This window comes from Euleptes europaea, chromosome 6 (genome assembly GCF_029931775.1).
Source record: "Euleptes europaea isolate rEulEur1 chromosome 6, rEulEur1.hap1, whole genome shotgun sequence".
Classification (NCBI taxonomy): Eukaryota; Metazoa; Chordata; class Lepidosauria; order Squamata; family Sphaerodactylidae; genus Euleptes; species Euleptes europaea.
This window is the reverse complement of record NC_079317.1, coordinates 14,384,769-14,528,947: the sequence shown is the minus strand read 5'-3', so window position 1 is coordinate 14,528,947 and position 144,179 is coordinate 14,384,769. Positions and strand designations below refer to the sequence as shown.

Here is a 144,179-nt window from a genome sequence, read left to right as displayed (position 1 = left end):
AGCAGATACAGGGGATTAATAGTTGTATTATAATTTTATAGTTTTCAATATATGCCACCATAGAAAAGACAATCAAATATGGGTAACCATCTCAAGGATATAAAATGGGGTATTTATTTTTAATGGAAAGAGAATTTCAGGAATTATTGAGGCATGAAGAGTTGATGAATCCAATCACCGAGCAAAATAAAGCCCAACCTGAATGCCCAAGAGAGGCAAACAAAGGGACGGTGATTGTTTATTTGGGACTGAGACACCCAAAGGATAATTATTTATCATTTTTATCATTTCTATTAGGGCTCTACCATTCCAATATCAACACATCTGTCTTTATGATGGGGTGTGTGTATCGGTGCACATACGTTTGGAGGGAAGGTTTCTATCCACTGCAAAGTCAAAGATAGTATGTCCCACACAGAGAAGCATATTTCACACCCCTAAACTCAACCGTTGAGTTCTGACCAGCCAGCGACAAGAGTGCACATAGGCCCCTTCTCCTGCCACAAAGTCCTTTACCTTTTTTCCATTGGAAGTGACGGCCGTCATTCAATTATATTAAAAGTGGGCTCACTCAGTAAAGTTGCCATTCTCCAGGTGGGACCTGGAGATGTCCTGGAATTAGAACTGAGTTCCAATTTACGGAGCTCAATTTCCTCGGAGAAAATGGCTGCTGTGGAGGGTGGACTGTATGACATTTAGGAGTCAAGCAGCAGAGATTTAAAAAATGGAAGTCTTCCCTCTTTCCCTTCTGCATACCTCCACTTAGTTATTTCATTTTTATTCCACCCTTTCTCCAAGGAGCTCAGAAGGACATATATGGATTCCCTTTTCTTCATTTTACACTCACAGCAACCTTTGACGAAGGGAGCTTTGACTAATGAAAGCTAATACCTTGAAACCTTGTTGATTTTTCAGGTGCTAATAGACTCAAATCTTGATCTTCTGCTGGAGACCAACATGGCTATCCCCCAGAAACTACCTGTGAAGTAGGTTAGGTTGAGAGAACAACTGTACTAACCCAGTAAATCTCATTGTATGGGGATTTGAACCTGGGTCTCCCCAGCTGTAGTCTAACACTCTGACCAGTACACCGCACTGGCTCTTCTTGGCATTGCCCTCTCCTGGGTCTGCCCTGACCTGGATCTCATCAGATCTCAGAAGCTAATCTGGTTTAGCCCTGGTTAGTATTTGAATGGGAGACCACCAAGGAAGTCCAGGGTCACTAAGCAGAGGCAGGCAATGGCAAACCGCCTCTGAAATCTCTTGCCTTGAAAACCCTACAGGGTCGCCATAAGTTGGCTATAACTTGACAGCCCTTTCCACCACCATCCCGGGTCTGTTTCGTGGATACGGTACAGCATGGCAGAATATCGGGAGCCATCTTCTAGACCAGTGGTTCCCAACCTTTTTTTGACCAGGGACCACTAGGACTTTTTTGTTCGGTGCAGGGACCCCAAGGTTCAAAATAAAAATTCCGAGAATTTGAAAATAAACTTTAATCATAACTGTTAGTGAAACATTAAACTTAGAATAATATTTGAATATATATTTTTATAATAGAGAACTTTTAATTGAAAATATTAATTTATTATGGGTTTATAACTTTGTTTCGCAGACCTTAATTTAGTTCTCGCGGACCCCTGGGGGTCCACGGACCCCCGGTTGGGAACCAGTGTTCTAGACACAAAGATTGTCACAAGCTTCCACAGAGTTGTGGAACATCTGTGCGGTAAAGCAAAGAAAGATCTGCTGCTCTGACACCTTTCTTGAAAGCCTTGTTACATTTGGTAGTGGAAAGTGTCTTCAAGTCACAGCTGAGTTATGGCGACCCCATAGGGTTTTCAAAGCAAGAGACATTCAAGGGAGGTTTGCCATAGCCTGCCTCCACATGGGCTGAGAGAGTTCAGAGAAAAGGTCCAAGGTCACCCAGCAGGCTTCATGTGGTAGAGTAGGGAATCGAACCCGGTTATCCAGCATGATGTAGTGGTTAAGAGCAGTGGACTCTGATCTGGAGAATCGGGTTTGATTCCCCACTCCTCCACATGAGCGGCAGATGCTAATCTGGTGAACTGGATTTGTTTCCAGCTGGGTGACCTTGGGCTAGTCTCACTCTCTCAGCCCACCTACCTCACAGGGAGTCTGTTATGGGGAGGGGAAGAGAAGGCGATTGTAAGCCAGTTTGATTCTTTCTTAAATGGCAGAGAAAGTCAGCATATAAAAACCAACTCTTCTTCTTCAGATTAGAGTCTGCCACTCTTAACCACTACACCACGATGGCTCTCTTCTTACATTTACGAACTGGGAAAACAGGTGGGAAAGAAGCACGTCTTTGAGAGCGTCAGTTTCCCAGTGGCCTCAATTGCAGAAGGATCAACTGTAATGCAGCATTCAATCTGTAAAGCAGCCCCATTCAGACAGGAAAGCCGGAGCAGATCAAGACAGCTGCCAGTAATACCGAGAGCTCAGCTTCCAGAAAAAAATTAGAAGCATTGAGTTGTGCTACTACTAATTACTTTGGAGAGAATCGTTCGACGAATCCCTTTTTAATGAGGTGGTTCGTGGAAGAGGGAAGATGAGTCCCCACACCCAACCTTATGAAGATTCCCTGCCAAAGAGACCTCTTTGAAGGTGGACGTACCCCTGTAATATCGCTCCTGTATTTCCCCCCTAAAAGCAAATCTGCCAGTGACTCGCAAAGCCGCAAATGAGAAACGGCAACAATTAAAACCTTTGAAGGGAAAGCGCGCCAGCAGTGTCAAAAGCCTCCGCTGGGACCTTGCCTTCATCAGGCTGAAGGGTAGGGAAGGTTCTCCATCCTCAGGAATTAGCATAAGCAACAGAAAAAGCTTTGAAGCACCCTCCTCCCTTCCTCGGAGAAGGGAAGCCTTTGAAGTTATTAGGCATGTCATCATCATTTTGCATAGGTACATTTCAGACGAGAAGTGAAATCAGATATGTTCAGGCCTCCGGTGTGTTCCTTTAATATTTTGTCAACAAATAACACATGAAAAAGTGGAAGCGGGGGGAGAGAAATCCAGAACAGGGTGGTTTGGATAGCTACACAATGTTGGCTTTGGTATGTACAGTTCTTTCATGCTCAGGGAGCACGGCAGAAAAGGGAGTGGGAAAAGACTGATCTATGAAGGGGTACGGACCCAACGTTTGCGCTGGTGCGAACGTTTGTAGGAATGCTAGTGAGCCAGCGTGGTGCAGCGGTTAAGAGCGGTGGTTTGGAGCGGTCGACTCTGATCTGGAGAACCGGGTTTGATTCCCCACAGCTCCACATGAATATCGTCATCACCATTCCTTTATTGGACTAAAAACATAATACAGAAGGATGCAAAAGGAATGGCGATATTAAAAAGTGCCCTTTACAGAATAGTTAAAAGATAGTTACACCGAATAGCGCTGTTTGTTGATACTGCCATCTAATTAACTGTTTGGTGGGCTTTTAAAACAAACTTTAAAAACTGTGCCACCATCTCCAATATATGGGGCTAACTATTGTTCGATAAATAGGAAACGTTAAAAGAATCTGAGACATTCTGTCTATTAACCAACAGGGGGCTTAAAAGTTTGTTACAAGATTCTGTGTAGAAACTACAATAAAATAAGACATGAGCAACCGTTTCAATACAATTGTTGCCACAAGGGGAAAGCCTGTCAGACAGAGGGATTTCCCAAAATCTCCACGTGAGTAGTGGACACTAATCTGGTGAAGCAAGTTGGTTTCCCCACTCCTTCACCTGAAGCCAGCTGGATGACCTTGGACTAGTCACACTCTCTCAGCCCCACCTACCTCACAGGGTGTCTGTTGTTGGGAGGGGAAAGGAAGGTGATTGTAAGCCGGTTTGATTCTGCCTTAAGTGGTAGAGAAAGTTGGCATATGAAAAACAACTCTTTATCATCATCGTCATCACAATCCGTTTACCAGTCATGGACAGGAAGTTGATTTTTCGTCAAACAGTTCAGTTTGCAAACAGTTCGAGCCTCTCAGGTGACTTTTCGTGTATTCAAACAGTACAGTACAATGCAACCAGCGACGTGTCATACATGCACACTCCTACACAGCCCAGTGGGAGCCCCACGTTCCACCTTTCCGGTTGTCATCCCTGCACATCACTCAGTAGTCGATTGTACAAATAGTCAGTAAATCAGACAGCCTGGACTAGCCAGCTCTTGTCAGATCTTGGAAGCTAAGCAGAGTTAGCCCTGGTTAATATTTGGATGGGCGACCACCAAGGAAGTCCAAGGTTGCTGTGCAGAGACAGTCGATGGCAAACCACCTCTGTTTATCTTTTGCCTTGAAAACCCTACAGGATCAATATATACAGGCTGTGATGTGACGGCACTTCCAACACCAAAAATCAGTCAGCCAGCCAGTGATTATAAATTAATACTGTGTTCCCCCCCCCCCACAAAGAAGTCTTGCAGTTTGTTGTTTAACAATCCTAAACAGAGTTAAGAAGAAGAGTTGGTTTTTATATGCTGACTTTCTCTACCACTTAAGGCAGAATCAAACTGGCTTACAATCTCCTTCCCTTCCCCTCCCCACAACAGACACCCTGTGAGGTAGGTGGGGCTGGGAGAGCTCTAAGAGAGCTGTGACTAGCCCAATGACACCCAGCAGGCTTCATGTGTAGGAGTCCGGGAACCAATCCGCTTCACCAGATTAGCGTCGGCTGCTCATGTGGAGGAGTGGGGAATCGAACCTGGTTCTCCAGATCAGAGCCCACCACTCCAAACCACTACTCTTAACCACTTCACCACGCTGGCTCTTGGTGAACTAAGCAGAGTAGAACACAAGGTGCAGAGTGTGAACAGTCCTTCCTTCCCCCTTTTTATCTACCTTCCCCCTTTTTCCCCACAACATTTTTTCTAAAGGCTTAACTACATATTACATTTCCACTATGTCCTCCCTGGGTCCTTAGGAGCAAACATGAACTGCAAGTCCCATGCTGTGAAACAGCATCCTTAAGAGAAAGTCTCTTGATTGATCCTTCTCCAGTTTCTGCCTGAAATCCGAGAATCTTTTCCTCTCTTTAGGATTTTTGGGGCTGTATCTAATAAATCCTGTTTTGATCGAAGATAAATTTTTAAGAGAGAAGGGGCGAGAAGGGGGGGGGGTCTACAGAATGTCATGTAGATGACCGGAGGCAAGCAATGTCTTCCCAAACATTACATGTTCCTGCTAGAGCACCACCCTGTGGAGTGGGACATAAAACAAATGTAAGGGATTAAGTTATGAAAGGGTGCACTGATTTCCCTACAAAGAGAAATCAAAGTGAACTGAAAGAGAAATCCCCTTTTTTTTTAAGAAAAGAAAAGAGAATAAGAAGAATCAATGGCTATATCTAATAGATAGCGAGTGAGCCAGTGTGGTGTAGCTATTAGCATGTCAGATTAGGATCTAGGAAACCCAGGTTTGAATCCCCACTCAGCCATGGCGGCTTGCTGGGTGACCTTGGGCCAGTCACAGGCTCTCAGCCTACCCAACCTAACCTACATCACAGGATTGTCGCTAGTATAAAATGGAAGAGAGGGAAATGATGTGAACTGCCTTGGGTGCCCATTGAGGAGAAAGATGGTGTAAACCCTGAGGTACAACATCAAAAGAACCGGAGTGGCAGCCACCATTATAAAATCTCTCCTTGTAGGAATAAAATTAATATGGCACCATTTATAAAATTATAGATGAGGTTATTAGTGTCAGCATTGTTTTAACATGTTTTAAAATTGTATTAAATTATGTGCGGGGTATTAAATCCATGAGAGCCAGCATGGTGCATTGGTTAAGTGTGGCAGACTCTAATCTGAAGAATCAGGTTTGTTTCCCCAGTCCTGCACATGAAGCCTGTGGGGTGACCTTGGGCTAGTCACAGTTTTCTCAGCCTCACCTTCCTCAAAAAGTGTCTGTTGTGAGGAGGGGAAGGAAAGGTGATTGTAAGCCGGTTTGAAACTCCTTAAAGCTAGAGAAAATCAAGGTATAAAAATAAGATTGCCAGGTCTCTTTTTGGCATCAGCGGGAGGTTTTTGGGGTGGAGCTTGAGGAAGGCGGGGTTTGGGAGGGGAGGGACTTCAGTGACGTAGAGTCCAATTGCCAAAGCAGCCATTTTCTCCAGGTGAACTGATCTCTCTTGGCAGGAGATCAGTTGTAAGAGCAGAAGATATCCAGCTAGTACCTGGAAATTGGCAACCCTATATAAAACCAACTCTTCTTCTTCTGATGTTAGCTTCCATGAGCGCAGCTCTGCCAGGGGAGGGTGGGGTATAAATAAAATTTCTATTCTATATGTGAAGTAAATAAATTAAAAATAAATATCTAGAAAAGTAACTGTTGGAAAAAGAAATTCCTCTCCCCATAACAATGCTGCAGTGATCTTAATCCCACTAAAGTGCAGGCTGATTTGGATCAGAACCATGGTGGACAAATTTTGATTATAAGTTGTCTGGGGCACAACTGTGCATTCTTGTACTCCTCAAAGTACCACCTGTCTTCTTACATTCAGGCCCGTTCCCAGAAAAACAAGGCCGCTTTAAATGACTGTTATTTAAGAAGTACATTTTAGAGATGCCTCTAAAATGATTGTTTTGCAAGGGAGGGCGGGAGTCATTTTTCTTTATTACGGATCTTTGGTAAACGGCAACTGACGCTCCAGCAGCGGTGGAACGAAAAGCTTATGTTGGGGTATAATGTGTCCTGATGTAGCCTTTCATTCACATACATTGGGGCTGCCTGTCATTTGTTTCACTCGCAACGAGATAACTTTCATTACAAGGCTCCTATTCCCACTGAGTGATGTAATGAAAGCCACGGTTATTAATGATTTCCCTCAGTGAATGAGAGAAACGTCCAAGGAAGGAAGGAAGTACACATTGTCACTTGGGGCCCAACACTGCCACACAGTTGGGCTTGTTGGATCGTCATGCCTTAAGAACATAAGAAAAGTCCTGCTGGATCAGATCAAGACCCCTCAGTTCCAGCAGTCTGTTCACACAGTGGCCAAGCAGGTGTCTCTAGGAAGCCCACAAACAAGATGACGGCAGCAGCATTATCCTGCCTGTGTCCCTGTGTCCCACCGCACCAGATATGACAGGCCTGCTCCTCTGATATTATAGCGACGAAGGAAGGAAGGAAGGAAGGAAGGAAGGAAGGAAGGAAGGAAGGAAGGAAGGAAGGAAGGAAGGAAGGAAGGAAGGAAGGAAGGAAGGAAGGAAGGAAGGAAGGAAGATAAGAACATAAGAAAAGCCATGCTGGATCAGACCAAGGCCCATCAAGTCCAGCAGTCTGTTCACACAGGGGCCCAACCAGCTGCCTCTAGGAAGTCCACAAAAAAGACAACTGCAGCAGCATTATCCTGCCTGTGTTCCAAAGCACCTAATATATAGGGTTGCCAACCTCCAGGTACTGCTAAATATAAGAAAGACAGCATGAAGGTTCGATATACATACAGTCTATTAAGTGATCAACTAGCCACAAAATAACGACACAGTGATATAACACCTACCAAATATATACTGACTTCTGCAAAAGACATGCCAGTTATACAATCACATATAAGACATATAGAAACCAACAGATGATAGTCCATTCAAAATCCAGTCGTACGTATGAACCAACGTTCTTCAATGGTGTCCAGAGACTTCCATGTACCGCCCAAATGATCTATCTTCTAGAATAGCAGGACAGGAAACGCACCTTCCGGATTTAGGTTCCACCTTTTCACCAGGCAATAGCTGTTCATTTTTGTATATCAGGCTGACGAAGCTGTCTACTACTTGGAAACTAAAGCTGGAGCTAAGAAAGACAATGAATGAAGACAGAGGTGGGGATAAATAGGGGAAGAATATGTATTCCTTCTAGTTATGTGTGCTCTGGCTTTACATGTGATTAAATTAATATATTCATTCGTGTTACAGGCTGTCAGTGTGTTCACTTCATTGATTTACCACTGCTGCTGGAACAAATACTGAATATGCTCCTAAAGTTATGGGATTCATACTGGACCAGCAGTACTTTGAAACCATTTCGGTAGAAAGGAGACAAATGGTGTCTGAGGACTGGTATCTCTGGCTCAGTTCATATATCAGCCCCAAAATGAGGCATTATATATACAGAAGCTCCCTGACACCTGTAGTGGCCACCAGCTCATCAGCACAACCACCACAGGCACAAATATCAGGGAAGCCCCTTCCTACCAGTTGTCTTATCTCAAGTTATGGTCATGGGATCGGATTGCCAGGTACCCCCTGTCAACCACTGGGGGGTGGGGGGGGGACTTACCAGCAGTAAATGTAGGCCTAGTTCTCTATCATCAGCAATGCAGCGACATCACTTCCAGCATGCACCAGAAGTGACATCATCACGTCGCCAACAACCACGGGGACGTTCTGGTATTTGGGCAAAACTCTATGATAAAAACAGCTTCTACCAGAGCATCAACTCTGTGGTAGAAGCCATTTTTACCATAGAGTTTTGCCCAAATAACAGAGCATTCCCGCGGCCGTCAGTGACGGGATGACATCACTTCCAGTGCACACCAGAAGTGATGTCACCACGTTGCTGACAACAGAGAACTAGGCCTAATTTGCTGCCGGTAAGTTCCCCTGCTAGTTGGCTGAATGGCATTGGAGGGAGGAGCTGCACAGTAGGGGATCCCTGGGTCCCGGAGGCGGTCTGGTAACCCTATTATGGGAAGAGCTAGTAAAGCTGCTGCTGTTGCTACTCAGTCTCATTACAAAACAGCAAAGTTGCTCCCTGATCTGGAAGAAAAAAGCAAGACATTTTCAGAAGGTGAGGGGACATCAGCCCTTTCCTTACCAGGAGCACACGTAAGCAATTTGTTCTGATTCCACTGGAATTTTTACAGAGCTGAACCAATGGGTTGAAATTAAATCAAAAGAGTTTCCATCTAGACATTAGGAAGAATCTTCTAACAGTTAGAGCAGTTCAGTGGAACAGGCTTCCTCGGGAAGTGGTAAGCTCTCCTTCTCTGGAGGTTTTTAAGAAGAGGCTAGATGGCCGTCTGTCAGCAATGCTGATTCTTTGACCTTAGGCAGTTGATGAGAGGGAGGGCATCTTCCCATCTTCTGGGCATGGACTAGGGGTCACGGGGTGATGGGGGAAGGTAGTTGTGAATTTCCTGCATTGTGCAGGGGGCTAGACTAGATGACCCTGGTGGTCCCTTCCAACTCTATGATTCAATGAGAAAGTAGACCAGGACATCTGACCAAGCCATTATGAGAACACAGACTACAAGGACAGTGGTGTCATGGCAACATAGGGTCTTATGTATTATGTTTTTCATGGGTATGACCTCAGGTCAGGTCATATGTGTGTTCTGAGAGCTCTGTATTTCCCAAGCATGTGTGGGCATGATGTAGACTGGGGCCACAGCACCTTGGGAAAGAGAGATTTAGACCTCTCCCTTGTTTGTGACATGAAATAGCCTTACTATGTGCTCCACTAAGGAAGCTGACATGGAGCCATATCAGCGTAGATGTAGCCCCCAAGGGGGCAAAGAGTTGGCTTCCTGGGGTCATCTTATGTTGGGAAAACAGCATAGAAAGGAAGATTTAAGCCTCTTTCTCCCATGTGCTGTGGCCCTAATCCGAATCAAGCCTGTATGCAGCTGGGAACTCAACCGAAGGATATACCAGGGAAAAACACTACATATAGTTAGCCTCCCTATGTCTTGTGATTCCCCCCACGTCACAGCCGCTTTGGGACCGGCTACTTATCTCCCATGAGAGCCATTTTGTGGTGGTGCCCACTACCCTTTCTCAACTTCCAAAAGTGCCCCCAGCCTCAATAGTGCCAGGGACCCCTTGTTCAAATCGTAATGCTAAAGCCTCATCCACCTCCCATGCCCAGCGAGGCCTCCTTCTTCCCTCCTCTTCAGATGGGATCTGTCTACATTATGTAGTGCAGACTTTGGAACGCATTACTCCTCCCACAGTTGGCCTGCCGATTTCAAAACGACTGAACGAATTACAAAAATTCCTATTAAAGAGACAAATTATTCCAAGTGATCAGCATTGATGCGCTGTTTAATTATGCACGCTTCTTTGCTAAACATCGTTAAATATTAACCAGATATGTTTTCTTTTTACACTCATGACCCTAAACAACTTGCATGTTTACTAATTAGCTCGGCAGTGGTAATACTGTCCTGCAAATGAGGTATCTCGCTCTCGAGACAAAATATATGTCTGATAAGTTGCTGTTCCCCTTTTATCTTTTTTGGAGGCTCATCACTCCTAATTAAGCATCTTCTTTGGGCATGCAAAATACCTTTCTCTCAAGTAGGGCTGCCAGGTCCCCCCTATCCTCCGGTGGGAGGCTTTTGGGGCAGAGCTGAGGGGATCAAGTACGAGCTGATGCGCCAACACGAGTGCGTGTCACTTCTGGTTTACAACCGGAAGTGCCACCTCACGAAGGGCATTATACCATTCAAACTCCCAGTTTGAGTGGTAAAGGGCCACTTACAATGCGGCACTTCCAGGTGTAAATGCATCACAAGCAGCCCTTTACCACTCAAACTGGGAGTTTGAGTAGTATAAGGCCCCTCGTGAGGTGGCACTTCCGGTTGTAAACCGGAAGTGACATGCCGCGGTGTGTACGCGCTCGTGCACATTTGCCTGCCGACCCTCAGCTGGTCGGCGGGCAGAGGGGTGAATTGCCGGGGGGTTGCCCGTCACCACCGGGCAACTGGCAACCCTACTCTCAAGACCTCTGTAACATTGGCTAGGTATAAGAACATAACATAAGAACACAAGAAAGGTCATGCTGGATCAGACCAAGGCCCACCAAGTCCAGCAGTCTGTTCACACAGTGGCCAACCAGGTGCCTCTAGGAAGCCCACAAACAAGACAACTGGGGCAGCACCATCCTGCCTGAGTTCCACAGCAGTCAAGATAATAGGCAAGCTCCTCTGTTCCTGGAGAGCATAGGTATGGATCATGACTAGTAGTCTTCTTGAGATTCAACATGGGGATTCTGCATGCAGATTATGCACTAGGGCTGTCGATTCGGTTCATCCTGAACCGAAAAACAGCCAAATTTTCCCTGATTCGGCGGTTTCTAGTTCGTATGGAACCAAATTCAAAAAAGGCGGGAAAACAACGGGCCGAATTTGGCGAGCTCGGGGCAATCGCCGAATAAATTCAGCAATTTCGGGGGCTCCGAATCAGCAGCATAACCATAAAGGCATTAAAAACACATTCGCACCTTTCAGTGGCTCTGGGGGGGCATGTTTGGAGGTAGAGGTCCCTCCAAAAATGTCTCTTGTTGCATCCTTATCATAGCATTTCTTGGACAATTGTACCTGCCTTGGACTTTTGAAAGAGTTTTGTGTATATTTTGTACATAGCTTTGTTATTCCTATTTGTAGCACTGAATACACTTTGTTATACCGGTATCTGTCAGTTCTGTCAGTTGTTTATTACCAGCCTTTCCTGCACTAACTTCCAGGTGGCGGCAGGAGATCTCCTGCTATTACGACTGATCTCCAGCCGATAGAGATCAGTTCACCCGGAGAAAATGGCAGCTTTGGCAATTAGATTCTATGGCATTTAAGTCCCTCCCCTCCCAAACCCTACCCTTTTCAGGCTCCGCCCCAAAAACCTCCCACTGGTGGTGAAGAGGGACCTGGCAACCCTATCTATCTAGTGTTTTTTCTCTCTCCACCCCCCACATGTCTTTTCAATGGGAGACTTGGGGGCGGAGACATAGAGGCACCCTTGGAGCAACAGCATGACATCACATCCTGAGCAAACCTGGAAGTGACATCACTGCATTGATACAATTATGCTTCGAATTATGCTTCGAATCCTACGAGCATTGCATCATCACAATGATGTCGCTTCCGGGTTCACCCCAGAAGTGGCATCACGCCATTTGCTTTTCTGCAAAAAAAACCCCTTCCATTTGTGCAAGGGCCGACTGGAAACCATTGATCTTGTGCTAACAAACATTTCAGCAGCAGAAGAAGGAGCACACTGTGCAGGAGAGACTATCTAGCTCCCACGGAACTTGTTCATAGGATCTAAGCCATGACGATAACTATTATTAGAGTGGAGCTAGACTGTCATATGTTTCTCTATTTGGAACGAGCCAATATTATGATTTGCATTTTCTGTGATTTGCATTTGTACACAGCTGTTGCAAAAAAAAAGTTAATTCTAGAGATAGAGGCTGTGAACTGCACTGCCGACAGGTATGGCAGATGAGAACACCATACTCAGTTGGTGCTGCCACCTGCACGCCAAGTCTTGGATATCCTCCTCCCTTGCAGGGGGAGAGGACATGCACCAGTGGTAGAACCTCTGCTTTGTATGCAGAAGGTCCCTAGTTCAATCCCTGGCATCTCTGGATCAAGCCATAGGTGATGGGAAAGAAGAAGTGTTGTTTTTTAACTTCGCTTTTCTCTACCACTTAAGGAAGAATCGAACCGGCTTACAATCACCTTCCCTTCCATTCCCCACAACAGGCAACTTGTGAGGTAGGTGAGGCAGAGAGAGTTCAGAGAGAACTGTGACTGGCCCAAGGTCACCCAGTAGGCAGCACGTAGAGGAGTGGGGAATCAAACCCAGTTTGAGAGCCAGCATGGTGTAATGGTTAAGAGCGGTGGACTCTCATCTGGAGAACTGGGTTTGATTCCCAGCTCTATACTGTAATCTGGTGAACCGGGTGGTTTTCCCCACTCCTCCATATGAAGCCTGCTTTGTGACCTTGGGCTAATCACAGTTCTCTCTGAACTCTCTTAGCCCCACCTACCTCACAAGGTGTATGTTGTAGGGAGGGGAAGGGAAGGCGATTGTAAGCTGCTTTGATACTCCTTAAAAGGTAGAGAAAAGCTGGATATAAAATCCAACTCTATTATTATTATTATTATAAATTTTAGATTATTGTTTTTGTAAGCGGCCTCAGAAGCACAGAACTGAGAGTTTGCTAGATATAAATATTCCAGACAAAGATGCCCCATTACAGCATAGTTCTAACTTACACTTTTTCAAAGAGTAAGATACAGAAATATTTTTTTTTAAAAAAAACTAACAAATGCATTCCTTAAGCTGCTTTATATGAAAGCAGACCTTTGGTCTGTCGTGGTATGTATTTGGGCATGCCTGTAAACCACTACCATCAACCCTAATTACCTAGCTATGAAACACTGAGAAATGAGAGGGAAAAGGGGGCTCGAAAATTGGTACAGAGCCAATCGCATTTGGCTGTGTGATGATGTCATTGAGGACAAGGAAGCACAAACTGAAGGCAAGTGAGGGCAAATTAAATCAGTGAGTGGGCTTGCCAGCTCTGGGTTGGCAAATCCCTGGAGATTTTGGGGGTGAAGCCTGAGGAGGGCAGGGTTTGGGGAGGGAAAAGCCTTCAGTGGGATATAATGCCATACAGTCCATCTTCCAAAGCGGCCATTTTCTCCAGATGAACTGATCTCTGTCACCCGGAGATCAATTATAATCCCAGGTGATCTCCAGCTACCTATCAATGAGAAAAGAATTGTAGAGTTGGCAAACCAGGGAAATTGTATTGCTGAATAGAAGTGAGTAGTTCCGGCTCAGCCTTTGTACAAAATACTTTTTTAAACAATGTCCCATGAAAATGATTAAGGTCGTTTATGCATGGGTACTTTCACTCATGTTTCCCCTACCCCTCGGTCTGTCTCGGTTGTTCCTTCCTTGGAGTTATGCATGAGTTTTCCCTCCATTAGAGATGGCCTCGCTGCCAGCCCTCACAAATCCTGGACCTACCCATTTCTCTGTTAACCCAATTCTTCCCTCTCCCCTGAGCTCAGCCCGGGTGAAGTCTCCAGGCATAAGGCAAAGTGTGGGAAACGCAAGCTTAGTTTTGCTCACAGCCAATTACAAAGCAGCATGTCCAGAGGTGGGGATTCAAATACTTCCTGCTTCCTCAGAGCTCTTTCTGAGCAGAAGAAAGGCTTTTTAAAACTGAGGCTTGGATTTCTCCCCCCCCCTTCTTTTCAGATTGCTCCATTTTTGGTTTTATGTTCTTAAAATGCGTTTTTATGTGGCAATTGGGTTGGGGGGGATTTTCTCTCACTACAGCCAATTATGAAGCAGCATTCCAAGGGGTGGGGATTCAAATACTTCCTGATTTGAGCTTGGAGACTGCTGGTGCATAGACTCCCTTAGTGTTTCTGGTTTTTAAGCATGCTTTAAGCATTTGGTTTTTAATTGTTTTATTTCATGGTAGTAACGGTTGAGGACCTCCCATGTTATGAGATGTGATTGTTTAACCATATTTCTGTCTTTGACACCTGACGTCTTCTGATGTCATCATATTGTTCCTTCTCTTTTGCATTTAAGAAGAGTACATGATTGTTAAGAAAGAGGATATATCAAAAGGAATGGTTTAAGCTATCGGCAGCCATTTCTGGAATGTACTGCCTGAACATTTTTGTGTCCGACAGCTTCATGAAACGACAGCAGAAGCCCTGATACAGAAAACTACAAATATTATTCTCCTATTAGCCTGACATCCTGCATTCGGGCATAAAATCCCTAAATTACGGGGCAATCTGGGGCTCTTCAAGTGATCCATAAAAGCAGGCACTTAGTGAAGTCGAAAGACAGGTAGAGGGAGCCCAGAGCATATGCCGTTCAAGAACTCCACCGAGGCATGCGAATAAACACAAGCCAGGCTGGGACGCCGGGTGCGATTTGTGCAAAGTAACGCACAGCAGTGACCTGAAGCAATAAAAATATCTTCAGATTTAAACCCAAGGGGACTCTTGACTGCATATCAATAGCAATAAGAGCAGCAAAAATAGAAATGTATTATTTATAGGCCTATTTGTTAAAAAAAAAAAAAAAGAGCCTAAAATGCCTGGCTGGTGGACCTACTTCTCCGAATTGAATTGCTTTTCATTCCGGCACATTGTGCAGTTTTATGTGGCATAAGAATATCCCATTACAGGCAGGATCTGCATTTGCACGGAGGCCACCCCCGGGCAAGATTTTTTTAACCCCACTTACTCTGTTTTGTATCTGCCGAATTCCACTACTTTCAGCCTCATTTGAAGCATCAGAATATCAGAATGGGCTGGCTGGATCAGTTCGTTGAGTCCACCCGCTGCTTTCAACGGCACCTGCCTTTGAGGAGGAGGAGGAGGAGGAGGAGAAGAAGACACTGAACCTGATAGATTAATGATTTTGCTCAGTATAAGCCAGTTTCATGTGTGCAGGTGGCCACATACAAAGTGAAATGGAAATTGACAGTTTGGCTTATCCCTAAAATTAATTGGTCAGTGCCCACATATGGAACCAGCTATGGATTCCCAGGCACAGTTAGAATTAGCCCTGTTAATATTTTATGGGTAAGTTAGTTGACAATTTCATGCACAGCTGTACAGATATAAGAAAATGACATTCTCTCTGTGTGCATATATATAAAGTGCCATCAAGTCGCAGCCAACCTATGGCAACCCAGTAGGGTTTTCAAGGCAAGAGACTGACAGAGATGGTTTGCCATTGCCTTCCTCTGCATAGCGATCCAAGTATTCCTTGGTGGTCTCCCATCAAAGTCCTAACCAGGGCCGATCCTGCTTAGCTTCTGAGATCTGATAAGATCAGGCTAGCCCGGGCCATCCAGGTCAGGGCAACATTCTATGTACATAAATAAAATTATTTAATATCCTAATATTCTTTCATATTCTTTGCAATATGTGTGGATGCATGAAAGAGCCTGTGTGCACACACTTGTGCTCATATAGAGCTCTTGGTAGACAATTTACTGAACATGTGGAGGGGGGAGAGTAGATGTGGTCTTGCTGCCTTCTGCACTGATACACAATACACAGTTTTGTACAGCCAGACTACCCTATTCTGCTATCCTGAAGTCCCCTGGTGTTGCGTGCCCAGGAAAAGAATCAGCCAAGGGTTCGTCACAAAATACACAGCTAGGCGAGATGATTCTGACCAGTATCAAAGAGATCGTAATCTTCCAGCACCCCAGCTGTTTCTGATTCCCAGATACCTCTCGGAGGCAGAGAACACTCCAGCGTTAACCCTCAACCCCCTGGGAAAGTTTTGCATACCCCTCATTACATTTCACAAATGTCCCTTCTTGCCAGAGAGAGTTAGGGAGAATCCAGCTGTTCAACTAGTTGACAATAGTGCCATCTTGTGTTAGCAAGGCTCTCCCTTTTTATTAAAAAAAAAGAAAAAAAGAAAATGCACTCGAAATTCACAGGAGGCCACAATGTAAGGAATTCTAGACAGAAAGAAACCTGCCATGTGCCAAAGATGCAGAATCTCTTATGCCTCCCCGCATCACAATCTGGAATACACTTTCTTTCTTGTAGCAATAGATTCATTATTTTTTTTTAGATTCGATCTTGCGTGGGATTTACAGGTGCTCTCCGGACTGTTAGAATTATCCAGACTATTAGAATTCCGTACAACCCCAAGGTAAGAACTCAGACAGTGAGTTTCTTGCAAGGCTTAGTTGAGGCCAAAATGCCCTGATGGAATGGCAAATCAATATGACTTTGTAAATTTTTAATGTTTGTTCAGTGTGAAATGCTGCAAATAAAATACGCTAACCACGAGAAGGCTATTCTTTTGTAGTTCATTTGAAAAAAATGTCAGATCAGCACTATGCCTAACTACCAGTTATGGATATGGCCTTAAAAATGTCGAGGCTCATAAATCAAGAGCAAAATTTGAATAACCTCTAGTGGCAGGTAATTTTTCAGCACTCCTAAGCTCTTACTCTAGTTCTAGCAAGGATTATAAAAGCACGAGTCGGGTGGGGTGGGTGGGTGGCAAACGGTGAATACCAAATCCAGAATTAAAAAAAAATCAAGAGTGGTGTAATTTGGGGGTGTTTCGTGAGGGGAAATGCAGAACGGTTGCGTTCCTGAAGATGGTTGCATTGGAAAGCGGAGACCTGAATCCTGGATTTGAAACCACTTCAAAGTCTTTCTTGGCTTTCCATGTCATCCTTTTCATCCCCTTAGAATGAAGCATTAGCCCAACTAACACACCATCAAGCCAATCTATGGTACTGTAATTCCATGGCAGAGCACCTGCTTGGCATACAGAAGGTCCCACCTTAATCTCCACCAACCTCAGCTGAATATGTGCTGTAGAAGATCCTCAGGGGAGGAGCCATGGCTCAGAGGCTGAGCATCTGCTTGGCATGCAGAAGGTTCCAAATTCAATCCCCAGCATCTCCATTTAAAGAATCTGGCAGTAGGTGATGTGAAAGATCTCTATCTGATACCCTGAAGAGCCACTGCCAGTCAGATCAGACAATCCTGACTGTGGTGGACCAGTGGTCTGATTCAGTATATGGCAAAGGTCCCAGGTTCAATCCCAGGTGTGTGGTGGGAAGTGCCATCAAGTCACAGCTGATTTATGGCAACCCTGTAGGGCTTAAGTAAAAATCACAGCAGCTATGACCACTACAATGCTAAAGGAAGGGACACAATTGTACACTGAAGCATTGATACAACGATTATAGTAAGACAAGCTCATTCAATACAAGAAAAATGAAAATCAAAACTGTCCCATCATTAAGTCCAATCAGCCCATTATCAATACAGCGTTGCGTCTGTAACAAGCGGCTGCAAAAAAACATAAAACTATAACAAAAGACCACAAAGGAAGTAACTGTGTTATTGCACAGGACATAGAAGCAAGCTGAGAAATTGTCAAGAACTTTGCATCTGTATCAAGAGGCTGGAGAAGCAAGTGACTGCAACTGTAGAAGGAGCCGCCAAAAAACTAGATGTTATTGTACACAGCATAGGGGCGAGCTAAGGACTTATCAAGACCTAACAAGGATCCGGTAATCTTCTTGTTTCGAAAGTCTTCATCTGATAATCACGTATTCCTTAATATTATCTGCATTAATGTTATCTGCATACCAAGAGAGCAAGCGTGGTGTAGTGGTTAAGAGCGGTGGTTTGGAGCGGTGGAATCTGATCTGGAGAATCGGGTTTGATTCCCCACTACTCCACATGAGCGGCGGGGGCTAAGCTGGTGAACTGGATTTGTTTCCCCACTCCTAGCTGGGTGACCTTGGGCTAGTCACAGTTCTGTTAAGAGCTCTCTCAGACTCACCTATCTCACAGGGTGTCTGTTGTGAGGAGGCGAAGGGAAGGTAATTGTAAGCCAGTTTGAGTCTCCCTTAAGTGGTAGAGAAAGTTGGCATGTAAAAACCAACTCTTCTTCTTCTTCTTCTTCTTCTTCTTCTTCTTCTTCTTCTTCTTCTTCTCCACTGTGTCACTTGAGAATGCCAGTCAGGACTTAACATTCAAATGCCCCTGTGTTGAAGAAGAAGAAGAAGAGTTGGCTTTTATGTGCCGACTATCTCTACCTTTTAAGGAGAATCAAACCGGATTACAATCTCCTTCTCTTTCTCTTTCCACAACAGACACCTTGTGAGGTAGGTCGGGCTGAGAGAGTTCGGAGAGAACTGTGGCTAGCCCGAGGTCACCCAGCTGGCCTCATGTGCAGGAGTGGGGAAACCAACCCAGTTCACCAGATTAGAGTCCGCCACTCTTAATTACTACACCACGCTGCCTTATACTGAGTCAGACCATTCGTACATCATAGAATCACAGAATCATAGTGTTGGAAGGGACCACCAGGGCCATCAAATCCAACCCCCTGCACAATGCAGGAAATTCACAACTACCTTCCCCCCCACACACACACCCCTAATGACAAGAAGATGGCCAAGATGCCTTCCCTTTCATCATCTGCCTAAGGTCACAGATTCAGCATTGCTGGCAGATGGCCATCTAACCTCTTCTTAAAAACCTCCAGGGAAGGAGAGCTTACCACCTCCCGAGGAAGCCTGTTCCACTGAGGAACCTCTCTAACTGTTAGAAAATTCTTCCTAATGTCTAGACGGAAACTCTTTGGATTTAATTTCAACCCATTGGTTCTGGTCCGACCTTCTTGGGCAACAGAAAACAACTCGGCACCCTCCTCTATATTACAGCCCTTCAAGTACTTGAAGATGGTTATCATATCCCCTCTCAGTCTTCTCCTCTTCAGGCTAAACATACCCAGCTCCTTCAACCTTTCCTCATAGGACTTGTTCTCCAGACCCCTCACCATCTTTGTTGCCCTTCTCTGGACACGTTCCAGCTTGTCTACATCTTTCTTAAATTGTGGTGCCCAAAACTGAACACAGTACTCTAGCTGAGGTCTAACCAGAGTAAAGCGATACCATCACTTTGCGTGATCTGGACACTATACTTCTGTTGATGCAGCCCAAGGCTGCGTTTGCCTTTTTAGTTACCGCATCACACTGCTGACTCATGTTCAGTGTTTGGTCTACTAAGACCCCAAGATCCTTTTCACACACACTACTGCTCAAACAAGTCTCCCCCATCTATAATTATGCATTTGATTTTTCCTACCTAAATGCAGAACTTTACATTTGTCTTTGTTGAAGTGCATTTTATTAGTTCTAGCCCACTTCTCCAGCCTATCAAGATCATCCTGCATCTTGGTTCTGTCTTCTACCATATTTGCTACCCATCCCAATTTAGTATCATCTGCAAATTTAATAAGCATCCCCTCTATTCCTTCATCCAGATCATTTATAAAGATGCTGAACAACACAGGGCCCAGCACAGATCCCTGAGGAACTCCACTAGTCACTTCTCTCCAAGTGGATGAGGAACCATTAACTAGCACTCTTTGGGTATGATCTGTCAACCAGTTGCAGATCCACCTTACAACAATAGGATCTAACCCACATTTTCCCAGTTTGTCAACTAGAATACTATGTGGAACCTTATCAAAAGCATTACTGAAATCTAGATAAACTATGTCTACAGCATTCCCCTGATCCAGCAAGGTAGTAACTTTCTCAAAAAAGGAGATAAGATTAGTCTGACATGACTTATTCTTGAGAAACCCGTGCTGGCTCTCAGTGATCAGATCCATCCTTTCTAAATGCTCAAGGACACTTGAACACTTTTCCTAGTATAGAAGTCAAGCTGATGGGTCGGTAGTTACCTGGATCCTCCTTTTTCCCCTTCTTGAAGATGGGGACAACATTTGCCCACCTCCAATCTTCTGGCACCTCACCTGTTTGCCAAGACTTTTCAAAAATAATGGACAGAGGTTCCGAAATTACATCTGCAAGTTCTTTGAGTACCCTTGGGTGCAATTCATCTGGCCCAGAGGATTTTGTTTCATTTAAAGAAACCAGTTGTTTGTGCACTACCCCAATGCCAATTCTAGGCTGCAAATCCCTTCCTTCATCCTTCATCACATGTTCTGTTTATGCCATGTTGAGCACCACTTCCCTCACGAGAAAAGACTGAGGAAAAGTAGGAATTGAGGAGTTCTGCCCTCTCCTGTTACAATTTCACTTTCCGGTCCATGCAATGGGCTTATCTTGTCCTTGTTCTTACTCTTATTCTGTACATAGGAAAATAACCTTTTTTTATTGCATTTAGCATCTCTTGCTAGCCTAAGTTCATACTGAGCTTTAGATTTCCTAACACTCTCCCTACAAGCACTAGTTATTTGTTTATATTCCTCTTTGGTTATAAGGCCCTCCTTCCACTTCCTAAATGAGTCTTTTTTATTTCTCAACTCTTTAAAAAGCTGTTTATGGAGCCACCCTGGCCTCTTTAGGCTCCTCCCATTTTTCCTTCTCATAGGAATGATTTGGGATTGCGCCTTCAGTATTTTATTTTTAAGAAACGCCCACCCTTCTTGAACTCCCTTCTCCTTAAGTATTTCTGACCATGGGATTCTACCTAGCATAAGTTTAAGTTTGTTAAAAGTTGCTCTTTTAAAGTCCAATCTATATGTCTGACTACGTACAGGTTTTCCTTTCCCCAAGATTGTAAATTCCAAGAGTACCTGGTCACTACTACCTAGGGTGCCTACTACTTTAACCTCATCGACCAGTTCTTCCCTGTTGGTGAGAATCAAGTCTAAGATAGCACCCCCCCTTGTTGCCCTATCCACCTTCTGGAATAGGAAGTTGTCAGCAAGACAAGTCAGGAATTTATTGGATCTTGCATTTTTAGCTGTGTTGGGCTTCCAACAGATATCCGGGTAATTAAAATCTCCCATGACCACCATGTCCCGTCTCTTTGAGAACTTTGTGATCTGGTCTAGGTGCTTCCCATCCACGTCCTCTGACTGGTTTGGTTGTTGATAGCAGACCACCATGAGAATATCACGTTTATTTCTTATTCCTTTTATGTTTACCCATAGAGTCTCGACTGCACTACCATGCTCAGATTCATGTACTTCTTCACAAGTGTACACATCTTTGACATACAGTGCTACTCCTCCCCCCTTCCTTATCAGTCTATCCCTTTTAAACAAGTTATACCCCTCAATCTTAATATTCCAGTCATGAGTGACATCCCACCAAGTTTCAGAAATGCCTATTAGGTCAAGGCCAGTCTTGTTGACTATGACTGGGAGCGACTCACCAAAATCTCAGGTAGAGGTCTTTCACATCACCTACTGCCTGGTCCTTTTAACTGGTGAAGCTGGCAATTGAAAATAGGACCTTCTTCATGCCAAGCATATGCTCTACCACAGACCTAGCCTCCCTCTCCAGGAATCCAGTAGCCCTTTATGTATAACGTATAGGTATAAATGGCACAAAGAATGTTCTGTTTGCGAATTGAAATGCCACGGACTTTGTGTTGAATGTGTCTGAAAGGCAAAGATAGTGGCGTTTGGCAACCACAATCATCCATGAACATCCAATCTACTCACCTGTCCACTGTCCACCTTGATGGCTGTGTGCAATTGCTACAGTGGCGGAGTTTCCTTCTGTTGCCTTATAGGAGCTTTTGTGTCTGTGGGATAGGAAAGGTGATTCTACCCAGGGTTATGTCAGGTAATGAGATGATGATGATGTGTGTGTGTGTGTGGGAAGCAACACCTCCTCTAAGGTATGTGCAAAATACTGACTTTTGGGTGCAGGTACTAACTGCTCTTGAGTGGGTCATCAACGCTGGAGCTGGAGAAATGGCCAGCTGCCATTCTATCATTTCTGGATCCAGCACAGGAGAGAGTCCCCTTCCTACAGCACATTTGTCTTGAATTTTAAAGTCATGTGTTTGGGATATTTAAAATTCCTGTGAGCTACTTTGGGGGGCAAGTTTAGTTGGCAACCCGGGTAGAAATGAATAAAATAAGTGTGATTTAAGAAGGAACCAGCGTGGTGTAGTGGTTACGAGCGGTGGTTTGGAGCAGTGGACTGTGATCTTGTTGTCTTCTCTGCCTGCCACATGGACACCAGAAGTAGCCTCATTCTGAGTGAGACAGTTGGTCTATCAAGGATAATGTCCGATGTGACTGGCAGAGGCTCTCCTGGGTTGAGGTCTTTCATGTCACCCACTACATGATCCTTTTAACTGGAGATGCCGGGGACTGAACCGAAGACATTCTGCATACAAAGCAGATGCTCTACCACCGAGCCACAGCCACCTCTTCATAAATAACACATGGACCCTTTTCTGGTTTCAGGATAGAGAAGGCTCTGGGATAGAGAAGGCCCTGGTGGCTACGGTCGGGGAAATCCATTTGAATGTAGACAAGGGCCATGCCTCTTTGTTGCTTCCACTAGATTTATCTGCAGCCTTTGACCATCCCATCTTATTGAGATGTTTGGAGATAGAAGTAGGTATCGGGGGATGTGCTTTGGATTGGTTTAAATCTTTCCTCATGGGTCAGACTCAAAAGGTTGCCATTGGAGACCAGTTATCTTCAGTGTGAGGCTTACTTTGTGGGTTCCACAAGGCTGGGTCTTAGCACCCATGCTATTCAATCTCTATGTAAAGCCCTTAGGAAAAATAGTTCATGGTTTCAGTAGGCTGTCATGAATATGCCATAGAGTCCAGTTGCCAAAGCGGCCATTTTCTCCAGGTGAACTGATCTTTATCAGCTGGAGATCAGTTGTAGCAGGAGATCTCCAGCTATTACCTGGAGGTTGTGACAAAAATTGACAGTGTACAATCAATAGTACAACATAAATCTGACACAGACGGGCTATACAAGGTTTACAGTTGGTAACAATCTATATTATGCAAAATATAAACACAATAAGTTCATTCTACAGTGTATAATACTCAAATTCATAATGCATCGTACTTGAAGTACAGCAGGAGATCTCCAGCTGCCACCTGGAGGTTGGAAACCCTACCTCGGGCCAGTCAGAGTTCTCTCCAAACTCTCCCAGCCCACACGAAGGCAGGCCATGGCAAACTACCTCTGAATGTTGCTTGCCTTGAAATCCCTTGAAATCATTTTAGCATAAGGAAATGATCCTTTAAGAGACGAACTCATGAGTTCAGAACATTTGGGAACCTGTGAGAACACTGTCAGAAGAAGAAGAAGAAGAAGAAGAGTTGTTTTTTATATGCCGACTTTCTCTACCACTTAAGGGAGACTCAAACCGGCTTACAATTACCTTCCCTCCCCCTCCCCACAACAGACACCCTGTGAGATAGGTGAGTCTGAGAGAGCTCTTAACAGAACTGTAACTTGCCCAAGGTCACCCAGCTGGCTTCATGTGTAGGAGTGGGGAAACAAATCCAGTTCACCAGACTAGCCTCCGCCACTCATGTGGAGGAGAGGGGAATCAAACCCGGTTCTCCAGATCAGACTCCACTGCTCCAAAGACATTGACCACCTTCAAGTGTGAGAAGGAGACCTCATCAAAAGGAATGGGAATGCTAGGCAAACACACTCCGGGTCACAAGACATTAAACACCACCTCTATTGCACATTAAAGGCTGTTTTGTTTTCTCAATTCATCGACTGCAGATTTTCCCCACGGAGTCTTCAAAGGTGATATATCACCATGGAGATCTATTGACGACCTCTCAACCTATAATGTGTCACTGGGTGATTTAGTTAATGAGGCTGTCCCCTAGGGGAAGAACGTGAAGAGCTTTCCTGGACTGGTGCTCCACAGCCAGCAGAGGATGGGAGTTCTGCAAGAACTAGAGGCCTCTTCACGTAAGGCATTTCCTCTGCAAAGAGGCAGGCTGCCATAGGAGAAGAAGAGTTGGTTGTTTATATGCCACGACCTTTTAAAGGGAATCACACTGGCTTACAATCTCCTTTCCTTCCTCTCCCCACAACAGACACCTTGTGAGGTAGGTGAGGCTGAGAGGGTTCGGAGAGAACTGCGGCTAGCCCAAGGTCACCCAGCTGGACATGAACCTGTCCACTCCCCTCTTACAGTCTTCCAAGTTGGCAGCCGTCACCACATCCTGGGGCAGGAGTTCCAGAATTTAACTCTGCGTTGTGTGAAGAAAGACTTCCTTTTGTCTGTTTTGAATCTCTCAGCCTCCAGCTTCAGCAGATGACCCTGCCTTCTAGTATCACGAGAGAGGGAGAAAGACTTCTCCCTGTCCACTCTCTCCATACCATGCATAATTTTATAGACCTCTATCATGTCTCCCCTCAGCCACCTTCTTTCCAGGCTAAACAGCCCTAAGCATTTTAACCGCTCCTCATAGGGCAGTTGCTCTAGTCCCCTGATCCCTTTGGTTGCTCTTTTCTGCACCTTCTCAAGTTCTGTGATATCCTTTTTTAGGTGTGGTGACCAGTATACCAAGATTTGTACAAGGGCAGTACAGCACCCATGGATTTCTCAGGTGAGGGTTGCACTTCTGACAAACATGCGTCTCTTGTCTGTGCTGGCCTAGACTGCTGCAAGCTGTTGCCACCACCTGTGACTCCACCGCACACGAGCGCATGGCCCAATAGGACCCACAGTTAATAAAGCATGACCTCTTAACGCGTACAGGGCTGCAGAGGTGAGCGACGCAGAGGTGATTTATACTCATCATTCCATGGAGAAGTCACGGAGAAAGATCCTTTAATACCAACCTTGCTAAATTAAATTCCGTACCTTCTCTGTTATGAAATACGTACAGAATTCGAAGTACTCTAGGGCCTGATCTTTCATAGTGATTAAAGGTATATTCGGGAACCTGCTTCATGTAAAGGGGGGAAAGCGGGGTTGTACAAACACTGACCTTTGAAAACATATCTCTGTGGGGGGGGGGTGAGGACTATAAACCCTTCGAGGGCAGATGATGAGAAATTTGACATGCTGGCGAGGAAACATGTAAATGAAGCCCCAGCAAATGACTGCGAGAGCCAGCAGCCCCTAAAACATTAGGGACTAATTTCTAACAAACCATTAGCTGCGTGGGGAATTGTCAAACATTATTAAATGTAATTTGCCACATCTGTTTTATTAGGGGAGTCATTTGGCACATATGCTCTTGATGTTGTGCAGTATCGGGGCCTTTTGCCTGCGTTTGTTGTCATTATGGGGCTTTTTTTTTAAAAGGAAAAGCCACATGCGATCGATAGGTGGGATCCCGCCCCTTCATTTCTGTAGCAATAGGTCCAATTTACACAAGCTTGCAGAAGCATTACCACAAGATACGGAAGCAACCACTCGCTTTATGATTAAGTGTTTTCGTCGTTTTATGGGACTGATTTGCTCGGTTCAGACATCAGGGTGTGAGATGGTGAACCAGCCTGTTCCAATTCTGGCTACCAACTCTGGTTGGTCAGGTTATGTCAAAGCAGGATCTGAAGCCATTACTTGAACCATTGTAAGTTTTCACTATGGTTTCTAGGTAGGGTTGCCAACCTCCCGGTAACAGCTGGAGATCTGCTGCTATTACAACCGATCTCTAGCCAATAGAGATCAGTTCACCTGGAGAAAATGGCCACTTTGGCCATTGGAGTCTATGGCATTGAAGTCCCTCCCCTCCCCAAACCCTGCCCTCCTGAGGCTCTGCCCCCAAAATCTCCTGCCAGTGGCAAAGAGGGACCTGGCAACCCTATTTCTAGGGCTACCAGGGCTGCCTTGGCAAATGCCCAGAAATTTTGAGTGTGAGATATGGGAAGGATAAAGTTTGGAGACTATGTGACATCAGTTCTGGGTGACGCTCTGAGAATTTCCCCTAATCTGTATGATAAAGACCATAGAGGTAAGGGATAATTCCTAAAGTGTCACTACGGGGGTCAATTTTGAGCCGTTTTTTCTGAAGCTCTTCAGTCTTTTGAGGGTGGGGCATTTGAGTTGCGGATGGTTTTTTTTTTATCCACTCCAGGTGGGCCTAATGAATTTTCACAATGTATGGAAATGGAGCTCCTGGCTTAATCCTGTCTTGTTCCTAGGGTTTTTAAAAAAAATATTTTCCATGTGTTCTTATTGAGAGGAAAGGTGGCATGATATAGCCCGATCTCATCAGATCTCGGAAGCTAAGCATGGTCAGTACTTGGGAAGGGAGACCAGCAAGAAAGGCTCTGCAGAGGAAGACAGTTCTTCTCACTTGCCTTGAAAGCTCCTTGCTAGGGTCACCATAAGTTGTTTGCGACTTGACAGCACTTCACATATACACGTGTTCTTATTATATATTGAACGTATATAGTTCTTGATAAAATGTTTTGCGAATGTGTTTGAATTTTTTACAAGTGTTGTTCATTGAGAATTGTGTGTGTGTTTCTTATATGTAAATTGATTGATGGATATATTGACCACTGATGAAGGCATTTTTTGCTAAAATACATTTGGTCCAATTTTAGAATGAACTTATAATTCACAACTTTTTTGGGGTCAGGGAGTTTTATATACCACATATCTTTTAGGCTTTTGGATGAGATTTTATCCAGACTGTATATCCCCTAACCACAATTTCATGTTATGTCTGAATTGGGCCTACATAACAGGATAATTTTAATTTGACTGATTCATGTATTTCCTTGTATTTTAAGACCGCTTTCTAGCTATCATTGCCAAGGTGGTTCACAAAAGACAACATCACCAACACAATAAAATCACAACAAATGAGATGGCAGACAAACCCGTAACTAGGGGTATGCATTTGGCAAAGCCAAATAGAAAAAAACCCTGGAAAATACCTGATGAGATTGAGGAGGGGGGAGGTTGTCCTGGGGGGGGGGGAATGGTGGTGATTTACAGGAGCAAAAAAGCGGATCCTGAATAATGCTGGATTTTGGGGGGCATTATTCAGGCCGCTTTGGCCTTGCCGCCATTTTTTTTAAAAAGGACTGAGGGGGGATTCCCTCTCCTCCCTCCCTCTCCCTTACCTGCTGGCTGGGTCTTGGAGGCGGCAGACGGTGCAGAGCCAGGCCCAGTGTTCAGTTCTGTGCTGCCACCACCCAGTTCTAAGTGGGTCTTGGAGGTGGCGTGGAATTTTTCAGGTTCAGGTCGAATAGACTCAAAAAATTCCAATTTTTTTAGAAAAGCCGAAAAAACCCATACCGGTATAGGGGTTCACCTCCCACTCCCCAAATTTTCCAGGGCTAGTAAACCTGAGCCTGAAAATACCACCCCCCCAAAAAAAATAAAAAAATAATGGTGCACACCCTTATATGTAACTGACAGAACTGATCAGCAAAAGCAAGCCAGGTTGAAAATGGTTTCACTTGTATCCGAAAAGCCTCCGGGGAGAGGGTGGAATTCGACAACCTTGTGGAGACCATTAAAAAGGCTCCACTTTGCCGGTCTAGCATCCACGGCAGACTGGATTCTGAGTAGAGCCTCATTGGCAGGTTTTTCAGCACCATGGGGAGTTTACGTTGGGAAACAGCACATAACGGATTTCTGTGACTGGAACTCCAGATGTGTCAGTAAATTGGACCTATCATGCGCACGCGCGCGCTCTCTCACTCATCACCACAGACACCTGCCTTTTTCTTTCCCAGAGCTTTTTAAGCAACCATCTGGATTCTGTTTCTGACTGGGGATAATGTACACAGAGCCCTCCCAGAACTATGGCCCCTATCCCAATTCCGCTTTCCACCCCTCGTAGCTGCTTCTTATAGGCTAATTCCATGCTTGAATTGCAAGTATGGAATTCTGCAGTTTGCTTAGAATCATAGAACCAAAGAATAGAATCATAGAGTTGGAAGGGACCACAAGAGTCATCTAGTCCAACCCCCTGCACAATGCAGGAAATTCACAACTACCTCCCCCCCACACCCCCAGTGATCCCTACTCCATGCCCAGAAGATGGCCAAGATGCCCTCCCTCTCATCATCTGCCTAAGCTCATAGAATCAGCATTGCTGACAGATGGCCATCTAGCCTCTGCTTAAAAACCTCCAGGGAAGGAGCATTTACCACCTCCCAAGGAAGCCTGTTCCACTGAGAAACTGCTCTAACTGTTAGAAAATTCTTCCTATTATTCTTATTACACAACTGAGACAGTGGCTAAAGTGTTGGACTAGAATCTGGGAGACCCTGGTACAAATCCTCATTCTTCCATGGAATCTCACTAGGTCACCTTGGACCAGTCACTCTCTCTCGGTCTCACCTAACTCACAGCATTGTTATAAAGATAACATGGAGTAGGGCTGCCAGCTCCGGGTTGGGAAATACCTAGAGATTTTGGCGAAGGAGCCTGAGGAGGGTGGGATTTGAAAAGGGAAGAACGTCAGTGGGGTAAAATGCCATAGAGCCCAGCTTCCAAAGCAGCTGTTTTCTCCAGGTGAACTGATCTCTGTCTCCTGGAGGTCAGTTGTAATCCCAGGAGATCTCCAGCCACCACCTGGAGGATGCCAACCCTAGTTATTAGTCTTTAAGATGCCCCTGGACTTTTATTCCGTGGGAAATACAATGCTGCACCTGATGAACCGATCAAAACAGTTCATATGAATGGTCCTGATCTTATACCATATGTGATGAAAAAAAAAGAGTTAATCTTTGAGAGAAGCTCAGAGAAAGGGAGTGGGCAAAGCTAAGGGACTTTCTGTTCTGAGGAAAGGAATTGAATTCTGATATTGGTAACCTGCGTGATCAATAGTTGTGTATGACTCTGAGAACCTGAGGGTTCAGTTTTGCCTAAGTTGGTGTAAAGCAAACCCTGTGGAGTGACAAGCAGAGATTGGGAGGAAAAGAGCCCTTTCTCAGGTCGCCAAGAGGGAATAGGCTCTGGGGGAAAAAAATTTCAAATACAGGTTGTTGTTGAGGGATTACTGCCACAGAGGTGGGGTATATCTTTAGTGAGAACTGGAAGAGAGCTCTGTGGAGAAATCTCCATACTTCTGTGTTTCTCTGGGGAAGAGAGATTGTATGGTCCCCACCTTCCCTGATAGCTAGGCAACAGAGTCTGAATAGAAACATCCATAAAAAGTTCGGGGAACTGAACTGAATTTGTGAACTGAATTTAAGAACTGTAATTCTGTACCATTTAAGATCTATGCCTCCTCTGAAGCGAAACTTACAAAATTAGCTCTGGTTCCATGCTCTTCCTAACTACAGTTTCCTCTCCAAAAACCGTCCCTTGTACAGTGTTTAATAAATCTCTGTTTCTTGTTTGTTAACTCAAAATAAGCCTCTGGTGTCTCATTAAATAAGTAAAGGGCATTCCTGAGCCGCATTCCTGAGCAGCGCCGGCGGCCAGGACCAAAGCCTTCAGGAGGCTGGCGAAGGCCTGCGCCGGCGCAAGGGCCCTCAGTGCCAGCATCCGGGTGGCGTGCGCCAGCGTTTGTGGCCCCAGCACCGGCATGCAGGGCTGGATGCCTGTTGCTGGCCGCTACCATGGCAGCACAGGGCCCAGACACTGGCAGAGCCTTCCGCCGGTGTCCGGACGCCGGCAAAGGAGATGCCGTTGTCCTGGGAGGCATTCCCGGGGCGTCATGGCATCCCAAGAGGTGTTCCCAGGGTGTCACGGCACCAGCCGGGGAGCAGGGCCGCTGTTAGGGCATATGACAGTTGCACAGATTTTTTGCACTGGGCAGTGCCAAAACCTCCTTAGAAGGCAGTGCCGCTGTGTTGCCTCCTAAGCTCGGCACAGGCATTCCGCTCAGGAACGCACGGTATGAAGGAGAAAAATTAAAAACTGCAAACAAACATTTTGACAAGCAGTCTTTCTCCTTCAGCACGCACATGAGGGGTTGTGATACCATACAGCTGTGCATTGACACCAAACAGCTGTGCATTGAAACGGGGAGCAATCCTCTATTCTGCTGTGTGTTTTTTCTCCCATATAGTGGCCGGAATACCTGCCGTGAGAGCACAGAGGAATGCTTGGCCCACGTCGAGACGGCTTCCCCCCTCAATACCGTGCAGCCATTAATATTTAAATGGAAGCATGCTCTGAATCACATTGGGGCTTTTTAAGTCTAATATTGGAGCTGCGCCTGATAGCCCATAAGCGCCGGCATCAGCCACATCATCGCGCTTCGGCTCTAATCTTGATCAAAAGTAATAACGCCATCCATAACACTGTAAAGATTTATTAGTTCTGACAGATCTATACATTAAACAAATCGCGCGGCCGCCCTGAATGCTAAGTCGGTGGAGCTGCTTTCTAAAAGAGAAGGGATAATATATATGTGGGTGTATGTTTGTGCCTTGGCGCCAAAGTAGAAGAGAGAAAGTCGTTTAACGCCTTGTGAAAACAGCTTTTGAGAAGGACGCTACTGTTCAGTGTGGGGCAAGCATTCCTGGACAGCTCCAAGATATCTTGATCACATCGGATCTCAGAAGATAAGCAGGGTTGGCCCTGGTTAGTATTTGGATGGGCAACCTGCAAGGAACACCAGGGTCATGATGCAGAGGCAAGCAATGGCAAACCACCTTCAAGTGTCTCTTGCCACAACAACCCTGCGGGGTCAGCTTGACAGCATACAAAATAAAAATAGCCTTCCTCAGCTCAACTCCAAATCAGCCTTGTTTTTGTGTGTTATCTTAGTAAGCATCAAGATAAATAGTTTCAGAGGGCAGCTATGTTGGTATGCCGCTTAATAGTTAGATTTAAGTCCAGTAGCCCCTTTGAAACCAACAAGATTGTCAGGGTATAAGCTTTTGAGACTCAAAGCTCACTTAGTCAGACATGACAGACAGCAAACAAAAAGTTCATCTGTTGTTTCATTGTTAAAAGCTCATCTAAGTAGGGTGTATTGGTTAGATTGGCAGACTCAGCTCTTGGAGACCCAGATCTCTGTGATGTTCTAGGAATTTCCCCAATCTCTGTGGTCTTTATTGCCTCATTGTATCAGCATGGCTTCCCCTTCCCACACTCCACCTCCCTCAAAGAGCATGGGGTTACCAGGGGCCGGCAATCCTAGGATCCCACCTATCATGTGGTGGTTACTTTCCCCATCCATCCAGAGCAACAACTCTGGTGTAGTGGTTAAGAGCGTTGGTTTGGAGCTGTGGACTTTAATCTGGAGAACTGGGTTTGATTCCCCACTCCTCCACATGAGCGGCAGAGGCTAATCTGGTTAACAGGGCTGGTTTCCCCACTCCTACACACAAAGCCAGCTGGGTGACCTTGGGCTAGTCATAGCTCTCTCAGCCCCACTTACCTCATAAGGGTGTCTGTTGTGAGGAGGGGAAGGGAAGGTGATTGTTAGCCAGTCTGAGTCTCCCTTAAACGGTAGAGAAAGTTGGCATATAAAAACCAACCTCCTCCTCTTCCTCCTCCTCCTCCTTCTTCCATTACTGGGTGGTGGTTTTACTTAATTACTTTGTAAAAACATTGTAAACCTTGCCTTTCTTATAGCTTACAAATTCAAATAAAAGAAACACCAAATCCAATAAACCCCCCACGTAACCCCTTCCCCTGAAAAGAATGCCCGCAATCAACTCCCCAAAAAACAGAGTGGTTTTGCAGGCCCTCCTACATATCTTTTGGGAAGACCCCCCATCCCTCACCTCTCTGGGAGCCACCCTGTCCTGTAGGGTAGGAGGTATGATTGAAAAGGCTGGGTGGGCTACACAGAGTAGGGGAATATCTAATAGGGTCGGGGTCTTGTTGGCAAGTTGAATTTCCAAGTAGGTCTTTGGGTGCTGGGCAGTTGAAAGAAGACATACTTTTCCTGTGGGTAGTAGGATAATAAGCAATAAGCATGGATGGACATTAGCAAGTATTGATTTATTTACCGTAGTTGCTTCATTTATACCCAACATTTGAACACATGAAGCTGCCTTATACTGAATGGACCCTTGGTCCATCAAAGTCAGTATTGTCTCCTCAGACCAGGAGCAGCTTTCCAGGGTCTCAGGCTGAGGTCTTTCACATCATATACTTGCCTAGTCCCTTTTACTGGAGATGCCGGGGATTGAACCTGGGACTTTTTGCATGCCAAGCAGATGCTCGACAACTGAGCAACAGCCCCAAATTTCTCCCAACTGGGGACTCCAAGTGGCTTACAACATTTCTTTCTTTCTCCATTTAATCCTCACGACAGCCCAGTGAGATCGGTTAGGCTGAGACTGTGTGACCAGGGCTGCCAACCTCCAGGTAGCAACTGGAGATCTCCTGCTATTACAGTTGGTCTCCAGACAACCAAGATCAGTTCCCCTGGAGAAAATGGTTGCTTCCAAGGGTGGAGTCCAGGGCATTAATCCCTGCTGAGGTCCCTCCCCTCCTGTATACATTCCTGAATACATTCTTCAAGCATTGCTTCCACTTGGACCTGGGAAATAAGATAAGGATTATTTTGGAAGTATCAACAGTTTTCCTTTTGAATGCAATTACTACATTTTCTGCAGAGTGTATTTGGGGTCACAGCCATAGTACACCGATGAAGCATGGTGTAATAGGATCATGGGATCAGCCTGCCAGTCCATACAAGGTACAGTAGGGAGCAGCATTAGAGAATTGCCCAGTTTTCTAAAAAACAAAGTTGGGTCTGAGAGTTCAATTCTGCCTGGGGCACAGAAGCTTTGCCAGTGGGCATCTCTCTCTGCTCTCTCAGATACTCCTTTCTGCTGCCCAGATTCTAATTGGCAATACAAACCCATACATTTTGCCCAGTGGCTCCACTAAGGGTGAGAGGGTGTTCTCTATGGAAAGCATAGGGCATACCCCCACACAGGGGAGGGGCCATGGCTCAGTGGTAGAGCCTCTGCTTGGCATGCAGAAGGTCCCAGGTTCAATCCCTGGCATCTCCAGTTAAAGGGATTGGACAAGTAGGTGATGCGAAAGACCACCGCCTTGAGACCTTGGAGAGCCGCTGCCAGACTGAGTGGACAATACTGACTTTGATGGACCAAGGGTCTGATTCTATATATGGCAGCTTCATGTGTTGAGGGTGTGAATCTAATCCTTACCTGAGTCCACGGGGCACCACAATTATGAAATCCAGCTGCTGTTTTGACTTCCCGAAAGCAAAGCCTCACCGTTGCTCCCAGAAGGATCCTTCTGGCGTTTGTTATTCCCTTCTTGGGGTCTATCATAACCATCTCAGTGCTTGAAGACCTTAATTAATCTTGCTGTCATTTCCAGCCATCACCAATGAGGCACTTTGCAAATGAGCTTTATCCCTCCTGTTACTATAACACAGTCATCATTGGCCAGGTTGTCTGGGGAAAAAATACATATATCAATGTTTCATGCTCCACTAATAAATCCTCGACAGTATTTGCTGTTGCCTTTCACAGTCTGGAGGCCCGGTTCATAGAATATTTATGACCGGCTGCCCAGATGCTAATGATCGTTGCTAATTGGGTAGCATCCTATTCCCCACAGCAGGTAGAGCTGGCTCTCCGCCTCTCCGTGGGTTGTTACTCTCTTCCTGTTGTCCCTTTTTTTTAAAAAGGAGCTAGAAAAGGAAATTAGGATGAACATTTCCTGGAACACAGTGATTGATAGGTGAAATGGGATCAAGTGTTCTCAGAATGGAGGAACAGGAACACATGAACACATGAAGCTGCCTTAGACTGAATCAGACCCTTGGCCATCAAAGTCAGTACTGTCTGCCCAGACCAGCAGCGGCTCTCCAGGGTCTCAGGCAGAGAAGGTCATTCACATCACCTACTTACCTAGTCCCTTTAACTGGAGATGCCGGGGATTGAACCTGGGACCTTCTGCATGTCAAGCAAATGTTCTACCAGTGAGCCACAGCCCCTCCCCAGTGGGACAAAAAACTCCCAAATGGGAGGAAAAACTCCCATTGCCAAAAAATTGGGTCAAATAAACCTGAACCCGAAATTTACGGATTATTATTTTTTTGCCCTACCCATTGTCTTGATTCCAAATTGGCTGAGCAGCTAAGAGCTTTCCCAGCAAGAGTTTGCAAGAAGTTCATCTGAATGTTCCTTTTCAGTTTTGTTTTTGTGCTTATGTATTTATTCACATATCTCTGTGTTCCCAATGGAAAGCATAGGGCATATACCCACACCACAGCCACTATTTTCAAAATGGGAGTCAGAAGAACTGAGTAAAATCAAGGTGGCAATAGGTTTCCAGATCCTGATGGCATATGCCTGAGAGTTCTTAGGGGACTCAAATGTAAGATTGTTAATCCACTAACCCATACATTTAACTTATCACTACATTCAGCCGCTGTACCAGAAGACTGGAGAGTAGCAAATGTTACACCAATTTTATAAAAGGGGTCCTGACAGGAGCCAGGAAACTACAGGCCAGCTGGCCTAACATCTGTCCTAGGAAAATTAGTAGAAATTGTAATCAAAGATGATAGGGTTGTCAGGTCCCTCTTGGCCACCAGCAGGAGGTTTTTAGGGTGGAGCCTGAGGAGGGCAGGGTTTGGGGAGGGGAGGGACTTCAATGCCATAGAGTCCAATTGCCAAAGCGGCCATTTTCTCCAGATGAACTGATCTCTGTCACAGCTGCTGGCGAAACGTCAGGAAAGAAAATACCAAGACCACGGTCACACAGCCTGATGAACTGATCTCGATCGGCTGGAGATCAGTTGTAATAGCAGGAGATCTCCAGCTACTACCTGGCAGTTCATCCAGCTAAAAAGAAGGCTCTGTGCTGTAAAGTAAGTATGGGTAAACAAGAACAGCACACAAATATAAATGCAAATTTTATATAAAGTGTCAAAAAAGTGCTCATGAAGTGACAAAAGGCAAATAAATATGTACAATATATACAATAGGATATGCACAATGTAGACGAAAAAAGTTGTTCCAGCAAAGAAGTAATTACAATGTAACAGGTTTCAATCCAACAGGTAAGGTTTTTTAAAATACGTTGAAATTTCCTAATAAAAATATCTTTCTCAACAGAAATCAATAGTAAAGCTGGAAAACAACAGGCAATAGTCCATAGCTATAGAAGATGTTCCAGAACGTGTCGTCTAGATCGTTCAACCACGTTTTGCTATGGGCTTCATCAGCTACAAGTTCAAAAGGAAATAATAAGGATGTGAACCATAATAGGTGCCGTCTCGTAATGGACCAGAGTTACTTCTTTGTAGGTCTCCAAAAGACAAGATGACTACCTGGCAGTTGGCAACCCTAAGCTATTAGGCCCAAGAAGGAACAAAGCCTGCTGAGGGAAAATCAGCATCAAAGTGTTGCTGATCTAAATGTTCTTCAAAAGAACTTTAAGGGGAGAGTCCAACATAAAAGTGCTGAATTAGAGTTTATCAAGAACTTTGATACTGATTCAGTTTCTGCCTTGAATGAGGACCTTGGTCTCCTCATTCACAACTAGTGAACTCAAGAACATAAAAAGAGCCCTCTTGGATCCGAGTAAGCATGCATCTAGTCCAGCTTCATGTCTCATACAGTGAGACAGGAAGCCAACCAGTTACTATGGAGGGCCAACAACAGGGCATAGAGGCTGCTGCCTTCTCCATAAGAACATAAGAAAGGCCCTGCTGGATCAGACCAAGGTCCATCAAGTCCAGCAGTCTGTTCACACAGTGGCCAACCAGGTGCCTCTAGGAAGACCATAAACAAGACAATTGCAGCAGCATTGTCCTGCCTGTGTTCCAAAGCACCCAATATAATAGGCATGCTCCTCTGATCCTGGAGAGAAGAGGTACGCATCATCACTAGTAACCATTATGACTAGTAGCCATGGATAGCCCTCTCCTCCATGAACATGTCTACCACTCCCCTCTTAAAGCCTTCCAAGTTGGCAGCCATCATCACATCCTGGGGCAGGGAGTTCCACAATTTAACAATACCCAATGTAATTACTCCAGTGTTGCCTCCTGGTACTCGTATTCAAAGTTTTACTACTTCTGAATGTGGAGGTTCGCTTTAGTCACCATAGCTGGGTAGGGAGGTATCCAGCCCCGCCGGCTCTAACTTGGAGCCAAATATCCAAATAGAGGTATACTTGCAAAGCTCTCATTTTGGAGCCAAAGCAAACTTCTTAATTGAAGACATGATAAACTTGGAAAGAGAGTTAACAGCCTCTTTTTACCATCCGTTTATAGCGTCTCTAACAGTGAATCTCATTCACATCCTTAAATAAGGACTTTTAAAACAGTTATGGAGCCTTATTATTCTGTCTCTCCAAAGGGTTGTTTTTGGCCTTTAATGGCATATGGAGATTGGGGAGGGGGGCGGATTCTAATCAATGCAGATTTTTAAACCCAAGCTTTGCATTAAGAGCTGCCTCCCTCCACAGTAATTCATTGTTTCGGATGAAGAGTGTTTACGAGGCTTTCGACATTTAATTGGCTTTCCCTTTATTTTAATTTCCTTCCCCTTGATTTCGTGTGATAAAATATCAGACGGGGAGCCTTCCAATAGATAGTAGGTAGAAGAGAAGAAGAAGATTTTTATACCCTGCTTTTCTCTATCTTTAAGGAATCTCAAAGCAGTTTACAATCACCTTCCCTTCCTCTCCCCACAACAGACACTCTGTGAGGTAGGTGGGGCTGAAAGAGTTCGGAGAGAACTGTGACTGGCCCAAGGTCACCCAGCAGGCTTCGTGTATAGGAGTGGGGAAACCAACCCAGCACACCAGATTAGAGTCTGCCGCTTATGTGGAGGAGTGGGGAATCAAACCTGGTTCTCCAGATTAGAGTCCACTGCTCATGTGGAGGAGTGGGGACTCAAACCTGGTTCTCCAGATTAGAGTCTGTCGCTCATGTGGAGGAGTAGGGAATCAAACCTGGTTCTCCAGATTAGAGTCCACTGCTCATGTGGAGGAGTGGGGACTCAAACCTGGTTCTCCAGATTAGAGTCTGTCGCTCATGTGGAGGAGTAGGGAATCAAACCTGGTTCTCCAGATTAGAGTCCACTGCTCATGTGAAGGAGGGGGGAATCAAACCTGATTCTCCAGATTAGAGTCTGCCGCTCTCAATCACTACACCACGCTGGTTTCCTGTTTGGAAAACTAATACACCCAATGCACAAAAGGGACTCCCAATTTTCTTTAAGTCTTCTTGAATGCTAGTAGATGACGTGAAAGACCTCTGCCTGAGATCCCAGAGAGCCACTGCCCGCCTCAGCAGACAATACTGACTTTGATGGACTGAGGGTCTGATTCAGGATAAGGCAGCTTCATGTGTTGATGTGTGTTCAATGTGAAGGAAACCTGTTTCTATCAGCAGGAGACAAAAGTGTTTTACGAGCGCTAAAACCACCCTGGAGAAGAATTCAGGCTGAAAGTGACAAAGGGGCCCCCAGCATCCATCATTATTTTCCACCTCACCTGGCTAACTCGAAAATCACAGACCACACAGGGGAGAGGCTAGACAGCTGCAAACTGCCATTAGCAATCAGATGTGTCCACACACACACACACACATCCTACCAAAAGGAGAAAATAATCAGGCTGCAAAAATCAGATGGCGAGGAAATTTTGTTAATTTAGCAGCTGAAAAATCTGGGCTTAGAAAACTAAAACATCCTTCCTTGAAAATCTAAGGAGAGATTCTGCCATCTACTGCTGTGCAAATGTTAGCCTCTCCATAAAGCAATTATTACACTCATTTGATTTTTTAACATTTAATAATCCCCGTTTCTGTCTCTCACACAAAGCAATTTCCAGCTATACAGATGGCACCAAAAACAGGAAAACCAGAAAACTTAATGCTTTACATTCAAACACACAACAGCCTTTGTTGATCCTTATTTTTCCCCCTAAAGAAATCCAGAGACGGCACTTCTCTCTTCTGAAATCTGGCAAAGAAGAAGAAGAAGAAGAAGAAGAAGAAGAAGAAGAAGAAGAAGAAGAAGAAGAAGAAGAAGAAGAAGAAGAAGAAGAAGAAGAAGAAAAATAGGTGGTTTTTATATGCCAACTTTCTCTACCACTTAAGGAAGAATCAAACGGTTTACAATCACCTTCCCTTCCCCACAACAGACACCCTGTGAGGTAGGTGGGGCTGAGAGAGCTGTGACTAGCCCAAGGTCACCCAGTTGGCTTCGTGTGCAGGAGTGGGGAAACCAACCCAGTTCTCCAGATCAGACTCCACTGCTCCAAACCACCGCTCTTAACCACTACACCACGCTGGCTCTCAGCACCAGGGAAAATGATAAGAGTAGTTTGTCAGTGAAAAGAGGTGCATAAGCTATTACGTTTCAGAGGATAGCCGTGTTGGTCTGCAGTCGAAGAGCTAGATTCGAGTCCAGTAGCACCTTAGAGACCAACAAGATTTGGGGTGGGGGGTATGAGCCTTCGAGAGTCAACGCTCACTTCATCAGATACACCCAACATCTTGTTGGTCTCTAATGTGTTACAGGACTTGAATCTGACTAAGCTGTTACAGGATATCCTCTGCTAAAGCATTCCTTGTGATGTATCCTGCCTCAAAGTCTGGCCATGACACCAGTGTGCTGTAGTGGTTAAGAGCGGTGGACTCTAATCTGGAGAACCGGGTTGGTTTCCCCACTCCTCCACATGAAGCCTGCTGGGTGACCTTGGGCTAGTCACAGTTCTCTCTCAGCCCCACCTAGCTCACAAGGTGTCTGTTGCGGTGGAGAGGAAGGGAAGGGGATTGTAAGCTGGTTTGATTCTCCTTAAAAGGTGGAGAAAGTCGGCATATAAAAACCAACTCTTCTTCGGTGGTCTCCCATCCGAACACTGACCAAGGCCAACCCTGCTTAGCTTCCAAGAACTGACAAGAATAGCTTCGGCTATCCAGGTCGCTTCCTACTCATGGTGACCCTATGAATCAATGTCCTCCAAAATGTCCTGTCTTTGATAGTCTTGCTCAGGTCTTGCAAACTGAGGGCCATGGCTTCCTTGATAGAGTCAATCCATCTCTTGTTGGATCTTACTCTTTTCCTGCTGCCTTCAACTTTTCCTAGCATGACTGTCTTTTCTAGTGACTCTTGTCTTATAGTACTGCAGCCTCAGTTTAGTCATTTTAGCTTCTAGGGTCATTTCAGGCTTGATTTGATCTATAACCCACTGATTTGTGTGTGTGTGTTTTTTTTGGCAGTCCAGGGTATTTGTAATACTCTCCTTCAACACCACATTTCAAAGGAGTCTACTTTCTTCCTGTCAGCTTTGTTAAGGGACCCCAAATCCCACCTTGCAACAGAATCTTAGGGATGGGGAAAAAGTGAAGGGAGTGTCTGATCTAGGTTTGGCAGCCTCCAGGTGCAGCCTGGATATCTCCTAGAATCACAACTGATCTCCAGGTGACAGAGATCAGCTTCTCCTAAAGAAAATGGTAGCTTTGGAGGATGGACTCTATGGCATTATACCCCACCGAGGTCTCTCACCTCCCCAAACACTGCCCTCTCCAGGCTCTACCCCCCAAATCTACAGAAGTTTCCCAACCCATAAGAAAGAACATAAGAACGTAAGAAAAGGCCTGCTGGATCAGACCAAGGCCCATCAAGTCCAGCAGTCTTTTCACACAGTGGCCAACCAGGTGCCTTTAGACCAGGTGCCAACCCAGAGTTGGCAACGCTAGCCTGATCACATTTCTGCAATGATTTCAAGGCCCACAAAAGTCTACCTGCTTTCTTTTGGGGCTCCTGTCACCGATCAGGCAAGAACAACCTAAGCCGTCATCAAATTCATTACCACTCACATCTCGACTCCTTCCAGGTAGCTTTCACAAAAGAATGCCACGCAATTATGCCTTTTACAAGTCTAACATTTGAGGCGTCATTACTGTGAATGTGTGCACGGAAGGTGGAGAAAAAGAAAGGGATGGCCACCCGCCCCTGTCGCTCTTTCATTTGTACTCCCTTCCAGCCGGAGAGCTTTTCTGCTCTGTTACTTCCCGTAATTCGGTGCAAATCTGACTGCTACGCAGATCGAATAATGCAGAAGCACCTGCTAAGCGCCAGGTGATGGCTTTGGCTTACAGAGCTGTGACTCTCTTCAATGCACTCCTTTAAAAAAGAAATCCAATTGAAGGAATTCAGTGATAGACCCAGAAGGCATCATCAATGCCCTGGAATGCAATCGATGGGGGTTATTTAATGCCTGGCGAAACTCTGTGAATTTGGTGGCGTTTTGAAAATATCCGATCCCTTCAGGCCCAGTAAATCTCCCTTAAGATAATTCATACACTCTACACCGTACAGTGCCACGCAACTAGGAGATGAGTGCTGGATGAGAAAAAAATTCTCTCAATGACCACTTCTAGCTATCAACAGACTCAGGCCTGGGGAAGGGCCGTAGCTCAGTGGTAGAGCATCTGCTTGGCATGCAGAAGGTCTCAGGTTCAATCCCCAGCATCTCCAGTTAAAGGGACTAGGCAGGTAGGTGATGTGAAAGAGACCCTGGAGAGCCACTGCCGGTCTGAGTAGACAATACTGTAGACAATACTGACTTTGATGGACCCAGGGTTTGATTCAATATAAGGCAGCTTCATGTGTTCAGGCTCTGGGAAACCCACTGCCCCCTAGATGATACCTAACATCTCTGCTCTGCCCAACGGAGATCACTCACTTGATGAAAATAGAACAACTTAGCCATGCTTCTTTAAAAGTTCTTTAAAAGTCCATTCATAATGGAGATCAAATATAACCTATCAAAAAGTTAATGTATTATTACAACCTATCAGGGGGCGGTATTAGATATGCCAACATTGTATAACATTAATACACGTATTTATCTCTCTTTCTATATATATATCTTTTCTTTTCTTTTAATTTTATTCCCCTGCCCCTTTTTCCTTCTGTATCCCATTTTCTATTAAAAACCAATAAAAATATTTATTAAAAAAAAAAAAGTGGAAAATAGAAGACATCAGTAAACCAAACTGCATTAGCAGAAACGGCAGCCAGTCTCCAAGGGTGTTACATAGACTAAGCCAGGGACTGCAGTTCTGTAAAGGCAAGGAACTACCCTATGCCCCTGGGAGGTCCTCAAGGAGGCCAGTGGTTCAATAGTAAAGCACATGATTTATATACAGAAACCCACAGGCTGAACCCCTAGCATGCGCTCTTAAGGGATCTTCAGTAGCAGGTAGGGTTGCCAGTTCCGGGTTGGGAAATACCTGGATATTTGGGGGGTGGAGACTGAGGAGGGCAGGGTTTGGGGAGGGGAGGGACTTCAGTGGGGTATAATGCCATAGAGTCTACCTCCAAAGCGGCCATTTTCTCCAGGTGAACTGATCTCCATCGCCTGGAGATCAGTTGTAATAGCGGGAGATCTCCAGTCACCATGTGAAAGTTGGCAACCCTACCACCACCCCCTGCTAATTGCCAAGGGGTACCTGACAACCCTAATTACAATTGATCTCCAGACTACAGATATATCAGTTCCCTGGAGAAAACGGCTGGTTTGGAGGGTGGTATCTTCGGCATTATACCTAACTGAGGTCCCTCCCCAAACTCTGACCCCCCATGACCACTCCCAAATCTTCAGGAATATCCCAACTTGGATCTGACAACTCTACATTAATGGTGTACACAGTGGCCAACCAGAGACCTCTAGGAAGCCCACAAGCAAGACAACTGCAGCAGCATCCTGCCTGTGTCCCAGAGCACCTAATATATAGGGCTGCCAAACTCCAGGTACTAGCTAGAGATCTCCTCCTGCTATCACAATTGATCTCCAGCCGATAGAGATCAATTCACCTGGAGAAAATGGCCGCTTTGGCAATTGGACTTTATGGCATTGAAGTCCCTCCCTCCAAACCCCACCCTCCTTAGGCTCCTTCCTGTCAAATAGACAATGGCATCTTCCTACAAAAGAGAACCTGTATCAGAGTGGGCTGCTTCTGCTCTGCTTAGGGTTGTCAAATCCCTCTTTGCCACCGGTGGGAGGTTTTTGGGGTGGAGTCTAAGGAGGGTGGGGTTTAGAGAGGAGAGGGACTTCAATGGCATAGAGTCCAATGGCCAAAGTGGCCATTTCCTCCAGGGGAACTGATCTCTATCAGCTGGCGATCAGTTGTAATAGTGGGAGATCTCCAGCCACCACCCAGAGGTTGGCAACCCTAAGTTTCAGATCAATGTGTTTCAGATCTATGGCTACCCGAAGGCCAGCGGACCACAGGTAAGCGGTGTTTTGTTTCAGAAGGGCCTACTTGGGTATGGCGCAAGTAACTTCAAGGATGATGGGTTGCCCATAACTCTCCTGAATGTGTTGCCTGACCTTTTCTTGGCTGGCAATGGCACCATCCATATAGTAGTATATCATCATCATCTTCCTCACTCACATGATGCATTCCACTAATAGATCATTAGGAAAGAAGCTCCCTCAGAAGATATATTGGCTCAATACATCATCGAGGGAAGGGGGGGCACTGCCGATGGCAGAAGAAAGCAGCGTCCCCAGAAGAGGCAAAGCCAAGAGCAAATCAGTTTCATTATTGAATGATTAATAGTCCCCAGTTACTGTTCATTATTACTAACAACATCTTAGATTATTAAAAATCGCCCCTCCTTGCCGGTTCATATTACCTTCCTCTGTATAGGAGCAAATGCCCAGTCAATTTCGCCCTCCTTTCGAGTTAGTTTCACTTTCCAGGCCTCTTGGAAATTAGCACAATGCTTACTGTTCAGGTTTCCAATTATCCTGGATAATGTTTCCCTATTTTAAGTGGAACAAAACCATTCCTGCAATTGGGAGAGCAACTAAGAACCTCTATTAAGCTCACCTGATATTGGCTATTATAATAATAGCCATTTCAATCTGGCAAAAAAATAAGAGCGTTCTTATTGTATTGCCGTCTTACACTCCAACCCTTCAGTAACCAGAAAACTTCCCTGCTGATCAGCATTATTAGATGAAGCAAAAGGGAAATAAAACATTTAAAAGGATGAGACTATAAAAGGGCATTTTACTTGAGGGAACTCTGTTGTTTTTCTTCACATACCATACTCTTGTCTCCCAAGAATACCTTAGTACTTTATTCATAAAACAGAATAATCCTAATCATAGAATCATAGAGTTGGAAGGTACCACCAGGGTCATCTAGTCCAACCCCTCTGCACAATGCAGGAAATTCACAACTACCTCCCCCCACACCCCCTTGACCCCTACTCCATGCCCAGAAGATGGCCAAGATGCCCTCCCTCTCATCATCTGCTTAAGGTCATAGAATCAGCATTGCTGACAGATGGCCATCAAATCTCTTCTTAAAAAACTCCAGGGAAGGAGAGCTTACCACCTCCCGAGGAAGCCTGTTCCACTGAGGAACTGCTCTCACTGTTAGAAAATTCTTCGTAATGCCTACATGGAAACTCTTTTGATTTAATTTTAACCTGTTGGTTCTGGTTCGACCTTCTGGGGCAACAGAAAACAACTCGGCACCATCCTCTATATGACAGCCCTTCAAGTACATGAAGATGGTTATCATGTCCCCTCTCAGTCTTCTCCTCTTCAGGCTAAACATACCCAGCTCCTTCAACCTTTGCTCACAGGACTTGGTCTCCAGACCCCTCATCATCTTTGTTGCCCTCCTCTGGATACGTTCCAGCTTGTTTACATCTTTCTTAAATTGCAGTGCCCAAAACTGAACACAGTACTCTAGGTGAGGTCTAATATTTGAAATGGAATATCTGCCTAGTGCTCATACATTCCGACCCATCCTCGGTTGTTGCTGTAGGTAGGCAACACAATAATATTTTATTTAAGAAAACCTAACATCCCTTTAGCCCTGACCTAGATGGCCCAGGCTAAGCTGATCTCATCAGATCTCAGAAGCTAAGCAGGGTGGGTGCTAGCTAGTAATTGGATGGGAGACCACCAAGGAAGTCCAGGGCCGCTATGCAGGGGAAGGCAATGGCGAACCACCTCTGTTAGTCTCTTGCCTCGAAAACCCTACTGCCCTAAATCGGTTGTGACTTGACGGCACTTTACCGTTCCTGTATTTTTCCTCATTTGCATGGTAAAGAGGGACACCTGCAAGGTTGTTCGAAGGCTATGCCGGCGAAGAGATTCCCTTCTCTCTCTGGACCTTTCTCTGCAATTTGGTGCCTCTGTGGCTGTCAACAAAAGCCTATTGGAAAAGCAAACCACAAATAACCCCCCAGCCAAATGGAAGCGTAATTGGAAAAACCCTTCTGATGAGGTCACAAATTACTGGGCGATCAGATAGGCTTTCACAGATGCATCAGATAATCGACAAGATTAATACCTTAGCCTGTAGCTGATGAGTTGCTGTTTATGTAGTGAAGGAAAGCAGACCCAGGAGCAGACAGCCAACTGGAACAAGTTAAAATATAGCCCATTTTTTGCAACTATCCATGCACATATTTTGCCACTATTCCACATACAACACGGTATTCACAAAAATGAATTCTTTTTTGAGGGGTGGTTGGGTTTGTTTGGTGAAAGTTCTTCTGTAACCCATTAAGATGACAGCAACTGGCACCCAAGCTTAAATGGTTGCAAGAAGAGTGGCCTAAAAATCTAGAAGAGTGGGATAAAAATCCAGTACAATAAATAAAATGAAGAAGAAGAAGAGTTGGGTTTTATATGCCAACTTTCTCTACCTTTTAAAGAGAATCAAACCAGATTACAACCACCTTCCCTTCCTCTCCCCACAACCACCTTCCCTTCCTTTCCCCACAAGAGACACCTTGAGAGGTGGGTGGGGCTGAGAGAGTTCAAAGAGAACTGTGACTTGTCCAAGGTCATCCAGCAGGCTTCATGTGGCGGAGTGGGGAATCGAACCCAGTTCTCCAGATTAGAGTCCACCACTCTAAACCACTACACCGAGCTGGCTCTGAAGAGGATAGAGACTTACTTTTTTAAAAAAAAGAAAAAGAAAAAAAAGCTGGGAGACTATAGCAATCAGGCAGTAGGTTTGTTGGTTTGTTTTTTTTAATGAAAAAGCCATCCAGTGGCACTCCTGGAAAAATGGCAGCCAGCACTGCAGGAAAAGCTGACTACACCATCCTGCAATGTTAGGAAGGAATACAATGAAGTAGCCTGCTGAACAGCCATGAGTGGGTCAACGAACCGTCAAACTAATCATCAAAAACTCAGCTCCCTGTTCACAACCTGTGAACAGGACATGAGCTGAAATGGTGGGTGGACTCTGATCTGGAGAACCGGGTTTGATTCCCCATCCCCACTTCTCCACATGAGCAGCGGAGGCAAATCTGGTCAACTGGATCCCCCCCCCCCGCTTCTACACACGAAGCCAGCTGGGTGACCTTGGGCTAGTCACACTCTCTCAGCCCCACCCACCTCACAAGGTGTCTGTTGTGGGGAGGGGAGGGGAAGGTTTGATTCTTCCTTAAGTGGTAGAGAAAGCCGGCATATAAAAACCAACTCTTCTTCTTCATCATCGTTGTATTAGGGAAGAGGAAGCCTAATTCGGAAGCCCCCCCTGGATCACTTCTTGGATGAGGACATGGGGGGGGGAGGTTGATCCACAGGCACTTTGCTGATGTACGGACTAGAGACAAGAAGCATTTTTCTTAAGGTTATTTCCCTTCATCCTACAAAGAAGCTCGGACTATGGAAACCACATTCTGATGCCTTCTTGTAAATCAGTGGGGGGCGGGATGACAAAATCAATGGAATTCTTACAGAGGCAAATGCATTGCTATCTAGCATGAATAAAATGGATGGATCAGGCCCGCTGGGTCACACACATTTGTCTTGAATGTCCAACCTGTTGTTGAATGATTTACTACCTTGTTCTGGGGGAGATGAAACAATAATTTTGCTTTCGGTGAGCAGACAAATGGCATTGTGGAGCCGACAAGATTCTTCCATAGACATTTATAAAGCTGAGGTTGGAGCCGTTCAGCTGGATCCAGCCCTCCTGGTACGGCCCGCAAAGAGCATTACGCTCTGTGAATACCAACTTACTGGTGGTCCCTGGTCCAAAAAATGTCTGGCTGTCCCCTGCTATTACAACTGATCTCCAGGTGACAGAGATCAGTTCCCCTACAGAAAATGGCCGCTTTGGCCATTGGACTCTATGGCATTGAAGTCCCACCCCTCTCCAAACCCCACCCTTCTCGGGCTCTGCCCCAAAAATCTCCCGCTGGGTGCGAAGAGGGATCTGGCAACCCTACCTGGAGAAAATGGCAGCTTTGGAGGGTAGAGTCTGTGGCGTTATACCCTGCTGAGGTTCCCCCCCAAAACCCTGCCCAACACATGCTTCACCCCCAAATCTCTGGGATTTTCCTAACCCAGAATAGGCAACCTTATATGCCCCACCTTTCTGTTCCAAAACACCTAAGGTGATGCACACCACAATTTAAAATAAAATGCAAACTTCTCCCATCTAGAGGAATCCAGTATAAATATACAATAAACTAGCAAGGATATAAAAAGCAATTCAATAAGCAAATCACATTGTAAAACGGAAATCAACCCCCCCAGTAACTATAACATCGAAAAGACACCAGCAATAAGGTCTTATAGCAGTAATGAAATCAATGCAAGCCATAAAAATAAAACGATAATGGCACAGAGATAATAGCGATAAAGCCAGTAGAATTACTGCAGCCAGTAACAAACCAAAAACTGCCTGGGGAAAAAAGAAGGGTTTTTTTATGTTTCAGGCCAAGAACCTAGGAGCCAGGTGAGCTTCTGGAGACAATGAATTCCATAGTGTGGGAGCCATGGCCAAAAAGGCTCTGTCTAGAGTCAAGTTGTTTGCAGCCATGTTTGTCCAAAAGTAGAATCCAAAGAGTCAAAAACATCAGAGTCAAAAACCCTCTTCAAGTACTTGAAGAGCTGCATTGTAGAGGATGGTGCTGAGTTGTTTTCTGTTGCCCCAGAAGGTCGGACCAGAACCAAAGGGGTTGAAATTAAATCAAAAGAGTTTCCTTCTAGACATTTTCTAACAGTTAGAGGGGTTCCTCAGTGGAACAGACTTCCTCGGGAGGTGATGAGCTCCCCTTCCCTGAAGGTTTTTAAGCAGAGGCTAGATGGCCATCTGTCAGCAATGCTGATTCTATGACCTTAGGCAGATCATGAGAGGGAGGGCATCTTGGGCATCTTCTGGGCATGGAGTAGGGGTCACTGGGGGTGGGGTGGGGAGGTAGTTGTGAATTTCCTGCATTGTGCAGGGGGTTGGACTAGATGACCCTGGTGGTCACTTCCAACTCTATGATTCTATCATGCATGCAATACCTTTTATCAGGACCAACCCAGTGACCCATGACTGTGTGCACCCTTTCACATCCCCCAGAACCAAAACGTGAATATTGCTGAAACGATTAATTTCGGGGGGGGGTTTCAGTTCGGGTTTATCGATATGCACAACCTTACACTGGGCACTTCCACTCACACAAGGCTAGGTGTCTTTCAATGAGCTGGGGAGGGAGGAAGTCTACCATCCCAGAAAATCTACCATATGCTGGCCTGAGGAGGTCTTAGAACCTTGACCTCAAGGATCTTCTTAAAATCTGATCCCCCCCCTTAAAACTTTTTGTAACATCTGGCCTGCCCTGACCTGGATAGCTCAGGCTAGTCCAGTCTCATCAGATCTCATAAGCTAAGTAGGGTCACCCCAGGCTAGTACTTGGACGGGAGACCACCAAGAAACTATAGGCGTGCGGCACAAAGGCGGGCAATGGCAAACCACTTCTGTTTGTCTCTTACATTGAAAACTCTACGGGGGCGCCATGTGATGACTATGACATTGGCACTTTCCACCACCAACAACTGGCCTGATGAAGAGTTCTCAGGGGATAATTTTAAGCATACTTACTTTCCCCACTTTTCAGAATGTGGGACTCAGTTTCCCATGAATGCTTGCAAGGAGAGTCCCTGTACGCTACCCTGAAAATGTTGTAAATCCGGAAATAAAGCTGAAATATCACTTTACCCGTATGGGTATTCAGCTTATTCTGGGTTTACTGGGAAAAAACAGGTCCAATAAAACCGAACCTGAAATTTACGGGTTTTTTTTTTTTTTTTGCACAACCCTAGCCCAGTGTCAGAGGGTTGTGTAGGGAAGGGGCTGTGGCTGAGTGGAAGAGCCTCTGCCTTGAATGCAGCAGGTCTCTCCCCCCGTGGACTTTTAAGTAGCAGGTGACCTCCAGCTAGTACCTGGAGGTTGGCAACCCTATTGGGGACCTCTGAACTAGAACATATTCCAAATTGCTGAATCAACCTGACGCAGAAAGCCTGGCTTAAAGAGGTGGGGCCAGTTAACGCAGTTGTTCTCAACTCTTTCCTATGCTGGCTATGTCACACCAGGAAAACCAGCCTAGTCCTGACCTAATGGAGGCATCTTGTTCTGCTCCTAATGGGAGCTGGCACAAAACCGAACTCCGCCATCACTTTCTGGCAACTGGATTGGGCCCAGAAAGAAACCAGAAATTGGCCTAATGCTACCTACATTTGTTCTTTGTACGTAGCATGTTGAAAGTTGCATTATGTTTGGAACCATAAGATTAGGGAAGGCATTTTAGATTCTTATTTCCTTCCTTATTCTCAGTGTGTGTTCATATTTCTCTCTGATGGAAATAATATAAAAATCTATAACAGAACAATCATTGTCATCTTCAATGGATTTTCTTTTATTAACACTTCCATAAAAATTCAATTAGAAAGCAATGGGCTACAAGAGTCTTCTTTCAAATATGTGGCAAGCACGATTATACTATTTATTTTTTTACAAAGAATATTTCAACATGAAAACACTGTTGCAAATCTCAGAGGTGTCGTGTGCAACGTCTCCTCTTTTCCGATGTGCTTTTGTAAAATCCACATTTCTTTTTATTGCTAGAGACCCTTGGACAAGTTCCTATCTCTCAGCCCCAATTTAAAAAATGTAAATTTGAGTAGAACTCCCCTGAGGTACTCTGTAACAACTTGAGGCTTACCCTTGAGGTACAAGCTTACTTAGAAATATCTCCTTATATTACACAAAGTTGAGATATGCTTTTTTCAATAAGAAAGGATGATGCTTGTACAGTCCATCTCTTCTGTACAACATATCTAGACTGCAGGGTTGCAATCCCTTGGCTGGCAATCTCAGGGAACACTGGAGGTGGTGGAGACTTCTGGGATGTCACTTCCTGTTTTGGAACCGGAAGTGATGTCACGATGCCCTAAGAATTTCAAAATCTCTACTGTAAAAACCATAGAGATTTGTGAAAACCCTAGAGTGTCATCATGACACTTCTTATTCTGAAACAGGAAGTGATTTCCATACATTAATCAATCTTGTCCCCCTCATTTCCCCTCCACTGCTCCCTCGAGTGAGGGTGGGAGACAGAGGTCATTTATGCATGGGTACTTGGACTCACGTTCGCCCCCAGTCTGTCTCGATTGTTCCTTGGAGTTTTGCATGAGTTTTCCATCCATTAGAGATGACCTCGCTGCCAGCCCTCGCAATGTCCGGGTCTTCCCATTCCTCTGTTAACCCAATTCTTCCCTGTCCCCTGAGCTCAACCTGGCTGAAATCCCTGTGCAGAAGGCAAAGCTTGGGACACAGAAGCTTGGCTTCTCTCCCAGCCAATCACAAAGTAGCGTGTAAAGAGGCAGGGAGCCAAATGCTTCCTGCTGTCCAGCCGATATATATCAGTTCCCCTGAACAAAAAAATGGCTGCTTGGGCAATTAGACTCTATGGCACCGAAGTCCCTCCCCTCCCCAAACCCCGCCCTCCTCAGGCTCCACCCCAAAAAAACTCTAGGTATTTCTCATTTTCAGGGATTGCTATTCTGGTGAAAGAGTTAAGAAATGGTATTGTGGAAGTGATTAATAACAGACATTTGGGTGTGGATCCTTCTACTCGGTGGGATTGACATGCCGCGGAGAGAATGGAAAGCAATATACAGGAAGCGGGGGTGAGAAAACTCTGGAAAGCTTCTTCTCTTCCTTTAAATTCCTCTCAGCTTCGAATGAACCCGCATGTAACTATCAAGTGATTACAATGCTATTTGTTCACCCCTGGATATGCAATTAGCCTTGCATGCCTAATGAAAAGAATTTAGTTCAGCATGCTTTACAGGGAATGGTTTTAATTTTAATTACCAATTCCCACTCTATCGATGTAGATATCAGTCAGCGAGTTCCAGTGGCGGGAGCTGGGGGACAGCCTTTTGTATGGAGAACCTGTCAGCCGAAGAATCAAAGTTAAATTCCTGGGCTTCAAGTCGCGAGTAAAGTTGCGATCGGATGCTTTGAGAGTTATTGCAGTGGGACCTTGGGATATTTCGGAGGCCCCGTCCTTTATGCCTCACAATAATATCTCAGCGTTTCCGAGAACGTATTTATTTATTTCGGACAAGTTTTATCCCGCTGTTCCTCTAAGAAGCTCTGGCTGTTAGACACGGTTCCTCCATATTATCCTCACAACGATCCTGTGAGGAAGGTTAGCCTGAGAGTGTCTGGCCTCAGTCTGCTCAGGAAGCTTCCATGGCAGAGCGGGGATTTGAACCTGGGTTTCCCAGGTCCTCGTCCAACACTGCACCTGTCTGGGCCCGCTGATTTCCAGACATTGTATTCCACCCTCCCACAACCAACTGATCTTTGCAATAAGTCCACACTGATGCTACTGGCAGAGCACCACTCCAGAAGGGGAGAGGCTGTGGCTCAGTGGTAGAGCATCTGCTCGGCATGTAGAAGGTCCAAGGTTCAATCCCCAGCATCTCCAGTTAAAGGGACTAGGCAAGTAGCCTAGGTGATGTGAAAGACCTCTGCCTGAGACCCTGGAGAGCCGCTGCCAGTCTGAGTAGACAATACTGACTTAGATGGACCTTGATGGTCTGATTCCGTATAAGGCAGCTTCACGTGTTTATGTGTTCAAGTCTCACAGGACTAGGGTTGCCAACCTCCAGGTACTAGCTGGAGATCTCCCGCTATTATGACTGATCTCCAGCCAATAGAGATCAGTTCACCTGGAGAAAATGGCCGCTTTGGCTTCATGTGGAGAAGTAGGGAATTAAACCTATTTCTCGAGATTAGAGCCTGCCCCTCATGGGGAGGTTGAAGTTACAAAAGGGTGCAAAGAGAAGTAACAGGAAATGACAAAGAAAAAGGAAAGAGAATTTCTTCTTTTGAAAGAGAAAAAGTGAATAAGAGAAACCAAACCAGCATGGTGTCGTGGTTAAGAGCGGTGGTTTGGAGCGGTGGACTCTGATCTGGAGAACCAAGTTTGATTCCCCACTCCTCCAAATGAACGGCGGAGGCTAATCTGGTGAACCGAATTTGTTTCCTCACTCCTCCACAAGAAGCCACCTGGGTGACCTTGGGCGAGTCACACTCTCTAAGCCCCATCTACCTCACAGGGTGACTGTTGTGGGGACGGGAAGGAAGCCAGTTTGATTCTCCCTTAAGTGGTAGAGAAAGTCAGCATATAAAAACCAACTCTTCTTCTTCTTCAAACTAGACAACTGGGGGGGGGGGGGAAGGAATTTCAGAAAAAGAAATGCCACTCCCCATACTAGAACAGAGTGAGGAAAGATTCATCATATTACAACAATTCTGACTGTAAAATTTCTCCTTGTCCCAGTAGCGTGAGGACATGATTGTGTCTTTACAGTCTCTCTTCCTCTTCTGGCTGTGCCTCAGGAAATTACTATCACTCTCCAGTCCTGCATTGCCTTAAGGCTCCCACATTGGTAGCAAGTTACAGCTTTATTAATATGAATGGAAAGCGTGCTAGCAGCCTTATACCTGTGTTTAACTACTGGGCACCCAGCGTCCGTATGTATTTCCTTTTATGTGACCTTGATGAATGTGGCTGGTTTAATAAGGCGAAGATGAATGAAGCAATAATTTTAGACAAGGCGGCAGGCGGGCAGGCCCCCGTTTGATTTACAGGGATATGTTAATAAATACCAGAGGCATCTTTTGTTCTTTGAGTTTCTCCAGGTGTCCCTGGCTGTCGACGTTCTCAGGTGCCTGGTCTGTATTCTTGCAATTGCAGCTTTTGCCCGGGGAAGAGTTGCGACATCATTTGGAAATATTTACAAAATCACAAAATCACACAAGGTTGGAAGAGACCACAAGGGCCATCCAGTCCAACCCCCTGCCATGCAGGATCCCACAAACAAAGCTCTCCCGACAGATGGCCATCCAACCTCTGCTTAAAGACCTCCAAAGACGGGGACTCCACCACCACCACCACCCCCGAGGAAGGTCATTCCACCATCGAACCGCCCTCACCGTCAGAAAGTTCTTCCTAATGTTTAGGTGGAATCGCTTTTCTCTTAGTTTAAATCCATTACTCCATGTCCTAGTCTCTGAAGCAACAGAGAACAAGCTAGTTCCCTCATTAACATGGCATCCCTTCAGATATTTAAACATGGCTATCATGTCACCCCTCAACCTTCTCTTCTCCTGACTAAACAAACCCACTGTCCTTCAGTGTCCTTCAGTGTTACTCCTGTCCTTCAGTGTTACTCCTGTCCTTCAGTAACACTGTCCTTCAGTGTTACTCCTCTGAAGATGCCTGCCACAGCCGCTGGCGAAATATCAGGAAAGAAAATACCAAGACCACGGTCACACAGCCTGGATAACCTACAAGAACCAATAAACAAACCCAACTCCCTAAGTCTCTCTTCATAGGGCATGGATTCCATACCTTTGACCATTCTGGTCGATCTCCTCTGGACACACTCCAACTTGTCAACATCCTTCTTAAATTTTGGATCCCAAAACTGGACACAGTATTTAGATACTGTGCAGCCTCTTGTGGCACAGGTAGGCACATGCCAACATTCATATAGCAATAATCCTTACTAGCATCGACATCAGATCAAAATAATACCGAGGAAGACCATTTTCTGATCTCTGGGACTGTTGCTAGAGGTTTTATTAATTTTTCAGCGGAAATCAGCATGATATTTTTTGTTCCATCTTGTTTAATACATTTTTACCCATCTTTCCCACCTGAGTGTTCCAGGAAACTTCAATGCAAATCTTGAAATGACAGGTGAAGTAAAAACAAACCAACAAGCCAGCAGTACAGGGGGAGGGAGGAAGAAGTAGAGATTATTCCGTATGTGTAGTTCGTTGTGTAGTGGTTAGACCATCAGATCTGGGAGACTCGAGTTCAAATCCCCACTCTGCCATGGAAGGTCACTGGGTGACTTTGGGCAAACCCCATCCTCTCAGTCTGTCCTACCTGATATCATGCTGCCCTTGTAAAAATCTATGGTGAGACCACACTTGGAATACTGTGTACAGTTCTGGTCACCCCACCTAAAAGAAGGATATTGCAGAGCTTGAGAAGGTGCAGAAAAGAGCAACTGAAATGATCAGGGGACTAGAGCAACTGTCCTATGAGGAGCGGTTAAGACGCTTAGGGCTGTTTAGCTTGGAAAGAAGGCGGTTAAGGGGAGACATGATTGAGGCCTATAAAATTATGCATGGTTTGGAGAGAGTGGACAGGGAGAAGATGTTCTCCCTCTCTCATAATACTAGAACATGGGGTCATCTGCTGAAGCTGGAGGGTGAGAGATTCAAAACAGACAAAAGGAAGTATTTCTTCACACAACGCATAGTTAAATTGCGGAACTCCCTCCCTGCCCCAAGATGTGGTGATGGCTGCCAACTTGGAAGGCTTTAAGAGGGGAGTGGACATGTTCATGGAGGAGAGGGCTATCCATGGCTACTAGTCAAAATGAATACTAATCACGATGCATACCTTTTATCTCCAGGATGAGAGGAGCATGCCTGTTATATTGGGCACCGTAAAATGCAGGCAGGATGGTGCTGCTGCGGTTGTCTTGTTTGGGGGCTTCCTAGAGGCACCTGGTTGCCCACTGTGTGAACAGACTGCTGGACTTGATGGGCCTTGGTCTGATCCAGCTGGGCTTTTCTTATGTTCTTATGTACCTCACGGGGTTGTTGTGAGGATGAAATGGAGGAGAGGCGAATGATGAAAGCTGCTCTGGGTTCCATATGTTTGCTCTGTCCCATGTTTCACTCTTCCCAAAATTCCAGTTTAAAATAAATCCCAGATTGTGATGGGTGAGCGCTCTCCTGTTCAAATAGCAGTTGGATCAGGGTTGCCAGCTCTGGCTTGGGAAATACCTGGCGGTTTGGGGGCTGGAGCCCAGGGAGGGAAGGGTTTGGGGAGGGATCTCAGCAGGGTATAATGCCATAGAGACTACCCTCCAAAGTAGCCCTTGTCTCCAGGGGAAATGATCTTGGTCATCTGGAGATCAATTGCAATAGCGGGAGAGCTCCAGGTGCCACCTGGCGGTTGGCAACTCTAAGTTGGATGGATCGCAGATTGTGAGCAGCACTGCAAAAAAAAAGTGCAGTAAGAACGGCAGCTGTTACAATATTGGTGAAATACAATTTTCTCCAGGGGAACTGGTCTCTATCGGCTGGAGATCAGTTGTAATAGCAGGAGATCTCCAGCTAGTACCTGGAGGTTGGCAACCCTACCCGCAGACCACATCAGCAGTTTTCCTTCTGGTCTGCCAGCTTGGTATTTATTAGCCTTACCTCCACTGTCCTGTCCAGTTGGCCTCTCGGCTTTGTACGAGGTCAAAGACTGCTGAGGCTCCCAAAAGCTTGCTGGAGAGTCGACAGTGGCAGCGGTAGCAGCAATGGCGCAGGGCCACACTTTGTTCCACGACAGAGCTGAGTCACCAAGAGCCTTTGCTGTCACTCAGTAGCCTTCAGGGCCGAGAGGCAAGAAGCCAAGAGAGTGGCAGAGGCCTGTCCCCTTCTTGGAGCTGATCGCTGGCTGGGCTTATGCATTGGCACATCTCCCTCCCTGCCTTTCGCCCTTTCAGGAGAGTCACTAGAAAAGACAATAATGCTAGGAAAAGTTGAAGGCAGCAGGAAAAGGGGAAGACCCAACATTAGATGGATTGACCCAGTCAAGGAAGCCACGGCCCTCAGTTTGCAAGACCTGAGCAAGGCTGTTAAGGATAAGATGTTTTGGAGGACATTGATTCATAGAATTGCCATGAGTTGGAACATACTCAACACACACAGAGATGGTTTCAGCTCTGCTTAGGCTTGCAGTTATATTTTGTTACAGCTTATTGGGGGGAGGTTAATTTTCTCTGTGTGCACATGCGTAGACATGATTGTCAGTGCAAAGGAATCAGTGGGAGGGGTGAGCGTTGTGCCTCATTCCCCAGAGGGGCACAGCTCTGGTTCATGATGTTGACCCATTAAATGGGGCTTTGCTGGAAGGAACGGGGCCATAGAAACTACCCCTCCATTGCCGCTCCTAGTAGGGAAGAGCAGCTTTTTATTGCTGTGCCCATGAATCATTGTCACAGCAACATATTTTCCTTGCAGTTGGAGGAAGAGGAGAGTCACTGAATGCTGAGATCATTGCACAAAGAGGTCTGTCCCCTTTGAACTCCTCAGAGGTGTGGAGACATCAATTGCAGGAGCCGTATGTGCAAGACCAGATGAAGCTCATGTTTTCTGCTCCAACGTGCCAGATGATTAATTTGATAGCTGGCCCTTTTGAGGGATGCCTTTCCCCAGGACTCCCATGCAGACCAGTTCCTGTTCTGAATGGCATTCCTGCATTTGAAAGGCCACACACCTCGCAGTGGCAGCTAGAACACTGGTCGTTTATGCATGGGTACTTCCACTCATGTTCACCCTCGGTCTGCCTCGGTTGTTCCTTTTAGTTATGCATGAGTTTTTCATGCATTAGAGATGACCTTGCTGCCAGCCCTCACAAATCCTGGGACTTCCTGTCCCTCTATTAACCCAATTCTCCCATCTCCCCTGAGCTCAGCCCAGGTGAAATCTCCGTGCATATGGCAAAGCGTGGGACAGAGAAGTTTGCTTTCTCTCATAGCCAATTACAAAGCAGCGTGTAAAGAGGCAGGGATTCAAATGCTTCCTGCTCCCTCGGAGCTCTTTCTGAGCAGAAGAAAAGCTTTTTAAAACTGAGGCTTCGATTCCCACCCCCACCCCCGCTCTTCCTTTCAGATTGTCCCGTTTTTTGTTTTTTGGTTCTTAAAATGCTTTTTTATGCAGCAATTGGGTTGGGGGGGGGGGTTCTCTCACAGTAAGCACTACAAAGTAAGGCCATTACAAAGCAGCATGTTAAGGGGCAGGGCCTTGATTTGAGCTTGGAGGCTGCTGGTGCAGATATTCCCAACAAGAAAGTGTGGGTCCGGCAAGCAACGAACCAGGTAAAACTCCCATGCAAAAACGACCCATGATATTGGGCCAGTCACTCTCTCAGCTCAATTTACCCCACAGGGCTATTGTGAGGGCAAGATGGAGGAGAGGAAGAACTAGGTATACCACAATAATAAAATAATCATTTATTACTGTTCACACCAATCTATACACACATAATGTAACTCCTAAACTGTCTAACTACCTAAATAATCTTATAACTATGAATTACAAAACAGAAACAGAACACAGAATTTCCACAAGTAGGCTTTATAAGAATCCAACACGTATACAGGCAAACGCCAGTCCCAGCCAACATAAAAATCCAGTTCAACAGGTAGAGTTGGCCATTCAGAGATCAGTTCAACAGGTAGAGGTGGTGGCTGGAGATTGCCTGGGATTACAATTGTTGTCCAGGCAACAGAGATCAGTTCACCTGGAGAAAATGGCCACTTCGGAAGGTAGGCTCTATGGCATTATACCCCCCTGAAGTCCCTCCCTTCCCCAAACCTCACCCTCCTCAGTCTCCACCCCCAAAATCTCCAGGTATTTCCCAACCCAGAGTTGGCGACGCTGGTCACAGGACTGGTGTGAGACTGTCAGTGGGGAAATCATATGTGGTACCTTCTGTTCCTTGCAAGAAGGAGGGAATGAAAGGCCAAGAAAAATAATTTTCTTTCGATGCCAATCTGGTTTCTCTTTCAAAACTGTTGCTGGCTGGATGTAAAGGGTTTTTTAAACTTTCTCTTCTGTGTCGTCTGTCTCTGGATACCAGCTGCCAAATCCTTTCCTGTGCCCACTACATGTTAAACTGTCACAGACTGTCTGCAACAACATGTCGTATTTTCTGGTGATTACAGATCACGTTGCCCATCAAATACTGACGGCATCGTAGCCGTTACATCAAATACCACGTTGTTCGGCAGGGCACCTGTCAAATGTTGTCAAGTACGGAGTGTTGTGTGTTGGGAACAGTGAGGGGCCACCAGAGACACCGCAGAACCCAGACACCTCAAAACCTGGAACCAGACATGCTTCAACGTCAGGGAAATTCCAGTTGCCAGCCAGAGGGCTGAACTATCCTGTCCTCCAAGAAAATATCACACCTGGTCATAGAATCATAGAATCATAGAGTTGGAAGGGACCACCAGGGTCATCTAGTCCAACCCCCTGCACAATGCAGGAAATTCCAAACTACCTCCCCCCCCCAACACACACACACAGTAACCAGAAGATGGCCAAGATGCCCTCCCTCTCATCATCTGCCTAAGGTCACAGAATCAGCATTGCTGACAGATGGCCCTCTAACCTATTCTTAAAAACCTCCAAGGAAGGAGAGCTCACCACCTCCTGAGGAAGCCTGTTCCACTGAGGAACCGCTCTAACTGTTAGAAGATTCTTCCTAATGTCTAAACGGAAACTCTTTTGATTTAATTTCAACCTGTTGGTTCTGGTCTGACCTTCTGGGGCAACAGAAAACAACTCGGCACCCTCCTTTATATGACAGCCCCTCAAGTACTTGAACATGGTTATCGTGTCAATAGAATCACTCTATTGTGAAATATGAAATATGAAAGGAGTTTCAAATACGGTTGCCAAACTCCAGGTGGTGGCTGGAGATCTCCTGCTGTTACAACTGACCTCCAGGTGACAGAGGGTAGAAGAAATAATAGGGGAACGAAACACAACCTAGAAAACAGAAGCTGGGTACCCAAGATTGGGTGGGATAAACAAAATATATAAATATACAAAATTGTTTTACCAGATTGATAATTGCACGCATTTTATATGGGAGACATATACAGCCCAGTATAACAGCTTGAGACAATCTTACCAGATTTTTGTCTAATTGGTAATACATTATACAACCTATACATACCTGGTCTGATATATATTGCCTGTATATGTGGGAAGGGCAGCCATGAAGGAGCTAGAAAAGATTCTGAAGAGTAAGGATGTGTCACTGCCCACCAAGATCAAGTTAATTCATGCCATCATATTCCCTATTACTATGTATGGGTGTGAAAGCTGGACATTGAAGAAAGCTGATAGGAAGAAAGTAGACTCCTTTGGAATGTGGTGTTGGAGAAGAGTGTTACAGATACCATTGGACTGCCAAAAAAACAAATCAGTGGGTTATAGATCAAATCAAGCCTGAACTGACCCTAGAAGCTAAAATGACTAAACTGAGGCTATCGCATTTTGGTCACATATTATGAGAAGACAAGAGTCACTGGAAAAGACCATCATGCTAGGAAAAGTTGAGGGCAGCAGGAAAATAGGAAGACCCAACAAGAGATGGATTGACTCAATCAAGGAAGCCACAGCCTTCAATTTGCAAGGGTAGAGATACTTGATGATTCCCCCCCACCCTCCTGCACAAACAACCCCTGCAACGCTGCTCCTAGGGTAAGGGGACCTTGAAGAACATGAACGCATGAAGCTGCCTTATACTGAATTAGACCACTGCTCCATCCAGGTCAGTATTGTCCACTCGGGCTGGCAGCAGTTTTCCAGTGCCTCAGATCTAGGTCTTTCACATTAGCTCCTACTAGATCCTAGAAGAAGAAGAGTTGGTTTTTATATGCTGACTTTCTCTACCTCTTAAGGGAGACTCAAACAGGCTTACAATCACCTTCCCTTCCTCCCTCCCCCCCCCACTGTAGGCACCTTGTGAGGTAGGTGGGGCTGAGAGAACTGTGACTAGCCCAAGGTCACCCAGCAGGCTTCATGTGTAGGATTGGGGAAACCAACCCGGTTCACCAGATTAGAGTCCGCTGCTCATGTGGAGGAGTGGGGAAACAAATCTGGTTCTCCAGTTTAGAGTCTTCTGCTCTTAGCCACTACACCACGCTGGTGTAGATTCTGGGTTTTGACCCTGGGACCTTCTCCGTGCCAAGCAGATGCTGCACCATTGAGCCACAGCCCCTCTGCACTTAGGGAGAAATCAAAGGTCTCCTAAAGGTAAAGGTCCCCTTTGCAAGCACCGGGTCATTCCTGACCCATGGGGTGACGTCACATCTCGACGTTTCCAAGGCAGACTTTGTTTGCAGGGTGGTTTGCCAGTCCCTTCCCCAGTCATATTCCTACAGGAAGGAAAATAAGCAAAAGGCATCCACTACCTTGCACCTGCAGAAGTTTAGGTAGGATCTAAACCCACATGCAGGATGTGGAATGGTATAGTAGAGCCCGATCTGGTTAGATCTCAGAAGCTAAGCTGGGTCAGTACTTAGAAGGGAGACCTCCAAGGAAGACTCTGCAGGGGAAGGCAATGGCAAACCACCTCTGCTTAATAACTTGCCTTGAAAACCCCACTAGGGGTCACTATAAGTCAGCTATGACTTGACGGCGCTTTACACACATCCCCTTGAGCTCCTTGGATGAAAATGCACCAGATAGATAGAAATGGTCTGGATCCTGTTGCCCCCTCCTGTTCCCCTTCCTTGAGTAGATGATGAAGAGGAAACTGGTGAGTATCTGCCTAGAGCTACATATTTGCGGCCATAGCTGATACATGTGCCTACCATAGGACCAGAGCCCTTATCCTCAGAGCAAGAGGACAAAAGCTCTACGCAATGAGTTATGACTTATTCCTCACACCCCATCAGATAAATAATGGCCACTTTACCCTTTATCATCTTCAGCAACCAGAGTGTTATGGCTCATCATGACTGTAGCCTGGATGTGCCATTTCTGTCCTTTTCCATAATAATAATAATCATCATCATGAAACAGCAACATCCCCAAGAAATTCTTGCAAGCATATTAGGCTTATTACAACAGCAATACTATTTTAGTAGCAATTAACTTGTAATGGGAAGGGATATTAAATTTGAAGCCGCATGGCTATAAACCCTGAGGCATAATAGAAACCACATCATTTTTTAAAGGCCATTTTCATAAGCGATGCTGAAATCGGGTTTTTTGAATTTCCCACATTTGCGACCTGAACGAAAAGGCATTCGTTGGCCAGAGCGATCGTTCTGCCGTAAATGTGCTGGAGTTGTTTTCTGTGCCACATTCATAATTGTTTGGATTTATATACCACTTTTCTAGGATTCAGAACACACCACATTCCAGTGTGTTATCGTGATTAAAGTGAGGTGCATTTGTTCGAGTGTTGGGCTAGCATTGGAGAAGCCCAGGTTAGAATCGCCACTCTGCTATGGAAGCTTGCTGGATGACCCTGGGCCAGTCACACACTTTTATTTAATCATTTATATCCCACTTTTCTCCCCAATGGGAACACAAAGTGGCTTACAATATAACAGGGGGAAATATAGTAGTAATGGGCAAAGGGGCAGGGAAGGCTTCTCTTCTCTGTTCTTCCCTTCCCTTCTCCTATCTTTTCTTTTCCTCCAGATCTTTCAACTACCTCTAGGCTACAATGCTCAGGCTTTGAGCCAAAGGGCAAGAGCCCTTTGGTTCCGGCCCTTGGTTCCAAGAGCATGATCTCACTGCATCTGTTCTACTTGATTAGCAATAAATTGAGAACTTAGTTTGGGCTCTTGTCCATTAATTATCTTTGTGACCATTCAAAGGGCTATTGTTTGCCTTCCTTCTCCAAATTTCTACCTCCTTGCATTCCAAGTCCCTGCTTGTCCCGGCTGCTGTTTCCTATGGTCATGCTCAGCCTCACCTTCATAGTGTTGCTGTGAGGATAAAATGGAAGAGAAGAGAATGGTGTCAGCTGCTCTGGGGAGAAAGGCAGGGTATGAATGAAGTTCATAAATAAAATAATGAAACAAAGTATTATACTGTGACCTGGGAGACATTACCATAGAGCTCACTGTATGGTCATTTATGCATAGGTACTTTCACTCATATGCACCCCCCGGTCTGTCTTGGTTGTTCCTTGTAGTTATGTATGAGTTTTACATCCGTTAGAGATGACCTCGCTGCCAGCCCTCACAAATCCTGGGATTTCTCATTCCTCTGTTAACCTGATTCTTTCCTCTCCCCCGAGTCAGCCCAGGTGAAATTCCTGTTCATAAGGCAAAGCAAGGGACACGGAAACTTGGTTTCTCTCACAGACAGCACTGCAGCCAATTACAAAGCAGCATGTCAAGGGGTGAGGATTCAAATGCTTCCTGCTTCCTTGGAGTTCTTTCTGAGCACAAGAAAGGATTTTAGAAACAAGGCTTGGATTTCTTCCCCCCCCCCTTTCTTTCAGGTTGCTCCGTTGTTTGTTTTTGCTCTTAAAATGCTTTTTTATGCAGCAATTGGGTTGGGGGGGGGGTTCTCTCACAGTAAGCACTACAAAGTAAGGCCATTACAAAGCAGCATGTTAAGGGGCGGGGCCTTGATTTGAGCTTGGAGGCTGCTGGTGCAGATATTCCCAACAAGAAAGTGTGGGTCCGGCAAGCAACGAACCAGGTAAAACTCCCATGCAAAAACGACCTATGATATTGGGCCAGTCACTCTCTCAGCTCAACTTACCTCACAGGGCTATTGTGAGGGCAAGATGGAGGAGAGGAAGAACTAGGTGTACCACCTTGTGGAAAGGTAGGAAAAGATATGATAGACATTAGCTGAGTAATCCTTACAACAGCCCTGTGAGGATTCCTGGAATGCAGATTCCCATATTGCATATGACAACAACCCGGTGAGGATTCCCATGTTGCAGATGGGGCACTGAGGCTGAGAGAATATCTTGCCAATGGCTAACTTCTGACTTAACTGTAGCAGTGAGACTTGAACCAGGAACTTTTGAGTTCGCGGCCAAGCTATTTTCTGCGTCGACACATTCTAAATTACATTCTTAGCGTCACTTGTGAAAACTCTCCAAAGCTGGACCAGAATAGGTTTTTCAAAAACATAAAAATGTGCTTTTTATTGGTTTAGAAGATTTCTATGCCGCCTCTCCAGAAACCAGCTGGAGGTAGCTCACAAGTAAAAATAAGGTCACAAAATCATTCAAATCAATTATCAATCTTAAAAACAAGCCATTTAAAATAGGGCTGCCAGGTCCCTCCTCTCCTCCGGCGGGAGGCTATGGGGCTGAGGTGGAGATTGCGCGCGCGCACGTGCGCACATGCCGACATGCATGCGCGTCACTTTTGGTTTACAACCGGAAGTGCCACTTCGTGAAGGGCCTTATACCTCTTAGTTTGAGTGGTGAAGCGGCCCTTTACCACTCAAACTAAGAGTTTGAGTGATATAAGGCCCCTCGCAAGGCGGCACTTCTGGTTGTAAACTGAAAGTGACGTGCGCGCGGTGTGTACGCGGGTTTGCACGTTTGCCCGCCGACCCTCAGGTGGTCGACAGGCAGAGGGGCAAATTGCCGGGGGGTTGCCCACCACCACCGGGCACCTGGCAACCCTAATCAAAAAATATGCGGGCATTAAAAATCACGGTTGAGCTTTAAAATACTCATTAAATGTCCTCAGGCTCAAAGAAGAACATAAAACAGGAAGAGAAAAAAAGATAAAACCCCTCTTCATAAAAAGCCTGGGGGGGAAGGAAACAACTGCCTGGTGTCTATAATACAGTAAAGTAAATGCTAGGCAAGCCTAGGTTGTCAGGTCGAGCCTGACAAACAGCAGGAGGGTTGGAGGCAGGAACCTAGCATTTACTTTACTGTTTTATGTTCTTCTTTGAGCCTGAGGACTTTTAATTCGTATTTTAAAGCTCAACAGTGTTTTTTAATGCCCGTATATTTTTTAATTTGGGTTGCCAGGTGCCGCTGCTGCTTAGAGTGGTGGTGGGGGAAAATAAACCACCAGTGTCTTCTGAGCAGGTTGAACATGGAAGTGACAATGGGTAGCTCTAGGAATCACTGGAAACGCTATGGTTATCACTGATGTCACAGATGGCAGCAATCGATGACCCTACTGAGGTGCCACCACTGAAGAAGTCCCATCTCTGGTTGCCACCCCCCTCACGCAAGGGGAAAGAGAGCAGGTCTTGGGAGGCAGATCTTAACCAGCAGGCTGGGCAATGTAGGAGGAGTTGGTCCTTCAAGTACCCCAGCTCCGAGGTGTTTAGGTAAGATCCAGCACTTGGAATTGGGCCTGCAAACAGACAGGCATCCAATGCAATGTACCTAGCCAAAAGAAAAGCCAGCAGAAAACAGCAAATATTTATCGCCAAACTGATTTTGCCTTGTTTAATGCATCAGAAGGGATATTTCATTTTTAGAGTGCAATCATTTTATCATAAGCACAGGCTGCAAAATGGCCACTGTTGGTGTGTTTTGCAGTTAATTTGACTTCCTTTATGGCTTAGCAAAGGATCGATCAATACAGGCCTACAAAGCACAGGGAGATGTAAGAACATAGCCAAGGATGTTTTAAAAAATGGTCTCTAACGACCCCTTCCTCAAAAAGCACTATAAGGGATACCCATCTGTAACTCTTTATGCATGGGAAGATACAGGTGTCTTTCCTCCAGACGCTGGGATCATTTTATTGCTTTGTTTTTATATAACAATAGAATTTTTTATTAAAAATAGAAAATAGAAGCACACAAACCGTATCGGAAAAGACATGCCTATTTTACATGAAAAATTGGGGAGTTATTTATTTTATTAAAATGCATTTTTAATCCCCCTTGGAGTGAGAAAAAAAGAAAATGGTGCAAGAATAAAGAATCACAAGGGTTGGGGCGTTGATGCAGCAAAAGGAGAGCTTTGAAATCATTCCTAACCATTATAGGGAAAGGTAGTCTGTCTGCCTCTGAGACCCCTATCCAGCCTTCTTTACTCAGCTAGCCCAAGGACAGGGTTGCCAGCTCTGGGCTGGGAAATACTCGGAGTTTTCGGGGGTGGAGCCTGGGAAGGGTAGGGTTTGGGAAGATGAAGAATTGGTTTTTATACCCTGCTTTTCTCTACCTTTATGGAGTCTCAAAGCGGCTTACAATTGCCTTCCCTTCCTCTCCCTACAATAGACACCTTGTGAGGTAGGTAGGACTGAGAGAGTTCGAAGAGAACTGTGACTAACCCAAGGTCACCCAGCCGGCTTCATGTGTAGGAAACAAACCCAGTTCTCCAGATTAGAGTCCGCCGCTCTTAACCACTACAAAATGCTGGGTCTCAAAGAGAAGGACCTCATCAGGGGATAATGTCTTACGGTCCACCTTCCAAAGCAGCCATTTTCTCCAGGAGAAGTGATCTCTATTATCTGGAGACCAGTTGTAATTCTGGGAGATGTAAGGAGAAAAGGGAGGAGCTAATATAGAAAGGTAAGTTGTGAGTCCAGTCATAAATCAATAGAATTAGCACTTACATATACTGGATGGTGAGTGACAGCAGAGGTTTGAACAGATAAGCAAATAGTTTCAGTGAAAATTAATTGATATTGGTAGAAGGTTATGACTAAATAACTTAACTGAGGCAATGCACTTTGGTCACATTATGAGAAGACAAGAGTCACTCGAAAAGAGTGACTTTTGGCATTCATTTTCTAACTTTTGTAACTCTGGTCCAGTTGCATTATTTAAAGAAGAAGAAGAAGAAGAAGAAGAAGAAGAAGAAGAAGAAGAAGAAGAAGAAGAAGAAGAAGAAGAAGAAGAAGAAGAAGAAGTTACAATTGCCTTTCCTCCCCACCCCCCGACAGACACCCTGTGAGGTAGATGGGGCTGAGAGAGCTCTAACAAAGTTGTGACTTTCCCAAGGTCACCCAACTGGCTTCATGTGCAGGAGTGGGGAAACAAATCCAGTTCACCAGATTAGCCTCCGCTGCTCATGTGGAGGAGTGGGGAATCAAACCCGGTTCTCCAGATCAGAGTCCACCACTCCAAACCACCGCTCTTAACCACTACACCACACTGGCTCCCATATGATACATATGTATCATAGTTTCCTGTGTAAGGCATGTCAAGCAGGTTCCCCGGCAAGGAGGCATATACATTTCCAAATAAATAATTTTCTGGATGCTGTGGAAAATATTTACCAAAACTTATGAGTCTTTCCCCCCCCCCTTGCAACCTAGTTGAGAATTAAAGGGCACAACAACCGCAGGAATTCCTCTGCAAATGCTGTTGCTGGCAATGAAAGATGCGCAGGGACCCCATAGAAGGAAGCATCGGACCGTTATTCATTGCAATGGGTCTCATAGAGGGAAATCACATCAATTGGAAGCATTACAATCCATTACACTTTTAAGACCACTGGGAAATAACTGCACTGGGAAGGGGAGAAGGAAACATGCTTAGTAAATAAAATTTGACGGAGTCCTCAGTGTTGTAAATGGGTCCCCCCTGTGGAATTGGGCAGGGCGAGGATCATTTCCAGCGGCTCTCTCTCTCATCTCCATCATCTCGATTAAGGCAGAGGAGAGGTCACAGCCCTCACTTTTTATCAGCCGAGCAATTTGACTATCCCAAAATACTGGATTTTTTTTTAAAAACTCTGTAATTGCATCAATTACCCTGCTCATTATACCAGGTTTTATAGGAGATGGAGTGAAATAGTCACAAGAGAAGCTGAATATCAAACGCAGTCATCCTCTGTCGTTGCTGCATCTCAAAATATAGATAACATTTTGGCTGTTACAATTTGAAAAATGCCCAAGTTTAAAAGGAAAATTTGAATCTGCATTTTTAAATTCTTTGACAGGCAAGGCATATGGACACATGTTACATTGCCCACATCAGTAATGTCCTAGAGGTATATTAGATATTGGTTTAGGTAAGGCATCTGTGTGTATTAAATGGTCCCTTAAAGACCAAGTTTTGAGATATCCAAATCTAGGTGGTACAGTGCGTCCGGGTAATTCCTGTACCAAATGCCAATGCTTAAGAACAATATTTTGTATATCTCTAGTATAAGTTGAAAATTGCAAAGAAGATGTGATACCTTGATATGAGATCTGTTTTCTCTCATTTCTAATTAATTTTGAGCTATCTATATTGTCTACTCTAATTCTAGCCCTATTAATAATTCCATGTGGATATCCTCTAGTCACCAGAGTTTCAGATAGATTATCTGCTGCTTGCCTATAAAGCGCCTGTTTAGTTGCATTTCTGTGGGTTCTGAGAAGTTGGCCATACGGTAAATTTTCCTTAAGGCGCCTGGGGTGAAAAGAATTAAAATGGAGAAGCGCACCTTTTTCAGTTTTTTTTCTTATAGAGTTTTACAATTAAACTATGATCCTGATCTATAGTAACTGTTAGATCCAAAGAATTAACTTGCTCCTTGTGAACTTGACCTGTCCATTGGATATGTGGATTTCTGGCATTAAGCCGTTCAATCATCCATTATAATGTTCCAAACTGTCTAGTATCATGAAGGCATCATCCAAAAAGCGGATTGCCTGCCAATCCATCGGCCAGCTCAGGAGCAGGGATCACAATGTATTTGCACCAATGAAATCACATCACTTCTAGTTTACACCAAGATGCGCTGCATCACGACGGGCTGTTTTACCACTTTACCCCTAGCGTTTTGGGGGTTTGAGTGGTAAAGCTGACCGTTGCGATGCAGCACTTCCAGGTGTAAACTGGAAGTGATGTAATCGTGTTGGCCCGGCCGCACACATGCAGTACCTGTCCCAGCTCCGCCCCCAAAACCTCCCGCCGGAGGTGAGGGGGGACCTGGCAACCCTACTGTCACCTGAAGATCCTCTGTCATCCCAGGAGATCTCCAGCCACCACCTGGAGGTTGGCAAGCCTAGCTCTATAGGAGAAAAGAATGAATTTCTGCAGGAGAACAAATGCATTGTAAAAGTTTGGGGTGGGGCTACATGTTTTCCCTTGGCCATGGTGACTACAAAACTCAAGTCCTTACCCCCTCTGGGATGGACAGCTTTCTGCCAGTTTCCTTTGCCCCACAGAATTAAACTCAATAATAAGGAACAGCACGTGGCTCAAACTGCAAAGAATGAATTCTATAATTCAGTCAACGTATAGTACAGACAGGAATGACTACTAGAACCCTAGTGCTAAATATCAAGGCGAGCGATACATACACCCTAACATCAATTACAAATACAAAAATGACCATAACCACAATGCTCATTCGATAATAGTCACACCCCTCTCTCAGAGTCCATAACCTGATCCTGTGACGTGCAACGCAGCTTGGTTCTCGGTGACGTTTCAACAGAATCATCCGTGGTTACCTTGTCATGTCAGGAACTCCGTCTTGCAACACTTGTGAGCTTGTTCAGCTGATGCAAAAATCCAACCCTGTATATAAGTTGGTTTCAACTGTACGTTGACTGAATGGTAGAATTCATTCTTTGCCATTTGAGCCACGTGCTGTTCCTTATTATTGAGCGCCTTCATTACAGCATAGGGATTTATGTTTTTGGTCATTAGCCACAGAATTAAACAGAAGACACTGCGACTAGGGTTGCCAGGTCCCTCTTTGCCACCGACGGGAGGTTTTGGGGGCGAAGCCTAAGGAGGCGTGGTTTGGGGACTTCAATGCCATAGAGTCCAATTGCCAAAGCAGCCATTTCCTCCAGGTGATCTGATCTCTATCGGCCGGAGAACTGTTGTAATAGCAGGAGATCTCCAGGTATCACCTGGAGGTTGGCAACCCTACTGAGAACAGACCCGGTTCCCCTGCACAATTTCAAAATCCCCTGTATAAGAAAGAGGCCAAGCAAAAAGGGGCGTCGAGGCCTCCATCCCGACTGTTTTCTCGCCCTCCCTTTTCAAACCGCTTTTGACAAGGTCGCATCCCGGGGGCCGCCCCTTTGCCAACCGAAGTCAGGAATTAAACACTGTTGGCTACACAAAGGCGTTTTTTCCCCCCTGCATGGTCAATCGAGCCTCATCGCTCAGCCCGAGAGATGAGGCGGAGCGTGAGGGAATTTCCGCCTCTGCGATCGGTGCGTCCCGCATCTCTGTTTGGAAGCCGAACCAATGAGGCGTGGGTGGAAGTCAGCAGGCCACCCGCCCTTTCCACCTGACTGACACTTCTTAACAGAAAAGTTGCCTCTAATGGACAGCCGTGCCTCCTTTCACGGTCGCACGTCTCCTCCCCACCCATTAGTGCAGGGTGGCAGGCGAAGAAATTGCTTCGGTGGAAAGAGTGATAAAGGGAAGAGGGGAGAAAGGACTCTTTAACTCATTGAAATGCACTCCGGGCAGCGCCGGCGAGATGCAGCGACCCTGGGGGACCGCTCGTGGCTCCCAAGATCCCAGCTCAGATTTTCATGAACTCCCAAATGCGGACAGAAATATATGCAGCCGAGGGATTCCAGGCCCAAGCCATCGCTATAAAAAAATTAACGATCTTCCAGCGGTTTTTATTGTTCCGTAAACGCCAAACCTCTCCACGGGTTCAAAAATTCAGCCACGGAGACGGAGGAACTGGATAACGAAACAAACTCGCAATTTTTTCCCTTCTCGTTTTCACGCACAGGCAGCCAACACTAACCGACACACAACACTCCATTTAAAATATCACCCAGAGAAATGCTGATCGCCACTTCGGGGTCAGGGAGACATTTTCCTCCAGGACGGTTTGGCCAGGGATCCTGAACACATGAACACATGAAGCTGCCTTCTACTGAATCAGACCCTTGGTCCATCGAAGTCAGTATCATCTACTCAGACTGGCAGCAGCTCTCCAGGGTCTCAGGCAGGGGACTTTCACATCACCGACTTGCCTGGCTCCTTTAACTGGAGATGCCGGAGATTCAACCTGGGACCTTCTGCATGCCAAGCAGATGCTCTACCACTGACCCACAGTGCAAAAAATCCTGGAGGGATTTTTACCATCTTTGGGGCATGGAGCAGGGGTCACTGGGGGCGGGGGGGAGGGAGTTGTGAATTTCCTGCATTGTGCAGAGGGTTGGACTAGATGACCCTGGAGGTCCCTTCCACCTCTATGATTCTTAAACAAAGCAGCTGGGCACTAGGTGAAGTTCCCATCTAACTCGATTTGTTATTGGTTTGTTCTTTCTGAGATGTCCCAAGAAGTGCAGAGGTAAATCTGAGGGGTTTTTCCATGACTTCTTTCCTGTGTTGTGAAATCTGCAGACTTACGCAAGGGATGATCAAATATGTCTCTGGAGTGTGGAGAGCGGTTGCTTTAATATGTCACTGCAGAAAGCTTTTTCATTCTGCTTATTTTTGTTCCTGATTTGTGGTTTTCTTTTACACCATTTTCCTGACATTTGCCACCATTTTTACACCATTTGTTGCCTTTCATATGCCATTTACTCACCACAAAAACAAAAATAGTGTGATAATATGTTGGGGGCGGGGAGTCCTGCAAGGAAACAGAAAAATAATATCAAAGATTTAATCTGCCCCCAAGAGAATCAAAATTGAAATGCGGATCTTCAGGTCTACCTGTCGAGTTGCCAGCTCCAGGTTGGGAAATACCTGGAGATTTGGGGGGCGGAGCCTGAGGAGGGCGGGGTTTGGGGAGGGGAGGGACTTCAATGCCATAGAGTCCAATAGCTAAGGCGGCCATTTGCTCCAGGGGAACTGATCTCTATCAGCTGGAGATCAGTTGTAATAGCAGGAGATCTCCTGCTAGTTCCTGGAGGTTCTTTGTAAATACTATAAACTGGAGGTGTACTGATATATAGCTAGTAAATCCCTAAGGAGATAATCTCAGTACACAGCCACTAATCGTTTCAACATATGCAACTTTACTTATGTAGTATTACAATATGAACATTATATATGCGTAACACTCTTTTTTCAATAAAGTTCTGAGCTGCAAATAGCCTGAACGTGATTGAGAACATTTTCGATTGGTACTGCCTGATTTGTGGCGGATTTCAATACATCTGTAAAGACTTTGTGGACCTTGCTGCTAGTCGTAAGAGTTATTCCCTGGGGGTTTTATGCTCTGGAATATATGTAATATTAAGAAGAGAATTGTGAAGTTGTATAGAGTGTTAAAGCCTATTATTGCCATCACGTTAAAGCCTGTTATTGCATATGTTTAAACGATTAGTGGCTGTGTACTGAGATTATCTCCGTAGGGATTTACTAGTTCCTGGAGGTTGGCAACCCTACCCACCGTGCTGTTTGCGCTCTCAGCTCTTGGACCGCTTGGGTTCCGTATCACTCACCAAGCACTCCATATCACCAAGCCCCAATATGGGACCATTTACACTACACAGAGGAAACCTACGTGGAATGTCCCGGTCTTTCACATGTGGCAGCTTCTGCTTGAGTCTGATAGAATTCGATCTCCCAAATTTACCAGCCTCGCCACGGCCGCCCATTCTGAGCCTGGTATCGCCCCTCGCAGCGCACCGACCGCCTGCTGTTTCATGTTTATTAATCGGGACGAACGCGGGCAAGTTGCCGACTGGAGCCGCCGTGCCTCTGCCGGAAAAACAGCAGGTGCTGCTGTCCCAGGAACACACATAGCTTGTGGTTCACTGAGGCTTGCCGTTAACTTTCAACAGATGACGGAGAGAGTTTGTTTTCTAATTAAACATCTAAATTTTTAATTTAGCGGGTGTCCCTCAATCGGGGCCTGAAAGGCAATTAAGGGAGGCATGCAAGGAATCCTAAAATTGAACCACAATGGGTAGCAGTGTCACTTCCTTCCCCTGCCAATCAAATCTCAAATGCATGTTGACATGCGCATCCTGTGGAGAGGAGCCCTGGAAATTGCCGAGAGCCAAAATCTAGCCAAAGTGAAGTTCATTTCAGTCTGGTGGGCTCACGGCTCAGGGGTGGAGCCCCTCCTTCACATTCAGACAGTCGCAGGTTCTGCCCTGGGTATCTCTTGTGAATAGGCTTGCCAACATCCAGGTGGCAGCTGGAGATCTCCCGCTATTACAACTGAACTCCAGGCGACAGAGGTCAGCCCCCCTGGAGAAAATGGCCGCTTTGGCAATTGGACTCGATGGCATTGAAGTCCCTCCCCTCCCCAAACCCCACCCTCCTCAAGCACCACCCCCAAAATCTCCAGGTATTTCCCAACCCGGAGCTGGCAACCCTACCCTGCGAGAGGACATTTTTCTCCAGGCCAGCTGGCAACCCTAGACAGCTCACACAACGCACCAACAGCCAATCATGCCAATTGCACCTCACCGTCATTTTTTGGGGGGATCAAACCCTCCCTACACTCCACCCTACTCGACACTCAAACCAGACTTTAAACAAAAGAAGAGAAAGGCTTCTGATTAACTCCATCCTCCTGGCTGCAGACAGAAAAGCCCATGGTCGCTTCATCCGCCTTTAATCCCTGTTTCAGCCAGGATTCATCCAGGATCGAACCCATGCGTTTCGCCGAATGTGCGTTCGATCCTGGCCAAAACAGGGATTAAAGGAGGATAAAGCGACTGTGCGTTTTCGCCCAGAGTTGCCTGCTCTGGGTTGGGAAATACGTGGAGGTTTTGGGGTGGAGCCGGGGGAGGGTGGGGTTTGGGGAGGGGAGGGACCTCAGCAGGGTTATAATGCCATAGCAGTCACCCTCCAAAGCAGCCTTTTTCTCCAGAGGAACTGATCTTGGTCGTCTGGCGATCAATTGTAATAGTGGGAGATCTCCAGGGGCCCCCTGGAGGTTGGCAATCCTAGCTGCAGGTATGAAAATTTTGCTTCAAAGCAGCTCATGCCAAACAGCACCCCTTGAAAGGAAACCTCCTCTAGCATACCCTGCTCCCATTTAAGGCTAGAAACGGTCGGCTCATTTTAGCGTGATACCTTATGCATTTCTCTGTAAGCATGAGTGACGGGATTAAAAGATTCCCAAAGTGGTGTTTTCAAGAGAAATACGGATTAAACCTTTTGAAGGCCCATAGGCAAAGATATTCTTCAAGCGTAAGGACAGGGCAAGATAATCCGTCGCGATGCGGCGCAGCAGTTTTCACTACACATAAAAAGAAAACGTGTCTGGGCCGAGAGAAGACAATGTTTATTGTACCAGCTGTTGCTTGGCGCAAGCGTTTCCTTCACTCCGTCTTCAGGCAAATGACAGGACTGTTAAACATCCTACTCCAGTATAAACACATGGGAACGCTCTGCGTGGGGCTCATTTGCAGACTGGGGCCCGTGGCGGGTGGCTGCATTCACCAGAGCTCAGGCAAGTGCATGCTTTTGTAGCCCTGCTGGCGAATTCTTCTCTGCTCTTTGTGTTTGCAGGGTCCACTTGCGGTGCTGAACGTAGGGTTGCCAGGTCCCTCTTCGCCACCGGCAGGAGGTTTTTGGGGTGGAGCCTGAGGAGGGCGGGGTTTGGGGAGGGACTTCAATGCCATAGAGCCCCATTGCCAAATCGGCCAGTTTCTCCAGGGGAACTGGTCTCTGTTGGCTGGAGATCAATTGAAATAGTGGGAGATCTCCAGCTACCGCCTGGAAGTTGGCCACCCCAGCTGAACAGAGAAAATAGTGTCTGCCAGAGGAGGTTTCCTTTCAAGGGGCGTTGTTTGGCGTGAGCTGCTGCAAAGCAACATTTAATCTCTGCAGCTACGATTGCCAACCTCCAGGTGGCCCCTGGAGATCTCCCACTATTACAATTGATGTCCAGACGACCAAGATCAGTTCCCCTGGAGAAAATGTCTGCTTTGGAGAGTGAGGTCCCTGCTGAGGTCCCTCCGCTCCCCAAACCCCACCCTCTCCAGGCTCTTATGTCCCAACCCAGAGCTGGCAACCCTATCTGCAGCCAGGAGGATAGAGTTAATCAGAAGCCTTTCTCTTCTTTTGTTTAAAGTCTGGTTTGAATGTAGTGTCGCCAAACTCCTGGAGATCTCCCAGAATTACAGCAGAGCTCCCGATGACAGATATCAGTTCCCCTGGAGAAAGTGACTGCACTGGAGGGTGGACTCGATGGCATTATACCCTGCTGAGGTTCCTCTCCTCCCCAAACCCCACCCTCCACCTTAGCTTGGCCTATTAAAAAGAGAAAATAAGCTGTCTACAAGCCCTTTTTTTCTAGTCCCATTTTGGGGTGCTTGTTTAAAAGTGGCAAGTTGTTAAAAGTGGGAGGTCAGAACTTAGGGGCCTTCTGGAGATGTGTTCCTCAAGATGGCAACTCGGAGGAGGAAGGGGCAGAGCGCTTAGAGTGTCAGGCTAGGATCTCGGAGACCCAAGTTCAATAACCCGCCCCATAGGGTTGCCAACCGCCAGGAAGTAGCAGGAGATCTCCTGCTAATTCAGCTGATCTCCAGCAGATAGAGATCAGATCGCCTGGAGAAAAATGGCCACTTCAGCAATTGAACTCTATGGCATTGAAGTCCCTCCCCTCCCCAAACCCCGCCCTCCTCAGGCTCTGCCCCAAAAATCTCCCACTGGTGGCGAAGAGGGACCTGGCAACCCTACCACCCCACCATGGAAGCTTGCTGGGTGACCTTGGGCAAGTCACTCTGACAGTCAGCATGGTGTAGTGGTTAAGAGCGGTGGCCTCTAATCTGGAGAACCGGGTTTGATTCCCCGCTCCTCCGCATGAAGCCTGCTGGGTGACCTTGGGCCAGTCACAGTTCTCTCTGAACTCTCTCAGCCCCACTTACCTCAAAAGGTGACTGTTGTGGGGAGGGGAAGGGAAGGTGATTGTAAGCCGCTTGGAGACTCCTTAAGGTAGAGAAAAGTGGGATATAAAACCCAACTTTTCTCTTCTGCTGCTTCTTCTTCTTCTTATCATAACCTATCACAAAAGGTTGTTGTGAAGATAAAATGGAGAGGGGGAAAACAATGTTGTAAATCCGTTTTGGTCCCCACTGGGAACAAAATAGAATAGATTGATTTATAAATGAATAAATTTTATTCTCCCAAAGCCCACCTACATTCAGATGGTTTGTTCCTTCCTTGAGGATGAGAGCCAATATTTGATCCTGCCCATATTTGAAAGGACAGCAGACAATTGGCCATGCCAAGCAACCTCATACTGCCCAGGCAATCAATCAAGCTACTTTAGAGTTAGGGTTGACAATTTCTAGGTGGGGCCTGGAGATCTGCTGGAATTACAACTCATCTCCAGACTGCAGAGATCAGTTCCCCTGAAAAAAAATTGCTGCTTTGAAGCATGGACTCTATGGAATTATACTAGGATTGCCAACCTCCAGGTACTAGCTGGTGATTTCCTGCTATTACAACTGATATCCAGGCGACAGAGATCAGTTCCCCTGGAGAAAATGGTTGCTTTGGCAATTGGACTCTTTGGCATTGATGTCCCTCCCCTCCTCAAACCCCACCCTCCTCAGGCTCCGCCCCAAAAATCTACAGGTATTTCCCAATCTGGAGCTGGCAACCCTAATTTATACACTGTTGAGGTCCCTCCCTTCCCGAAACCCCATCCTCCCTAGGCTCCACCCCCAAATCTCGAGGTATTTCCCAATTCAGAGTTGGCAACCCTATTTAGATGGCTATTTATATTCCACATGACTGCTGGCCCCAATCATTTCCTGCTAAAGCTGCCCCACCCTTAGGGTTGCCAGCTGAATCCAGGAACCCTCTGGGAGGTACTAAAGGTGGAGATGGGGACAGACACGCCAACATCAACCCAGCATGCAACATCACTTTTGACAAAAAAAGTGGAAGTGACATCATTACATCAGGGTGACACTCTAGGATTCACCCCAAACTCTATGGTTGGTGTGCCCCCTTATTTCCCTCCTCCAGCCTATGAAGCACTGACAAAGGATGGGGACAATCTATGGGAGATATCCCACTGTAGCAGGAGAACTGAACCCCCTACCCAACCACCCTCCCTTAAGCGGGATTATCTGGTTGCTTTGGGGTCAAGCAGGAAGGGGCACATAATCGGCCAAGAGAGAATACGTTTTTTGCCTGCATCATACCATTAGGGGAAGGTGAAATTGGTTTTAAATAGGTCTCATTAGAGTAGAGTGGTGAGGCCCTAATTATGATGGTATAATAATTAACTGGCTGTTAAGTTAATTAGATTGGCAAGCACTCTGGGGTATCTAAGGCTGAAGAGAAATCCCCAAACTAGACACTTTGACCTGACCGATCCAAGTAACTGGGGAGAGGACTCTCTCTGAACTGGCTGTCAACACTCAAACTCTCCTGTCGATGGGCATTGGGGAATGTTCTTGTTAGGAACCATTAGGGTTGCCAGCCTCCAGGTACTGGTAAACAACAGTGGACACTTATGGCAAGAAAGAGCAAGAGTCTATAATGCTATTAACAATGATATACTATATAAATGTAAGCATATAAACAATTACATGAACTAGAGCCAATTGTACAACAAGAAAATACAAGTGCACACTCCCATAATTATTAGGTAAGTGGCAAAAATAACTCTGTAGTTGGAAGAGTCCAAGAGTGCCAAGGTAAGTAAATAGGTTTCCGGTAAAGGTCCTATTTCGCAGAAGCTTTTTCAATGCTGGCAATCCCACGACGTGGAGTCATTGTTCCTTGGAACATGTGTTCTATAGAATGTAAGGGCAGCTGTTGCTAACAGCATGATGCCACTTCTGGCGAAAAAACCTAGACATGACATCACAACTAGGGTCGCCAACCTCCAGGAACTAGCTGGAGATCTCCTACTATTGCAACTGATCTCCAGCCGATAGAGATCAGTTCGCCTGGAGAAAATGGCAGCTTTGGCAATTGGACTCTATGGCATTGAAGTCCCTCCCTTCCCCAAACCCCGCCCTCCTCAGGCTCTGCCCCAAAAACCTCCCACCAAGGCGAAGAGGGACCTGGCAACCCTAGAACCATCTTTCCATAATTCTTTGGCTATACTTAGAGAGGACTGATGTCACTTCTGGGGAAGACCTCACAGTCCCTTCTATAGCAATATCTCCCCTCTCCTGCTGTTACACTAATTAGAGGGGTCTCTCTTTTAATTTGGGGAATTAGCAATGGAGACAAAAGAGCTTTGCAAGAGGTTGGCATACGGGACCTTGGATACCTATTTTTAAGAGGATGAGAATACCAGTGGAAATATTCTCAATAAAGATGGATTGTATGAATTTTAAGGATTTTATTAAAATAATGTCCCTGCCTATCAGCTCCAGAGTGCCACAAGATTAGGGTTGCTAGGTCCCTCTTCTCAACCTGCAGGAGATTTTGGGGGTGGAGCCAGAAGAGGGCGGTGTCTGGGGAGGGGAGGGACTTCAATGCCATAGAGTTCAACTGCCAAAGCAGCCATTTTTCTCCAGGTGATCTGATCTCTATCAGCTGGAGAACAGGATAAAGCTGCAGCCATGTACTGTATATATTTTTTCAAAGTTCCCACTCAAGGTATATCATTTCACATACGTGGTTGCTCCGATGCTGTTATCTGTTCCCAAAGGGATACAAAGTGCACTGCAGCTTTATCCTGAATGGAAAAATGGAGATAAGTTGTGAACATATACAATTGAATTAAACTGAAAAGGGGCTGAAGAAGAACTGAAACGATCATCCCCCTCTTCAGTCTTCTAGAAATACTATTGAAACCTTACCCTCACTGGACTTTTTGAATTTTGCTCTCCAGTTACCTTTGTGAAGATTACTCAAGAGAAAATTGTGGAGATTGTTACCTTATAGGATTGAGAACATAGGATTGTATATAGAATTGTATGTTGCAAGTCTTTCACTGCACATTTGCACTTTTGCACCTATGTGATAAATTGTCAAGTTCTGGATTACTTTGTGTCTGTGATTGACTTGAAATTAACTAGCCGACTCCATACTAACTACCTGGCAGTTGGCAACCCTACAAAAGATGGATTCCAGGGTCCTTCCATTTCGGCTAGGGTTGCCAACCTCCAGGTACTAGCTGGAGATCTGCTGCTGTTTCAACTGATCTCCAGCCGATTGAGATCAGTTCACCTGGAGAAAATGGCCGCTTTGGCAATAGGCCTCTATGGCACTGAAGTCCCTCCCCTCCCCAAACCCTGCCCTCCTCAGGCTTCACCCCAAAAACCTCCCACCGGTGGCAAAGAGGGACCTAGCAACTCTAATTTTGGCCCCTGTTTCACAGCAGTGCCCTACTTTTGTGTTAACTCTGGTCCTATATACCTCTTAAGGGCATACCAGATAGCTTAGGGTAGTCCATTGTGTATCGCTGCTGCCTCATGATTGTAGGTCTCATACATCAGATGAAGGGAGCTCTGATCGTCAGAGAGAAAATGGCAGCTTTGGCATTTGGACTCTATGACATTGAAGACCCTCCCCTCTCCAAACCTCACCCTCCTCAGGCTCCACCCCCAAAATCTCCAGGTAATTCCTAACCCGGAGCTGGCAACCCTAGCCATCGAATTACCTGCAGCTTTCAAGTTTGGGGACTGTGAGCTGAGGGGAAAAGAGGGACTTCCGAATCACAGGTTTTCTATGTCATGTTTAGTTTGACGGCCAGTGTCAAGGTTGAGCCAAGGGAGGAAAGGCTGGAAGTTTCCCAAAAAACCATCAACTCCCTCCAAAGAAACAGCTGCTTCTCGCTGTCCAGATGTGAAAACGGAAACTTTGGCCACCCTGCCTTTTGCTTCAGGGAGGGGCCAAGGCTCAGCGATAGAGCATCTGCTTTGCATGTGGAAGGTCCCAGATTCAATCCCTGGCATCTCTATTTAAAAGAATCGGCTTCTAGGTAATGTGAAAAACCTCTATATAAACCCCTAGAGAGATGTTGTCAGTCTAAGCTGACACCCCTGACCTTGATGGGCAAATGGTATAAGGCAGTCTCGGGTGTTAGTTTGTGTTCAGAGCCAGAGTGGTTAAAAGCGGTGGTTTGGAGCGGTGGAGTCTGATCTGGGGAACCGGGTTTGATTCCCCACTCCTCCACATGAGCGGCGGAGGCAGTCTGACCAATGCAGTGTACAGCGGGACTATGACATCTTGCGATTTGGATGTGACATGTCTGTTGATACACCCCAAGATCACATTAGCCATTTTTTGTTGCTGCATCACCCTGGCTGCTCATATTTAACTGACGGTCCACCCATACCCGAAGATCTTGTTCACACACCCTCCTCATACATGAAAAGCCAATTAGGGTTAAGTCACCAGCCAAACAGCTGTGGACAGGTAGGTGCCCCAAAATCGGACCCTTGTTTATAATCGGTGAACAGGATGTGAGTCAAATTGGCAGGTATTTGAGCATCCCGAGTACGATGTCCTGGCTCCCCTTGGAAGCCGTATTCTCTGGAGAACTTGAACACGCTGCGGTGCTTGGCAAAGTGAAGCATACTGACTATAGCTTTCGTGTTTTCAGAATTAACAAGACACCAAAAAAGAAAAAAAACCCACATGCAATTCCTGTATTATTTTATTACATCCCCCCCCCCCCCGTTTTAATTTGGTTCAGTAATAAAAACTAGTCAACTGTAGGAGAAAATCGAGATTCGCCAGGAAAATCTCATGGCTAAATGCTCCAGCAGTTTGCGAAGCCGGCTTCCCAGTTAAGTGTTTTGTTCTGCTATCAGATTCCATTATGAGCCGCATAGATCCTTGGCTCTCATTGATTCGAAGCTTTTGGTCTGCTGGTCTTATTGAAGCTTTGCTGCTCCCTCACCAGGCAATTCAAGTCCCTTCATTTCATTTCAATGGAAACTTTAGTGTTTCGGCCCCAGCTCTAGCGCAGCTGAACACTCATCTCTGGATCTTATTTCCAGGTCTCGAGAGGACTGGGTTTGATAGCCTAGTCTGATTACAACTTCTTTGACAGCTTTAAAGGAATTTACCCAGTGGGAAGGAGACGGCCGCTGCTCCTGGGAAGACTCGGGGAATCATGCCTCCCTGCTTAAACGCCCCCGCGTGAGACTTCAGAGCATACTTTTTTGACGGGAAGATCAGGTATGTCCCTCAGCCAATTTGAGGGTTCTTGTCTGGCACAAATTTCTGAATCTGTCCTCTCTATCTGCAAAAATATTTCTCCTTGTCGTGAAAAACCTTTTACTGCGGAAAAGTGGAGGTTTCGATGGCCTTTATCCCAAGACTCTGGAACCGTTTAGCAGATACAGTCCGTTTGATCTCTACCTAACTATTACATTTTTACTCCCCTTTTCATCCGAGACAGCATTCATAGGCCTCCATGAGGGTTGCCAGGGAGGATATGGGAGAGCCGCAACACCAACTGCGGCGTCACATCACTTCCTGTAAAAAACTAGAAGTGACATGGTTAGCTCTAGGAATTGCCGGAAGCTCTATGATAAAACCATAGAGTTTCTGGCATTTCCTAGAACTACCCTATGCCACTTCCTTTTTTTTTTTACTGGAAGTGGTATGGCACCACATGCAATATTGCAGATTTTTAAACATTTTTCTGCCACTGTTACTTGAGTGGAACCACTCAGAGTAGCTAACCTGAAACTAACCCCTACCCTACCCACCTTCCCTTTCCAGATACTTAGAAAGAAACACAAAGCATATGCTTTTGGTCAGCCTTTGGAAGTTAGTCATCCCACTGGTGCTAAATTTTGTTTTTTTGCTTCCGTCATTTGAATGATGACTGAATACATAATGCTTCCTTGTTTTGGCATCAGGGCAGGGCTTGGGAAAGCATGGAAACTTGCTGCTGAATTTGGGCTACTGCATCTCTCGCCATCAATAAAACTGAGATGGTTAGACACTGACCCAGAGATGTAAATGGCAAACTCCCTTAAATAATTCTGCTAGAAGTTTCAACACTTTTTTGGCTTTGCTTGAAGTTCTTCACAACGTTCTTGTGAAGAGGAACCATAGGCCTTTTATGCATGGCTGTTTCCCTCGCTGTCACCCCTCCATCGACTTCGGGTCTTTGTTTTGATTGTGCATGCCATTTCCAACCATCAGAGGTCACCTCGCTCTCCCCTTGTGTTTTCGCACATTTTGCCTGCCTTTTTGAATTCGTGATGAAACTGGGTCCTGAAAACGTGGTCAAAATGCGTGCAAAGAAACGGGGAGAGGGAGGCGACCTCTGACAGTTGGAAATGGCATGCGTAATCAAAACAAATGCCTGAAGTCATCAGAGGGGTGACAGCGAGGAAACAGCCATGCATAAAAGGCCATAGAATCATAGAGTTGGAAGGGACCACCAGGGTCATCTAGTCCAACCCACTGCACAATGCAGGAAATGCACAACTGCCCCCCCACACCCAGTAACCCCTACTCCATGCTCAGAAGATGGCAAAAAAAAAAAAAATCCTCTAGGATCCTGGGCAACCCCCAAATTCATTTCCCTTTTCACTTTAGCAACAATGTTGGGGTAACGTTTCTCAAAAATATTGAAGCGAATGCTCTCCATTGAGAAGACAAGGTAAGATAAAGGTAGTCCCCTGTGCAAGCACGGGGTCATTACTGACTCATGGGGTGACATTACATCTCAACATTTACTAGGCAGATTATGTTTATGGGGTGGTTTGCCAGTGCCTTCCTCAGTCATCTTCCCTTTACCCCCAGCAAACTGGGTACTCAACCAACCTTGGAAGGATGGAAGGCTGAGTCAACCTTAAGCCGACGACCTGAAACCGACTTCCGTCGGGATCTAACTTAGGTCGTGAGCAGAGCTTGGACTGCAGGACTGCAGCTTACCACTCTGTGCTACGGGGCTCCCTGAAAGAAAGAAAAAACAGAGGAAGGGCTGTGGCTCAGTTTGTAGAGCATCTGCCTGGTGTGCAGAAGGTCCCAGGTTCAATCCCTGGCATCTCCAGTTAAAGGGACTAGGCATGTAGGTGATGTGAAAGACCTCTGCCTGAGACTCTGGAGAGCTGCTGCCAGTCCGAGTACACAATACTGACTTCAATGGACCAAGGGTCTGATTCAGTATAAGGCAGCTTCATACCTTTCATATCTAACAATAATACTAGGAAAAATTGAAGGCAGCAGGGAAAGAGGAAGACCCAACATGGATTGACTCAGTCAAGGAAGGTGCAGCCCTTAGTGCAAGACCTGAGCAAGGCTGTTAATGATAGGATGTTTTGGAAGTCATTAATTCATAGGGTCATCGTAAGTCGGAACCCACTTAATGGCACATAACACACACAACGTTTTCCAATACACTGTGTTCAAATACACATGAAGCTGTCCTTTACTGAATCAGACCATTATCAGGGTACTCTGACTGAGAGTGGTTCTCCAGAGTCTCAGGTAAACGTTGTTGTTTTTACATCCCATGCTACCTGATCCTTTTGTTAACTGGAGATGTCAGGGACTGAACCTGGGACCTTCTGCATGCATCACAGATGGTCTACCACAGAGCCAAGGTCCCATCCCTATTTTCTAAGCAACTCATTTATTCATTGCCCTGTATCTATTACCTATCATGGCTGAAGAAATGTGAAATGGAATGGCTCATCGCAAACTCCATTCTGCATTCTCTGGAAGGATAGAGCATGAGTGAATAGATGAATGAACAAACAAAGAAAGAAATGAACAGCTTCGGAAAGATGGTCATGTGAAAGACAGCAAGCGGTAGGAAGAGAAGAACAAGGTCCACCCTCCTTGCCTCTGGAGCAGCCAGCTTGATGTAGTGGTTAAGAGCAGTGGTTTGGAGCGGTGGACACTAATCTGGAGAACTTTGTTTCCCCGCTCCTCCACATGAAGCCAGCTGCGTGGCTTTGGGTTAGTCACAGCTCTCTTAGAGCTCTCTCAGTCCCACCTACCTCACAGGGTGTCTGTTGTGGGGTGGGGAAGGGAAGGAGATTGTAAGCTGGTTTGATTCTTCCTTAAACGGTAGAGAAAGTCAGCATATAGAAACCAACTCTTCTTCTTCATCAGAAGATTTCCATGTATGACACATATGTATCTATGTGCAGTAGGGTGACCAACCTCCGGGGGGGGGGGCGTCTGGAGGTCTCGCAAAATTACAACCAATCTCCAGTCTATAAAGATCAGTTCCTCTGGAGAAATTTGATTTGATTTGATTTGATTTGATTTATACCCCGCCCTTTCCTGGTGAGGCCGAGCTCATGGTGGCTTACAACAATAAACTAACAGAACAATCAATAAACAGGTAAAATACAAGAAATACCATTATATTTAAAGTTATAAAATCCTACTCTCACCCCAAACTGGCGCCCTAAACTATGCTCCCAACCTCACGCATAATTTAAACTAATATTTAGAACGGGAAGTCATCACTGATAATGTTGAACCAGGAAGATGAGAAGGGGGAGACCAAAAGAAAGATGAGGGGAGGTCTAGCAGATTCACTAGGGTCCAGCAGAAAGGAAGGACAAAAGGGAACAGGGGAAAGAGAAAAGGACAAAAGGGGGAAACAAAGGGAGGAAAGAAATTGGAGCTTCAGAGGGAATATACTATGGTATACTATAGATACTAGGTGAAATTCCTCCTCGCCCCTCCCTCTATAGACCCTGCCCCAAATCTCCAGGAATTTCCTAGGCCAGAGTTGGGAAGCCTAGCATGCAGGGAAGGGCTGTCGCTCAGTGGCAGAACGCATGCTTTGCAATGTATATGGAAGTTCCATATTTGAATCTCATGACCCTTTCCTGAGACCTTGGAGATCTAACAGGACTCCAACTGGGGGATCTCTCAAGGTGAGACCTCTTCGTATCTTCAACTTTCAGATGTTTCCTTAGCAATATGAGGCCCTTTGTAGGAAGTACCAAAGAAACTCTGTGCTGGTGCCATGTTCAGTTGATCTTTGCCTGATTTGTGAATCTATCTGTGGAGAATGATTTGCGCGCAGCCAAAAACGGAGGGGGCGTGCCATCTTGCGAATCAGGTTGCTCCCGGACATGGTGTTGGTGATTGTTTTACACGACTGTGGATAATTGTGCCCGGCAAAGGGGGAACCCATTTTGCCTTCTCACAACAAACAGAGGCAATACCCTATTATTTACCAGATACATCCGGAACATTACAATCAGGACGTTAAATGGAGGATCAGTTAACTCAGGGGAATCTGAAGTAGTCGTGGAAGGGTCCTTCCTGATTTATTCATTATCACTCTGTTCTTTGAGCCCGATACGTGTGTTTCCAGTTACACTGGCACACTTTGCCGCCTGCTATTACACGATTTTGTTTTCAGATGGCACGAGATAAGGTTACCTCATTATTAATATATGCGCAACCGCGCATATGTGCATAAATGTTGTATCGGTGCAGGACGCACCCAGCCTTTGGAAGTGTTAATAGTTAAGATAAACTAAGTCTATTATCACTGGGAACGACTATTTCTATGACCCTATTTGCAATAAAACCAGATTCAATGATATGAGAAAATTGCTAGGTTTTGGAATAATTGAACTCGGCTGCCTGAACCCGTACAAAAGCATCATTTACAAAGTACTTTGCTTGTCTCAAGTATTTATTCCTGCAGAATGAAATGGGGGGGAAGAAGAGTTCAGAGTGTTTATGCTGCTTTTTCTATATGCATAAAAAAAAATTTTTATCGTGAGATGTTTATTGGCTATGCATCCTCCAGTGAGGAAGCGCAAGGGGAGGGGGTGGCCTGGGTTTATTCTCTTTCCTTTGCGCAAGGCTGGAGGACCCGTTGCGGATCTAGAAGGTTTCATCTCCACTGCAATACTCGCCTTTTATGCATGGCTGTTCCGCTCGCCATCACCCCTCTGACGACTTTGGGTCTTTGTTGTAATTATGCATGTCGTTTATGACCGTCAGGGGTCGCCTCGCTCTCCCCCTGCATTTCCCCACGTTTTAAGGGACCTGTTTTATCTCAAATTTGAAAGCGCGGGGAAAAGGCAGGGAAACACAGGGGGAGAGTGAGGTGACCTCTGATGGTCAAAAACAGCATGCATAATCAAAACAAAGAGTGGAAGTCATTGGAGGGGTGATGGTGAGAGAAACAGGCATGCATAAAAGGCCACTGAGCAGCAGGTTATGGGATTTTCTTGGTCATTGAGCTAGGGCTCAACTGAAAAGAGAGGTGCTTTTACTGATAACTTTTCAGCAGTGCAAAAAAAAGTCACTTTCCTTCATTTTGATGATATGGTTAGAGGTTGCTCTGAGGGTGGTCAAAGATAGCCGCTGATTGGGGAAGCATTGCCCTCACTCTCAGTTGGCTATGTTCACCCTCAGAGATGCCAGTGTGCGTGTGTGTGTGTGTGTGTGTGTGTTAAGTGCCGTCAATTGGCTTCCGACCTAAGGTGACCCTATAAATTAACGTCCCCAAAACCTCCCGCTGGTGGCGAAGAGGGACCTGGCAATCCCACGTAGCTCCCATTAATTTGCAACAGGCCTTCTGCAAACAAAAAAATGCCTCTCTTCCTGAATTTTGATTTGTCAATTGGTTTGCGTTTCAGGGATTCATTCTCTCTGACATTCTGTCGACTGTCCTGCGCGATCCTTGCAGGAGCCATGAGAGATCAACCCCCCGAGCTTCTCAGAAGTGCTGCAGATGTCATTTTTTGGTAGCATGAAGGCGTCCTTTCAGATTCTCCAATGTACAGGAAAGAAAGGGTAGGCTGGGCCTCGGCATACCACAGACAGCTGTTATTAGCACTGACTACCGTGTCCGCAGCCCACAGGGGATCTGCGGGTTGCCTTTGGTTTGGCAGCGAGTGACAGATCTGCTGTGATATCACAGCAAGCCTGGGCAGATGCAGGCTGAAATGGGCATAGCTATAGACACTGGGAAATCAGCTGGAAAATCAGACGTACCTTTCTCTCAATGCTGATTTTTCTTTGCTCAAGGTGAGGACTCTGACTCTTGAAGAGCTGATTGGTTTGTACTTTAAAACAAGCAGAATTTCAGGAACATTTGCATCTGTGAAGTTCATCATGTCATGGACAGGTGGCCAGTGAGGGAAGGGCACTCTGGCAGGTGGCAGAAAAGGTGTGCAGCTGGGGGTAGTGGGTGCTACCGGAAGTCATGGGCTAGGGTTGCCAGATGCCCTCCAGGAGAAGGGAATCCCCCACTGTAAGGCCCCTCCCCCTGGCACCATTCAGCCAGCCAGCAGGGGTACTTACGAGCAGCCTAGGCCTCTGTTGCTGGCAATATGTCGCCATCACTTTTGGCACTCACCAGAAGTGACATCATCACACCACCAGCAACATGGGGGCACTCTAGTGTTCAGGCAAAAACTCTATGGTAAAAACAGCTTCTACCATAGAGTTTTTGCCCAATTACCAGAGCATTAGGGTTGCCAGCCTCCAGGTACTAGCTGGAGATCTCCTACTATTACAACTGATCTCCAGCCGATAGAGATTGGTTCACCTGGAGAAAATGGCCGCTTTGGCAATTGGACTCTATGGCATTGAAGTCCGAGTCCTCCTCAGGCTCTGCCTCAAAAACCTCCTGCCAGTGGCAAAGAGGGACCTGGCAACCCTACAGAGTGTCCCTGTGCTCCTGTCAATGTGATGATGACCTGAACATGTCACTGGCAACAGAGACCTAGCCCCAGTTTGCTGCTGGTCAGTGACCCTCATCCCCAGAGGGGTCCCTGGCAACCCTACTCTGGGCCTTGGCAGATGCCCCACCTCAGGGGATACTGACACCAGCCCTGCCTCCAGGGCAGGATGTTCTACTACCTTCAGCAAACAAAAAAATTGTGGCGTGGGGAAAGTAGTAGTGGTGTGTAGAGGGAACTAGTGACGAAGAGTTTGGGCACCATACTTGCCAGCTCCAGGTAAGGAAATGCCTGGAGATTTGGGAGGGGGGAGCCTGAGGAGGGTGGGGTTTGGGGAGGGACTTCAATGCCATAGAGTCCAATTGCCAAAGCGGCCAGGTAAACTGATCTCTACCAGCTGGAGATCAGCTGTAATAGCAGGAGATCTCCAGCTAGTACTGGGAGGCTGGCAACCCTCCTTGCATCAAACCCTCACAAATGCCCATCGAACATTTTGGAGCATTTGACAAAGGTACTTGCAAAATGTCAAGCTTTCACATCGACCAGAGTAGTTCTTCCATCACCGTTACAAAGAGGCTGAGGCCTGTGGAGTCTAAATCAGAATGCAGAATTTTCAGAGATGCAAAGATCTCTAAACAAACTTCTGCCATCTTGGGATATGAGCAGACTACCCTCAAGTGTTTGTATCCATATCACCATTCCCAAGGCATTTATGAATCTGAGGTTTTGTTGAAATCCAACTCCTAAATTCTTCTATAATATAATCAAGAATAGTGTTAGCCTTCTCCATCTGATGCTTGACAGCAAGAAAACATTCCTGTCTGACAGGTGTTTACAGGATTCGGAGTTCTGGTTGAAGTCTTTGGAACAGCACAAAAGCAACTGGGTGTACAAACAGACTCCAGAAAACAAGAGAATAAGCTCTTCCTTGTGCAGGTTGAGGCAGCAGGGGCAACAATTAAAAAAAACATATTTCAATGCTAAGCCATCTTGAGTGAAAAATGTATTTTTAATGACGGCAGGGCCCCAGAGTTTTACCAGGGTCTTTACGGTCCCCTAGAACAGTAAATCATGTCTCTCCCCAACTCAAATTCCATCAATAATTTTATTGTAATCTCTGTAGGAAATTCTAATGTTCCAATCCCACTTTATTACGGTAATAATTGATCTAATTTGTAAAGCATATAAAATGTGCCCGTAACGTTATTGGCATGAGAGAGATATATGGTCTCTCCACAGCTATGTTATTTTCTGGTAACTTTTGGACACAATGGAAAAGGATGTGCACTTAAAGGGGTCTTTGTCTCTAAGGTGCCATTGGACTTTGGTTTTATTTTGAAGTACACAAGACACCGATATCATACACGGAAGGGTGAACAGCAAGTTGCATTTGGATTGGGGATAGGGTTGCCAACCTCCAGGTACTAGCTGGAGATCTCCTGCTATTACAACTGATCTCCAGCCGATGGAGATCAGTTCCCCTAGAGAAAATGGCCACTTTGGCAATTGGACTCTATGGCAATGAAGTCCCTCCCCTCCCCAAACCCCACCCTCCTCAGGCTTCACCCCAAAAACCTCCCTCCAGTGGTGGAGAGGGACCTGGCAAGCGTAATTGGGGACTTAGGTTCATCTCTCTGTTCAACTACCTGATCCTTTTATCTGGAGATGCCAGAAGATGAACAGATAGTCTATCGCTGATCCATGGCCCCTCCCCTCCTTAGTGTAACCTTTATCCTGCATAGTTTTTGCTCATGTGGGTCCCTTGATCCTCAGCTAGGGATGCCAGCCTCCACATGGGACCTGCGGATCCCTCAGAATCCCAGCTCATTTATTTATTCGGTTTGTCTCCCTCCCCTCCCTGACAACCCCGGGCTCAGGGCAACTCACAACGCCTGTTAAAACATAATAATTTACAATTAAAATTCTCAGCCTCGATTAAAATTCTAACAGCGTTCCTAATCATAAATAACAAAGGTAGGCCAAAGGGGGAGGAATAAAGGAAGGAGAACAATCTCAATAAAAAAGGGATAAGAGTTAAAACAGGTATATCTAACTGGAGAGATGTTCACCTGGAGAAAATGGCTGCTTTGGCAATTGGACTCTATGGTATTGAGGTCCTCCCCAAATCCCGCCCTCTTCAGGATCCGCCCCAAAAACCTCCCACCAGTGGCAAAGAGGGACCTGGCAACCGTAACTACATGTGCCTTAAAGTGTATGATGATCATCTCTTTCAGACACTCTACACCAAATGTCCTCCTTCCATCTTGAGAAAAAGGTCACCCATGAACCAAGCCCTCAGCGAGAAGCGAAAAGTAGAGAGGAGAGTTCGATTCCAGGAACCGGAAGAGATCATGGGACATGGTAGGTGCTATCTCTTTCTCTCTGCCATTGTTATATCTTTAGTAAGGTTGCCAGGTGGGTGATTTCAGTGGGCAATTGCCCGCCAATCCACCGGGCTGCTCCGGAGCAGGGATTGCATGTGATGCGATTTTGTCACTTCCGAGTGTGAGAATGATGAATTGTAAGATCCCAAATACCCCTGAGATTGCTTTACTTGGTTATTAGCCTAACTGTAAACTGTCTAAGTCGAAATTAGCGATGGTTTTAACACTTCTGTCAGCAGCCCAAACGGTTATTGCAGCTAAATGGAAGGATGTTAAACCACCTTTGATATAGAACTGGTTTGATAAAATATGGCATTTTTTTGTAATGGGAAAAATCCAAGATGGTTTGGACTCCTTAAATAAGGATAGCCCTTCCAGTTTTGTAGAAAATTGGTTTCCGATAGTCCAATATTTGACTGACCTTGATAAACTTCCTTCAAATTTAATATATCATAACTGGCTGTATTTTTGGATGGGAAATGTAAGGTTGAGTATAGTTGACTGGTTGTTGTAGTTAATAAGGGCAGTATGTATTGAGTTGTGTTGTATGATATGTTATATCAATAAAGTGTTAAAAAAAAGGCCTCATATCATAAGGGTGTAGTAAATACAATTTTTTTTTTACTAAACTCAATGAACTACCATCCTTTTTTAGTATCACTATGGTAAAAATGTCTTTTTTTAGTAACACTATAGTAAAAATGTCCCCAAGGTTTTGCACCGTTAAACTTAGATTTTGCATGGTTAAGATTTCTTTTGTTTACTCTGGGTGTTAGAGTAATCCTTCAGGCCCAAAATGAAAAACAACACCTGGGGTATTTTAGTAAAATATGGGAGAGGCAAATAATCTGGTCTTCGCCCGCCAAGTCTCTGTCATTTGTATTTTTTAGTGTAAACAGTATCTGACACGTTATTCTGCTGCGTCTCAACACAAACCGCCAATCTGGCTTAGCTACGGGCAGGGGAATGAAAGCTCTCTGGCACCATCAGTGGTTTTCCATTTCTCTTTGTATCAAACTTTGGATGGTTCTTGTCAACAAACCCCATCGCAAGACATTACGGGGTGATATATTCCCCTTTATAATAAGAGTAGCCATTTCTTCTTTTTTTTATAAAAGAATAGACTTAATTTTTTTCTCCTCAGCATTTTATAGTGGTCATTTGTGAAGTAATACAGGGGCATGGTAATAAAGCCTTTTTCCCAGGCAATGGGCTATATTTCTGTAGCACACACAATTTAATAAACATCACCATTCATCTTAGAGAGGAAATATACATTTGCACAAAAAACAAACAAACATTTTATTCAACACATTCCATAAGCTGCTGTCTTGCCAATGCCTGGGTACCATTAGATTTTTTTTTTAATAGTGGAAACAAGCATCAAGTTAACCACTGTAAATATAGACATTCTGAAATCTGTAAAAATAAGTTTTGACACTTGCAAGGAGGTCTGTTCTTAAACAAATTCTTCTATCTCAGACAACCTTCCAAATCAAGTTTTTTAATAGAGCATCTTTTGTAACTTTTCCAACAGCAGTTTCTGAGGGTACCCATGTTGGCCTGCAGCAGAAGAGCTAGATTCAAGTCCAGGAGCACGTTAGAGGCCAACAAGATTTTCGGGGTATAAACATTTGAGAGTCACAACTCCCAGGAGTTTTAATTCTCAAAAGCTTATGCCCCCAAAATCTTGTTGGTTTCTAAGGTTCTATGGGACTCGATGTATGGGTGTAAAAGCTGGACAATGAAAAAGCTGATAGGAAGAAAGTAGATTCCCTTGAAATGGGGTGTTGGAGGAGAGTGTTACGGATACGGAGTGGACAGATATGGAGTGGACTGCCAAAAACAAACAAACAAATCAGTGGGTTATAGATCAAATCAAGCCTGAACTGACCCTAGAAGCTAAAATGACTAAACTGAGGCTGTCGTACTTTGGTCACATTATGAGAAGACAAGAGTCACTGGAAAAGACAATCATGCTAGGAAAAGTGGAAGGCAGCAGGAAAAGAGGAAGACCCAACAAGAGATGGACTGACTTTATAAGGGAAGCCATGGGCCTCAATTTGCAAGATCTGAGCAAGGCTGTTAAGGATAAGACTTTTGGTAGGACATTGATTCATAGGGTCGCCATGAGTCGGAAGCGACTTGACGGTACTTAACACACACACAAATGGGATTTGAACCTAGCTATGCCCAACAACAGATACATACACATTTTTTTAAAAAAATAGCATGTAAAGTTATCAGTTAGGCAAAAGAATCCTGATCATTACAGCTGTAAAATTTAGGTTTTGTTTTTAGTGTCCATTGCCATCACATTTTAACATTTTTAAAAAATCTATGTCTGGCAGGCAGAAGGGACTGCAGGATTGGAGGAGGAAGGACAACACAGCAAAGATCTTAGTTCCTTCCTTAGTAGTCATTAGGATTCAACCTGAAGTCTTTATGTATACAATGTCCCATCAGAAAGATATCTCCACTTCTATAAAGCAACAAGTGTTGTCTCTAACCCTGACAAATGTTAGCCTTGTTTTTCGTTTTGTAATACGAATAATGTTACCTTTCAGTTCCTCTAGTTTTCCCAGTAAATTCCATTCGACAGGCCACGGGAACATTCCCATTTTAAACTTTTGATACCTCTTTGTATATATTTATTTCAGTGTGTATCCTGTCCTGTCCCAAGAGCTCAAGACAGATATCTGACTACTTAACATCCAAATGCTTTAATGGAGTGTACTGGAATTCTTTCTCCCACCATCCATTGTTCCAGATTGCATTACATCTGCCATATTTTTTTTTTTTGCTGTCAAGTCACAGCTGACTTATGGCAACCTCGTAGGGTTTTCAAGGCAAGAGACGTTCAGAGGTGTTTTGCCATTGCCTGCCTCCGCGTCACAACCCTGGTATTCCTTGGAGATGTCCCCTCCAAATATTTGTCAGGGTCAAGGCTGAGAGTGTGTGACTGGAGCCAGGTTTTCCCAGGTCCTAGCCTGACACCTTAAGCACTCTCTTATTAGCACCCTGCTACAGCATATTTCATAGATTAGAGGAGTATCCATGGCTACTAGTAAAAACAGATACTAGTCGTGATGCATACCTATGCTCTCCAGGATCAGAGGAGCATGCCTATTATATTAGGTGCTGTGGAACACAGGCAGGATGGTGCTGCTGCAGTCATCTTGTTTGTGGGCTTCCTAGAGGCATTTGGTTGGCCACTGTGTGAACAGACTGCTGAACTTGATGGATCTTGGTCTGATCCAGCATGGCCTTTCTTATGTTCTTAGGTCACAAATGGGAGGTGCTAATGGAATAGAAACATTAGAATCTTCCATTTATTACCTAATCTATGAAACATGCTGGAGCAGGGTCTCCTTTAGTTACAGCAGGCCACAAAAAACTGCTACCCAAAAGTATACATTGCACATAGGTTGTTATAAACAGGAGATGTGAGGAGGACTGTCTCTCCACCCAATTACACATGCACCGGCTACAATCTTCTGGTTGCCACTTTCTTGTTGCTCCTTTGACTGAGGTGGTATCTACTGCACCATTAGGGTTGCCAGCTCCAGGTTGGGAAATACCGGTAGATTTTGGGGGGTGGAGCCTGAGGAGGGCAGGGTTTGGGGAGGGGAGGGACTTCAAGGCGATAGAGTCCCATTGCCAAAGCGGCCATTTTTCTCCAGGTGAACCGATCTCAATTGGCTGGAGATCAGTTGTAATAGCAGGAGATCTCCAGCCACCACCTGGAGGTTGATATATATACACAAAGTGCAAATTTTATAAGCTACTGAGATGAAACAAGGACCATATACATGACTCATACAAAGCACAAATATATACAATATGTACAATCTGCATAAAGCAGAAATGATTCCAAAGGTCTCAACAGAGTACCAGGTAAGTATTAGTATTGATTCAATCAGACGTCAGCAAAGTACATCACATAGTGCAGCTAGACTAGCTGCACTATGTGATGTACTTTGCTGATGTCTGATTGAATCAATTTGTACTTACCCTGCATGGGAAGGAATTATGAATGTATAACAGCACTTTTTTGAAGGACTGAAGAAAGATTTCCACTGCTGTTGATCTGAAACGGCTGTATCCATTGATGATTGTGGCTTTATATGGACTTTATACACAAAGATTACAATACTAATACCTGGTACTCTGTTGAGACCTTTGGAATCATTTCTGCTTTATGCAGATTGTACATATTGTATATATTTGTGCTTTGTATGTGTCATGTATATGGTCCTTGTTTCATCTCAGTAGCTTATAAAATTTGCACTTTGTGTATATATATCATCCTGTACTGTTTTCCTAACCTCGTGGTATTAGTACAGAGGTGCCTTTTTTCTCCCCACCACCTGGAGGTTGGCAACCATATGCACCATCCTTAGAAGTTTGGGAAGTGCTGTAAGTGGGGATTTGAACCTGGGTTTCCCAGGTCCTAGTTTGGCATCTTAACCACCACACCATGCTGGCTCTTAAACTGCTATGTAGCCAGGGCCCAGTTTGGCATTGTGTTGTGTATATGATCTCTTCCCCATATTTGCTGAAATACTGGATAATGTTGGGTGCAAATATTTCCCCTTCAGCAGTCACCTTCCCCAAGTTGTGTTCAATTCTTATTTCACAGCCTGGCTTGGAGGAATCTTTTAATTGGTGTGGGGGGTGGGGACTGAACACCCCTTTTCACCTTCTATGGTATCCTGTAAATGCACCCCCAAATCCAGAGTAGCAATGCAACAGAAAGACTGAGGCCATTTATGCAAGGGTATTTAGCTCACGATCCCTGCTGGACTTCTTCCAGGCTATCACAACTCATCTCCAGCAGATAGAGATCAGTTCACCTGGAGAAAATGGCTGCTTTGGCCATTGGACTCTATGGCACTGAAGTCCTTCCCCTCCCCAAAACCCACCCTCTGGAGATCAGTTGTAATTCCTGGAGATCTCCAGACCCCGCCTAGAGGTTGGCAACAATGCCCAGGCCCCAGAATATCTTGGTTTAAGCCAGCTCCACTGGGATAAGCAGAGGTTTCTATATAGTACGAAACAACAGTCTGCTAAATGAGCATGAATGATTTTCTTAGCCAAAATCTAGCTCACAATGTTTGCGGGGGCAAGCTGTGTAAATTTACTTTTGCCTGTTAACTGCACAAATGAACATTTCCCAGCCTGCTGTTAGATCCCCTACCAAATGTGCTGCTGCTTTAAAAAAATATATTGCTATGAGAGATCTTTCTTTACAAGGTTAAGAGCGATGTATCCTTTTCATGCTTTTTTCTAGACATTCCCTGCTGTGACTACATCGTTGGTGAGTCAAAAATCTTTAACTGGGGGCCATTAGCGGAACCGATTGATGTCTGCTTGCTGCTATGATGATAAATCGTGTCGTGTCACTGTAAGAATAAAAATTAGCCCAAACTGCAGCACTTGGGTGGGGGGTTGATATCGTTCGACGTGATGCCCTTGAGAAGTGTGCTTGACATAAACATAAACCACATTGTCTCCCAAACTAAATATTAATTTAAAGATAATAAAGTAAGATCAAGGTGAGGCAAGCGATGGCTATTTTTCAGAGCTGCATAATCAGTATTCTGGAGGCGGGGGGTCCGCAGGATTGCATGATCCCACGTATTAAAAATGACCCACAGATAGATAACTAGCGCAGAGAAAGAAGGCTAAACTAAAGCTCTCCTCCCTGATATACGAATTCCAGAAGTGTCCCAACGTTACTCTGCTGCAGCCCAATATGTCAGGAGTCCAGCAACATCTTAAGGACAAACAGAATGTGTTCCAGCAGACACTTTTGCAGAGTTCCCTTCCTCAGATGCATTAGCTCGATGCTTTTATATTACCCCTTTTATTAGAAAAGAGCAAGAGTCCAGTAACACCTTAAAGACTAACAACATTTCTGGCAGGGTATGAGCTTTCTTGAGTCACAGCTAGGTATCTGAAGAAGTGAGCTGTGGCTCACGAAAGCTCATACCCTGCCAGAAATTTTGTTAGTCTTTAAGACGCTACTGGACTCTTGCTCTTTTCTACACCAGTCAGAGGTCGCCTCGCTCTCCCTGTGTGTTTTGCTCATGTTTTCCAGATACTGTTTTAGCCAGAATCTGGAAAATGCAGGCAAAACATGTGAGGAAAGCAAGGCGACCTCTGACGGTCAGGAAAGGCATGCATAATCAAAAGGAAGCCCCGAAGCAGTCGGCAGGGGTGACTGCGGGAAAACGTCCCTGCATACAAGGCCATTAAGGATCAAAACAGGAGCTGCTAAGAGATCTTCCCAGCATTTAAAAGAAAACCTTTAGTTCAACTGTACCTATTCAGATTACAATTGTGAGGACAAGGTCTTTTCATCCTCTGAACCCATCAAAAACAACAGTGTGTGTTAAGTGCCATCAAGTCGCTTCCGACTCATGGCGACCCTATGAATGAAAGTCCTCCAAAATGTCCTATCTTTGACAGCCTTGCTCAGATCTTGCTAATTGAAGGCTGTGGCTTCCTTCATTGAGTCCATCCACCTCTTGTTGGGTCTTCCTCTTTTCCTGCTGCCCTCAACTTTTCCTAGCAGGACTGTCTTTTCCAGGGACTCTTGTCATCTTATGACGTGACCAACAGCAGACAGGGGCAGAAACATTAATCCCTGCTTTCCCTTCTGTGCATGGCCTTGGTCCAAATTAGGAACCCAACCTCTGAAGTATACCTTTAAAAGTCACAAAGAGATTCATGATGCCCGTCTTGGAGAGGCTGGCACTTGAAAATCTGACGAGGGCCAAAAGACAAGTGACCGAGGTCACAGGTCCATCCCATGGCCACTGACGCCATTTTAAAAGCATTGGTAATTCTTCTGAAATTGCCACAAGGCTCCAATCCAGCAGCCTCCGGAGCTCTTCCCCCCCAATGCATTTTCAGGGGCAGAAGCAACCCCTCTTTGACTGCTTCTGCCCCTGAAAAAGCGTGGGGAAGAACAGGAGCTCCTGGGGCTTTTAAAGGCTTTTAAAATGGCCTCAGTGGTCTCTGTCCAGCATAATCTGTACGGCATAAGAGGAGGAGGAGAACAAGAAAAAGAAGAAGGAGGAGGAGGAGGAGAAGGAGAAGGAGAAGGAGAAAGCTTGGAGGGCTTTAAGAGGGGAGTGGACATATTCATGGAGGAAAGGGGTATTCATGGCTATTAGTTAGAATGGATACTAGTCATGCTGCATACCTATTCTCTCTAGTATCAGAGGAGCATGCCTATTATATTAGGTGCTGTGGAACACAGGAAGGATGGTGCTGCTGCAGTGGTCTTGTTTGTGGCTTCCTAGAGGCACCTGGTTGGCCACTGTGTGAACAGACTGCTGGACTTGATGAGCCTTGGTCTGATCCAGCAGGGCCTTTCTTATGCTCTTATGTTATGTTATGTTCTGAAGAAGAAGAAGAAGAGTTGGTTTTTATATGCTGACTTTCTCTACCACTTTACCTTCCCCTCCCCACAATAGACACCCTGTGAAGTAGGTGGGCCTGAGAGAGAGAGAGCTCTAAGAGCTGTGACTAGCTCAAAGTCACCCAGCTGGCTTCATGTGGAGGAGTAGGGAAACCTACCCAATTCACTAGATTAGCTTCTGCTGCTCATGTGGAGGAGTGGGGAATCAAGCCCGGTTCTCCAGGTCAGAGTCCACAGCTCCAAATCACCGCTCTTAACCACTACACCACACTGGCTCCCTGCTGGATGAGACTAATGGTCAATTTAGTTCAGCTTCCTGATCCATACAGCAGCCAAAGCGGATGCGCTGGAGGGTTGGGAAATTCCTGGAGACTTGGTGACGGTGCCTGGAGACGGTGGGGTTTGGGACAGGGAGGGACCTCAGAAGGTTATAATGCAATAGAGTTCACCCACCAAAGCAGCCATTTTCTCCAGGGGAACTGATCTCTGTAGCCTGGAGATCAGCTTTAATTCTGGGAGATCTCCAGGCCTTACCTGGAGGTTGGCAACTTTAGCTAACAAACAGGGAAACAGAGGCCAAGGCCTTGCCTCGATGTTGCTTCGTAGCATTTGAGTTTCAGAGTTTTACAGCCTCTGAAAAATGATGTTCCCTTTAGTCTGCAAAGGCTTAATTAATTTCTGCTCCAGTTGAACAGTTTTCTGTCAAACATCCTTGCTTCTGTGAACCATGTTTAATATTAAGTGATCTGCCAAGAATCTTCTGCGCATTGCAACGGAGTCCAGAAAGCATCCTAAGGTGTAGGCTTAGGTTAGCGTGCAGTTCATCAATTCATTCATGACCTGTTGGGGACAGAGTTGCCAGGTGGCAACTGCCCACCAATCCATCAGCTGGCTGACAGCAAGGATAGTGTGCATGGCTGCCAACAATGCAGTCCTATCACTTCCGAAGCAGTGGACTCTGATCTGGAGAGCCGGGTTTGATTCCCCACTCCTCCACATGAGCGGCAGACACTAATCTGGTGAACCGGGTTGGTTTCCCCACTTCTCCACATGAAATCAGCTGGGTGACCTTGGGCTAGTCACAGCTGTCTTAGAGCTCTCCCAGCCCCACCTACCTCACAGGAAGTCTGTTGTGGGAAGGGGAAGGAAAGGAGATTGTAAGCCGGTTTGATTCTTCCTTAAGTAACAGAGAAAGTAGACATATAAAAACCAACTCTTCAGCTTCCGAGATCTGATGAGCTCAAACTAGTCTGGTCCATTTAGGCTGCTATGGGTTCTCCTCTACACTACTAGAAAACCACCACTCTCTACACTAACACTGAATAGTCTTTTTCTTGCTCAGTTAAGAGACCAAAGCAATTTCACAGGGCTTGTTTCAGACACAAGCTACCTCGGTCCAAAAATATCAGCCTACAAGCGGAATAACATTCCAATCGGCGCTTGCAGGAAGGAGTTAGCTGGCAAACCGCCGGCTGACATTTATTCACAGAAGGCACGGCGAGAGTCATTTTAAATAGCAATCGATTTAACAAAGAAAATGGAAGCCTGTTCAGAGATAATTTGCAAGCGGAAAGAAGAGCTTCATTCAAAATGAATAAATCATTCGCGGCAAATAGCCCCCCCCCCCCCGACTCTATTAGAGAACATTGATTCGGTTTCTTGGGTGCTTTAAAATGATTTGCTCTTAGCACGCTGCTTTCCCCCTGCACACTTTTTGATACATTATTATGGGATGGTTGCCTGCTTTTATGACTTCTACTTGCCTCCGTGTGCCTCCGCATGACAGCTTAATTGTTTACTATGAATTCTGGGACCAGTAATAGCAGCTAATTTAAATAGGCCAGGGTGAATCGCGGACCTTTAGTCGTAATAATACAGGCCACGCTTTCTTTTTATCTTTCCCTTACTGCTTGTGTGCATATTCCAAACAAATGATTATCTCCTGCACAGTATTTTTCAAAAATGATTATCATCCAAGGCGTGAATCGGGCATTCGCTAGCACTTTCCGTACCCAAACAGCTTTATAAAAGAATATGATGACGACCAAATAATAACAAAACAACTTACATAAAAATGGTCATACTATGTCAGGCCAATGTTCCGTCTAGCTCAGCAACCTGTCGACAGAGGCTTGCCGGGCAACGCTTCACATAAATCCGTAAGCAGGGCAGGGCAGTAATCCATCCGTACAGATGTAACTGAATTTTGAAAGCTGTTGAATTGATGTCAAGTAATCCCGATTTAATTTAGAATCATGGAATCATAGACTTGGAAGGGACCACCAGGGTCATCTAGTCCAACCCCCTGTACAATGCAAGAAATCCACAACTTCCTCCCCCCCCCCACACACACACCTCCAGTGACCCATACTCCATGCCCAGAAGATGGGGGGGGGGAACCTCCAGGATCCCTAGCCAATCTGGCCTGGAGGAAAATTGCTTCCTGACCCCAAAGTGGCAATCAGCATTACCCTGGGCATGTAAGGAAGGGCCACGAGAGCCAAACACTGATGCAACCCTTCCTGCCCTCCCTCTCATAATCCTCTTTAGTTCACAGAATCAGCTTTGCTGACAGATGGCCACCTAGCCTCTGCTTAAAAACCTTCAGGGAAGGAGAGCTCACCACCTCCTGAGGAAGCCTGTTCCACTGAGGAACGGCTCTAACTGTCAAAAAGTTCTTCCCAGTGTTTAGCTAAAAACTCTTCTGATTTAATTTCAACCCGAAATTGATTTAGTTTCTCCCTTGGGAGAATTAGCACAGTTTTTTTTTTTTTAAATTGTACCCATTTCTCTTTCTTTATGCTGAATCCTTCCTGTTAAAATCGACACGTCTTTCCTTTTTTTTTTTTTTGAACCAGTCATGTAAAAATGATGTATGATGTATAAAATGTGTAGAAATGCCATAAAAATGGAAGCTAGGTATAAATGGTATATGTGTGTGTGAAGTACCATCAAGTCACAGCTGACTTATGGCAATCCCATAGGGTTTTCAAGGCAAGAGTTGTTCAAGGGTGGCTTGTCATTGCCTGCCTCTACATAATGACCCTGGTATCCCTTGATGGTCTCCCATCCAAATCCAAACCAGGGCCGACCCTACTTAACTTTCAAGATCTGATAAGATCGAGCTAGCCTGGGCAATCCAGGTCAGACGTAAATGGTATACAAATGCCATAAAAATGGCACTGAAGAAATCAAAGTTACAAAGGGTCATCTGGAACAGCAACCAAAGGCAAAGACAGACAACAGTGATAATGAGTGTTTGTAAAGTGCTGTCAAGTCACAGCCAACTTACGGTGACCCTGTAGGGTTTTCAAGGCAAGAAACGTTCAGAGGTGGTTGGCATTGCCTGCCTCTGCATTGTGACCCTGATATTCCTTGGTGGTCTCTCATCCAAATACAAACCAGGACCAACCCTGCTTAGCTTCCAAGATCAGATGATATACAAAATTAAAAGGAAATAGAAATGATCATACTGGCATGTTTCTGAAAGATTTGTCCTGTTGTTAACCACAGAATCTGGTGTGTATGTGTTAAGTGCTGTCAAGTCACTTCCAACTTATGGCAACCCTATTGTCATTTATGCATGGGTACTTGGACTCATGTTCACCCCCTGTCTGACTCGGTTGTTCCTTGGAGTTCTGCATGTTTTTTGTTTTGTTTTTTTCTTAAAATGTTTGTTTATGTAGCAACTGGGTTTTGGGGGGGATTTGCTCTCACAGTAAGCGTTGCGAAGTAAGCCAATTACAAAGCAGCATTTAAAGGGGCAAGACTTGATTTGAGTTTGGAGGCTGGTAGTGCAGAGATTCCAACAGGAAAGTGTGGGTCCAGCCAGCAACGAACGTCAGGTAAAACTCCCATGTGTAAATGACCTATGAATCAATGTCCTCCAAAATGTCCTATCCTTAACAGCCTTGCTCAGGTCTTGCAAATGACGGTCGTGGCTTCCTTGATGGAGTCAATCCATCTCATGTTGGTTCTTCCACTTTTCCTGTTGCCTTCAACTTTTCTTATCATTATTGTCTTTTCAAGTGACTCTTGTCTTCTCATACAGTGACCAAAGTGCAATAGCCTCAGTTTGGTCATTTTCGCTTCTAGGAATGCTGCCAACCCTAGGGATGGGGCCATAGCCTCTGGACTTGTTTTCTGCTGTTTTCGCTTGAACACCTTCCCATCTTTAAATTGCGTGTGTGTAAAGTACCAGCAAGTTGCAGCCGACTTATGGCAACCCAGTAAGGTTTTCAATCCAAGTGACTAACCGAGGTGGTTTGCCATTGCCTGCTTCTGCATCAAAACCCTGTTATTCTTTGGTGGTCTCCCATCTAACCAGGGCCGACCCTGTATAGCTTCTGAGAGCTGAAGAGATCAGGCTAGCCTGGGCCATCCAGGTCAGCTTTGAAATTTTACTTCTCCTTTTTTGCAAATCGACTCAGCAACTCTAATCTGGTGAACCAGGTTTGATTCCCCACTCCTCCACATGAGTGGCAGACTCTAATCTGGAGAATCGGGTTTGATTCCCCACTCCTCCACATGACCGGCCGACTCTAACCTGGTAAACCGGGTTTGAGTCCCCACTCCTCTACATGATGCCTGCTGAGTGACCTTGGGCCAGTCACAGTTCTTTCCGAACTCTCTCAGCCCCACCTACTTCACAAGGTGCCAGTTTGGGGGTGGGGGAGGGAAGGAGATTGTAAGTCAGTTTGATTCTCCTTAAAAGGTAAAGAAAAGCAAGGTATACAATCCAAGCCTTCTTCTTCTTCTTCTGTTATAGTGAATGCACAAATATCCTGCATATACATACATACACCTGTACAAACACCTGTGTATAAGACAGACCCAACACACATTTACTTTATAAATGAAACCAGAGATCAGTACTTGGATAAAATTGGGGTTGGAATCACACATTGAGCTGTACATGCATTGACCTTAACATGAGAATTACTTTATGTACATATAAAGTAGGGCTGTCGATTCGGTAAAAACCGAACTGAAAAATACCAAAAAAATGAACATTTGGTAAAATTTGGGTTTGGGTTTACCGAGTCTGCAAAATCCAGGAGGTTGTACCTCTATGAAGGCACAGGGCAAACTTTCCCACTGTCTAAAGCCCGCCTTCTCCATTGAGATACATTGCAAAGATCACACTAAAGAATGTGAACACAGACACTTCGCCAATGCTTTCCAATGGAGGAGGATGGGGGTGACCCCTTCCAGACCCCATAACTCCGGACCACCTGACCCAATTTTACCAAACTTGGGGGTTCTTTCAAGGAGAGTCCCTTCTAGCTACTCTGAAAATTTTGGACCTCTACCTACACAAGTGCCCCCCATGAGCCGTGGAAAGCCGCAAAAAGCCTCCATAGGGTTTAAATGGCCGAATTTTTCAGAAAACCTGAATTTAAAGTTGAATTGCTACTTTTACCGGTATAGGAAATTCAGCATTTGGGTTTTCCCGGCGGGGGGGGGGGGGGAGGCCAATAAACCCGAACCCGAATTTTACCGATTTTTTTTCAACAGCCCTAATATAAAGCCAACAAGGTATGCTGGATAAAGTGTTCGACTAGGATCATGGTAAACCCAGGTTCAAATCCCCACTTCTACCATGGAAGCTTCCTGGGTGACCCTGGACCAGTTGCGTTCTCTCAGCCTAGCCTACCTCACAGGGTTATTGTTGTGAGAGAATAGAAGAAGGGAGAATGATGTTCTAAGCTGCTCTGACTAAAAGTGGGGTATAAATAAATAAATGTAAACGGAGGAAGAAAAATTAAGTGCACGTGGACGGTACATGTGGTCTCTGTAACTTAGGATTGCCAACCTCCAGGTACTAGCTTGAGATCTCCTGCTGTTACAACTGATTGCCAGCTGATAGAGATCAGTTCACTTGGAGAAAATGGCCGCTTTGGCAATTGGACTCTATAGCAATGGTCCCTCCCCAAACCCTGCCCTCCTCAGGCTCCACTGCCAAAACCTCCCACCCATAGTGAAGAGGGACCTGGCATCCCTACTGTAACTTGTAAACTGGGTTAGAGCTATGTAAAAGTGAAGGGGAACTTGGCCTTTTTAAATAGATTTCATTTAATGCTTTGCTTCCCCGTGTGGGGATTAGAACCTGGGTTTCCCAGATCCTAGTCTGACACCTTAACCACTAAACCACACTGGCTCTTGCTATGTTTAGTTGCAGTTAATTAACCCCAAAGGTGAAACCTCTACCTACTAAGAGCATTCCATCGACACAAGCAAGTATAAAACCCTTTCCGAGCAGCCTACTACAATTCAAATGTGATGATTTTTTTTTCATTTGATGTTTACCTTGAAGTCAGCTTGTAAGTATGTTTCACTTACTGAGTTCCTAGTGGTTTGGTTTTTTTTTTTGAAAAAGGCTTGGTTCATGTTGCGGGCAAGAGGAATTGAGCTTCTTTATCAACTTTAAATGAGCATTAAATAAATTTGCCAGCGCTGCCTAGCATTCTGAAGTATTTAAGCTCTCGCATTTTGCCGGAATGCGTTTTTAAAAAAGCAAACCGAACAGCAGCAACGCTCTCCGAGTACATGCATTAATTATAGCAATCCTGTTCTCGTTGTATATAATCAGACCCTTTCAATGCTCCATTAGATTTCATCATGGATATTCAACCTCCTTTGTAGGGGAGGTTTTGTTGCTGCTATTTAGCCAGAGTGTGCCAAAGAACGGCATTCAAGGGCAAAAGGCCGGAACGGTGCATTCAGTGGCAGACCAATGAGCAGGTCTCTGTCGAACATCTGCAAAGCAGAACCGTAAAGGGACCATTTACAGCGGAAAAGTGACAGGTAGCAGAGCGTATCAAAGTCAGTATTGTCTACTCAGACCGGCAGCAGCTCTCCAGGGTCTCAGGAAGAGGACTTTCACATCACCTACTTGCCTAGTTCCTTTAACTCGTAGGGTTGCCAACCACCAGGTACTAGCTGGAGATCTCCTGCTGTTACGACTGATCTCCAGCCGATAGAGATCAGTTCACCTGGAGAAAATGGCCGCTTTGGCAATTGGACTCTATGGCATTGAAGTCCCTCCCCAAACCCCGCCCTCCTCAGGCTCCACCCCAAAAACCTCCCCCCGGTGGTGAAGAGGGACCTGGCAACCCTAGAGGGGGATAGGGTTGCCAGTTCCAGGTTGGGTGACTACTGGAGATTTGGGGGTGGAGCCTGGGGAGGACAGGGACCTCAGTGGGGTACAATGCCATAGATAGCGTTGCCAGGTGGGTGGCCCTCCTCAGGCTCCGCCCCAAAATCTCCAGGTATTTCCCAATGCAGAGCTGGCAACCCTATTCTAACCACACTGGTTCTCTTTCGAAAGTTAACCTTCATTGATGTGCTGCGGAAACAGACGGTCAAGTTTACATATCTGTTTAAAAACGTATGTCTGGAAGAGCTAATATGATCTCGTTTCTCTCCCCTCTCCTCTCTCTCTTTCGCTACCTCCCAGCTCGTGAGAGGCCGGGGAGCTCTCTGCCTTTGTTCCTCGGGGGTTTGCTTTGTCTGGGACTGCTTTTGGCTCTCTACTGCAGCAGCGTGAGGCACGATTTCAAAGTCCTGGAAGACTTTCAGTCCCAGCTTGTTATCATCGCTCTTCAGATAAGGCACGTCGCTTTGAAATGGTGGAGTTGGCTGGCGAGGCTGTAGGCTGCCGTAGACGCGGGTTCGGGATCGTGCTGGGCCTGAGACAATGGCCAGCTTCGCAAGAAGAGCGTCTGAATAGATCTGAAAAAAGCCTTTGAAGCCAAAGCAAGGGCGAAATGGGTTGTCTTCTGCTGGAACAATGGAACGGTCCATGGTGGGCGCTTCCCTTTTTCTGTCCTGGTTGGATTATTCCTCAGTTTCGTTAATGCAATTATCCCCCGCTGGTAACCGTGAGGATGTTGCTGGCGGAGTATGCTAAGTATGCAGAGAAGTAACAGGCTCAATGATTAAAGATAAAGTTGCTCTTTATTGAGTAAACTACATTTCAGATAGGAGAGCTGAGAGACAGAGCCTCTAGTGGTCTAACTAGCTAAGGAGAGAGAGAAAGGGTAGAATGACTTCCGAATAGAAGCCGGAAACTATTCCCTAAGAATATCAGTCTAAGGACAGACGAGAGGTGTGAAAAGGGTGGGAAAGTCTCTAGCCTTACAGCCCTAACTAAGAACATAACATAAGAACATAAGAAAGGCCTTGATGGAGTTGATGGAGTCAACAACTCCATCTAGAATTGCACCGAGTCTCTAAATCTTAACGCTGTGTAAAAGTGCCTTGTGTATTATAAATTGTGGATCAGACCAAGGTCTCTAACCTTGTGAACCGGGTTGGTTTCCCCATGCTTCTACATGAAGCCTGCTGGGTGACCTTGGGCTAGTCACAGCTCTCTTAGAGCTGTCTCAGCCCCACCGACTTCACAAGGTGTCTGTGGTGGGGAGGGGAAGGGAAGGTGATTGTAAGCCGGTTTGATTCTTCCTCAAGTGGTAGAGAAAGTCGGCGACTCGGCATATAAAAACCAACTCTTCTTCTTAAGCCCAGCAGTTTGTTCACACAGTGGCCAAGCAGGTGCCTCCAGGAAGCCCACAAGACAACTGCAGCAGCATTGTCCTGCCTGCATTCCAAAGCACCCAAGATAATAGGCATGCTCCTCTGATCCTGGAGAGAATAGGTATGCATCACGACTAGTATCTGTTTTTACTAGTAGCCATGGATAGCCCTCTCCTCCATGAACATGTCCACTCCCCTCTTAAAGCCTTCCAAGTTGGCAGCCATCACCACATCCTGGGACAGGGAGTTCCACAATTTGACTATCTGATGTGTGAAGAAATACTTCCTTTTATCTGTTTTGAATCTCTCACTCTATATGAGAGATTCAAAATGAGAGTGTTTATATATCGGGCGTATTGTGTTGTTACACCCTTAATTAAAGAAAAGCTACTGTCACTCCTACAGTCATCTCTTTGCTTAATAAAACTTGGTTATGTTATGGACAGACTGACGTCTACTAAACAGCGCTGGAAGGCTAAATCTTCTGTAAGCACTTTTGCTAAGATTTTAATGCCATTTATAGTTTACTAGAATTGCACCAAGACTCTAAATCTTAACGCTGTGTAAAAGTGCCTTGTGTGCTATAAATTGTGATAAAAATAAAATTTTAACAGAAGGCTCGTATTGGTCTCTAGATTTCCAGTCACATGGGACACTCAGTGTCCAGAGGTACTGCCAGCAGACTCCTCCATCCCCATTTGGGCCGCCACTACTCAGCTGGGCGGTCAAGCTGGGTGGTCAAGAGCCAGTGTGGTGTAGTGGTTAAGAGCGGTGGTTTGGAGTGGTGGACTCTGATCTGATGACCCGGGTTGGTTTCCCCACTCCTCCACATGAAGCCAGCTGGGTGACCTTGGGCTAGTAAGAGGAGGAAGAAGAGTTGTAAGAGGAGGAAGAAGAGTTGTTTTTTTATATGTCAGCTGTCTCTACCACTTAAGGGAGAATCAAACCGGATTACAATCACCTTCCCTTCCCCTCCCCACAACAGACACCCTGTGAGGTAGGTGGGGCTGAGAGAGCTCGAAGAGAGCTGTGACTCGCCCAAGGTCGCCCAGCTGGCTTCATGTAGAGGAGTGGGGGAAACAAATCCAGTTCACCAGATTAGCCTCTGCCACACATGTGGAGGAGTGGGGAATCAAACCCGGTTCTCCAGATCTGAGTCCAGCGCTCCAAACCACCGCTTTTAACCACTCCACCACACTGGCTCTCAAGCAGGTTTGAGTCTCCTTAAAAAGGTTTAAAAAAATCAGGGTATACAAACCAACTCCATATCATACAGTGTTGGCAGGGCTTCAAGCCTGGCAGGGGGCAGAGGAGAAGCCTCTTCTTCTCAGACCGATGCCAGGGAACCCTGCAGCGAGTTCCCATGAGCCTGGCCAGGCTCGTGGCAACAAGACATGCTCTACCACCGAGCCATGGCCCCTCCTCTGATCTTCAAACAAACGCCTCACAGCCTGCTTTTACCATAGCCTTCACTTATCCTAGGGGTTATGCTGGCTTAATGTTGTCCTCACTCAAGTAGCAACTCTGTGTTTATTAGATTGATGGTTCTTGGGGAAGAGGGCTGTGGCTCAGTGAAAGGGCCTCTGCTTGTCTTGGAGAAGGTCCCAGGTTCAATCCCCGGCAGCTCCATTTAAAAGGACCAGGCAGTGGGGGATGTGAAAGACCTCTACCTGAGACCCTGGAGAGCCGCTGCCAGTCTGAGTAGACAATACCTACCTTGATGGGCTGATTCAGTATAAGGCAGCTTCACATTACAGGTGACTGATGTTCCTATTGGAGGATGCTGTGTGTGTAAAGTGCCCTCAAGGCACAGCCAACCTATGGTGACCTCATAGGGTTATCGAGGAATAAGACTAACAGAGGTGGTTTGCCATTGCCTGCCTCCACATAGTAACCCTATGGCAAAGCTGCTGCTTCTTCCTCCTCCTCTTCTTTTTCTTCTTGTTTTTGCTTATTTATTCTATTTTTTTTATGGTTGTCTCGATTTATTTAACCATTATTTATGGTTGTCTCAATTCTTCAGTTTTTGATACTGAGCCACCATTTGGGTGGTCAAAAAGACGGGGTGTAATTTTAACGGAAGATCTGCAAGTATTCCAATTCATTTAAAGGAAACATCAACACCCACACAAAATGTTCTGAACGTTTATTTAGTATATATGACACTGGATCAGAAGCCCAAAGTACTCTCCAGAAGAAGAAGAAGATAACATTTGATATAAAACACATTCATTAAATATCAACGTTAATATGCTACTTTCGGCAGGGACTAGACCCAGTCCCAAGTCCCTCAATGGAAACCTGCTCATCAGTTCAAATAAGAACAATTGGCCTTCCCATTTCTGTTTTCCTTGGTGCATGCAAAGAATTACAGTGAATTCAATAGCAACTGTGATATTCTGCACAAAAGTAAATCGATCCTTGGGAATAGAGGAATATGATACATGTGTAAAGTCAACAGGCTGGGTCTGAGCCCCTGCAAGCACAAGGAATTTCGGGAAGTGGAGTGTCTCACCTTCTCTTGGAAGACCTCTGTGACCCCCTCCAGGAAAGCTTCTCCTGAGGATTGGAGCTCTCTCAAGAAGAATATGTCATGTGACAGATGGAGAAACACCAAGAATGGAGAATGGGACAAAATTGCCCCCCAAGAGTAGGGGGATTTGTCCAACTCTTTGTTCTTGCTGCCATTCTTTAGGTCACTAATTCCCAACCTCTGGGTTGGGACCTAAAATCTGGGTCACGAAGCCTCCAAAAGTGGGTCGCGGGCCAGCCCTCCCTAAAGGCCACCCCTGCCTTTTCCTGAAGCTTAGAATTGGTAATGTCGGGAAAGAGCTGTTAGGTCTTGGAAATCCAGAGACAATACAGACATTTTCTTTCCCAGCACACAAAATTTAAGAAGTCCGATTTCTTCGGACTTTACAACCTAGTTAAACAGTCAGCCTTGCAGGCACATTTATACAGAAGGCAAATCAAGGAGAGGACAAGATCAAAGACTTGCTATGCATAAATCATGTGACATGACTGTCAATGGCTGCCTCGCTAACTGAGATGCTCGTTTACGAGAGTCCTGCAGTACAGGACTACTGTACATAGTGGAACAAAATATCCCCACTGTAAGTGCACACTAATGGGGCCCGAACTTGCTGAGAATGAGAGGGAAAGAGACCTTGGGGTTCTAGTGGACAGCTCAATGAAAATTTCGACCTAGTGTGCCGCTGCAATGAAATAGGCAAACTTCATGCTGGGGATTATTAGGACAAGGACTAAAAACAAAACAGCCGATATTGTAATGCCCTTTTATCGATCTATGATGCAGCCTACAGTGTGCAGTTCTGGTCACCATATCTCAAAAAGAACATTTCAGAGGTGGGAAAAATACAGAAAAGGGCAATGAAGATGATTAAGGAAAAGCTGAAGAGTCTGGGGCTTCCAGTTTAGAAAAGAGATGACTGACGAGGGACTTGATAGACATTTATAAAAATTATATATGAGAACTTTTTCTCCCTCCCTCTCGAGGGCAAGTTGATGAGCAATAGATTGGGGCGCATGTGATGGATTGAGATGTGTCAACTCAGTTTAAAATGATCGATGCTCTGATGTTTTACGTATTCACTGTGTTTTCTTTTTAAGGAGAATAAGACAGAAATGAATAAGTACACACTGACCCCCACAATGACCCGAGACAGAGTATAAATTATTCCAGGATTTTCGTGCCTTTGCAAACCATGACTGATTACTCAGGATAAAGGCCCTGAATCAATAACCTTTCATAAACATTACAAAGAAGTAACGTTTAAACTGTGATCAGGTTTCCTTAAGCCTTGGTGAAGCATTAGCTGTGGAATCCTAAATCATAGTTAAGGATTAGACAAAAAAAATGGTTTAAATTCAATTTGAAAATCATGTTTAAGGGTCACTTCCCCAGCTTCTCTGCTTGGAAAGTGATAAGACCCCTCTAGAAGCAAGGTTTAGCACCGCAAGCTAAACCCCAGTTGCACCACTTGTTTTGAATATCAGCCAAGGTTACAGCAACATACCATGGTTAGGGCTAACCATGATTAAGCCATACCAGCCTCCTTTAAAACAAATCCAGGCTCTCTCCAGCATTCCAGTTCTTTGGCGACTTTTATCTGGACAAGTTTGGCAAAAATGGAAAAAGCACCCCAGTTCAAAGTTATCTACGTGATAATAATCTGATAATAATGGATAATAATCACCTGACGACAACAAAATCACAAATGAATACTAGTACTTCCACATTCTACGGCAGAGTATATCATTAAGATTCTAGTTGTGTATATGAAGAAGCAAGCATTATATATTAATTGCTTACAAGGCAGCTGTTCCTAGTGCCCAGGTCACTACATTTTACTAAGCAATAATAATACATTTCACATGCCAACCTCAAAGATGAAAAGAAACACAAGCCTGCTCTGCAATCCCTCCAGAAGACCTACAGAGTTCATCCAATAAATGCAACGGTTTACTTTTTTTAAAAAACAAACCTAATATGATGATAATCTAACACTGAAGTGTCTAGCCAGCTATACTGCTCTATGTCTGAACTGAATTCCCTAGGAGCAGATTAAAAAATAATAATAATAGAACTGAAACAAATTTAAAAGGCATAATTCAGATCTGCAAAATGTTCAATGTAGCCACTAATTCCAATCCTGGCAAAAAGATTTCTCTCTTAAACAATGAGTCAGGGGTATTTTCATGAGATGAAGGTCTGATGTACCTCCGTGTCAAGGTTCTCATTCTGGAGAAAGAACTCGCAATTTTAATCTCTTCATTTTCATTGGTTTGAAATTTGGAATTCATACTTGGCAATCTCCTGGTATGAATGACCATGACAATGGGCATGACATTTGGATTCAGTCCTCTGAACAATATTTCAACTGGGGGGCTCAGTTGTACTTGCGGGCCCCAAGGTATGGTTGGAAGACACTTGACCCAGTAACTTTGCTGATCCTAAATGGATCTGGGTCTGATCAGTGCCTGAATGAGACACCTCCTGGGAACCCTAGATATGTTGCCTTACGTGCCCTGTTGGAAGAAAGGCAGGATATAAAAGTAATAAATAATAATAAATACTTATGTACATGCTAAGTAAACAGTAAAATCCTTGGGGATGAAAACACCAGATGATATCAACACTTGGACAGGACCATAACTTATATACATTATTATTAGGTAGCTGGTGGTCCATTGAAAAATGTGCATGTTTTCTTCCAAATACAATGGGTTGGATCCAGATCAAATTTTCCAATGGCAGAATGGAACTCTCCTTGAGGAGGGTCTGAAGCAATAAGGAAGAGATCAGTGGAAATTACCAATTTAGTCTAGATCCAACCCAATGGCTGCAATCCTAAAGTCTCTTTCCTGGAAATAAGCCCCATTAAATAACATGGGGCTTACTTTCAAGTAGAGCTGCTTAGTATTGCTCCCCATGTCATGTGCAATACCACCATGCACCATGTGCTTAGCGTATGATTCCAAACGTCACTCTTAGGAGTTTGTGGGGGCATCTGCTGAAATCAGAACCCTATGTCTGCTAGCCAATGTACATAACCTAAGACATTAAATGTGCAGGATTCTTCCATGGCTACTAATACATGATGGTTGCATGAACTGGGCCCTAAATATAATTGTGTATAAAGTTTAGTCCACTAAGCAAGTGTACAGCTCCATGCTCCCACACAATCACTCAATAAAGAGGCATGTGTCATAGAAGCAAGAAGACTGGATAAAAAGAATTACAATAACTGGGGGGGGGGGTTGCCCCACTGGGTCCTTATAACTATGGATGAAATCTTCCTAACTGGGAATTCATAAGCTGGGTGGTCACCATGGGAGTGCCCACATCACACACGATACCATCTTTGTACTGGAGAGGAACCTGCTAGACGTTGGAAGGAACCGGGTGTATGTCTTCAAAGATCTTGAGAAGGAACATAAATGCTCAAGGCTAAATACAGCAGGATGCTGACGAGTAAGCTAGTTGTTGACAGCAGTTTTCATCCACAGAAAGAATCTATACCAAAGTACTAAGAGTACACTGTTCACACGTGCATGCTCATCACTCATCCACTGCCACGTCCAGGGATAACTTGCACATATAAATGAGGTCTTTACAAATTAATCCCTCAAAACAAAATTTGGATAGCATGTGATGTCAACGCAAATATAACACGTCATACTTTTCAGTGGAGCGAGTCTGTACATTTGGCCAAGAGCACATTTGTCAAGTGCTGAATATGCAAAAGTTGAGAGGTCATGACGTTGTACATGCATGCATGAACTAGCCCTATGGGTTACATTAATGGCAGTGTATCTACGGACAATGAATATCCCCTTAACAGGATGCTCGATCTCACATTCCTAAAATCCACATTTACAGACATTCCCGTCCCCATTTCCATACTTGAACTTCTACTAGAGCTACCAAATTAGAAAACCTTCAAGGCCCCGGTAGACTGGCTCATCCACCTGTTAGATCATGCCGCTTTTTTCATCCTGAAAAGAAGTTCGTGGTGAAGATCGTCCCAGCAAAAACTCCTTCTCGTGAATCAGGATATCCAGGAGGTCTTCCTGTCGGTAATTATGATAAACCTTCATGAAGGCCAAAATGGTAATTCCTAGCCAACTCAGCCAGGCAGCCCAGAGGCCAAACTAGAGAGGAAGAGACACAGAAGAGGAGATCAAATCATTCCTAACACTTCTTTGCAAAATCAGCTGAAGAACCAAAAGTACAACGGGCAATTCCATTCACATGGCAAGCTTTTGCCTCGATTACGATCCCCGCCTTGGCATGCTTCACCCTGGTCTTTCACGTATCGAACTATTGTTGGCTTGACTGCAAAGTATGCCAGCTTGGATTGCAGGTTCTGACAAGTCCATCTCTCCTGTCCTTCAGACATTTATGAGGTGTTCTCTGTGTGGCATTTTCACAAGCAAATATTATTGCTGTGAAAGTATCACTTTGGGAGATCCACAAAGTTCCCAAACAGCAAGCATGGTGTAGTGGTTAAAAGCGGCGGTTTGGAGTGGTGGACTCTAATCTGGAGAACCGGGTTTGATTCCCCACTCCTCCACATGAGCGGTGGACACTAATCTGGTGAACCAGGTTGGTTTCCCCACTCCTACACATAAGGCCAGCTGAGTGACCTTGGGCTACTCACAGCTCTCTCAGCCCCAACTACCTCACATGGTGTCTGTTGTGGGGAGGGGAAGGTACGGTGATTGTATGCTGGTTTGATTGTTCCTTAAGTGGTAGAGAAAGTCGGCATATAAAAACCAACTCTTCTTCTTCTCCTTGTTAATCTTGCTCACTCAATCTGCTTCTGCGTCAGTGATGTTTTAAAAATATAGTTGTCTTCCCCAAGACAATTGACAATGAGATTTGGGTAGTGGTGTGCAAAAAAAAATCAGAAGAATTCGGATCCAGGTATATTGGGACTGAAAATATTTGGGATTCCCAAAAGTTCCTAAATTCCAATCCTAGTATGGGGCTTTTTCAGGAATCGGAAATATTTTTTGGCTTTTTCGGGAACAGTATATATATATACTGGTAAGGTATTTTTCAGCTAATTTTTGTGGGGTGGCTTTCCCAAATGCACACGCCTAGATTTGGGTATGTGATGTGCCTAGTGGCAAAAAAAATCCAGTTCAAAGGGAGGGCAAGGCTCCCTGACTCTTCACTCCCTGATCTCACTGTGAGGCAATACACTGAGGAGGATGATATCATGATGCCACACAGGTAACCAGAAATGACTGACAAAGTCGATTCAGAGTGAGGGAAATGTATCCTGCATTGCATTACTCTCATGCTGAATTTGAAGATATTCTACTCTTGTACTCTTTTAAGCCCCATCCTCCAAATCACTGTTGCTGTTCACAGAAGATGGTATAAAAAGTGACTCTGCTGTCCTGCTTTGGCCTCGGCCTAATCTCAAGTTCCTCAATATGATTTTAAAATAAGAGCTGAAACCAACACAAAAGCATCTGTTGGTAGTAGTCCGGTTACGGCCAGTTTGCATGCAGAGATGGTCCCTTAATGGCTGCCACCATCTGACCATCGCCAATTAATCATCCAAGAGAAAACTTCCCTGATAGCCATATCAGCCATCTCACACACAGCTCTTTCTTACCATCCTCTGTAGTTTTCCATTTTCTCCAGCAACCTGAGCAGTCGATATTACTCGATTATTTCACTATTTTAATCATTCAACTCCTGGATTGTTTTATCCACACTGGAAAATCCAGTGGTGAATTCTTACTATAGCACAAAGATGGTAATATCCAAATGATAACTTGAATGCAGACTAAATGTTTCCATGGGCTCATGGATTTCTACTCATAAAGCAAGATTTTCCCCTTCCTCCTTGGAGGAGAGGGGATCCCCAGGAGCAAGATTTTGGGAGAAGAAGAGTTGACTTCTATATGCCGACTTTCTCCACCACTTAATGGAGACTCAAACTGGCTTACAATCACCTTCCCTTCCCCTCCCCACAACAGACACCCTGTGAGGAAGGTGGGGCTGAGAGAGCTCTTAATAGAACTGTAACTTTCTCAAGGTCACCCAGCTTGCTTCGTGTGTAGGAGTGGGGAAACCAACCCAGTTCACCAGATTAGCCTCCACTGCTCATGTGGAGGAGTGGGGAATCAAACCCAGTTCTCCAGCTCAGAGTCCACCGCTCCAAACCACCGCTCTTAACCACTACACCATGCTGGTTCTCAGGCACTTTGGGCTACCATGGGACAAAGGAAGGCAGGAAAATCATGCTCCATGAGTAGAAATATTAAGTCCGGATCCAACCTGATCTATGGATCCACCTGTCACTTCCATTTTGGATCCAAAAAGTAATGATATTCACCAGAGTCAATTCACACTACAACCCGTAACTACTCACTATCTGAAATGATGGACATGTGCAAATAGGCCTCAAGTGATGGTCAGGGTACTGGATGCTACTTTGTGCAGAGAGAATACTAAAGAACATCCAGATCCTTTCCTAGGAACCGAGAGACCGTGAGGGATATTGTTTGACTTACCTGCGTGATGGCAAACTGGTCGTAGAACGATGAGTTTTCCAAATTCAGCTCAAGATCTATATCCTGTAACTCTTCACAGCTTGGAAGAGAAGACACGTCGGATGAAAAGGGAAAGAAAAGAAAATCATTTCAGCCACTCCAAATGACCTTTCCAAGCCTCACCTGAATCAAACCTCTATAAAGCTTCATTTTCTAGCATCAAAAGCCCACCGCTGTGCATAAGAGCCGGGCGACGACATCTTCATTATAAAACCATCATCCCGCACTCTTTGAAAAGCAGGCAAACTTTTGCACTACAGCCATTCTTGCTTCATGTCATTGAACCAATCGAAGCTTGCTTCAGTTTTATCTCACACGGAAACAATGGAACTAGGGCCAAAATGTTAATGTGCTTTCATGTATTTTGCTAACTGTTGCCGTTCCAGCCAGTTTCCTTCAGAGTGAGAACAAGAAATGATGCTCTATGAACTTTTCAGCTACAGCCACATTCTGAAAGTAAACTGTGTTCTTTAGGTTAGATCCAATGGATTTGTTTCACGAATGGTCTCAAGATGCCTTCCCCCAATGCTGCGGCAGGAAGGCACTTTGTACCAAAGGAAGATGCTACCGTTAGGGGAATAAATCCGTAAGATCCAACCACTCGGAAAAACTTTTTTCCCACCAGGAGAAGGCATGTTATGCCAGAGGAAGGTTAGTGGAATAAAAGTAGAGGATCCAACCCTAAGTTTGTTGGGGCCTTTCCGTGCGATCACTAAAACTCACATGCTTTGCAGTCATGGCACAATGTCACGTCAGCACATACTAGGCTACTGGACTCAACGGGAGAGCCTTGCTGTTTGCTTACTTCTGTTTGCTGGAAGCTGAGTAATAAGAGCCCATTAGAAGGCTGTTGCATTCATGCCCTGCTGGTGGACTTTCTAGGGACATCTTGCTGACCACTGATGGAAACAAAAGGCTGAGCTAGATGGATCATCTGATCCAGAAGACCTCTTCTTCTGCTCTTAAGACTGACTAGATGCATGCTTGTTTACCGGACCACTAGGGCAAGGGAGCACTGAGTTTATGAAAAGTTGGTGTACATATTTGGCCAATAAAAATCCTGAAAGAGTTCCCAGACTCATCTTGGGAGTGGGAGTTGGGAGTTAGAATCATACAACCATAGAGTTGGAAGTGGCCACACAGGCCATCTAGTCCAACCCCCTGCTTTATGCAGGATCAGCCTACAGCATCCCTGACAAGTGTTTGTCCAGCCTCTGTTTATAGATGGCCAGTGAGATGGAGCTCACCACCTCCCTAGGTAGCTGATTCCACTGTCGAACAACTCTTACTGTACAAAAGTTTTTCCTAATATCCAGCCGGTACCTTTCCGCCTGCAATTCAAATCCACTATTGCAAGTCCTATCCTCTGTTGCCAACAGGAACAGCTCCCTGCCCTCCTCTAAGTGACAGCCCTTCAAATACTTAAGGGGAGCAATCATGTCCCCCCTCAACTACCTTGTTGTGATGCTCAGTACTAACCGCATCACAAACAATATCTAATATCCAGCCTGTGATGTTTGTGCAATCAAAGTCCACCCAACAATCACAACAATTATGAATCACATAGTCCCAGATACAATACACTGGCTTGAATACAATGATGTACAAGCAGAAACATAAATAGACTTAAGCACATTGGTTCTTGTAGGTTATCCGGGCTGTGTAACCGTGGTCTTGGAATTTTCTTTCCTGACGTTTCGCCAGCAACTGTGGCAGGCATCTTCAGAGTAGTAACACTGAAGGACAGTGTCTCTCAGTGTCAAGGGTGTAGAAAGAGTAATATATAGTCAGAAAGGGGTTGGGTTTGAGCTGAGTATTGTCCTGCAAAAGTATTGTCCTGTAAGTATCAAGATAATGTGCTAATGAGGATATGGTATGTTAATATGGAACCATTGTATCCTGAAGTGATCTGTTAATGTGTGTAATCCAAAACTAATCTGTATGGCTATTGTTGAATGTTGTCTTTGTCTGGAGGTTTTTCAGGGCAGGAAGCCAAGCCTTATTCATTCTTAAACTCTCCTCTTTTCTGTTAAAGTTGTGCTGATGTTTGTGAATTTCAATGGCTTCTCTGTGCAATCTGACAAAATAGTTGGTAGAACTGTCCAGTCTTTCAGTGTCTTGGAATAAGACCCTGTGTCCTGTTTGTGTCAGTCCATGTTCAGCCACTGCTGATTTCTCAGGTTGGCCAAGTCTGCAGTATCTTTCATGTTCTTTTATCCTTGTTTGTATGCTGCGTTTTGTGGTCCCGATGTAAACTTCTCCACAGCTGCAAGGTATACGATATACTCCTGCAGAGGTGAGGGGGTCTCTTTTGTCTTTTGCTGATCGTAGCATTTGTTGTATTTTCTTGGTGGGTTTAAACACTGTTTGTAGGTTATGTTTTTTCAAAAGTTTCTCCATCCTATCAGTGACTCCTTTAATAAATGGCAAGAATACCTTTCCTATGGGAGACTGTTTTTCTTGAGTTTTCTGATTTTTGTTTGGTTCAATGGCCCTTCTGATTTCATTCTTGGAGTAGCCGTTTGCTAGCAGTGCGTGATTTAGATGGTTAGTTTCTTCCTTGAGAAACTGTGGTTCACAGATCCGTCTTGCACGGTCCATTAATGTTTTGATTATTCCTCTTTTCTGTCGGGGGTGGTGGTTGGAGTTTTTGTGTAAGTAGCGATCTGTGTGAGTTGGTTTCCGGTAGACCTTGTGACCTAACTGAAGGTTTGATTTACGGATGACAAGGGTATCAAGAAATGGGAGTTTACCCTCAATTTCCTTTTCCATGGTAAACTGAATGTTTGGATGGATATTATTAAGATGATTTAGAAAGTCCATTAATTTTTCTTCACCATGGCTCCAAATGGTAAATGTATCATCTACGAACCTGAACCAGACTGTAGGTTTGTAAGGTGCTGATTCTAATGCTGTCTTTTCAAAATATTCCATGTAAAAGTTTGCTATTACTGGACTGAGTGGACTTCCCATAGCTACTCCATCAATCTGTTCATAAAATTCTTGATCCCATAGGAAATAACTTGTTGTCAAACAATGGTGAAATAAGGCTGTTATATCTTCTGGAAAAATCTGGTTAATCAATGAGATTGTGTCTTTAACTGGAACCTTGGTAAAGAGGGATACAACATCAAAACTGATTAATATATCCTTTGGATTGAGTCTTAACGGACTGATTTTGTTGATGAAGTGAGTTGAATCTTTGATGTAAGAAGTGGTTTTTCCAATGTGGTCCTGTAGGAGGGTGGTCAAATATTTAGCTAATTCATATGTTGGGGAACCAATGGCACTCACGATGGGTCGGAGTGGAACGGAATCCTTATGAATTTTAGGTAGTCCATATAATCGTGGTGGTTGTGCTTCAGTCTTGCATAGTTTTCTTCTTTTTGTATTCTTCTGGACCCTGCCACATACAAAAAACTAAAACGAGATCCAACTTGCAAAATTACCAGGAAAACTAGCATTCTGATCAAGAATTCCACTCTTCATCCCGACACACACAGAAAACTATGCAAGACTGAAGCACAACCACCACGATTATATGGACTACCTAAAATTCATAAGGATTCCGTTCCACTCCGACCCATCGTGAGTGCCATTGGTTCCCCAACATATGAATTAGCTAAATATTTGACCACCCTCCTACAGGACCACATTGGAAAAACCACTTCTTACATCAAAGATTCAACTCACTTCATCAACAAAATCAGTCCGTTAAGACTCAATCCAAAGGATATATTAATCAGTTTTGATGTTGTATCCCTCTTTACCAAGGTTCCAGTTAAAGACACAATCTCATTGATTAACCAGATTTTTCCAGAAGATATAACAGCCTTATTTCACCATTGTTTGACAACAAGTTATTTCCTATGGGATCAAGAATTTTATGAACAGATTGATGGAGTAGCTATGGGAAGTCCACTCAGTCCAGTAATAGCAAACTTTTACATGGAATATTTTGAAAAGACAGCATTAGAATCAGCACCTTACAAACCTACAGTCTGGTTCAGGTTCGTAGATGATACATTTACCATTTGGAGCCATGGTGAAGAAAAATTAATGGACTTTCTAAATCATCTTAATAATATCCATCCAAACATTCAGTTTACCATGGAAAAGGAAATTGAGGGTAAACTCCCATTTCTTGATACCCTTGTCATCCGTAAATCAAACCTTCAGTTAGGTCACAAGGTCTACCGGAAACCAACTCACACAGATCGCTACTTACACAAAAACTCCAACCACCACCCCCGACAGAAAAGAGGAATAATCAAAACATTAATGGACCGTGCAAGACGGATCTGTGAACCACAGTTTCTCAAGGAAGAAACTAACCATCTAAATCACGCACTGCTAGCAAACGGCTACTCCAAGAATGAAATCAGAAGGGCCATTGAACCAAACAAAAATCAGAAAACTCAAGAAAAACAGTCTCCCATAGGAAAGGTATTCTTGCCATTTATTAAAGGAGTCACTGATAGGATGGAGAAACTTTTGAAAAAACATAACCTACAAACAGTGTTTAAACCCACCAAGAAAATACAACAAATGCTACGATCAGCAAAAGACAAAAGAGACCCCCTCACCTCTGCAGGAGTATATCGTATACCTTGCAGCTGTGGAGAAGTTTACATCGGGACCACAAAACGCAGCATACAAACAAGGATAAAAGAACATGAAAGATACTGCAGACTTGGCCAACCTGAGAAATCAGCAGTGGCTGAACATGGACTGACACAAACAGGACACAGGGTCTTATTCCAAGACACTGAAAGACTGGACAGTTCTACCAACTATTTTGTCAGATTGCACAGAGAAGCCATTGAAATTCACAAACATCAGCACAACTTTAACAGAAAAGAGGAGAGTTTAAGAATGAATAAGGCTTGGCTTCCTGCCCTGAAAAACCTCCAGACAAAGACAACATTCAACAATAGCCATACAGATTAGTTTTGGATTACACACATTAACAGATCACTTCAGGATACAATGGTTCCATATTAACATACCATATCCTCATTAGCACATTATCTTGATACTTACAGGACAATACTTTTGCAGGACAATACTCAGCTCAAACCCAACCCCTTTCTGACTATATATTACTCTTTCTACACCCTTGACACTGAGAGACACTGTCCTTCAGTGTTACTACTCTGAAGATGCCTGCCACAGTTGCTGGCGAAACGTCAGGAAAGAAAATTCCAAGACCACGGTTACACAGCCCGGATAACCTACAAGAACCAATGAACTCTGACCGTGAAAGCCTTCGACAAGACTTAAGCACAGTTCTGCTTGCAACACCCAGTATTTTCCTCCCTATATATTACAGTGCACAGTATCTTGCACAAGTGGAAAGCCTCCAAAATAATATTCTAGGCTTTCATTCTGAATTTTAAATAGTGTCCAAGACTAGAACAAAAGGAAATTAAGCTTACATTATACAATGTGCAGGTGAGGAATCTCAGTTTACAGTATGAATCAATTTGGAACATCTCCGGGAAACAGTGTTCGGCTTGTGATATATGCAAGCATGATGAGCCATGGCTGGAAGGGGACATGGTTCAGCGGTAGAGCATCAGCTTGGCTTGGCATGCAGAAGATCCCCAGTTCGATCCCCAGCACCTCCAGTTAAAAGGATCAGGACTGAGGTGAAGTGAAAGACCTCAGCCTGAGACTCTGGAGACCTGCTGCCAGTCTGAGTAGGCGCATGAACACATGAAGCTGCATTCTACTGACTCAGACCCTCGGTCCATCAAAGTCAGTATTGTCTACTCAGACTGGCAGTGGCTCTCCAGGGTCTCAAGTAGAGGTCTTTCACCTCACCTACTTGCCTAGTAGGCAGTACTGATCTTGATGGACCAAAAGGTCTGATGCAGTATAAGGCAGCATCAGGTGTTCGTGTGAACTAAGTCTAATTCTGCCCATTTCAGAGAACCAATATGTGTGGGATGTAGTGGTGATAGCGTTTGACTAGGCCTGGGGAGTGAGTGAGTGAGTGAGTCTTCATGTGGAGGACTGGGGAATCAAACCCAGTTCTCCAGGACAGAGTCCACTGCTCCAAACCACCACTCTTAGCCACCACACCACGTTGGCTCCACACTACCTGCCTTTCTTCCCCATCGGGTACCCAAAGCCACTTATGTCATTCTCCTCTCCTCAGTTTTATCCTCACAACAACCCTGTGAGGTAGGTTAGGCTGAGAGCATGTGACTGGCCCCAGGTCACCCAGCAAGCTTCCATGGCAGAATGGGGATTCGAACCTCAGCCTCCCAGATCCTAGTCTGACGTGTTAACCACTCTACCACGCTGGCTCTTTGCGGTACTGCCCTGCTAGCTGTACCTGAAGGGCAGAAAGGCAGGCTGCGTGCCACTAAACGAAGACAAATCCATGCGCAGTGCGCAAAGCAGAAAAGGACCAAAAGATGTTGTATGCATTTCTTAAGCACCTCCTTCTGCATTATACCCCCACCCACTAGAACACCCCCACAGACATATCCGCTTGGGAACTGTCCCAACGGTGTGTTTTCACCCCAGCACGAAACCAAACCAAGAAGTCTCCATTTACCTTTTGGCATCATCAGAGCAGACTTCAGAAGAAGAGAGCATTTGGGTGTTTTTTTGTTTCAGACGCTCCAGAGCAAAGTGTTCGTCAGATAGGGTCTGCCTACCGTTTTTGGTTTTCCTTTTCTGTTTTATCAATCGCTTGGGTTTTTACTTGGTGCTGTGAAAAAACTCCAGGGGTTTTGAGGTTTCAGAACGCCTCTTCTCTCTCTGTCTCTCTTTCTCTCTCTCTCTCTCTTTCTGGCCCTCTTTGTCTCGCCTTTCCAGTGCTGTCAGCCATCTTGGATGCTTATCCGAATATTCGATTCACCAGAGGTTTTTTTTTTTTGCACACAAAAAAAAACCTGAGAGATTTTATAACCGAATATTCGAATAATCGTTGTAGCCCTAAACAGAACATTCACTATGGCATTTTACAACATATGACAATGTGAAACATAAAAATTGATGCTTTAGCAGTGCAGTTAACCTCCATAATGTGACATAACATGTCACTTTTCCCGCCTTCAGCCATTTCGTTAATACCCAACGGAAGGAAAAGAAACAATCTCTAAAATCTTTCCCAGGACTAACCCCAATGCATGGCGGAACATACTGGACAATCTTTCTACTATGCATGTAATTATATTTCTGGTTTAGAATACTCGATAATACTAGCAAGTTCAGTTCGTGTTCTGGAACTGCAGGTTCATATTGCTATGAGAAATTCCCCCCTCTTAAGATCTATATGAATCACAGTGCTTTTTTCTTTTTCTTTTTGCAACCTGGGGAACATTTGAGGACAATCTTGCAAACCAGTTGGTGGTGCATTAAAGGCTAAGAACCACTGCCTAGATATTGTAGAAGTAACACTTTATTTTCTAGACACCCATGGGCAGATGTACAAAGATGCAATGATCAAGGTGGAGCATCTTTTCTGTATGTGCCCAACTTTCTGTGTAGTACTTAAGCACCTTAATATTTTGAAGTACCCACTACCTAAGGTTGCCAGGTCCCTCTTCGCCACCGGCGAGAGGTTTTTGGGGCGGAGCCTGAGGCCATTTTGGTCTTAGGGTAATTTATGTCCAAACGTTCATTTGAGCAGAACTGGACCTTTGACCAATGCTGAATTTGGGCTCCTACAGGGGATTTGGGCTGAGCGCAGGAAAATCTCCTCTGGGCCTTGCTTAACCAGTCATACCTTTCCAGGTGATTTCAAGATTCTCCCTCTTCTAGCTTGCTTTCCTTGTATTGAATTACTACACTGATCCCCTCCCATTTGTCTGCCTTCACATGCCAACAGAGAGAATCACCAGCTCCAGTACTCACCTGTACGGCATGCTGCCTTTGTCGGTAATAGTATCGCACCACATTTTAAAGCCCACGGTCACAATCGTGCTGGCAATAAAGATGATGAAGACAACGAAGGCGCTGATCAGCAGATTCAGGAAAGCATAGAAGAAAGAGCTGTAACAAAAAAAATTGGGGGAGGGCAGAGAGAAGAAAGAAATGCAAAACTTGTAAGCAAGATGGGAAATCTCTCTGTACTGCACAACATGCAGGAAGAGAAGAAGGAGAAGAGGAGGAGGAGCAAGAGGAAGAAGAGAAGGAGGAGGAAGAAGAGGAGGAGGAAAAAGGAGAGGAAGAAGAGGAGGAGGAAGAGGAGGAGGAGGAGGAAGAAGAAGAAGAAGAGTTGGTTTTTATATACCAACTTTCTCTACCACTTAAGGAAGAATAAAACCGGCTTTCAATCACCTTCCCTTCCCCTCCCTACAACAGACACCCTGTGAGGTAGGTGGGGCTGAGAGAACTGTGACTAGCCCAAAGTCACCCAGCTGGTTTCATGTGTAGGAGTGGGGAAACCAACCCAATTCATCAGATTAGCCTCCGCTGCTCATATGGAGGAGTGGGGAATCGAACCCAGTCCTCCAGATCAAAGTCCACCGCTCCAAGCCACAGCTCTTAACCACTACACCATGCTGGCTCTCTTGTAGTGGGTCAGACTGTTGGTCTGTCAAGGGCAGTGTTGTCCACTCTGACCGGCAGCAGCTGTCCAGGTTCTCAAGATGAGGTATTTCAGGTTACCTACTAGCAGGCATTGCTAAGTGGAGATGCTGGGTATTGTGCCCGAGACTTCCTGCGTGCAAAGCAGATGATCTACCTCTGAGTTACAGACCCTCCACATTAAATATGAAGCTGCCTGGCTCAGACCCTTGGTCCATCAAGGTCTGTCTTGTCTACTCTGACTGGCAGCAGCTCTCCAGGGTCTCAGTTCACAGTCTATAACATTATCTACTATGGGACCCTTTTCACTGGAGAGGGCAAGAATTGAACCTGGGACCATCCTCATGCAAAACCAATGCTTTACCACTGAGCCACGGCCCTTGCAATAACAGTAGTGGCAAAACTTCAGGACTGCCCATCTTGTAGCCCACGGATCTTGCACAAGTCCTCAAGGACCTGAACAATCCCTTGCATTATATGCTTGTCTGAGATTGCAGAAATAGGTCCTTGGAAAGCACTGGGGAAACCGTCATAGAGAGCTGGTGGGATGGCTTCAGTTCTGAGAGCCAGCATGTTGTAGTGGTTAAGAGTGGTGGACTCTAATCTGGAGAACCGGGTTTGATTCCTCACTCCTCCACAGGAGTGGCGGACTCTAATCTGGTGAACCGGATTGGTTTCTCCACTGGGCAAGTCACAGTTCTCTCTGAACTCTCTCAGCCCCACCTACCTCACAAGGTGTCTGTTGTAGGGAGAGGAAGGGAAGGACATTGTAAGGCGATTTGATTCTCCTTAAAAGGTAGAGAAAATCGGCATATAAAAACCAACTCTTCTTCACTATCTGGGATGTTATTCAGGGCAATTCATAGAGCATGGCCTCCTCATTTGGTTCTACTGTACAAGAGCATGGATATTGCTCTGTGTTCAGGCTGTGGCTCAGTGGTAGAGTCTCTGCTTGGCATGCAGAAGGTCCCAGGTTCAATCCCCGGCATCTCCAGTTAAAGGGACTAGGCAGGTAGGTGATGAGAAAGACCTCAGCCTGAGACCCTGGAGAGCTGCTGCTGGTCTGTGTGGAAGATACTGACTTTGATGGACCAAGGGTCTGATTCAGTAAAAGGCAGCTTCATGTGTTCATGTGTTCAGAAACTCTATGTTAAAACCGTCATAACGGGAGACCTGGCAACCCTACATCTGGTATCTGACAATGGGAGCTTTGACTCTCAGAAGCTTATAAAAAGCGTATACAAAATCTTGTTGCAACTGGGCTCAAATCTAGCTGTCCTACTGCAGACCAATATGGGGAGGAGCCATGGCTCAGTGGTAGAGCTTCTGCTTGGCATGCAGAAGGTCCCAGGTTCAGTCCCTGGCAACTCCAGTTAAAGGGACTAGGCAAGTAGGTGATGTGAAAGACCTCTGCCTGAGACCCTGGAGAGCCGCTGCCGGTCTGAGTAGACAATACGGACTTTGATGGACCAAGGGTCTGATTCAGTATAAGGCAGCTTCATGTGTTCACGTGTACAAAGGAAGCAAAGTGTCTACAAAGTACTCAGAAATGTAGTAGAGGCCAGAAAAAAAGTATCATTTTGTATGCTAGATGCTACCCACAGGCATACATAGCTGACCACTTGGCTCCTTCCTGGGCTTAGAAGAAGCCTGACAAAACACAGCCTTAGACAGCTTTTTCTACCTCTCTCTGCCCTGTCCAGTTCCCAACCCAGTGGATAAATGCCCCTTCTGCCATCCTGACCTAGACAGGCCATAGCCCACACTTCACAGGGGACCTTTCAGATGCCCATCTATGGTAGGGAAGCCCCTGATGGGCCGACAGGGGAGAAAGGGATCAGCAGGGAAACCACTGCAATCCCAGATGGAACCTCACCAGTCTTTAGCAAAGATTCAAGTCCAGGAGCACTTTTGAAACAAACAAGATTTTGGGGTTATGAGCTCTCGAGGGTCAAAGCTCCCTTCGTCAGATATCAGCTCCAACTCGCGAATTCTCATACCCCCAAAATCTTGTCTGTCTCGAAGTTGCTACTGGACTCCAACCTACCTGCTCTACTGCAGACCAACACAGCTACCCTCTGAAAGTGTGTTAGCAATAAACCTAAAGGGTTACCCATATTCTGGAACAGGAGAAATCTAACAGACAGCTAGGGAACCAGGTGCACCAAGGCTGGCAAGGATCCTCAGGGGGGAGGGAGAGAAAGCCAAGCAGGTTGTTATGTTTTGGCTGGAAGAATCTCCCTGTAAATTTCCTTGGCCGATGAATTATATACTATTTCAGTTACACCTGCTGGCCTCCGTCTGGTTACTGCAGCGAGAAACGAGACGTCAGCATGGATACACATCCACCACCACCCTTCCTGACCTTTTACAGCCGTCACTGCTCACACCATCCTACAGTACAGTCTGAGATGTTCTTAATGTGGCTACCAATCACTTTCTCAAGCCATCTGGCGTTCTGCTCCGGAGAGCACTGTGGTGTACTGTATGTGTCTTCTTCCACTCTCTGTTGGAGGATCTGCTTTGGGCTAATCTGGGGGTTCATCTTAAGGAAACGGAAATCGGCCCTTGGTCTCACAATGCATGAACAGCTACTAGAATGGGTAACTAGTAACAATCATTCTCTCAAAGAAAACTCTGGCGTTAATTTATTCAAATCTGTAAAAATCCACCCAGGTTCTAAACCTAAGCTATCCAATAAATCTACAGAGTAAATTTTTTTATTCCTACCCTTCCTCCAAGGAGCTCAGAGCAGCATGGATGGGTCTCTCTTCCCTGTTTAATCTCACAATAACCCTGTACTGTAGGTTAGGCCCAAGGAGAGTGAGCAGAGAAGAAGAGTAGATATGCTTCAGTTCTAAAATCTCCTTGCAAAATCTCTCCATCAACTCACAACCAGACACCCCCTTAAACGAAGATGGTCTGCCAGCATGTCTATTCTGCCAGCAGCAGCTCTCCAGGGGCTCCAGTAGAGGCCTTTCGCATCACTTAGGGAGGTGATGAGCTCCTCCTCTCTGGCAGTCTTCAAGCAGCAGCTGGACGAACACGTGTTCGTCAGGGATGCTCTAGGCTGATCCTGCATTGAGCAGGGGGTTGGACTTGTCTGATCCCTTCCAACTCTATGATTCTGGGAGAACCTACTGCCTGGTCTTTATAACTGGAGATACCAGGGCTTGAGCCTGGGACTTTCAGAGATGCTCCACCACTGAGCCACAGCACCTTCCGTGGCACCTTCTTTAATGCCAAGTCAGCATCATGTGATGAATGGAGAGGGCCATTCGCAACACAGGGTGGCATATGGTGGCAAAGCATATCCTCTCTGGGCATTCTCAAATTACTGCATCAGTTAACTATTCCACTGATGTTCCTGTAATGGGGTGGGGGGGAATGTTTGCTATACCTCCCTGTGATGGACTCCAAATACTGAGAGAGGAAGAAGAATTGGTTTTTATACCCTGATTTTCTCTGTATTTAAGGAGTCTCAAACGGGCTTACAATCGCCTTCCCTTCCCCTCCCCACAACAGGCACCTTGTGAGGTAGGTCGGACTGAGAGAGTTCGGAGAGAACTGTGACTGGCCCCAGGTCACCCAGCAGGCTTCATGTGCAGGAGTGGGGAAACAAACCCGGTACACCAGGTTAGAGTTTGCCGCTCATGTGGAGGAGTGGGGAATCAAACCCAGTTCTGTGAATTAGAGTCCACAGCTCCTAACCCCTACACCACACTGGGTCACATAGAAGGCTGTCACACATGCGTGTATGCACACACACACACACACTTTTTTTTTTTAACATATAGTTCTAATTAAGCCAAGTAATGGAATCGCCAGGTGTAGAACAAGGCCCTTTCCCATTTAAAAATAGGCTTTGGGTATCAGTTAGGGTAGGGTAGAGCTTATTCAACACCATGGGAAGTTTGAGGGTGAACTGGCATGAGCCCTTGGGACAGGGCATGCTCTAAATCATCACCAGTGATGCCACTTTGACCTCTCTTTTTTTTTTAAGAAAAAAAGTAGGATAATCATCCTTTATGTATTGATCAGAGCAGGGGTGTCAAACTCAACTGTTACAAGGGCCAGATATAACATGAATGTTGCTTGGTTGGGCCAGGCCTCCCCAGCCCAGATTGAGAGTGGGGAGAAACAGCAGCCGGATAAGTAGAGTTGCCAACCTCCAGGAACTAGCTGGAGATCTCTTGCTATGTCAACTGATCTCCAGCCGATAGAGATCAATTCCCCTGGAAAAAATGACCACTTTGGCAATTGGACTCTATAGCATTGAAGTCCCTCCCCTCCCCAAGCCCTGCCCTCCACAGGCTCTGCCCCCAAAACCTCCCAATGGTGGTGAAGAGGGACCTGGCAACCCTAGGCCCGAGGGCCGGATCCGGCCCCTTGAGAGCTCTTATCTGTAGGGTTGCCAGGTCCCTCTTTGCCACCGGTGGGAGGTTTTTGTGGGTGTTTTGGGGAGGGCGGGGTTTGGGGAGGGGAGGGAGTTCAATGCCATAAGAGTCCAGCTGCCAAAGTGGCCCTTTTCTCCAGGTGAACTGATCTCTATCAGCTGGAGATCAGTTGTAATACACACATGAACACACACGAAGCTGCCATATACTGAATCAGACCCTTGGTTCATTGAAGACAATATTGTCTAGTCAGACCGGCAGTGGTTCTCCAGGGTCTCAGGCAGAGGTCTTTCACATCACCTACCTGCCTAGTCCTTTTAACTGGAGATGCCGGGGATTGAACCTGGGACCTCCTTCATGCCAAGCAATGCTCTGCCACTGAGCCACAGCCCCGCCCTAATAGCAGGAGATCTCCAGCTACCACCTGGAGGTTATTGGCAACACGAGGGCTCAAACACAATAAATCACAATAAAGGAACATGCAAATTGCATTGATTTTACTGGCATTAATTTCATGCCACGATACTAACTAACAAAAATTTCTATCAAATATAACACCATGATATGTACAATAGTGAAGCAAACACCAATAAACACAAAAAATAATAGTGATAGAAAAATGATACAGCAAAATATCATTGTTATTTTTTGAGCTTATTGGTGTTTGCTTCACTATTGTACATACCATGGTGTTATATTAGATAGAATTTTTGTTAGAATCATAGAATCATAGAGTTGGAAGGGACCACCAGGGTGCCCTCCCTCTCATCACCTGTTAGTTAGTATCGTGGCATGAAATTAATGCCAGCAAAATTATTGCAATTTGCCTGTCCTTTATTGTGATTTATTGTGTTTGAGCCCTCGTGCTGCCAATTATCTCAAGTTATCTTAATTCTGGCACAGGTTGCATATTTTCTTGTAACCACCTGGAGGTTGGCAACCCTACGCGGGCCTGATGTTTGACACCCCTGGATTGGAGCACAGGTAATGGCAGGCAGGCTTCCCCTGGCTAGCAGAGGTTCCCAGACCCCCTTCAGACAACGCACTGATCCAGAGGCTGGGAAATGCATCCTCCCGCCCCCCCCCCCTCCCCAGCCCTTAGCCTTGAGTTATGCGCACTGCAGCCGCAGGGAAAGAGGGTGGTTTCTGGGGGTGGGGGGAGCAGTGCCGGATTTACGTATAAGCTAAACAAGCTATAGCTTAGGGCCCCACTCTCATGGCGACCCTATGAATGAAAGTCCTCCAAAATGTCCTATCTTGCTCAGATCTTGCAAATTGAAGGCTGTGGCTTCCTTTATTGAGTCAATCCACTCTCTTGCCCCCCCCCCAAAAAAAATTTTTTTAAGGAAATAATAATTATTTTACTATTAATATACTTCTTCTTAATTGTATTTCAGTTCAACAATTACTTTGATAAAATACATATTTTGTTATGTGCAAGTGGCTTTAGATACCTATTAGGTCCATAAATTACCATATAGCATATATTCAACACAAAAAACAGCGGCAATTTGTTGTTGACAAAGGACAGCTGGATATATAAAGGGCCCCATTACCTTCAACAGCTTAGGGCCTCAAAATTATGTTAATGTGTTTTGCTATTCTCTGTTTTTATTTTTTAAATGATTTCTTCTTTTCTTTCTTTCTTTATTATTAATATCATATTATTATTGCTTATCGAAATATATTAAATAAGGGGAAAGTATAATATTAAAATAATGACATAAGGATTAGAAAATATCAATACAAAGGAGACACCAGATATTTGTAGGGAGGGAGGAAGTTGGTGGGGAAGTCAATTATAATTAATTATATTTAATACTGAAGACATGCACCTAATAATTTTTTTAATTTTTTATGGAGTTAAAGATTGGTCTATAGGATGTATTGTCAAATGAGATGTATAGCAATTACTGAAAAATTATATATATATAAATACAGCTTAGGGCCTCATCACACTACATCATATTATTATTATTGCTTACCAAAATATATTAAATAAGGGGAAAATATAATATTAAAATAATGACTTATAAGGATTAGAAAATATCAATACAAAGGAGACGCCAGATATTTGTAGGGAGGGAGGAAGTCGGTGGGGAAGTCAATTATAATTAATTATATTTCATACTGAAGACATGCACCTAATAATTTTTTAAATTTTTTATGGAGTTAAAGATTGGTCTATAGGATGTATTACTGAAGACATGCACTTAATAATTTTTTAATTTTTTATGGAGTTAAAGATTGGTACATAGGATGTATTGTCAAATGAGATGTACAGCAATTATTGAAAAATAATAGCTATAGCGATAGATAGATAGATAGATAGATAGATAGATAGATAGATAGATAGATAGATAGATAGATAGAGACAGAGAGACAGAGAGAGAGACAGAGAGACAGAGAGAGAGAGAGAGAGAGAGAGAGAGAGAGAGAGAGAGATGATAGATAGAGACAGACAGACAGACAGACAGACAGACAGACAGACAGATAGATAGAGACAGAGAGAGAGACAGAGAGAGAGACAGAGAGAGAGACAGAGAGAGAGACAGAGAGATGATAGATAGAGACAGACAGACAGACAGACAGACAGACAGACAGACAGATAGATAGAGACAGAGAGAGAGACAGAGAGAGAGACAGAGAGAGAGACAGAGAGAGAGACAGAGAGATGATAGATAGAGACAGACAGACAGACAGACAGACAGACAGATAGATAGATAGAGAGACAGAGAGAGAGACAGAGAGAGAGACAGAGAGAGATGATAGATAGAGACAGAGACAGAGAGATGATAGATAGAGACAGAGAGAGAGAGAGACAGAGAGAGAGAGACAGAGAGAGACAGAGAGAGAGAGAGAGAGAGAGAGAGAGAGAGAGACAGACAGACAGACAGACAGACAGACAGACAGACAGACAGACAGACAGACAGACAGACAGATAGATAGATAGATAGATAGATAGATAGATAGATAGATAGATAGATAGATAAACAGCTTAGGGCCTCATCACACCTAAATCCGGCCCGGGGGGGGGGAGCTTTTATTTACCCAGCTCTCTTCTGCCAAGCCCCCCCCCAAAAAAAAACCCACCCCAGCCGATCTCCGGGCCCCCACTCACTCGTCGTGGCCCTTGCAGAGCAGGAAGAGGGTCCTCCCGGCCTGGGCGGCGGCGAGCAGCAGGGAGAGGAGTGCGGCGCCGAGGGCGAAGCGGCAGGCGGGCGGGGGACCCCACTCCTGCACGGCGAAGCGCTGCCGCTCGGCCGTCAGGTTGGCGTGGAGCCACAAGCCCTCGGCGAACAGCAGGCAGCGGCCCTGGCAGTCGCGGCTGTTCTCCGACAGCGGCACCGCCACGATGAAGCTGGCCACCAAGGCCAGCGCCGAGCCCAGGCCCTGGCCCAGCAGCGCGTTGCTCGGCGCCATGCTCGCGGGGCTCGGGGACGCGCGCCGCCTTCCTCCTCCTCCTCCTCCTCCTCCGGCTCCGCGATGCGCGGGCGCGCAAGGGGGAAGGGCCCTCCCCGCGCAGGGGGGGGGGTTGGGGGGATGCTCCCCAGCGGTTGCAGAGAAAGTGGGCCTGGGAGGCAGTGTGGGGCAGTGATTAGAGCGTGGGAAGCCCCACTTCTGCCCGTGTGGATAAAACAATCCAGGAGCTGAATGATTAAAATAGTGAAATAATCGAGTCATATCGACTGCTCAGGTTGCTGGAGAAAATGGAAAACTACAGAGGATGGTAAGGAAGAGCTGTGTGTGAGATGGCTGATACGGCTATCGGGGAAGTTTTCTCTTTGATGATTAATTGGCGATGGCTCATTCGCACATACAGGTCAGATGGTGGCAGCCATTAAGGGACCATCACACGGACACACGTGGAGCTGCCTTATACTGAATCAGACCTCCTGGGTCCACCAAAGTCAGTCTTGTCTACTCAAGACCAGCAGCAGCTCTCCGGGGTCTCACGCAGGGGTCTTTCCCATCACCTACTTGCCTAGTCCCTTTAACTGGAGATGCCAGGGATTGACCCTGGGACCTTCTGCATGCCAAGCAGATGCTCTACCACTGAGCCACAGCCCCTCTCCGTGGCTCTCCAGGGTCTCCAATAGAGGTCTTTCCCATCACCTACTTGCCTGGTCCCTTTAACTGGAGTTGCCTAGTCCCTTCAACTGGAGATGCTGGGGTTTGAACCTGGGACCTCCTGCATGCCAAGCAGACGCTCTACCACTGAGCCACGGCCCCTCTCCATGGCTCTCCAGGATCTCAGGCAGGGGTCTTTTACATCACCTACTTGCCTAGTCCCTTCAACTGGAGATGCCAGGGATTGAACCTGGGACCTCCTGCATGCCAAGCAGATGCTCTACCACTGAGCCACAGCCCCTCTAAACCTTCCAGTTGTTTTCCTATTTAAGGTGGCCATTTCTGATTCATAGTTCACTTCCTTAGGGAGTGAGGAAACGAAAGCGGCTAAGAGGTCCCCAGTTCAAATCTCACATCGGCCACAAGGCTAACTAGTTTGCCTTCAACAAACTTTCAGTCTCGCCTCCCCACAGCTATATGGGGGTAATGACAATGGCCAACCTTACAAGGCTGTTGCAAGGATTTCAGAAATATAACAGCCCTCTCTATCTGCTCATTCACAGAACAGGCGGAGAGGGGAGCGAAATCACACCCGGTAGCCCTGTCCTGAACAAAATAATGTTGCAGCGCACCCTCATGCATATCCAAGTGCACACCAATAGGCCCCACCACACAACTGGTTTTTATTGCAAACTGTGTGCACTCACAATGAGAAATGTGTGTGCTGCTGTATAGATTAATGCACACTCGTCTTTTTCTTTTGCACAAAATAGTTCATGAGATTTATGGCATCCTGGATCCAGCATTTTGTACTCTGTGTGTGTGTGTGTGTGTTTAAGGTAAGTGGTTATTTCTGGCAAACTTTAGCGCAGTGATTGCAGCCAGCCTCTCAATTTTAAACCTAGTCAAAAATGTAAGAGAGGTGCATTAGTCAGCACCAAGGACAGCTCAGGCAGGCTTTTTTGCGAATGGGGTGATAGGGGCGCTGTTGAATGCTGTCCATGGTCCTGAAATTCATAAGGCAAGCTACTAGTACTGACGTCAAATATATTTCACGGGGAAGGAGTTTGATCACTGGCAGATTTTGCTGTTTTGTATCTGACTGCAGCCCTGACCTGCATATCCCCAGGGCAGCCCAATATCATCACATCTCGAAAGCTAAGCAGGGTCAACCCTAATCAGTATTTGGAATAATAATAATTCCTCCAAGGAATAAGAACATAACATAAGAAAATACTAAAGGCTGTGCTGGATCAGACCAAGGCCCATCAAGTCCAGCACAGTGGCCAACCAGGGGCCTCTAGGAAGCCCACAAACAAGACAACTGCAGCAGCATTATCCTGCCTGTGTTTCACAGCACCCAGTATAATAGGCATGCTCTTCTGATCCTAGAGAGGAGGAGGAGGAGAAGAGTTGGTTTTAATATGCCAACTTTCTCTACCCGTTAAGGGAGACTCAAACCAGCTTACAATCACCTTCCCTTCCCCACAACAGACACCCTGTGAGGTAGGTGGGGCTGAGAGAACTATTAATAGAACTGCAACTTGCCCAAGGTCACCCAGTTGGTTTCATGTGTCGGAGTGGGGAAACAAATCCAGTTCACCAGATAAGCCTCTGCCGCTCATGTGGAGGAGTGGGGAATGAAACCCTGTTCCCCAGATCAGAGTCCACCGCTCCAAACCACCGCTCTTAACCACTACACCGCACTGGCCCTCAATAGGTAGGCATCATGACTAGTACCCATTTTGACTAGTTGCCATGAATAGCCCTGAAATACAAGGGCCGTGGAACAGAGGTGGGCAATGACAAACCACCTTTGGATGCCTCTTGCCTTGAAAACCCCACGGGGTCATCATAACTCAACTGTGACTTGACGGCACTTTCCACCACCATCGGACTGCAAGTCAATCCTATGATTCCCTTGAAGTTCACAGAGCTCTCAAAGGGGGGGGGGGAGAGCATCTTTGTGAGAAGGGTGCAAAAATGGGTAACCAAAATCATCAAGGATCTAGAACACTCTCCCTATGAGGAAAAGCAACTCAGGGCTGAGGAACCCCTCTAACTGTTAGAAAATTCTTCCTAATGTCTAGGCGGAAACTCTTTTGATTTAATTTCAATCCGTTGGTTCTGGTCCGACCTTCTTGGGCAACAGAAAACAACTCGGCACCCTCCTCTATGTGACAGCCCTTCAGGTACTTGAACATGGTTATCATATCCCCTCTCAGTCTTCTCCTCTTCGAGCTGGGTATGTTTAGCCTGAAGAGGAAAAGACTGAGAGGGGATATGATAACCATCTTCAAGTACTTGAGGGGCTGTCATATAGAGGAGGGTGGCGAGTTGTTTTCTGTTGCCCCAGAAGGTCGGACCAGAACCAACGGGTTGAAATTAAATCAAAAGAGTTTCCGTCTAGACATTAGGAAGAACTTTCTAACAGTTAGAGCGGTTCCTCAGTGGAACAGGAGGTGATGAGCTCCCCTTCCCTGAAGGTTTTTAAGCAGAGGCTAGATGGACATCTGTCAGCAATGCTGATTCTATGACCTTAGGCAGATCACGAGAGGGAGGGCATCTTGGCCATCTTCTGGGCATGGAGTAGGGGTCACTGGGGGTGTGAGGGGGAGGTAGTTGTGAATTTCCTGCATTATGCAGGGGGTTGGACTAGATGACCCTGGTGGTCCCTTCCAACTCTGATTCTGTGATTCTAAGTGCAGCTTTTTCACCCAGCACAACAAGCTAGCCCATATCCTCTGTTTCCCCCTGCATCAGACACATGCTATTGCTACAGTGCTATTTGGAAGCATTTAAGAGATTTCCCCCCTTCTTTGTAAAGGCCGGGGTCAAGAGAGACCATGAAAGAGAATATTCCTGGTTCCAAGCATTCTGGATAAGGGATACTCAACCTGTACTGCATGATTACATTCTGTGTCTCTCTGTTTCTCTCCCTCTTTCCCTTCCCTCTTCACTGACTGGCGTTGGCTCTCTGGAGTCTCAGGCTGAGGGGTTGGATCATTCCTGTTGCCTGAGACTTTTTAATGAGAGAGCCAGTGTGGCAAACTGTGTACATTTCTGGTCACCACACCCAAAAAAGGATATTGCAGAACTTGAGAAGGTGCAGAAAAGAGCAACCAAAATGATCGGGGGACTAGAGCAACTGCCCTATGAGGAGCGGTTAAAACTCTTTGGGCTGTTTAGCTTGGAAAGAAGGCTGTTAAGGGGAGACATGATAGAGATCTATAAAATTATGCATGGGTATGGAGAGAGTGGACAGGGAGAAGCTTTTCTCTCCCTCTCATAATACCAGAACGAGGGGTCATCTGTTGAAGCTGGAGGGTGAGAGATTCAAAACAGATAAAAGGAAGTATTTCTTCACACCCTGCATAGTTAAATTGTGGAACTCCCTGCCCCAGGATGTGGTGATGGCTGCCAACGTGGAAGGCTTTAAAGAGAGGAGTGGACATGTTCATGGGGGAGAGGGCTATATATGGCTACTAGTCAAAATGGATACTAGTCATGATGTATACCTACCTATTCTCTCTAATATCAGAGGAGCATACCTATTATATTAGGTGCTTTGGAACACAGGCAGGATGCTGCTACAGTTGTCTTGCTTGTGGGCTTCCTGGAGGCACCTGGTTGGCCACTGTGTGAATAGACTGCTGGACTTGATGGGCCTGGGTCTGATCCAGCATGGCCTTTCTTATGTTCTTATGTTCATAATAGTTAAAGAATGTGTGTGGGGGGGATGCAGGTTCATATCCCCACTATCCATGAAAAGCACTGAATGACTTTGGGCCACTCACTCCGCCTAACCTCCCTCGTTGGCTTGTAGTGAGGATAAAATGGAGGATGGGATAGTGGGAATTGAACCTGGAACTTCCTGCATGCCAAGCAAGTGCTCTGTCCCTGAGCCACACCCCTCTCCTTTATTAAAAGGATGCAGTTGGAGGGCATGCTGCATTGATAAGAGAAACCAAACAGATTTTGATTTCAGACATTCATCAATTTTGACTCCAGCACATCACAATAAACTAATGTGCATTAACACTGGCACATTTATTCATGTCCTTGGGCTTTTGTTGATTCAGATTTATCTCGCCAAGCCCAACGTGTCTCTTGTTAGAACAGAAACCAAAGTCACTGGTTGTACATTTCAGTATGTAGCCTCCCTGTCAATGGCTGGGCGTGCTCCACAATTTCATCCCCACCGCTGAGAACTTGATTAAACACTGGCAGAAAGCCGAGTCTCTTCTCCAGAGAATGAAAGAAAGGTGCAAACCTTAAGCCCTGGGCAAAGTGATTTTGCTGATAATTTAGTTTCTGAAGGGTGAGCCGCTGATAGCCAGGTTGATAGCAGCTGGCTTTTCATTAGATTCCCAGAGGTTTTATATCCCTTCAGGCCTGGAAGGTTTGGAGGGGAGTCCCCGTACCGTCAGAATGGTGGCAAATTCTTCCCGTTGAAATCTAATGCTTCATGTCTCCTAAGCATTTTCTCAAAGCGAGATGGGAATCGATACAGACACGAAGTTCAATTTGTTACTTACTATGGAGGATGCTGGAGACACAGAATGAAAACCAGGCTCTTTTGATATCAGTGGGACTTTCCCCAGCCCCCTACCATAGCCTGGCCTGGCTTTGAATATTACACGCAGGCTGTGGTCTTCTCTCTTGGGAACACTTCAGACAAAGCCTGTATAGTCATCACTCTTTTTTTCCCATAGAGGAGGAGGAGGAGGAGGAGAGTTGGTTTTTATATACCAGCTTTCTCTACCACTTAAGGAAGAATCAAACCGGATTACAATCCCCTTCCCTCCCCCTACCCACAACAGATACCCTGTGAGGTAGGTGGGGCTGAGAGAATGTGATGAACCCAAGGTCACCCAGCTGGCTTCACATGGAGGAGAGGGGAAACCAACCCGGTTCACCAGATTAGCCTCCGCCGCTCACGTGGAGGTGTGGGGAATCAAACCTGGTTCTCCAGATCAGAGTCCACCGCTCCAAACCACCACTCTTAACAACTACACCACTACACCATGCAAGAGTCTAGGGCTGTCAAAAAAAAAAATTCGGTACAGTTCGGATTCGGCCGAATTTGGCCCTTGTGGGTTCGGTACATGCCGAAGTCCGAACTCCCCCACTTCGGATCCGTTCAATTCGGCGGGAATTCAAAGTTCAGAAACAAATTCGGCCGAATAAAGCCATTAAAAACACAACCGCGCCTTTCCGCGGCTCTGGGGGGGCATTTTTGGGCTTAGAGGTCCCAAACTTTTGGCAGAGCTTCAAAGGACGTTTATTGAAAGACTCCCCAAGTTTCGTAAAGATTGGGTCAGGGGGGGCTGAGATATGGGCCCTGAAAGGGGTCCCCCCACCCTTAATGTGCATCTCTCAGCAGAGCTTGCCGCCCACGCACAAAGCTCCCAGCCCCAACAACAGCGGAGAAATTAGCAAAACAACTGCAAACATAACCTTGTTAAACAACACCTTTGCAACACACAACTGAAACCTCCCCCCTCAAACCAGGGAGCGAGAGACTCGAGGGGGAACACACACCCCAGGCAGAACCGACGAAAGCCCCCTTTGGCTTCCCCCCCACCCACAGAAACTGCTCCCTCCCCACGCACACACAGACTCTGCTTTCCCACACACACACACACACATACACAGGAGAAAAAATATAGATTAAAGCCCCCAAAGGGGTCTTACTGTGGCTGTCTTCTGTTCCATCAAGAGGGACTGTAATCCAAGATGATTCCAATTAGGCACGGAACGTTTTGCTCTGGAGAGGAGATGCACACAGGATCGGCTGCTCCATTCATCCCAATAGGGAAAAGGGGAAAGGGGAAAGCCCATATCTCGGGACCCCCTGACCCAATGTTCACAAAACTTGGGGGGTATCTTAAGAACACTGGTCTGAAACTCCGCTCAAAGTTTGGGATCTGCACCCCCAAAAATGCGCCCCCTGCAGCCATGGAAAGAGAAAAGGGGGGAGGCGATATTTCTGCCCCCACTGAACCCATCTTTACAAAACTTGGGTAGTATCTTAAGAATAATTCACTGAAGCTAAGCTAAAGGTTTGGGGGCTATATCCCCAAAAAAGTGCCCCCTGCAGCCACATAAATGGAAAAGGGGGGAGGGAAAAGGGGGAGAGCCCATATCTCGATACCCCCTGACCCAATGTTCACAAAACTTGGGGGGTATCTTAAGAACACTGGTCTGAAAGTTCTTCAGCTCAAAGTTTGGGATCTGCACCTCCAAAAATGTGCCCCCTGCAGCCATGGAAAGAAAAAGTGGGGGAGCCCATATCTCGGGACCCCCTGACCCAATGTTTACAAAACTTGGGGGGTACCTTAAGAAGCTTCATCTGAAGTTCCAGTGAAAGTTTTGTGTCTGTACCCCAAAAAATGCGCCCCCTGCAGCCACAGAAAGGAGCGAATGTGCACAAGCACCCCACACACACACACGAGGATTTCGCTCTCTCTCTCTCTCTCCCTGGCCGGGCCGCACATCAGCTGATTCCTCCAGTACTCAATCCTGACTGATTGGCCAGAAGAAGACCCAGCTTGGCCACCGATTGGCCGGGGGAGGAGAATGCTGCTTACTGACGGTTATGCTGCTTACTGACGGCCGAATTTGCCGAATTTATTCGCGAACTCCCGAACTCGCTGAATTCGGCCCCCCCGGTTGCCCGCCAGTTTTGAGTTCGGATCCATCCGAACAGAAAAGCACCGAATCAGGGGAAATTCGGTTGATTTTCAGTTCGGGCCGAACCGAATTGACAGCCCTACAAGAGTCCAATAGCACCTTAAAGACTATCATAATTTCTGGCAGGGTATGAGCTTTCGTAAGCCACATTGGTTCTTGTAGGTTATCCGGGCTGTGTAACCGTGGTCTTATCCATCCAAACATTCAGTTTACCATGGAAAAGGAAATTGAGGGTAAACTCCCTTTTCTTGATACCCTTGTCATCAATAAAACAAACTTTCAGTTAGGTCACAAGGTCTACCGGAAACCAACTCACACAGATCGCTACTTACACAAAAACTCCAACCACCACCCCCGACAGAAAAGAGGAATAATCAAAACATTAATGGACCATGCAAGACGGATCTGTGAACCACAGTTTCTCAAGGAAGAAACTAATCATTTAAATCACGCACTGCTAGCAAACGGCTACTCCAAGAATGAAATCAGAAGGGCCATTAAACCAAACAAAAATCAGAAAACTCAGGAAAAACAGTCTCCCATAGGAAAGGTATTCTTGCCATTTATTAAAGGAGTCACTGATAGGATGGAGAAACTTTTGAAAAAACATAACCTACAAACAGTGTTTAAACCCACCAAGAAAATACAACAAATGCTACGATCAGCAAAAGACTAAAGAGACCCCCTCACCTCTGCAGGAGTATATCGTATACCTTGCAGCTGTGGAGAAGTTTACATCGGGACCACAAAACGCAGCATACAAACAAGGATAAAAGAACATGAAAGATACTGCAGACTTGGCCAACCTGAGAAATCAGCAGTGGCTGAACATGGACTGACACAAACAGGACACAGGGTCTTATTCCAAGACACTGAAAGACTGGACAATTCTACCAACTATTTTGTCAGATTGCACAGAGAAGCCATTGAAATTCATAAACATCAACACAACTTTAACAGAAAAGAAGAGAGTTTAAGAATGAATAAGGCTTGGCTTCCTGCCCTGAAAAACCTCCAGACTAACAAAGGCTACAGTCAACAATAGCCATGCAGATTTCACACATTACCAGATCATTTCAGGATACAATGCTTCCATATTAACATACCACACTCTCATTAGTACATTATCTTAATACTTACAGGACAATGATTAGCACATTATGTCTGCAGGACAGTACTCAGCTCAAACCCAACCCCTCTCTGACTCTTCCTACACACTTGACACTGAGAGACACTGTCCCTCAGTGTTACTACTCTGAAGATGCCTGCCACAGCTGCTGGCGAAACATCAGGAAAGAAAATTCCAAGACCACGGTTACACAGCCCGGATAACCTACAAGAACCAATGAACTCTGACTGTGAAAGCCTTCGACAATATTTCGTAAGCCACAGCTCGCTTCTTCGGCTCTTTTTCCCATAGGAAGAAGAGGGTATGTGCAGATGTAACCAAACAATGAGGACTGCTAAACAGTGGAAGCACACTCACTAAATTGTTATCAGATATTTCTTTTCAGGGCCAAACTTGTTGAAAATAATTTCTGTAGGCTGAAAATAGAACCTGGCTATGCACAGCACTAATTGGCTAGTGACTTTGATGTCACCCTATCTGTTTTTCTTTCCATAGGGCATTTTTGCAATGTTGGGAAGGTTTTGTTTATGCTTGTACTATTCTGTGGGGATGGGGCTGTGGCTTAGTGGTAGAGCATCTGCTTGGCATGCAGAAGGTCCCAGGTTCAATCTCTGGCATCTCCAGTTTAAAAAGGACCCGCCAGTAGTGGATGTGGAAGGTCTCTAGGTGAGATACCTGGAGAGCTGATGTACCCATTATGCTCGGCACATTATACTTATATCATAAATGATAAATACAAAATAAGCACCCCAAAAGAGTCACAGTTGTGAAAACTCTTGCCATATTCCAAACTAATTTTTGCTGCTATTGTTGAGTTGAGTTTAGAATCATAGAGTTGGAAGGGGCCAAACAGGCCATCTAGTCTAACCCCCTGCTCAGTGCAGGATCAGCCTAGAGCATCCCTGACAAGTATTCGTCCAGCCACTGCTTGAAGACTGCCTGTGCCCCCTCACTCACAACAGTGGAACTGGCTGCTTCAGGAGGTGGTGAGCTAGCTCCTGCCCATCCAGTGTGATCCCAAAGAGGGGATTTACCCTGCTCTGGTCAGATCTCACCTAGAGTACTGTGCTCAGTTTTGGGCACCGCAATTTAAGAAGGATGTAGATAAGCTGGAACGTGTCCAGAGGAGGGTAACAAAGATGGTGAGGGGTCTGGAGACCATGTCCTGTGAGGAAAGGTTGAAGGAGCTGGGTATGTTTAGCCTGAAGAGGAGATGACTGAGAGGTGATATCATAACCATCTTCAAGTACTTGAAGGGCTGTCATATAGAGGAGGGTGCCAAGTTGTTTTCTGTTGCCCCAGAAGGTCGGACCAGAACCAATGGGTTGAAATTAAATCAAAAGAGTTTCAGTCTAGACATTAGGAAGAATTTTCTAACAGTTAGAGTGGTTCCTCAGTGGAATAGGCTTCCTCGGGAGGTGGTAAGCTCTCCTTCCCTGGAGGTTTTTAAGAAGAGGTTAGATGGCCACCTGTCAGCAATGCTGATTCTGTGACCTTAGGCAGATGATGAGAGGGATAGCATCTTGGCCATCTTCTGGTCACTAGAGGTGTGGAGGGGGGAGGTAGTTGTGAATTTCTTGCATTGTGCAGGGGGTTGGATTAGATGACCCTGGTGGTCCCTTCCAACTCTATGATTCTGTGATTATAAGCACAGCTTTTTCGCCCAGCACAAGCTAGCCCAGATCCTCTGTTTCCCCCTGCATCAGGCACACACTATTGCTACAGTGCTATTTGGAAGCACTTAAAAGATTTTTTCCCCTTCTTTATAAACGCCGGGGTCAAGAGAGATCCATGCAAGAGAATATTCCTGCTTCTCCCAGGAGGCCTTTTCTTCTAGTCGGGTTGACCCTGCCTGCCTGGCTGAAAAGCAAAATGAAATTGCCCACACTCTGGCTATCGTAACTAAGAGGATTTCTCTCATTTCATTTCTGTTCCCCAAGACAGTATTGTGTATTCCACATCCCTGCTGGCACAAGCTTCCCTTACGGAGGTTGTGCAGTGCTTGGAGTTCATCCTTTTCCATAACCCTTTCAAACCTAATAAAAATGAAGCTCATGTCAAGACAAGAAGAGCACAAAAGAATGTGATTCTGGGGACTCACTAAAAATCCTTGTGATCTTTCATCCCGAGGAAATAATGGGAGGGGTTGAAGCTCAGTGGTAGAGTATCTGCTTGGCATGCAGAAGGTCCCAAGTGTAGCGGTTGGCAGCCATCACCACATCCTGGGGCAGGGAGTTCCACAATTTAACTCTTCTATCTGAGCCCTAGTATACAATCGATAGAGGAGTAACTAGAATTTATCTCCTGGGGAAGAATGGGGGATATCAGCACAAATATTTTGTTTTCCAAATTGCAAAGATGTTCATCATTTCATCTTCCAGATTGGTGCCTTCCAACTGTGACAGGGATACATCAGAAGAGTTATTTTGTCTGTTTTCATTTAGAACCCTGGGACTTAACATTTCCACATTTCCACAGACATCTCTGTATCAGGTTGAATAAATCAGAAAACCCAGCTTTGCTTTGACTTCAAGGCATTCCTTTTTTTGGGGGGAAAGTGGTAATATTTTCAAAGGGGACCAGCAACATATCCCGGGGAAACAATGCTCTTGAAAGAAAATGGATGGTTGATTAATCAGCAAATTTCCTCCTAATAAAACATGTCTTAATGAGCTCTTTGGAGGAGAAGAGATCTATCATTTATTGTGGAACAATCGACTCGAGAGCCTTGAGAACGTCAGGCAGAATAATTAACAGCCTGAGAGGGATCGCGAAGCCCCAGCTAAAAACACACTGATCCATCAGTCATCTTTGGCAAAAGCCAGAAGATACAGTTGTGCTTGCCCTGTGGGTGATTTGGGATAGACAGCTAGACAGAGCTATTGGGGAAGTGGGAATAGCATCAGACCTGGCATTTCAGGCCTGCACAAATTTATCCATAATGGTTATTGGTTATCATATAAGCCAGGAATCACCTGCTTGCACATTGTTAGAGTCCCTTCTCTTTCCTGGCAGTGGCCTGGAGGATGAATGTGAAGGAGAAGGAGAAGGAGGAGGAAGAGGAAGAAGAAGAAGAGTTGGTTTTTATATGCCAACTTTCTCTACCCCTTAAGGAAGAATCAAACCGGCTTACAATCACCTCCCCTCCCCATGGCAGACACCTTGTGATGTTGGTGGGGCTGAGAGAGTTTGGAGAGAACTGTGACTAGCCCAAGGTCACCCAGCTGGCTTCATGCATAGGAGCAGGGAAAGCAACCCGGTTCACCAGATCAGCATCTGCCGCTCATGTGGAGGAGTGGGGAATCAAACCCAGTTCTCCAGATTAGAGTCCACTACTCCAAACCACCGCTCTGAACCACTACACCACGCTGGCTCTCAGTGTAGTTTGCCGTACACACTGACCCCCTTGGCAAGTTGAAGACCAAAGTTGTATTGCTAATTATACACACTCTTGACAAAGGCTGCATCTTTTCTGTGTTTTATATAGATCTCTCTCTCTCTCTCTCTCTCTCTCTCTCTCTCTCATTGTTGGCTCTATAAAAATGTGAAATATTATCATCCATAGCAACTCTGCCAGCTTGCCTCCACTTGGGGATTCATGTGAATGAGAGGAAATTCCCAGGTGTCTGTTTAGGGCAGCTTTCCAGTTATTTGAGCAACACAAAGTGCGGCCGCACGGGAGGCCAGCGTGACCGGCTTTCGGAAATGATTGAAAGTGACCCATAATTCAGGTCGTAACTTACAAGCCTGGGACAGAAAGATTCATGAACTCGGTGACATTTCATTAGATTTCACAAGCTAGTAAACAGCACTGGAGGTTGATAGTGTGTCTGGGGAAGGGAGCTGTGATGTCTCAATAGGTTTGGGAAATGTGCCGTTCTGAGCAGATGGGACAGGAGCAGGGCCAGTCTTTGAGGAGCAGTTTGGGGGTATTATGAGGAGCAACAGAACACATGTGAGCCGATGCATTAGGTTTCCACACTGCGCACTTCCATGTTCAGGAAGGCAGTCTGTATTAGGATATTTGGTTAATGTTGCAGAGTTTTCCCAGTCATAGAAGAGTGATACTGAGTGCAGTAAATAAGGGCCCATTCCTGAAAATTGGACCCAAAGCCCTTAGGAGGCCAACTATGGCCTCCGCCAGTGGAGGGGCCCACACCGCCAGCGCCTGGTTAGTGGCCCCAGCGCCGGCGTGCAGGGCTAGGCGCAGCTCCCCAACTGACAACGACAACTGCCGGCCTTCTGGCTGCCGGCACAGGCTGCGGCGGCAAGCCAGGAGGCTTTGCGGCACCCCGGGAAGCATTCCCGGGGCATAACGGCGCCGGCTGTGGGGCGGGGCTGACATTAGTCGGCCTCCCGAACACTTTCGGCTCAGGAACGCCCCTTTTTATTTTTGTAAAGATCTCCCATGCCACCCTATGAGCGTTGGACAGGTTTTTGGCGCCGAGCAGAGTACCTCCTAAGCCCAGCACAGCCATTCCTTTCAGGAATGTGCTGTAAATCTCCTAAGAAGTATTTTGCAAAAAAGTAAAACTTACATTTATTCAAGTAGATTCAGTTCACATTCAGGTTGCGGTCAAAAGGAAGAGAAAATAGCACTTTCCCTATCACAAGTGGCCAGCTCTTCCTGCATCATGTGTATGGAAGTATGAGGCATTGTTTCCACAGGAGAGACCTGTAGATACGTGTGACTCCATGAAAAGCCAAGTGGAAAGAGGGAAGAGAAAAAGACACAAAGAAAGGAAGGGTCAAAGGGCAGTTCCCAGGTTAAGACAAAAAGAGGGACACCCCGTACAAGGAGATAATAGTTATACACACTTAGAGTGATGTAAGAACATAAGAAAAGCCATGCTGGTTCAGACCAAGGCCCATCAGGTCCAGCAGTTTGTTCACACAGTGGCCAACCAGGTGCCTCTAGGAAGCCCACAAACAAGACGACTGCAGCAGCATCCTGCCTGTGTTCCACGCACATTCTTTAACTACCGTATATACTCGCGTATAAGCCGAGTTTTTCAGCCAAAAAAAAGGGCTGAAAAAGCCGAACTCGGCTTATACGCGGGTCAATACGGTAGAGGGGGGAGGGGGGAGGAGGGAGGAGGGAGGGGGGAACTTACCTCCATCACCGCCGCCGCCGGGCCCAGGCGCCTTCCTCTGGCCGGGAGGGGCCTGCCTGCGCAGGCAGGAGGCCCCCGCCGGCCACGTTGCCGCTGGCCGCGTGCTTGGCCACCTCCCTCTGGCCGGGAGGGACCTGCCTGCGCAGGCAGGAGGCCCCCGCCGGCCGCGCGCCTGGCCACCTCCCTCTGGCCGGGAGGGGCCTTGCGAAGGCCCCCGCTGGCCGCGGCGCAGCCGGCCGCGCGACTGGCCGCCTCCCTCTGGTCGGGAGGGGCCTTGCAAAGGCCCCCGCCGGCCGCGCGCCTGGCCATCTCCCTCTGGCCGGGAGGGGCCTGCCTGCGCAGGCAGGAGGCCCCCGCCGGCCGCGCGCCTGGCCACCTCCCTCTGGCCAGGAGGGGCCTTGCGAAGGCCCCCGCTGGCCGCGGCGCCGCCGGCCGCGCGCCTGGCCGCCTCCCTCTGGCCGGGAGGGGCCTGCCTGCGCAGGCAGGAGGCTCCCTCTGGCCGGGAGGGGCCTGCCTGCACAGGCAGGAGGCCCCCGCCGGCCGTGGCGCCGCTGGCCGCGCGCCTGGCCGCTTTCCTCTGGCCGGGAGGGGCCTGCCTGCGCAGGCAGGAGGCCCCCGCCGGCTGCGCCGCCGCCGACCACGTGCCTGGGCGCCTTCCTCCGGCCAGCAGGGGCCTCCTGCCCGCCCAGGAAGGCCGCACCGCCGCCGCCGCCTCTTCAGGTAAGTAGGGGGTTCAGGGGCTCTTCCCCCTCCCCCCCTTGGATGGCACTGGGGTCGGGGTGGGTTGGGAGGGCCCGGAGGCCGGCGGCCGCCATTTTAGAGCGCAGCATTGCCGGTAAAGGGAATTTCTTATTGACCCTCGGCTTATACGCGGGTCAATAAGAAATTCCCTTTTCTGGCCTCAAATTTGGGGGGCCGGCTTATACTCGGGTCGGCTTATACCCGAGTATATACGGTATTATGAACATAAGAATATAAGAAAGGCCATGTAAGAACATAAGAAAGAACATAAAAAAAGCCATGCTGGATCAGACCAAGGTCCATCAAGTTCAGCAGTCTGTTCACCCAGTGGCCAATCACATGCCTCTAGGAAGCCCACAAACAAGACGACTGCAGCAGCATTGTCCTGCCTGTGTTCCACAGCACCTAATATAATAGGCATGTTCCTCTGATACTAGAGAATAGGTAGGTATACATCATGACTAGTATTGATTTTGACTAGTAGCCATGGATAGCCCTCTTCTCCATGAACATGTCCACTCCTCTCTCAAAGCATTCCACGTTGGCAGCCGTCACCACATCCTGGGGCAGGGAGTTCCACAAATTAACTATGTAGAGCTCCTGAATGTCCAGGCATACTGAGTCACTCCAACAGTCTGGAGGCCCATTGAAAGCACAACATAGGTCATCCCCCAAAAACAGCTCCTCTCCATGAAAGGCCCCCAGCTCAAACTGAGAGATTGAGGGATCCAGTACTGCAGTGAACACTACAGTGCTGACTGGTGTGTTCCCTGAGGCCCACCTGTTTCTTCCCCAAAACACCTCTCACCCAAAGCAAAGTGCTAATC

At 45.7% G+C, this 144,179-nt stretch overlaps 2 protein-coding genes across 2 annotated transcripts; one reads left to right on the top strand and one right to left on the bottom strand.

Annotated features, from left to right (window-relative positions):
- Window positions 1–78,651: 78,651 nt before the first annotated feature.
- Window positions 78,652–102,682, top strand: C6H14orf180 (chromosome 6 C14orf180 homolog). The gene is made up of 4 exons (XM_056851243.1): window positions 78,652–78,755; window positions 84,164–84,320; window positions 87,445–87,571; window positions 102,486–102,682. The coding sequence occupies exons 2-4, from the start codon at window positions 84,303–84,305 to the stop codon at window positions 102,680–102,682; spliced, it is 342 nt and encodes a 113-aa protein (XP_056707221.1). The 5' UTR covers window positions 78,652–78,755; window positions 84,164–84,302.
- A 7,363-nt stretch (window positions 102,683–110,045) lies between these two features.
- On the bottom strand, window positions 110,046–129,024 carry TMEM179 (transmembrane protein 179). The gene is made up of 4 exons (XM_056852057.1): window positions 128,723–129,024; window positions 120,530–120,667; window positions 112,619–112,697; window positions 110,046–110,236 (listed from the first exon to the last, which is right to left on the bottom strand). The coding sequence occupies exons 1-4, from the start codon at window positions 129,022–129,024 to the stop codon at window positions 110,057–110,059; spliced, it is 699 nt and encodes a 232-aa protein (XP_056708035.1). The 3' UTR covers window positions 110,046–110,056.
- Between the last annotated feature and the right edge of the window lie 15,155 nt (window positions 129,025–144,179).

What these genes read in the sequence shown, in the direction of transcription:
- C6H14orf180 (XM_056851243.1), top strand. An exon ending in GGAAGAGATCATGGGACATG is followed by an intron (nt 87,572 to 102,485) that starts GTAGGTGCTATC and finishes GCTACCTCCCAG; the next exon opens with CTCGTGAGAGGCCGGGGAGC.
- TMEM179 (XM_056852057.1), bottom strand. Translation starts at nt 129,024, where the DNA reads ATGGCGCCGAGCAACGCGCTGCTGGGCCAGGGCCTGGGCTCGGCGCTG. An exon ending in CTCTGCAAGGGCCACGACGA is followed by an intron (nt 120,668 to 128,722) that starts GTGAGTGGGGGC and finishes TTTTTGTTACAG; the next exon opens with CTCTTTCTTCTATGCTTTCC. An exon ending in ACCAGTTTGCCATCACGCAG is followed by an intron (nt 110,237 to 112,618) that starts GTAAGTCAAACA and finishes CTTCCTCTCTAG; the next exon opens with TTTGGCCTCTGGGCTGCCTG.